Here is a 120501-nt window from a genome sequence, read left to right as displayed (position 1 = left end):
CAAACCCAATCTAACCACCACTGGGGTGGCCCCATTTTCCCTCGGCTTCTCTCTCTATCTCTATTTCTCTCTATCTTTATATTTTTCTATTGTTATTCTTTGATTTATAGCCGAAAATTTCTCTTTTTAATGCCTGCCTGTTTATGGGTTTGGGGATTTGGTTTCTTTTTGGGGTTTAATGATTTGGAAAAAGAAGGGATTTTGATTTGGGTTTGGGGGTGTAAGAAAGAAAGGATTTTTGTTTCAAGTTTTGGGTGTTCAAAAGGTTGGATTTTTGGCTTGGGTGTGGCTACGCTTTTGCGTTGGGTTGTTGGTGGCTTTTTTTTTTTTTTTTTTTTTTTTTTTTTTTTTTTTTTTTCATCTATGTGTATTGCATTTGCATTCACAAAAAGCGGTAACGGGAGTGGTGGCTCGCGGCGGCAGCTATTGGTTGAACCATGGCAGTGGTGTTGGTGGTTTGTGTTGAGCTTTGAAGCTCCAGCCATGGAGGTCATGGGTTTGATTCAGAGATGGAGAGATCAGGCAGGAGAGGAGAGAAGAGAAGAGAGTCTTAAGGCTTAATCTTTTCTACTTTATAATAATAATAAAAAGATGACATGGCAGGTCAGGATTGGCTAGCGTAAAACACACCTTTTACGCCAGCTACGCCAACTCCTAATCCAATGTATTTTCTTTAGGAATGGCAACGAGTCGGGTTCAGACCGGGTTTTTACATATCCGGACCCGACCCACGGGTTAGGATCCGCGGCCCGGACCCAGCCCGTTTATTAAACGGATTTTTTTCCCGGGGCCCAGACCCGCCCCGTCAGGCCCCGCGGGCTCCACGAGCCCCGCCCAGCCAGGGCACAGTGGCCTAATCCGTGGCTCAATAAATAAAAAAAAAAAAAAAAAATTATTGTTTTCTGAGAAAAAAGAATCACAGCAACACAAACAACAAATCCAAAAGTAAATCTCAAATCAAATCCACCAAACCCATTCAAATTTCCTATTCACAAACCAAATACATTTGAAATCAAACTATTTTTTTTGGGTTAAAAACAACAATATCATTAAACTAAACAACTACATCCAAATCAGTACAAAGTCCGTTAAAATAAACTCCATTACAGTCATCCTCTAAGGTTTTAAGCAAGTCCATAGGCAGACTGGAAAACAAAAGGAAACCTGCCTCTTGATCAGCACCTATTCTAGCTAAAATCAAACTATTCACAGAAACCAAATACATTTGAAATCAAAATCTAAAACAGGCACATGCAAGGAACATCAAATCTTAACAACCAAATCTAAATCTACCATCCAAGAATCAAAATCAAAATTTCAAGATGATGAATGAGCATCACCACCACCGTGACGAAGCCGAAGCCGAAGCCGAAGCCGACAAGGCCGAAACCCTAGCCTCCTCACTGTCCAAGCTCTCCACCTCCTCTGGTGGCGTACCCTCCAGCAAAGACTTTCACTTCTTCAACAACTTCGACGACTTCAAGAACCCCATCCGTGAAATCTCCAACAAACCAACGTCGATGCTCCACACTATAAACGATAATGCTCAGGTTTGGAGACAACAAGAAGGACCGCCCAAAGCTGCTGCTGCTTTCCCTGAAGTAGACATGGACGACACCTACGATTGGGAGAGGAGAGGAGAGTGAACGAGAGTGGGAGGGGCAGCTAGGGTAGTTGGTTGAGTGAAATGAGAGAATAATTTAGGGTTTATAAGTTTATATATATACTAGGGTTTTTTTTGGTAATTTCAGTTTTAAGCGGGTCGGGTCGAGTACGGGTACGGGTCGGGTTTTTGTAAAAACTCGAACCCGACCCTATTTTTAATCGGACTGGGTAAAACCCGGCCCATTAGGATCGGGCCGAGCTGGGTATCCGCGGGTCGGGCAAAAATTGTCATCCCTAATTTTCTTTATCAATTACAGCTGGGCTTTGGTTTTGTAGGGTCTGTAATTGATAAATGGTAGTGTATGAGCCGGGCTTTGGTTTTGTAAGGACTGTAATTGATAAAGGGTGGTTATCAATTATAATCATCAGTCAATCATCAAAATATATATATATAAAAGTAGAGACCTCTTGCGAGAGAGCATAATATTTTGTCAAGTGGTGCATTATATGACATTTTTTCATTTAGGCTTCCACCTAATCCAAATTTAGCATTTATGTCAAAATGTTAAGTAATGACAGATACATTTATTTCAATGTATTAATATAATTCAAAGAATTTGTATATGTATGGCACCGAGCTTCCAAAGTCCATACTGCCCTTGGGCCCAGACCCATCTAGGCTCCGGGCCCAAGCCCATACCGGCCCTGGATGCAGGCCCGGCACCGAGCTTCCAAAGCCCGTACTGTCCTTGGGCCCGGACCCTTCTTGAAACTGCCTTAAAGTAAAAACAGGTTTTGAGCACAAAGTTCCCAGAGTTGACCGGTTGATCCTTCCCGGAAGAGCGCATGAGTCACATCCGGGAAGGACATGATATGAACGGGAACGTGAGTTGCCGAACATAATCGGTGCAAATGGAAACAAGTTCCAAGATCATAAATGCTGCACCGCCCTTCCACCTAAACGATCACTTTAACCAGATAATACTGGACCTTTAGTAGCACTAACGGTGATTGTAATCATGATCTCCCCACTAACCTTGACTATAAATAGAAGAAAGTTGGGAGAAGAGGGGGTTCAGAAAAATGAAGAGAGAATAGTCAACGAGAGAACATTTCAACTGAGTGTTACTTTGAGTCTCTCTGCCGAGAACGACCCATTGTAGGAAATCCTTAAACCCACTACAAATAAATTGTGAGCCCAAGGAATCTAAGGCCCAGAGCTCTTGTACTTGGTTCTTACAATTGGCGCCCACCGTGGGGCCATCCTACGAAGCTGTGGTTCGAGTGAGACTCAAGCAAAGAAGATGTCTGAGGAGCGTTCAAGAGGGCACGTTCCGAGCAATTCCGCAGGATCTTCTCGGGGATCGACGTGGAGGGAGAGAAGGCAGAAGCGGCTGGAGGATAGGGAGCATTCAAGAGGAGAGGAAAGGTCCGGATTGGGAGAAGGATCGGCCCAAACGCACCGGACGATTTCAAACGTCTCAGCACATCGGCAACATGATGATAGAGACCGGGAGCTGGAGCGGTTGCGCAGATTGGTAATGGACTTGGAGCTGGAGGCAAGGGGTCGGCGCCACGAAAGGAACCACAACCCCCAACCCAGGAGGAACCGTGGCGAGGAAGGTTCCAGCCGATCTGTTACACAACAACACCGGGACCGATCCCATTCTCAAGAGTCACGTCGTCACTCCCGGGATATTCATCGTAGACGGGACCGTTCCCGGTCGCATGGATATGATAACCAAGGGTCAGAGTCGCCAGAGGAGCGGCAGCACCACAACGCCGCGATGGATGCCATGAGCAGGGCCTTGCGGATGGCGGCCCGGTCTCCATTCTCTGACGAGATTGAACGGGCACCCATGCCGAGCAGATTCACGCGTCCACCATTCAATTCCTATGAGGGGAGGACAGACCCCGTGGAGCATGTTAGTCATTACATCCACATGATGTCGTTGCATGCGCACAACGATGCATTGATGTGTAAAGTATTCCCCTCTAGTCTCGGCTCTACCGCACTGAGATGGTTCAATGGGTTGCGGAAAGGTTCTATACACAGCTTCGCCGAGCTGATTCAGGAGTTCGGCAGCAGGTTCGTAACATGCAGCCGAGTGCAACAACCGGTCGACGCGTTGCTGTCCATGAAAATGAGGGTCGAGGAAACCCTTCGGAGCTATGCCAGCCGATACTGGGAACTCTACAATGAGATTGGTGGGGGAAACGAGAAAATTGCGGCTAGTACCTTCAAGATGGGGCTTCCCGAGGATTCTGAACTACGGGAGTCGCTGACAAGAAGACCCCCGGAGGACATGAGGCAACTGATGAGACGCATAGAGGAGTACAAACGCCTGGAGGATGACCGGTTGCAAAGCAGGGGGAAAGCCCCTTTTACGGGGAGATCTCGGCAAAGCATCTTACCGCCAAAGCCGAAAAGGGACTTCAGAATGCAGGAACCAGAGGTGCGGATGGAAGGGGTTAATGTGTTGTTTAAAGAGCCCATGCACAAGATACTGGAACGGATAAGGAACGAGCCATTCTTCAGATGGCCGAACAAGATGGGGGGCGACCCATCTCGGAGGAACCAAAGCCTATACTGCACTTACCACAGAGACAAGGGGCACACCACCGAGCAGTGTAGGGTATTGAAAGATCATCTCGGGCAGTTAGTGAAGGCAGGGCACCTGAAAGAGTTTGTAGCAGATTCCACTGACCGGGAGACCGAGCAGGGCGCCCCACAGAGAAGGAATCCACTTCCACCACCCCGGGGGGTAATCAACGTCATTCATGCCGCACCGAGAGGGGCAGCAGCGGCAAGGATGGTGATGACAGTGGCTCGCGCGGAGGGAGAATCATCCAAGAAGCAAAAGAGAGTTGGATGGCTAGACATCTCGTTCGGAGAAGATGATTTCGAAGGAACCATCCAACCTCACGACGACGCTTTGGTGGTGACCGCCCGGATAGGCGGATTCCTGGTGAAGAGGGTGATGATTGATCAGGGTAGCGGGGCTGACGTCATGTACCCGGACCTCTTCGAAGGGCTCGGGTTAAAAACCCAGGATTTGGCAAAGTATAACACGCCATTGGTCTCGTTTGACGGGAGAATTGTGATTCCCGAGGGGCAAATCTCACTCCCTGTGGACATGGAGGGCAAGGAAGTTGTAGTTACGTTCATAGTAGTCCGATCGTTCGCACCTTACACCGCAATCCTGGGGAGGCCGTGGATTCACGCCATGGGGGCTGTTCCGTCCACCCTTCACGTGAAAGTAAAATTTCCTACTGAGCACGGAGTTGTAGAGGTAAGGGGAAATCAGCAGGTGGCGAAGCAATGCCTCGTAGCCGCGGTCCAGTGGGAAAAGGAGCAGCTTGGCCAAGCTGAGTACGCCGAGAAGGAGACTGCATAGCAATTACAGATACCCCAGGAAAAGGGGGCGGACGTTGCCGAGGAGGTACTGAAGGTAAGAATTCTCCCAGATAGTGGCAAATACTTCCAGATAGGTACAAGCATGGATGACCGGGAAAGGGTAGAGATGTTGTTGTTCCTGTTGCAGAACATAGATGTCTTCGCATGGAACCCGTATGAAGTGCCCGGTGTAGACCCCGAGTTCATTGTTCACAAACTCAATGTGGACCCATCATTTCCTCCGAAAAAGCAGAAGCCGAGAAGAGCATCAAAGGAGCACGTCGATGCAGTAAACCTGGAGGTCCAGAGACTGAAGGAAGCCGGGGTCATAAACGAAATATTCTTCCCGAGATGGCTAGCAAACACTGTCGTAGTAAAGAAGAAGAGCGGTAAATGGAGAGTTTGCGTGGACTTCACCGATTTAAACAGAGCGTGTCCCAAGGATCCGTTCCTGATGCCCAAGATAGATCAGTTGGTGGATGCCACGTACGGGCACCCGAGAATGAGTTTCCTGGACGCCTTCCAAGGCTACCACCAGATTGCCTTAGCACCCGAGGACCGAGAGAAGACAGCGTTTATATCCCCGAACGCAAACTATCACTACGAGGTCATGCCGTTTGGATTGAAGAATGCCGGGGCCACCTACCAGCGTATGATGACAAGGATGTTCCGGGAAAAAATTGGTTGCACGGTTGAAGTTTATATCGACGACATGGTGGTAAAGAGTAGAAAAGAGTTGCTGCATACTGAAGACCTTCGGGGAGTATTCGAGATACTACGACGACACAGGCTGCGCCTCAATGCCGAAAAGTGCACTTTCGGAGTGGGGGCTGGCAAGTTCCTGGGTTATCTGATCTCCACTCGGGGAATAGAGGCTAACCCCGACCAAATAGAGGCAATCAATCGCCTCAAACCACCGAGCAACCCTAAGGAGGTGCAGGTGCTCACCGGGATGTTGGCCGCCCTGAACCGATTCATCTCCAAGTCTGCCGATCGCTGCCGGCCATTCTATCAACTTCTGAAGAAGTGGAAGGGGTTTCAATGGGACGAGAGCTGCGATGAAGCTTTTCGAGAACTAAAGGGGTATTTGGCAAAGGCGCCGAGGTTGACGGCCCCGGAGCCCTGGGAGGATCTGTTTATGTACCTTGCAGTCACCAATCATGCCGTAAGTGCCGTGTTACTAAGGGACCGGGGAGTGCAAATACCGGTGTATTACGTAAGCAAGACCTTGGTCGACGCCGAGACGAGGTACCTGCCTCTTGAAAAGTTGGTTTTGGCCTTGGTACACGCCACGAGGAAGTTACCACACTACTTCCAGGCACACACAGTGTTCGTCCTCACCGAGTATCCATTGCAATCACTGTTGAAGAGATCCGATTTCACGGGACGGATTGCTAAGTGGGGGACTCGGTTGGGATCGTTTGACATAAGATACCGACCAAGAAGCTCGGTGAAAGGGCAGATTCTCGCTGATTTCATCGCGGAATTTACGCCTAAGAATGAAGGCCAGGTAATCTGTAGTGCGGAGATTCGCCCGTGGAGGTTATTTGTGGACGGCGCATCAAACGCTATGGGGGCCGGGGCTGGTATTGTCATAATCACCCCTGAAGGCATGCGACTGGAACATTCCTTCAGATTGGGGTTCAAAGCCTCGAACAACGAAGCCGAATATGAGGCCCTGTTGGCCGGACTAAGGGCAGTATTGCATCTGGGCGCCAGGGATGTGGAGATCTACTCAGACTCTCGGCTGGTTGTTTATCAGATCACGGGGGACTTCGAGGCTCGGGATCCCCGAATGAAAGCTTATCTGAGTACGGCAAAGCAGATCATCGGTCAGTTTGGAACGGTAAAGATATCCCAGGTGGCCCAGTCGCAAAACAAGCATGCTGACTCTCTTGCCACGTTAGCCTCATCGGCTACCGAGGACACCCCGAGGCTTATCACGATTGAACTTGTAAGGGAACCAAGCATCTGTGTGAAGACTGCCCTCGACCGTACCGGAGTAGAGGTTGCGCAGGTGGCGGCGGCCGGACTATGCTGGATGAACCCGATCATAGACTTTCTTTCCGAAGATAAAGTTCCAGAGGATGAGGCCGAGGCCAATAAGATTCGACGAATGGCTCCCAGGTACTGGTTGTCCTCGGACCGAAAGTTGTACAGAAGGTCCTTCGCTGGCCCTTACCTCTTGTGCCTGCATCCTGAAAAAGTCAAGGAGCTTCTAACCGAGCTGCATGAAGGAGTGTGCGGCGGGCATGCCGGGGGACGATCTTTAGCACACAGAGCAATGACGCAGGGGTTTTGGTGGCCACAGATGCAGAAGGACGCCGCCGAATACGTTCGGAGTTGCGAACAATGTCAAAGGCACGCCCCAATGATCCATCAGCCGGCCGGACATCTAAACCCCGTCAGCAGCCCGTGGCCATTTGCACAATGGGGGCTCGACATCCTCGGGCCATTCCCCCGAGCAACGGGGAACCGCCGTTTTGTACTAGTGGCCGTGGATTACTTCACAAAGTGGGCTGAAGCCGAAGCCTTGGCCAATATCCGGGATACCGACGTGAAAAAGTTTGTGTGGAAAAACATAGTTACAAGGTTTGGGGTGCCGAATTCACTAGTGACAGACAACGGGCTACAGTTCGACAGCAACGCTTTTCGGACCTTTTGCAGCGAGCTCAGCATCAAGAACAAGTATTCAACCCCGGCATACCCCCAGAGCAACGGCCAAGCTGAAGCAGTAAACAAGACTATTTTGAACGGGCTCAAGAGAAGGTTGGATGGAGCGAAAGGAAGGTGGGCAGAAGAACTACCCAGTGTTTTGTGGGCCTACCGCACGACCCCCAGGAGATCCACGGGGGAAACCCCATTTTCTCTGGCATACGGAGCAGAAGCGGTGATACCAACCAAGGTAAGCTTGTGCAGCGCGCGGGTCGTCGGGTTTGACCCCGTACAGAACGCCGACCTTATGATGGAGCAGTTGGATTGGCTAGAAGAATGCAGGGAGGCCGCGACCGTACGTCTTGCCGAGTATCAGCAGAAGCTGGCGCAAAGGTACAACCGAAATGTAAGGACCAGGGAATTTAGCGCCGGGGAATTGGTGTTAAGAAGGGTAGTAGGGAACATGCGGGACGTGGCTACAGGGAAGCTTGCTCAGAGTTGGGAGGGACCATACAGAGTCACAGCCGTCGCAGGGGCAGGGGCTTACTACTTGGAGGACCTGGACGAGAGGCCGCTCCCCCGACCATGGAACGCCAACAACCTGAAGAAATTCTACGCGTAACCGTCGATGTAAGCCAAAACTTGTATTCTATGAAGATTAAGAGTATGATGAACTTTTTTGTCTTTGCTGTTTTTGAACCTGTAGCCGCGCACCAAGAGAATCGCCAGCAGAACCTAAGGACAGAAACCTGACTCTCGGCTCGATCAATATCGCCGAGCAGGTGAAAACCTTACAAACAAAATCCTAAGGACAGAAACCTGACTCTCGGCTCGATCAATATCGCCGAGCAGGTGAAAACCTGACGAATAAATCTTAAAGGCAGGAACCTGACCCTCGGCTCGATCAATATCGCCTAGCAGGTGAAAACCTTACAAACAAAATCCTAAGGACAGAAACCTGACTCTCGGCTCGATCAATATCGCCGAGCAGGTGAAAACCTTACAAACAAAATTCAAAGGCCAGAAACCTGACTCTCGGCTCGATCAATATCGCCGAGCAGGTGAAAACCTAACGAATAAATCTTAAGGGCAGGAACCTGACCCTCGGCTCAATCAATATCGCCGAGCAGGTGAAAACCTTACAAACAAAATCCTAAGGACAGAAACCTGACTCTCGGCTCGATCAATATCGCCGAGCATGTGAAAACCTTACAAACAAAATCCTAAGGACAGAAACCTGACTCTCGGCTCGATCAATATCGCCGAGCAGGTGAAAACCTTACGAACAAAATTCAAAGGCCAGAAACCTGACTCCCGGCTCGATCAATATCGCCGAGCAGGTGAAAACCTGACGAATAAATCTTAAGGGCAGGAACCTGACCCTCGGCTTGGTAAAAATCACCGAGCATGTGTGAAACTTGCAATTAAATCTATGAAGACAAAAACTTGATTCTCGGTTAAAATCGAATATCCGGACAAACGGAAACTTTGCAAACAAATGCTCGAAGGACGGAAACTCAATTCTCGGTCAAACCAAAACCTGTTAAAAACCTAAACCTTTTTACAAAAACTAAGTCCAAATAGCGCTCTCAAAACTACCCACAGCTCCGCACAACAGGTTCTCGGGGGTACATTCTGTTAAACGGCCATAGCACAGGTATAATTCAAGCAAAGCACAAACGGATATAATTTCACTCAACAAATTGAAACAGGAAAAGGAAGCGGACTACCAATTAAACAAGTAAAAGCAATTGTTCAATCACCACATCCCGGTGACATGGGCAAATAAAACCAATAAAATAGAGCAACAGTTCAATCACCACATCCCGGTGACATAGGCAAATAAAAATGAAATAAAAAGAAAATAAAGTCAACTAGGGGGTTGAGTCGGTGGTGGCACTTCCTGCTGGACGATCAGGGAGAAAGGCTGGGCCTCGTCAAGAAGTTCCTGCACAGTAGGTATGCTCGTGGCCTCCAGTTCCTCGGGCTCAGCATGGGAATCGATTTGATCAACCAACTCCCTCATACTGGCCGTCTCCTCCTCATCAAGAGCAGCCGGGGCGTCCTGGCCGGCAGGTACAGGGTTCGGAAATGGAATCTGGCTGGGGTCCCTCAGCGGTGAGTCCTCAGGAACTCCCATTGCCTGAAGAGCAGCAAACCACCCGGCCTCGAAACCCATACGCCGAGCCCCAGTCACCACCGGCTCTGCGGAGTTCTCGGCATCGGCGAAACCTACGTCATACCACTTCTGCTCCGCGGCCGCCAAGCCGGCCCTTAGATCGGCTATCTCGTCAACATGAGAAGTGTTGAGGCTGAGGGCTTCGGCTAGCTTAAGTTCCGTCTCATTTTGCCGGGCCAGGAGCTCGGTACACCTTTTTTCAGCCGATGCTCGGAACTTCTCCGCGGCAGCAGCCTTCTTCTCGGCAGACTCAGCAATCTTTGCCTTTTCCTTAGCGGTTTTTGTTGCTGCCTCGCGCGCCTCCTTCTCGCGCTCATTCTCCTCATCAAGCTCCCGTGCCCGGGCAGCCACGATATGAGCCAGTTGAGCGGCCTAGCAAGCACAGGGGTTAACAAAGAAACCCAGGGAAATCTATATATATACGAAAGTAAAGAGATAAAAGAATTACCGCAATGGCGTGCCACTCTAACCGGCGCCCCACAGACTCCTCGGACCCATCCTCGAAAGCATGCACGTCCTCGGGGAGTTGGAGAGCTCCAGCCAAAGTCTGGGCGATACGACCGCCCTCGCCCTTATCCCACATCCGAATGGAGGCGGTTGAGGGCAATGGCTTGCCGTCCAAAAGGAACTTAGGCTCCCACGCTGGAGCCACTTGGGAGGAGGACGCGCCCCCCGTGCCAGCTTCGGTTGGCGGCTCTCGGATAACGATTCCGCCAGTTGGACGGGGAGGAGTCTGAACTACGGCGTCCCCCGGACCCGTGGAATGTTGCTCGGTTACTTTCTGTTTCTTCCGGGCACGCCCGGACTGCGAGGGGGGAGGAGGTTGAGAAACTGGACCCCGACCCTGAGTAGGCGGGGGCTGGTTGGTCGGCCGGGCACCAGGCACGAACCTGTCAAGGGTCATTGCTCTCCTTGCCACCATTCTTACACCAGGCTGGATCGCTTCAGCTAGCAGGTTAGCCGCGTCTGTCACTTGCTGTTGGTGCTCGGCAGGTGGATCCTCGGGATGGGGCTGCTCTTGGGCTTGGTCCCCTTGTTGTATGGCTTCGTGAGCTCTCTCTCTAAGGCGCCGGGATACCTGTTCCGCGGAATCGTCTCGCTGGGGAACTAGTTCGTCCGCGGCAATGAACCGCCGACCAAATTCCCTCGCTTCCCCGGTTGTAAGCTTCGGCGGCAAGAAATTCACGTACCGGACGTCTATGTACGATAGCAGGGGGCTGTCAACTATCAACGCCTGCTTGAAAGGCTGCCAAGTAGAGTAAACCGGTTCCACGCCGAGGATCAGGTGTGAGGCCCGGAGTTGCCCGTCCCATTGCACAAAGATCTCGGAACGGAGGACGAAGTTTAGGTCCCTGACGTGGACGGCTCTGAGGTCCTGAACAAAAACTTTGCCGTCTGCAAAAGAACAGATAACGCGTTAGCTTCTAACAAATAAAAATTTTCTTTTACTCAAACAACTATAAGAAGGGGAGGGTACGAACCCACTTCACGCCGTGTGAGGGGGCAAGGGATCTCCCCGGCAAACCAATTGCCGCGCACCCTGACGAACTCCCCGGCGGAGTTCCTGTTCGAATCGGGTAGGCACGATATCAGCCGTACCCGAGCATCCCTCGTCTTTAAATAATAATTTGTGGACTTGCTCCCACAGAGGCTGTACATTTGGTTAATATCATGTTGGTCTAATTGTAAGTTAAAGGTTCGGTTCAATTGGCTGACACAACTAACTACCCGGTAAAAGTTGGGGGGAAGCTGGTCGGGGCACAGCCCATAGTAGGTGAGTGTGTTTATCAGGAGGGGATCTACCGGGAACCTAACCCCACCTTCTAATATGGACATCAAAGGAAAGAAGGCTGTACCCTGCCCTCGGTGGAGTTCCATATCACTCTCGTGACAGTAGGCCACGTCCACGTCACTGGGAATGCTAAATTTACTCCTAAAGGTGGCCAACGCAGCCGGGGTATCTAGGAGGTAAGAATAACCCATCTACAAAGCCTAAAACTATAAGAATGAACTCAAAGAAACAAAGCTGAAGGAACAGGAAGGGGAAGGAAGACTTACTTTGGGTTCTAAGGAGGAAAAGAACGCTGAGCAAGCAAGCACACAGAACTATGGTCGGCAGAGAGTAGACGCTAAAGATCAGAGGCGAAGGAAAAATGGAATGATGTGTGGAGAAGGACTATTTATAGAGCCAAAAGAAACGGGGGAAGAGGAAACGCTTAATCAAGCAATAAATGGGCACAGCCTACGAGCGACCCAACGAATGCCAAGCGTAACTGATGTGCGCGCCGCTTCGGTTTACGAACCGTCAGGCAATAATGACGACTGAGCCTGGCGCCGCGAAACGGCGCGTCTTTTGAGATGAATTTTAATGAGAAGTGACAGCCAGAAGTCCCAGGCTAGAAGACTCCTGGGGTCAAAAGGCCCTAAGCAGCACCTTGATTCTCCTCGGCAACCGAGTATGAATCAAGGGGGGGCTATTGTACGGCACCGAGCTTCCAAAGTCCATACTGCCCTTGGGCCCAGACCCATCTAGGCTCCGGGCCCAAGCCCATACCGGCCCTGGATGCAGGCCCGGCGCCGAGCTTCCAAAGCCCGTACTGTCCTTGGGCCCGGACCCTTCTTGAAACTGCCTTAAAGTAAAAACAGGTTTTGAGCACAAAGTTCCCAGAGTTGACCGGTTGATCCTTCCTGGAAGAGCGCATGAGTCACATCCGGGAAGGACATGATATGAACGGGAACGTGAGTTGCCGAACATAATCGGTGCAAATGGAAACAAGTTCCAAGATCATAAATGCTGCACCGCCCTTCCACCTAAACGACCACTTTAACCAGATAATACTGGACCTTTAGTAGCACTAACGGTGATTGTAATCATGATCTCCCCACTAACCTTGACTATAAATAGAAGAAAGTTGGGAGAAGAGGGGGTTCAGAAAAATGAAGAGAGAATAGTCAACGAGAGAACATTTCAACTGAGTGTTACTTTGAGTCTCTCTGCCGAGAACGACCCATTGTAGGAAATCCTTAAACCCACTACAAATAAATTGTGAGCCCAAGGAATCTAAGGCCCAGAGCTCTTGTACTTGGTTCTTACAGTATATATTTATAATTTTAAATGCTTTGGAAATATATGAATGGATCTAAAAAGTCATGGGAAAGGTACAAATTAAGAAAACTTTTCAATTTTCTACATAAGCTAACTTCAATGCAAAATTGCAAGAGTTAGATTCAACGAATTGTGTAATATGATTATTTGCCTCCATATTTGTCCAATATAAGTCCTTATTTCCTTTGGACTTAAAAATTAAACTTCTATAATTTCTCTCACAATATCTTTGGTTCCCTTTCTGAAAGGTATGTTAATTTCTAAAATATTGTGTTCATCTTAAATATTTTGTTTAGATTTATGTATGCATTTTTACTGATGTAGCATTCTAATGTGTTTAGGCTGATTTTTCATATTATGTCCCAATTGTAATGAGTTTAGGCTTATTTTTTCATATTATGTGCAAATTGAGATTTTTAGGGGCTGTTTGGATTGCCAATTCTCATAACACAATTCTCAGTTTCCATAACTCAAAACTCAAAAATGGTGAGACCTATAGCAAAAAGGTTGTTTGGCAAACAATAACTCTATTTCCATCACTTAATTTTCTGATTTTTGAGTTATGAGTTATGGAAACTGAAAATAACCAAAGGCTGTTTTCAGTTTCCATAACTCATAACTCAATGGCAATATTGTAATTAAATACACATAGGGGACCTACAGCCGCAACTTTTGACATTTTTTTTTTCACTTGTTCAGTCTTCAGTTTTGGTTTTTTTTTTTTTTTTCACTGGTTCAGTCTTCAGTTTTGGTTTTTTTTTTTTTTTTTTTTTTTTTTAAGCTTCGGTGAGTTTGGGTACTGAAAACAAAAAAAAAAAAAAAAAAAAAAAAAGAGAAAAAGCTGCACCGGCTAACATGTATGGGCCCACAAATAGTGTGAAAGATATTGAGTGATGGAAATTGAGTGATGATGTCAAACGGGTGTGAAAAATTGAGTGATGAGTTATGAGTGATGAGTGATGGAAATTGAGTGATCAAAAAAATGAATCCAAACAGCCCTTTAGTTTTTCATATGATGCATATACTTGGTAAGGATTTGTAGTATTTTAGGTGTTTTGGTTGCTTTTAGTTCAATTAAAATTTGGACGTTAAATTGTGATATTATTGTATTACTATGGCATTATTTTTTTATTGTTGTATTATGAAAAATGTAGCAGTTTTTATAGCTGAATGATTAAAATATCCTACTATCAATTTTCACTCTATTATAATTATGATCTTTGAAAATCAAACTTTTCTTCAATTAAAATGTTAATGTGCCTTAATCTTATCTCTCATATCAATTTTGAAATCAATGAAAAGCAACTTTCACTGACATTAAAATTGTAGATGTTGATATAGAGACTTTAGTGACATAAGAAATGTAAAAATTAACACTATAGAATCTATATATAAAGCATAAATCATACAAGAAAGACACCTAGGAACTAACAGGTTTGTAGGTGATAATGTGAACTATGGTCTAATGACATTTACTAGTTGCATGAATTAGAGAAAGTTTTTCCCCAATATATTTAGTTTGAATTTAGTTTTACTACAAAATTTCAAAGATTAACTGTGACTAATTATAATAGTATTCATGAATGGGTCATAAATAATTTCTTAGAAAATTTATTTAAATGCACCGCGCATCGCGCAGGATATCAGCTAATTTGATATAACCCAAATGGTTCATTCCATAAATGCTACAAGTTACTGCAAGTGGCACTGTGCTGAGTCACTCATGGGAATTTTTGTCATGTCTAATTAATAATTCTACATAATAAAGTCTTGTTTTCTCTTACAAATTTATGTCATGTCTAATTAATAAAATAAAGTCTTGCTTTCTCTTACAAATGTATTGTCTACAAAAATTTTACTCCATTGTGTATCCTTTAAAATTTCTCAAGCATGAGACCATCTCACCCTCTGAGATATGCTAGGAACTTGGCACGGGGGGTTGTTGTTCCAAAACTGCATTAACCCAAAACTCAAGTACACTTCTTTATACGTGATATTAATTCCCTAGTTAAATTCAATTATGTGGTTGCATTTATCAATGTAGAAAAAATTGTATTGTCATCTCCAAAAACAATTAAATTCAACCGTGACTCATTAATTAGTGTAATCATATTGTTGAATTTAATTTGGAAAACTTAAAGTATAACACTTATGGAATTGTACCTAAGTTTTATCCTTAGCCAGACTCCAATTATGGTATTGCCAATCAGTGAGTGTTGAACAAATGCTTGTAACCTAAGTTTCAGTTGGGTAGCCTACGTTTTTGAAACTGTACCTATTGTTAGAGTTATCACCAGCAACTAAGGCCCTCCCATTAGGTAAAGAGAAAGGCTGATAAATGATAACATTCTAGCTATTTTGGTAGAGGACTGAGAACCTTCTGCCTTGTTTTTTAGTATTTGGTTTGTAGAGGTATGATTGTAGCATCCAGTCACAAGTATCGAATTCATCTAGAACCACTGCCATATCCACCAGTTTGTATAAGTGTTCCATTGCTCAAGAAAGAACCTGAGGAGCACCAGGGATCAGTATAAAGCCTTAAGAGGCATAATCTTGTTACTCGAAATGTCGTACTCAACAGAGTGAACATAACATGACAGAATCTTCTAAATCATTACTAAAGCTATTGCACCTTCTTCGATTGTCACGCTGCAAGAGTTGTTAACCAGACCACCCTGCCTCTGTTTGATCAGATATTATGTGTTATGGTGGGTCAATGCCATGCGCATAGCCAATACACCGACATTTTGAAGGAGCTACCATTGCCCTTGGCTTGCTTCCTCCCGAGGACCCTCCAAGCTCCAACTGCACCACTAAATCAAACAGAATGGAAATACAAAAAGGTTCCAATGATCAAATGACTTCAAGCAAGAGAATAGTGTTTTTTGTCAGCTATGCGATGGTCAGGAGGGTGATGGACTGTGTTGAATACTGTGGAGTAAAGATGATTATACATTTGGCTGTGTTTTGGTTCAAGCCAATTAAATACGCATTCAAGAAAAGTGACTGTTTCGAGCTAACTCAATCCCACAAGGCATTAACGCATTTGGGGAGAAATAAGTTGGCTAAAATTTCAGTCTCTTCAGCCTCTATAGATTTGCATGCAAAAGTCAATTCGATCATCTTTAAAGACTCACTGAATTTATAAGTCCTTGGCTGATGGAACAGCTCTACCAAATCTCAACAAACTAGTTAGGTTCCAGTCTCAATACTAATCGCATCTAGCTCTTATGAGGGTCGGCAGATAATGAAGCTCAAAATCAAAGCTTAGGCTATGTCAAAATCCAGGAAAGGCAGCCTAATATAGCACCTACCCTTGGCGGGTGCCAATGTGATACCAACCTATGGACTAGCCAAAGATAAGAGTACCTAACATGAGAGAGAGAGACAGAGAGAGTCAACTGGTAAATGGGAATACATTGGTTTTAAAAAGGAAGCAGCAGAACAAAAAGGGTTTGAGCAAATGTGGTCATCTTCAAATAGCCTAGACCTATAACTGCGAGTGCTTTTCCTTGGGACAAGCTGGAATAATTTCAAGAATGCTGGAAGAAAAATCTCACCGTGGATACATGTTCATGAACCTCTCATAAAAAATAATTTTTGGCAGACTGAAGAAACTGAGAATTGATAAAAATTGTGACGAGTTGGAACAGGCAGCACATAATGTAATGGTATTTTCAAATAAATAAATAAAATAAAATAAATAAAAAGAAAAGAGTAGTTCTGGTGACACAACTATTTGCACAACTTTGTGCACAACTCCTCCACGTGGCGAGTTGTGGTTGGTGGAGGGGTGATAGTGGGTCACCCCTCCACCAACCACAACTCGCCACGTGGAGGAGTTGTGCACAAAGTTATGCAAATGGTTGTGTCACCAGAATTTTCCAAAAGAAAAAAGAAAAAAGAGACCCTTTAATTGTGTATGTATGCAGAATAATGATGCTCCAAAAATTTGGAGATTCTTGCAAAAGAGATCTAGCATATTGATGCTTACAAAAAAATGATCTAGAATATTGTAAATGCTAGTACAACATTAACAGTGCTATACGCTCCATATAGCATTGCAATTTCCCTCCTTCCAAAGATACTCTACGCATTCGCTTTGGCTCATCCACTTAGCTAATCTCTAGTCAACCAAACAACAATAAATGGTCACTTAATAATGTGACCCTTTATAAGACCCACTATCTACACGTTTATTGCTTTGTTTTGCTTGGCTGCAAAATAATGTTTATAAGATGACATTGAAAAAACTCTAATGCATGCCAGAAACTGAATGCTTACTGAGCTCTTACTGACTGAGAAAGAAAATTATTTTTATACAGTAAACTAAATTTGGAACAAAGTGATGAAAAAATTTACTACAATGACAACAAGATTAAACTCAAACCATGGTAGAGCACCTAAGTGCGGCAATTTTGATTAACTATAACCAGGTCCTATAAATGTTTGAAATGAACCTTAGGAATTAAAAGGACACAAAAAATTCTTATGAATTAATAAGAACACAAAATATACAAGGCACAAGATCTGATGAGTAACCCCTTGCCTCTAATTTTACGAGATCTGACATTGCATCCGATTAAATCCACCACCAACTCTCAAACAGCAAAGAGACCAGAAAAGTCTGGAAGCTAAAGTTGAGGCCAACCTCAACTTTAGCTCCCAGTTAATAGAGCCTTATTCTGGTCTGGATGGTGCTCCGGCAAATGGGGCATAACTCAAGATCTTCTCCGCAGTCACAACATGTCTGAAAATTCGTAAAATCTAAGTCACATATGCATTCTTTCATCTAGGCTTGAAGAAAAGATTTGAGAAAATTGCCAACTGCATTACCTGATGTCCACAACCAAAGGCCATGTCTTTTGGATTGATAAGGCAAATGGGACAAACCTGTCAGGACCACCCAAAAAAAAGAGTTCAAAATTCCTCAAATTGACTTGAGACCACATGGATACAACAGTCTACTTTTAGTGACATTGCCATCACTATTTTAAGACTGCCATCATGACATGATTATCAAAGGCACATAGTCAATTCCTTAAGTAGGAAGAATTCATTACGTGATTATCAGAAGCATAACTTGGAGGAGCTGAGACACCAACAGTTTCATTTACACCAGAAGAACGTGCACTTGAATGAAAACTGCTTGACTGTGAAGGCTTTCTGGTGTTGAAGGGAGCTGTACCATACATGGGTGGGGGAAGAGGAACCCTGTCTATAGCATTCCCCCTACTGGCACTGATTGAACAATGGGGGAAAAAATAAATAAATAAATAAATAAATAAATGGCAAATGAATTTTGTTATATGCTGGTACAGCAGAACCATCGAGTACAATAGAAAATTCATTTATTGTTACCCCAATATATTAAGCTCTAGTGTTGCTTTGTACTGGGATGGTATTTCCATCAGTGCAGCTAGAGCAAATTCTGCTTCTTTTCTGGAACGATCCATATTCTTTGACATTATTTCTGTAAAATTCACAAACTGCAAAAGCCAAAAGAACACTCTAGCTCTCAATCAAACATTGACCAATAATAAGTCAAAAGATACAAGCTCCAAAATAGAGCAAAATGATATCCAAATAGCTATGGAAACTTGCCTGGAAGTTATCAAAGGCACGAGCAGGGATGTTATCATCAAATTCTCTCATCATGTCCCATGGCCCATCTCCAACACCAACTAAAACAATTGACAAAGGGTACTCACTGCAAATTGCAAGAATATTAAAAAAGTTCTTTGAGCAAGAGTATTTAACTACAAAAAATAGAATTATAAGAAATACCTTGCTTTCACAATTGCATCAACAGTTTTCTTTTCTTGTGGGCTTAGATCACCACGCTCGGTATCAACACTTCTTGTCACCTGCAAGAACCCACAGTTTTTTTAAGGTATATGATATAAACAATCTGAAATAACAAACACCAAACACAGACAAGCTCACCAATGTAGCATGCCTGACTGCAATTAAACTTTCCAATAAAAAACTTAAGTTTTCCCAGTTGCACGTATTGCTATACTAATATAGACATTAGGTGTTAAACTTGAACTTGGCTATAATCTTAAAACTTGTTAGGTCCAGCTTCCTCTAAGAAAAAGCCATCAACCAATGAGATGTTACTACCTGCACCTGGACAGAAATACACTATGAAGCTTCACTGTTCCGTGGGATTGGCTTTGTGCCTTTCCTGAGCTTCGCTCTAAGATTCTGCTTCAATTGTTAATCCTTTCATTAATGAGGAAAATCTGACAGGCTACTAATATTATTAGATATTTGTAGCCATATGTATGGCAGGGAAACCTATTTGATAAGCCCTTCACACAAATAAGTCCAAATTCTCGGTGACCTAGGAACTCTGCCATTTATACTCTATAATAATGTGTTTTCTCCTGAGTTTAAATAATTATAGTAATTATTTCAGTTGCTCTTGTTATTAACAATACCAGAGAATTATAACAATCTCTTTAAATAAACTTTGTATATTCCAAGTTTCCTAGGAAAGGTCACTAGATATACAGAGTCACACAAGTTTCATTAATGGCTAAATTCAAAATGATGAATTTTAGGTTTCTACTGGAATTAAACGAACACTTCATAATTTCTTGAAATCTAGCACTTTCGTCATTTAACACTAAAGAATTTCTTTTTCCTCTGATATTTGGTACTAGAAATTACAGAATAATATCAGTTTTTAAAGTATGTTCATCTTGATCAAGAGTCTCCTATAAATTGTAACAAAGAAAAGAGCAGAGACAAGGTACCTGTCCATCAGCAATTATCAATAACACATGATACTGGCCACCACTTTGCTCAACAATAGTGATGGCCATTTCAATGACAGGAGCAAATGATGTTGGCCCTGTTGCAGGAAGGGGAGACAAAAATACCATGAGTAAAGACCAATAAAAAAAGAAGGTGAAAAGAATATTTCAGATTCAAACCTGCAAGTCGTAGAACAGGGACCAATTCTCTATATCGTGCCAATACTTCTTCAAATCCATCACAAAATCTCTCGTCTGGATAGAAACTGAAAACTTCTTGATCATGTGTTGATGCTGCCAATGTGTAGAATTATATATAATGTTAGTTATTCAGAGAATGAATTTCAAAAAGAAAATACCAATGTAACACCTCTATAGAATAGATACCATCTCCAAATCCAAAACAGGGAATCAAGTTATCCTCATCAAAGGAAGACAATGTTTTTCCAATAATAGATATTGCCTGCTCATAAGGATTTTGTTCATCTCCAACATGATGCAAGCTTCTCCTGTTAAATGACCTTGAACCTGATATGAAAGCAAGTTAAACATACTTTACTAAATAATGAAAGATGGGCTTATATGCACCATTGCGAGGCCAAACCTGTCCACTCATTGCTCTTTGTGAAGTCAATACCAACAATAAGATTGGAAGACTCTAGACCAGCACGTTTCAATGCCTCAGTGACCTGACGTAAGTAAAGAATTTTACAATGTCATTATGCCACTGAGCAGTTAAAATCACCATTATGTATATGCCAATCATAAGAATGACTATTTTAAAAGTTCATATTTTCTACAAAAAATTATCTATATTTTCTTCAACAACATCATGATAACACCCAGACATAGAAACCAGTAAGTACAATTATCTAAAAATTCAGATTTAGTTCAAAGACAGAAAATATCAAGATATAGCAAGCCATAAACAAATGCAATCAACCAGTTGCATTTTCACCAAGAGTACACCAATAGATGAAAACAGGTTGATGTACATGAGGAACAAAGCAAATACATTATGTATTTGAGTGAGTACATAACTAAATATGAAGCGAAGAGACATTATCCCATGTTCATGCCATGAGGTTGACCACATGCAGGACATGCCCAACACCACCACAACTCCTTTAGAGATTCACTCATAGTACAAAGCAAATTTTTAAAAATATAACCATAGCATGCAGTGTCCAATGCCTCACCAAGGCACCATCCCCTAAAGCAAAAAAGGTACTCCTATACAACTCTTATAAGAACACCATGTGCCTTTTAGTGTAAATTGTGATCATATCATGAAGTATTAGAAAATAATTTTTTTTTTTTTAAATTTTAAATAAGTGTTAGTAAATAACATCATTGAGGTAAGAGTAAACATTTCACACTTGATGCACTTCCAATTCATCAGTTTATGCCATCAAAGTGAAAGTCCTACTATAATAATGTTAAGCATCTCAAACATAATTACAACAATGATAATATTAAACATCTTCTCTTTAGTTAAAATGGAAATTGAGAATATCAAGAAAAAAAAAAAAAAAAAAAAACACTCAAGACGTAAGAACCAGATTTTTTCACTATGAAGCACACCCTTGAACACATTCCTAGTGAAAGCACACTAAATCCTCAAAAGAGATGAGCTATATCTTGACATTCTCCAATTACACCAGTTCATCCATTAGAAATAATGTGCATACGTTATACAATATACCTGCTCCAGGCTAATATAATTATCATCTATCTTTGAATACTTCCTCTCTAACCGCCTTCTTGGCTCAGGGGCCTGACCACCCCCATACGTTGGAGGTGGAGGTGCAAACTGCTGCTGTTGCCAATACTCTTGGCTTGGTTGTGCGTATGGTGGCTGTGGATGATTCTGATGACTCCATGAGTATGAATTAGATCCTATTGATGAAGCCTGTCTAGCACTTGCCCGCTTCGAAGTAATCCCACCCATTACCTCAAAATCCTACAGTAATTCTGCAATATCCAAAGTATAGGAACACAATTGCCAGATGAAATAAGAGCATTGATGCAACCTCAATACCATTTTTTTATCAAACTCAATACCTAAAACCCTAATTAACCAAAAAAAAATAAAAAATGAAGCATTTAGGAGTTCACAATTTGGAGTTTTGAACACATACAAAAGAAAAAGGTTGTACCCATTGCACAAAACTTCCACTTTTTGCAGAGGCTTGGGAAAGGTGATTGGTAGACAACCTTATCCCAATAATATATATATATATATATATATATATTGAGAGGCTGATTCCTCCACTCAAATAGGGGAACTGTCGTTTTTGGTGGAAGGCACTTGCCATTACACCAAGGCCCGACCTCTAATTTGGAGGCACCAGTTAGCATTATATTTGATTCCAAAAAAGATTAACTATCTTACAAAGTACTCTTCTTACTCTCAGAACTGAAAATTAAATAATTTTTTACACGCCTAAAGCAAGAAATGGACTCCAAAAGATACTAACCCAACAAGCATACTCCTACATATCTTCTTTTTTTGAAACCGAAAAGGAAAACACAAAAGTTCTTAATTCGTAGTTTCTTAGTCCCAACCCATAATTTACAATCCAAACAATCCAAAAATAGACAAAATTCCTGAAGCCGAATCTCAAATTCACACACATTGTTCTCATATATCATACAAAACAACACAACCCTTTATAGCCTAAAGATAGAACAACAAAACCCCATTTCCAAAAACCAAAATTTCCCATCAAAACTAACAAATATCACAAATTTATAAAACAGAACAAAAACAAGCACCTTTTTTTTTTTTGTTAATAATAAATCTAATAAGATTCTATGTAAACATCACAGGCATTTTATTTTACCTTTTACTAAGAGAGCAAGTCAACTTCAGTCACATTAGTGGTTTTTTTTTTTCTGGGTACCAGGAAGAATCGTAGGATGTGTCAAAGTTGGTCTCTCTCTGTGAGCGAAGAAATCTATGGGCTTAAAAGTTAAAGCTTTTAATAATGGTAATTATTAAGAATGTAGTGTTGCGTGTGTATATAAGTGGTTCCAGGAAGTTTCCTCTGCAGAAAAAAGGCTGGTTTGCAAGCAAAAAACAATGCTGTTGTTTTTTTGCCGATTGGGACAGCCACTCTCTATTATTCGGTGACTTGCTTCACCTTGTTTTTATTTTTTATTTTTTTTAAGATAAATATTATTTTATAGAGTCTAGATAAACTCATATTAATACTATTTTTATCAACTTTTTTTTTATTTTAATTAATAATGAAGTGTTTTACGCTATTGTTTTAAAGGCAATTGGATTTTTTATTTTAATTTGAAAATTTTGAGTACTCAATTGGATGTAAGTAAAATTAAAGGACTTAAATAAATTTTAGTTGAATTTAAAGAGTGTAATTTGTCATATTCCTTATTCTAAACTTAGTAAATTTGGTGATAATTGATATGAAACAATCAGAAACTTGGATTTTTTTTTTAATCAACTTGCAGTTTATCCTTCCAACTTTTAACAAATAATTTTTTTTTTTTTAAAGCTTGGAGTTTATCTTGGAAAGAATAAACTCATGTTCATTGCAACGGTATCTCATGTTTATTAAAAGAGTCAATATATCAATTTATCTTCGTAAATTAATTTTTCTAAATTTCTAAAAACAGTATAATATAGAAATACATGAAATATAAATACTAAATAGGCACCAATTAATCCTATTCAAAATTTCAAATTATTTATACAGATAGATTTTATTTATATATATATATATATTTTTTTTTTTTTATCAGGACAGATAGATTATATTGTTTGGAATGACACTAATCCAATGGATAATATCCAAAGGATAAATATTCACATAATGCTCTATAATAGAAATGAAGGGTTAACTTAAGGAATTTTAAGATTCCTTCCTCTTAATTAATACAGTAATTCGGAAAAAAAGAAGAAGAAAATCTCATTGATTCCAATAATATTCTATATATCATAGTTTTCTTTACATTTTTTACAATCCAGTGTACCACTACCATTCAATCTAACGTATAAAATGGATATCCTTGGAATTGTCTTTCAAGTCTCAACCGACACTAACCGGTTCAATTCAATGTGTTTGTGTATGTAATAATAATAATAATAATATATGTAAAATAAGTAAAAATTCAAACTAAAGAATTTATAGAAAAACATATAACCTTATTTATTTAAAAATATCAAACTCTATTAAATCAGGATTTATGTAGAATTAAATTGTTTTATTTAAAAAGAGAATGAATTCAAATTAATTAAAAAAAATACAATTTAATATTATTTATAACTCTAAAAACATAATAAAGTTCTATGAACTTTTATTTTTATGTGGGTATAATTAAAAATGAATTGGGTAACAAAAAAGTAAGCCCCGTCCAATAATTTGCTTTCCATACATTCTTATCCTTTCAGTTTCAGATGCCCTTGTCCTTTTGCAGTAGACAGAATTTAACACTCATTTTTTAAATAATTGAAGAGTTAAAAATAAAATAAAATAAAATAAAAAGAGGATAGCATGGCGGTTGAAGAGTAGATAGAGATTTTTTTTTTTTTTTGAGAATCTATATAGAGATATAATAATGAATGTATTCTTCTACTATATATATTTATATTTATTTATATTCCTTTTAGCTAGCTAGAGATTCTGAGCTAACTCAAATCCATAATGAATATTCAATATTTAAACATCAATTATTTGGTAGTGTGGTGATTAAATATGTATATCATGATTCATGACTAGTTCTGTTTGACCTTTTTGAGATTCTTGTGGGAAAAAAAAAAGTCACTTTGCTTAGGATTACAGCAATAATCAACTCACTTTTGCTTATATTTCACCTTTTTGTCTTCCATGAAGTCCCTTTATTTTATTAACCTCCTTTTTTCTTTTCTTTTTAGTTGGGGATGTTTTTGGTTAGATCCAAATGAAAGGGAAAAATTATTAAATTATGTAGTGACATAATTTTTTTTGAGAAACATGTATATAATATAGATCTTCAATTGCCTTCTATACTTGAAATAGTATTTCTGACACAACTCAATATTGTAGATTCTGGAACATCCATAATAGAACTTTTAGGTCTTCAAAAATTGGTGAAGTCTTTCATGAGTTCCCAATTATTACCATTTTTTTGGTAAATAATGAGATCCCAATTATTTGCTTCTAGTGCAATATATTATAAATCATGTCCACCTATAAAGAACCAAAGCTCTCTATAAACCTTTCCTCCAAACTTCATAAAAGGAGCCTTCTGGATAAGAACAATAGCCAGGTCCCATCTCTTGTTTGGTTAGGAAAAACATTCATTCAAGAGTAGACCTAAGGCTTATCAAGCTTTTGGTAATGATGCCATGCTTGACTAAGTATTGCAAAGCTTGCCTCTCAAAGCCAAAATGCTAAAATTATTAAAATTTTATTATTAAAATCTTGGAAACTTATATGGTTAGAAAGAATATAATTAGAGTAATTAGTGCCTCTTAAACAAAATAATAAATGAATAATTAAAATACTTTTTTTTGTGATTGATGATGTATTAATTTATATAACTTATTTAGTAGAATATAAGTAAAATATAATGTTTACAACACATCTAGTCAGCAAGTAGTTATTAGTGGACACAAAAAAAAAAAAAAAAAATCAGTGCTGATTAAAAGTAGAAACAACTCGTCACCTAAAATTTGTTGTAAACTTAGCATTTTTTTTTAATTTATAGTTTCCTTTTTCCTTCAAAATTGCATTACAAATAGGCAAGAAGTTTCAATAGTAACATTCTTCTCCAAAAAAAAAAAAAGTTTCAATAGGAACATTTTTGTGGCGTAGTTCAGCTCTCATGGGTATGCTTTGTTTTTTTTTTTATTGGAGGGTATGCTTTGTTAAGGAGTCTTTAAGGGGTTTTTTCTTTTTTTTTTTACCCTGCAAGCCCAAAATGTTCACTATTCCAAGAAAAAAAAAAAAAAAAAACCCCAATATGTTTCAGGCTCGCATCACAATTCCACCTAACCAGAGCCCACCACTAAAGCCAATTTCACATGTCCAGCAGCTTGAGTCTTGCACCTCCAGGGCAAGAGGAATTTGAAACATAGACAATCGTCACAATACAAAAGTCCATCTCTATTAGCTCCTCATTTGACACAATTGTTAAAGAATATTTATTTTATCTATATATATATATATATATATAAAATCGAAATCGAAATCTCTGAAGCTCCTATAATTCTTCACCTCATCATTTTAATTTATAAAAAAAAAAAAAAAAATTAATTTTTTAAACTAAATGGTAAATACTACACGAAACCTTTGACAAACCCAACTATGGCCTATAGGTTTTCTGTCAAACACGAAAACAAATCTCTTCTAGAAAAATATTGAAAACCCCAAACACCCTCCCCAATTTTCTTCTCTCTTTCCCACCCATGACATAGCCACCATTATTCGTTGCCGTCACTATCAGCCACCATAGCCATCAAGTTTGTATCTTTGCCACTCTCTCTGTTTAACTTCAACCCGATAGTTTTTGAAAAACCCCAATATATTTGGTAAATCCTTCAATCCATGGCCCTCTAAATCTAAATACTAACATACAAAAAACCCCAGATAATACATTCTAAATCATCCTCGATCATTATTTAAAAAATAAAAAAGCAAACAAACAAATTAAACTATATTACTGTGTCTGTGCTGTGCACTTGCACCACCAGTTGCTCACCACATGTCGTCCTCTCAACTCCAGCTCCAGTCCAAGCCAGCACCATTGGTATATATCTCTCTCGCGCTTTGTTTAGTTACTGTTAAGTGGTTTACTGCTTTTGTTGTCTTTCTTTTGACATTTGAGAAACTGTGTGCTATATAAACTTATTGCTCTACTTCAACAATTTAGGTTCCTTGACTTCTAAACGTGTGGCTATCTATTGATTTCATTAAAAAAAATAAAAATAAAACTTGTGGCTGTCAAGTTTAAAGTCTTACCGCGTTTTTTTTTGAAACTTTCAGACTATGTACTAAGGGTCTGTTTGGATTGAACTTATTGTTATTGAAACTGAAAACTGAAAATTGAAAACTGAAAACACTATAACAAAAAAATTTTTAAATGTGTGAAAAGTACCGTGGGGTCCATTTTTAATATTTTTAAATGCGTAAACAGTACTGCTACAGTACGTGAACAGTGACAAAACAGTCTCTGAACAGTAAAATATGTCTCTCCTTAAACGCGTGAAAGTGAAAAAAAAAAAAAAAAAAAAAAAAAAAGGAAAGGGGAAAACCGTGGACGTAGGATTCAGCAAACGCTGAATCCAAACCCACCCTAAGTGTGCGTTTGGTTTGCGTGTCCACGTTGGGCGTTTGCGTTTTTAGATTTTTTTTTTTTTTTTTAGCCGCACAATTTGACTTTTCAATCACTTTTTAGCTACACAAGTAGATCTCGTGTACTGTTTACGGGACTCACAAACCTCACTTTTCAACAATTTTTTTATTAAAAATGGGTCTCACAATACTATTTACACATTTAAAAATTATTTTGCTACAGTGTTTTCAGTTTTTAGCTGTATCCAAACGAACCCTAACTGAATGCAAGGAACTTGCTAATATGATAGCAAGACAAACTCCAAATTTTGTGCTGTAAGCTCTGTCTGGTATCAAAAAAAAAAAAAAAGTTTAAAGTTTTACCGTGTTGTTGAGAGAAAGAATGTTATATATAATCTAATATAGTATATAATAGGCGATAATATATATGTATATATAAAATAGTTAATGTATTTATACAAGGGTATGACTTTTGAGATAAATACAAACAATTACTTAATAATAATTTGATTGTTCACACTTTTTTTTTCTTTTTAAATTAGCTATATACATGAAAACCATTCACAATTTGTGCATATTCTTTATAAAAACAAATGTTCAAGTTTCAAAAGCTATTGTCAATCATCTTTTCAAAATGCTAAAAATGTATTTGTTGAACCCCTTGAAAGCCCAATGTTTGGCTTTACATCAAGTTTGTTTCAGTAAATAGCAGATTTAGCCATAGTGTTTATTGAATTATTGATAGTGTATGATTTGTAAAATAAATTAGAGCAAAAAGTGGATTTGTGTACCAAGGCTATTGTTTGTTTGTTTGTTTGTTTGTTTTTTTTTTGGCAAAATTGAATTTGAATTTTGGCCTTGAGCCAAGTAAACATACAAAGGTTGCAATCCTCTTTGCAAATAGTTTCCCCATTGTCTTTAATGTTGCTTTAGTTTCCAACATTACACTTTTAACGTAACATTACACATTCTTTTTCTTTCTCAATCTTTTTTTCTTTTAAATTCTTGGTGGGCAAATCAATCTCTCACTAATTCTTTTAGCTTATTTTTATTTTTTCTTTTTTTAACTTGAGGTTGGTTAATTATAATTTTATTTAACTATCCCTTGCATCGCACAGGTTAGCGACTAGTTTGTAAAATAGGTAGACCATCATCTGCATGAAACCTATTTGCCTTAAATAAAAAAGAGATTGAATGTCCACAAAAAAATAAAAATAAAAATAAAAATAAAAATTGCAATTAGTATCATCTTTTTCGATGATAATCAATGCATGATCCACTTTTGCCTTCAAAAAACCTCACTATTTATATTATTCAAGCTCAACACATGCATATATCACAAAGGGAGGGAGGTGATGATGGTGAGGAGAGACGTTCATTAACTAAGGATTGGAGATGACTTTAGATGGAAGGGATAGAACATTCTCATAACTTTGAGATTGACCTTGTTAAATGTTGATAGGTGATATAACATTGACTCTCGCTCTCTCTCTCATTTAACAAAATTTGCAATTTGCACCATGCTCTTAAAAGACACGCATGTAGACTTAGAGTATATTTAGCATCAACTTCAGCTTTTAGCTTTTATATATAACTTTTTAAAAACCTCACCTTTTTTTTTTTTTCCCTTTTTTCTCACTTTTTCAAATTTTTTCAAGGTACAAATATGCTTTAGCAAACTTTCAACAAAAAAATAATTAAGGTGTTCCCAAACAGACACTTAATAGATTAAAAAAAAAAAACAAAAAACAAAAAAAAACAAAAGGATTCATGATGAGATTCACATTTGACAACTATAGGTATAAGGTCTAATTTTTTCACTAGGCCATTTAGAAAACTGCCACTACAAAAAAAAGTCCTATAGCCGCGTTTTTTTTTTTTTTTTAAATGCGGCTATAGCTCTTAAAAACATGGCTATAGGTCAATTTGGCCTATGGCCACGTTTTTATAGCCGCATTTTCAATCATGGCCTAAAACCCATAACTATAGGTTTGACAGGTCTATAGCCACGTTTTTACAAATGCAACTATTGGCCATGACCTATGGCTGCGTTTTTAGAAACGCGGCTATAGGCTAGGACCAACGGCTGCGGTTTTGGAAACACGACTATAGGGAACGCGACTGTGGCATTTAGCTCATGGACACCTATGAAGAGAAGAAACATGCAAAGTCTACAGCATTCAAGGATTCAAGCAATAAATAGAAACTCATGTTTCTTCTCAAAGTGGCATTTACCTCATGACCGAGTGTCATTCAAGCAAAGTCTAGAGCATCTCAAGGATTCAAGCAATAAATAGAAACTCTCTTGCATCATTTATGAACCATGCAACCCACCTTACACATCAATAAATAGTTATATGGTGTGATTGTGAGGAAGTTTTTTATTTGTTTATTTATTTTTTACAAGATAGAAATTTTACCCTAGCATATGTGTGTGAAGCTCCCTTTTGGAGACTTGAACATCGGCCCTTCACACTCCACAAGCACTTATACTTGTAGAATGACCATTACACCAACCAAGGGTGCGCGGTGGTAGGTGTATGGAAGTTTTATGTGCAACAATATTGCAATGAAATTAAATGCAATAGCAACAACAACACCATTTTCTTCTTACCCGTGTACCCCTCTAAAGAAACAACAACACCTTTTTCTTCTTATCCAGTTGCACAGCCAATCCGGCAACGAAACGCCCAAGAGAGTTCAATTAGTGTGAAGTCAACGAAACGTTTGCCCATAGCCATTTTTCACTTTCTCGACCTAAACGAAATCAACATTGAGCTGCTAGAGGAGGTTCCAAAACTGCACATCATCATGTACTCCAACCCAAGCCTACCATACATCGTGTCCATCACGCATTGGGCAAGGCTAGGAGAGCTAAAGCCAATGTATAAAGACAACAACAGCGAGACATCAACACACTACTCAGTCCATAGTGAGGACTCCGAGCAACTAGGGGGTTTTGAATGACTACCTAAACCCCAACACTTCCTCTATGAAGATGATAGCATGGAATTGCCAAAGCGCTGGCAATGTAACTTTTCAGAACCATGCTTATGAGTTGCATCATAGGCATCGTCCTCAAATCCTGATCATCGTTGAGCCCCGTATTGTTGAAGAGCGGGCTCAAGCAGTTATTGACACCCTTCTATACACCCATTCTAGGAGAGTAGATCCAATTAGTTTTTCTGGAGGTATATGGATACTTTGGAATGAGAGCAATGCCCTCAAGGTGGAGATTCTCATTAATAGTGAATACAGTATACATGCACTTGTTAAGGAGCCTCATGGGGCAAGAGTGGGAGGAGCAGGCACGTCCTATATATCGTGAAGCAAACGGATGCGTGGATGCACTAGCGAAACAGGGAGCCCACCAATAGCATCTTTTGTCTGTTTATACTACTTGTTCCAATTTTGTATCTCATTGTTTAGTAAGGGATTTGGCCGGCCTTAGGAGTAGTAGATTGTGTGCTTGGAGGTCGGATAATGCTGTTGTTGTATAAACTATATGTTTAGTAAATAAGATCACCCATTTCTACAAAAAGGAAAAAAAAAAAAATTTAAAGCCTCCATTTCAAAAAATACATATTCTCTCCTCTACTCACTCATAATCACAAGCTTTAATTTAATGTAATTGCAGTTTATCAGAATGGGTAATTATAGAGACTTGGTCTAGGGCTTGTTGCTAATTCTCTTAACAAATGGTTGGTACAACACGACAATATAATTTGTCTTCATAGAAGGAACTTGGGTGCTAGCTTGATTAGTAACAATTTAAATCAAATATAAATAAAATTTCAAAAGATTAACATGATTGCATACTTTGAAAAGATTATATGTTCTTTATGTATTTAATACATATGTCAATGCATAATTTTAGACTACAAAATTTTGAAATTTAAAACTTTGATTTATGATTAATCTATGACTTTCTAGAAATTTTCATGGAGTATAAAAAAAAAAAGGTAATTAATGTGAAAATTCACAGTCAATTAAAAAAAAAAAAAAACTCAAAACGCTAAATTCTTCTTAGGTTGACAGTCTTGTAGCCCTAGCATGTATTAACAAAAATTAAATAAAAATTCAACTGCCACATCACTAAAAATGTTAAAACAATTTTGAGTTTTCCAGAAACCAAGAGTATGTAAAAAATGTTCACATGTATCAGCTTAGCCTTATTCATCTAGCATGCCCACTGAGTTTTAGGTTCATACCCTACTTCTATATCATGGCAACAGTTAGCATAGTCATGAATGCAGTCTATGCAGATATGGGAAACTTTTTGCACCGCTATTACGTTAGGGGCGTGCTCCGATTGGTTGATTTACTAGTCAACAAATCGATTAACTTAATTGTGTTTTTTTTTTTTTTTCAAAGGCCATAATAGCAAATTTTGGACACTGCTCGAGGGGCAGGCATAAAGTCAAAGGATATACGGTTAATATGGGTATCCAAAAATTTTCAAGCACTTGATTATACTCGGGAGGTGTGTACGATCTCTCCATTTCACGCATCACATAATTACAGGAAGAAATCCCTTATACTTGTCTTAAGATATACTAGTTTGAAGTTTTGAAATTAAGTTCATATGGATCTAATTAAACTTAATACATTATGCAATTTAATTGTTTGTATTCAAGAGCAATGTAGCCTCAAATTTTTAAATTTTTTGCTGAGGAGCAATGTGGCCTCATAGGTAGGCAGGCCAAGCCCAGTAAAATTACTATTACCATCTTTCTTACATCAGTAGAGCCATGTAGCCCAAACCATGTCAGCAATTATTTAAATTATTTTTAAAAATTACCAAAAAAATGTTGTATTCTTTCCATGGTTACTTGTCATAATGTGAGGGGGGGGAAAAAACTTAAAATTTTCTTAAAATTGATTGTTAATATATGCCCTAAGGCATACATTAACTAGATCCATACAGTAATTAGACAAGTCCATAATCCAACTATAATTTAAAATTTTCTCAACAAACAAGAAGTTGATCCATGTCTATTCATTCTCCAAGATTGCACTAAAATTATTAGTAAGCCAAAACTTGATATAAAGTTAAAAACACTTTAACAAAACTGACGAAGAAAGAATATGTCTAATGCCAAGAATGGAAATTATTTTGGAAATGGCAAGGATCTAAATCATACAGAAGAAAGTTCATAAGCCACTCCATTAGCTGTACTTGTGGCATGGGACTTCTATTCCGATGGACTTCAGTCCTGTTTAAACATCCAAGTGATAATTGCTTCACTATTGATAGAGCAGACAACTCTGCTGCTCAGGATTGCAGCAAAATCTGTTTCCAAACACTCCACTAGGTTAGTCCGAGCTTTGAGAAGACTGCAGCAGCATTAAGAGAAACCCAGGCTTTTAAAATCTCTAATTGCTTGAAGCTGCATTAATTTTCACCTAAAGTTTCCTCAAGCTTAGACTCAATAAGAGGCAAGGAGGAAGTATTGCTCACAGGGCACCTTTGTTCAAAACAAAGTTGCTTCCTAAAAAGTCTTAATACTAATGCAACAGAAGAAAAATATTAAATAAAAATTGAGGCAAATAAAATGATGATAACAAGACCTCAGTCGAAAACACAAAAGCTACAAAAATCCTTGATTTTGAGATTGATTCAAAAACATAGACATGGTCATCACGGCAATATCTTCCGTCGGCGGCGGGGGGTCTCTCGCTTCACATACATTTTCTCCATTTCATTCAGAGGTCGACTGGAACCATCAGGCAAGCTGACAAATTTCCAGCCACCACCACCTCCACGTTTCCCTCGTGGTCCCATTTTCTCTACCGTGAAATTCCACCCCTCTGAAGGACGGCGTCGGCTATACTTGTGGCATTTCACCTCCCCTGCCAACTGTACACAAGCAAAACCATATCATATGAAGGGTTCAAGATACACGCAATATCACGTAACCCCTATATATATATTTTTTTGAGAATCCCCCTATATATATATATATACAAGCCATTGGATACAAACCAACTTCCTCTAATCAAGACACCTAATAAGTTCTGCTTCCTCAATCCTCACCTCATTCATCTGAATGTGTGTGACGATTAAGGAAGCATGACTGGAAAAATAGATGAGCTCATTTGCCCTTGTAGGAAATCATTTAACTAATTGAAATCCAATAATAGAGAGCACAAAAGCTTATAACAACAATAATAAATGATATATATATATATATATTTGTTTTCACTTGCTTTGTTCCAGGGCAAATGCAGGGAACAAATAGAACTTACTTTCTTTTTGTTGAAGTTCATCTTCTGGAGAAATTCTTGATAAAGCATTTCATCTTCTTTCTGGGATATCTCATAGTGGACTTCATCGAGATCTCTGGTGGTACCATCCCAACCCTCTGGCATGACTTTGAAGTCAGGTTTGTAAGGAAGGGAAGCCACATGGAATTCCCTGTCATGAGAATTAAAAAATCTGCAAGAGGAAAGAAGATAATTAGAATAAGAAATAAAGTTTGTTCTATACAATAAGAGGAAAAATCAGCATACATCAGCAAGCTAAAGTATATTTGTGGTGAAGATGAACAAATCACCATCTCAGAACAATAAGCTAAAGCTTAATTGTGATAATGATGAACAATTTGCCAGCTCAAAACTTTGTCTCATTCATATTTACATCAATAAAAAAAAATTCTTATGTGAGTGCGTGTAATGTATGTGCTTGCATGTGTACTAGCAATTATGGGATTTACACATGCACATGCATATGCATGCTATAGACTCTAAACCTCGTAATTTTCTAGGTACAATTTATTTTTCACAGCTTATTTAATAGGCCAATAAACTTAAGCTGTATCAAACGGCCTAAAGTAATTTTCAAATGTCACCTCAATCCTCGCACTTACTCTCACTCAAAGATTGTTTATTACGATGTCAAGATTTCCATATCCAACAATGTCTAGAATGAGTTCTCAGCACCACCACCAACAAAGAAGGCAATACAATTTTTTCAGATTAAAAATCAGCTGCCACCCTAGCCACTAGCTCTATTCTATCAATTTCAATCACCAGTCACTGCCACCACTACAACTGACCATCACCCCACATCTACCCATCTAACCAACATGACCAAACACCAGTCCAACCCCCCCCCCCCCCCCCCCCCCTCTCTCTTTCTCCAATATGCACCAAAAATTCCAGTTTTAGTATTTTTTTTTTCATAGGTAAAAGTTCCGGTTTTAATAATGAACTCAATTCTAGCAAATAGAATAATCTAATCAATTAGCAATATACTATTTTATTTATCAAAATAACAATTTCTGTAATGCATGAGGAAGAGAGTGAATAACAAGTTGTAGTCCAATCTTAGAGCGATCTCAAAATTGAAACTTCAATTTTACTACTGATGGCTCACTCCACTCAAAAGTCCTCACATTCCTTGATCTAGACTTACTCCACATTAAACATATAGGACTGACCTCCCAAATTTCAATGTTTTGCCAAAGTGTCCTTTCCAGCAAGCCAGTAACTTGTATTTTCAAAGCAAGCAATTTTAAGATAGACAGGCAGACAATTCACATTACGATGTGCATACCCACTGATTTGTATTTCAACTTTATTAATTTAGGTAGTCATTTGTCATCAAGACCAGTGAGAGAAAGTGGCAGGGTGAAAGTAGAAACTTTAATCTGGACTTTAGAGGGCTTATCTGGGGCTTAGCCATTGCCCGATAAGCAGGCCAGATTAGCAATGGGCTGACTAGATATGGGATGCTTGATGAAAATTATAATTTCATAAATCATGGACAATCATTAAATCATGTAACTACCTACATTATCAGTGTGAATGGCTGTAGAAGAATGGCCTTTGGGCCATCAATAGTCCAATACTTCAACATTTTCAAAGTAATTACAAGTTACAACTTCAAATAAGCACAATGCAATCATTCAAAGATTGGCAACTAATTCTTCTAAACAACATATCTTACAAACAAACATGTCATAGAACCTATTTCCAATCAATGTAAACCACACAACATCTACATTTACCAGTCAAAAAATCATAACAACAGAAATAAGTACCACTCCAGTTTGAACTAAGTAATGCTTAGAAATAATAACTTACTCAGGACAAGTATCAAGCAAGAGCTCAACAGAATCATCCAAAGGATGCCCAAGCTTTTTCTCCTCTTCCTCCTCAAGCTCCTTCAACCAAAGAATGGCATGCACTCTCTGCCTCATAATCCTATAATCCTTGGCTAGCCTCTCGACTGTGTACACCTCGGGGTTCTGTTTGTGCAAGCGATACATCTCGGCCTTCTCCGAGTCCTTCAGATAAGACCCTCTAGCACCAGGCTCTCTTACTTGCTTCAACAGCACACTCATCTCCCGCATCCTCTCACCCCACCCATCCACAAATGCCTTACTCTTTCGATTCTCCGCCTCCAATTCTTTCAGCCTATCATCAATTTCTTGCAATCCAGAGATTACCAAAGAATGTGACGTGTCTCCTCCACTAGGTGGGGGTGCCTCACCATCAAAATGCTCCTTGGTCAACCCAGTTGACCAAGAGGACACAGAATCCCACCCCAAATCAGTTGACGTCGTATTACCAAATGATCCTGCCACACTCTTATCCCACTCATCTTTCCCATCATTTTCACCAGATTTTGCTGAAAAGGCTCTCAAGTTGATTGCATCATTTCTCAACTTGGTTTTTGTTTTGTCTGTCAAAACTCTGGCTGTTGTAGTGCTTGAGCCTAGTGAAGTGGATGACAATCGGGATAAAACACGGTGCAGATTTTGCATTGTTTCAGCAATCTCCCACAAAAGTGGAATTGTTATCCCTGTCTATAATGCAATGCCACAACCACAAAGGATCCTGGAACCAAAAATATAAAAACTAAAAACTAGCAAAATATAGAGGCCAATGAGCTCTAGCTCAAATGGCAACATAGCAAGGTGGAGGGTCAAAAGTGCCATGCAGTCAAGACCCAACAGGTGCATGTGTAATAGTATATATGCATACGCACAGACAAGAATAAGATTAAAAAATTAAATTAAACAACAAATTTAAAAAGGAAAAGATTAGTGCACTATAATATGTAAGATTAAGAAGCCCAAAAATCTATTTGGTAGCTAAGAAACCCAGATAAAAGAAAAGGAAATTATATATCTCACGTTCAAAAAAACAAAAAAAGTTCTCCTGACCAGTATAAAGAAAAGCCTAATCCCAACTATTCTAAACGCATTGTGTAAGAATTTTTTTTCCTTGTTCTTAATATTCCTTTCATTAGGTTCAGATGTTTAAATCCCATTTTCTTTTCTCTTTCCACCAACCAAACACAACTAGCTATACATACACATCTAATTTTTTTTTTTTAAAAAGGGGGGTGTTTCTGCTTAAAAAGCTGAAGAAAATGAACAAATTAATAAATGGCCAAGCATTTTGATTGAAAACCTTAATTTAGTTTCTTTTCCCTCGCCTTTTCTCATCAACCAAACACATCATCACCAATATCGCATATTCTCAGCAACCAGAAAGACAGTTCAGCTCACAATATTTCTGAGAGCAATATATTCAAACACGTAGTGCGCACAAGATATTCAACAAAAACCCATTATAGAACTGACAAGAGCTAACTCAGAATCAAAACCCCAAGTCCAAAATCAAACAAAACCCAGATGAAATCAATAAGAACAAACTCCAAAACTAACCGCCAAGACCCCCATATAAAAATCAAGAAGAGAAAAAACCCCCCAAAACTTCTAACCTCCAAAAGCTAATAGAAATCAACAAGCGGAAACAAACAATAGAAACACAGTGCAAAGCCAAAACTAACGAACCTGTTTCTCAGCTTAGGATCTCAATGAAATGCCTCTGTCACTGTGAGCTCTCACTTGTTAAGACCAGTTAAGACCAAACCGAGCCGAGAAGAGTTCGTATCAGTATATGAATTGGGTAGACGGCTTATCTTTCATTGTTGGGCTAGGTGTGTAAAATGGGTGGGTTTAGTTAAGTATAATTGGATTGGGCATATAAAACTTATTTACCCATTAAAACTCATTTTAACTTATTGCTTCTTATCTAAACCCAACCCAATTATAATAGAAAACCAACCCACCTAATTATCAAAATTACTAAAATGCCCAAAAATACAGTAACAGCTCAGTTACAGGAAAATAGAGGAATAAAATATGAAACCAAGTGGTACACCGTTTGGTTGCCGAGAAAATTTTAAAAAAATATGAAACCAAGTGTGAATTTTGAAATAGGATTCCAACTCGGCCGGTGAAGTTGTTTCCGGCGAGGCTGAGGTTTCTGAGCGCTTTGAGTTCGGTGAGAGCATGAAACTTCAACTCGCCGGCGAGTGCGAGACCTTCGAGGACGATAGCGGTGACATTGCCCGAGTTTGCGCCGTCGCCGCCTTCGCAGAAGACGCCGTGCCAGGCGGAGGGACAGTCACTGGTGTTCAACGATGCGACGGTAGCCGAGTCCCAAGACGAAACGGCACCGTTGGGGTCGCTGTGGATCCCTTTCTTGAATTCGAGCAAGGATCGGAGCTCTGAGTCGGAAGCGCAGTGAAGTAGTGGAGATAGAGAGAGAGTGAGAAGAAGAAGAAGAAGAAGAAGAAGAAGAAGCAGAAGTGTGAGTGAAAATGGCGGTCTGGGATTAACAAAATTGGAATGCGTTTGGTTGCCGAGAAAGTGAGGGAAACAGAAATAAGAGAATTAGAGTCTAATTTTGTTGAGGGCTTTTTTTTTTTTTTTTTTAATAGAAAAAGAACTAGGTTGAATTGGTGTATATTGTTTTTAGGTTAAATAAGGTTTAATAAGTTTTTAGTTAAAACTTAATAATTACTAGATTTACTTGGATTGATACTCATTTAATCCAACAAATAATTAAATGAGTTTGGGCTCAATTAAAGTAAGTGAATTTTTGTGGATAAATAAGTTTGGACTTACTTTATTTTCCTAGCTGGAGCCTGGGCTGATATGTTCTTGGATGGAGGGGCCTAAAGGCTCCAAACATGATATTGGGCCTATTTGGTATATGTGTTTAAAAATTGAAAATTATTATTTAAAATATTTATAGAAATACGTGTGGGTAAAAAAGTGTATAAAAATACGTAAAATGCTGTTTAAAAACTAAAAATGGTTGTTTGAAACACAAACCAAACACCCCCATTAATACCCAACATAACTTTTTTTTTTTTTTTTTTTGGGTTAGGGGCAAGTTTTGGGGTTTTCAGTGGGTGTTCAAAGTCTAAAACAGAGGAAAAAGGAAAAAAGATAAAGAAATAGACGGAGTGTTAACACCAGTTTCACGTATTAAATAAGTGGATCTGTGTCTAAATTTTAATAGGGATATCTAAAGTATTGTTCTTAAGGTATTGGATCTAAAGTATTATACATTTTAGGACATTTTGGCATAAAGTCATTTTATGCATGTATTTTAAGTACAAATATTTTATGCCTCAAACAAAACAAAGTAACTTACTGTTCAACCCGTTAAACACCCACTAACCCATTGACCCATACTAGAGACATTTAAATACATAACCATGTAGATTATGTTTTGATATAGCTCAAATTCTCAATTTCAAACTAATTAAGATTAACTAAATATATATATATATATATATATATGAAACCAAAGATGTAAGGGCATGTTTTGGTTCCTAAGCCCCAAAAGTAAAAGGACTAAGGCTCAAAGAACTCAATATAGTGAATTTGTAGAAAATGGGCTGGATACTAGACTTCAATAAATTGGACAACAATCATAATAGGTTAAAGATGACAAGAAAACAAAGATGAACAAATTTTGTGCAAGGAAAATCTTCCTCGACAAAGTCTGAGGAGAGTAGTTTGTGTATATAATTCTCTTGAACTTGATTACAGTTCTTATTGCTATCGTGTTTTTTATTTCTACAGATTCTCAAATGCCCCCCTTGTAATGGGGTCTTTCTTCTTTCTATTACCATCTTTTTCTTCATCTTAGCCTTCCATGTGTAGATCAAGCTATTAGCTTTGATCCTTATCCCATCAGCACATTCCTAAAGTCTTTGAGGGTAGCTGTAAGACTAAATACTATTATTCAAGTGTCACCTCCACATAAATACAGTCAGAGAGTTAACTGCAGAGTATTTAATGCGGTGGTAGCAGCTTTCTCCTAGATATTTTTTAGCTTCCCTTTGTCCTATTCTCTCTTGATGCTTATCCTTATCAATAAAATTGTCCGGTGGGTTGTTCTTGATGGCCAGTCAAACCTTTGACTTCTACTTTATTTTGCTGAGGAGGTATTTCTCCTCGGACTACTTTCCCAAACCTTTATAACCAAAATCCTTCCATAATTTACTTATTTGTACGTCTTCATTAAGGTCTAACCATCCTCAGACAGCTAAACGTCCTCAAACAAGGCCCATGGCCCAATATACATTTTTGGGCCCTTCATCCCTACAAAAGATATAAGAGGAGAGAGAGGACTTGTGATAGGGAACTCAAAAAACACAATCTAAACATATCATTTCAAAGTAGAGATCCATACATGGTTTGGCAGCAAAAACACTAGCTATCTATCTATCTATCTATCTATATATATATATATATATATATATATAGCAGCTAGTTAATGCAGTTAATGTATCTAGCTACGTGCGTCAACTGATAAGAAACAATTAATAAAAGTGTTTTTGCCTTTCTGGGCATGCATCAATGACTATACTAGTGTGTGACATAGACAGGATAAAGTATTTGTCAATTGTAATGAACTAATTTATCAATCACATTTATTTTTAGTCAAATTATTATAAACTTGCACTTCCTAAAAGTTGGAATGAATTGAATATTGACGCTTTTAAGTGTAAAAGATGTTTTTAATTGCAAAACCTTGAATCCTTCAAGAAAAAGAACATCTTTGTAAAGAAATTATTTTAATAAATTCACTTACTTGAGATGTCCAAATCCAATGGTAATTCCTATATTCTTTCTTTGGATGAATGGTGTTAGGTTCTAAAAATTTCGGATTAAATGTTTAGAGTCTTAATTTGTTTATGTTGGCAAACTGGGAACAAAAACATGTCTAGCATAGGTGTTAGACATTGCTCAAGGTGATTCAAGTCAAGTCTCAAGAACATTCAAGTTGCAGGAAAAAGAATTGAAATTCAGCGAAGCTCAACCAATCGAAGCATAGGCTCGACCAATTGAAAATCATAGTAAAACAGTTTCTGCAGAATTTTAAATCAGGCCCAAGCCCATGAAAATGTTTAGGGTTTTAGTCCAACATTCCTAAGTACAAAAGGAAAACCCCAACTACGTTTTGAAGACTCTAGGAAGACTTGTGAGTTACTTTTGTGAGATCTAAAAGGTTTTCTACCTTCTAACTCCACAGGTATCTATCAGAACAAGATCTACAATCAAATGCTGGTGGAATCTAGTTGCTGCTACAAGATCAACAACTAGTGATCTGAAATCTTTAAATGAGATCTCAAAGTCATAAGCGTGGGAGCTTGTACGTGGTCGTGTCAATAAGTTATTACTAGAGGTACTAATAGATTTAGAGTTAAATCTTATTGTAAAAATTTCAATTCTCTGTTAGTTGATTGTTCACCTTAAGGATAGTTAGGTCAAATCATTCCCAGGTTTTGACTTTGAAACGGTTCATTTCATTGGTTTTTCTAAGTGATCATATCTTTGTGTTCTTTATTTTTCCACTGCTATACATGATATGATCTTTCACTATTTAACTTAGATCTCATAATTAACTTAAGTAATCACTTGACTAATATATTAGGTTAAACAATCTATTTTAAGGGGTCTAAACAAATAAACAAATGGAAATCTAATTAGTAATTAACTTTGTTATTTGTCAACCATGCAGCCAAGATAAAGGTTAGTTGTCGGCATTTCAGCAAACATAAACTATAGTTGGTAGCAAATGAAGAGAAGAAACATGCAAATAGACACCTCATGACCGAGTGTCATTCAAGGATTCCAGCAATAACTAGAAACTCTCTTGTATCATTTATGAACTATGTGACCGATCTTACACATCTATAAATAGATGAGGGGTGTAATGAAGTTTTATGTACAACAATGTTGCAATGAAATTAAATGCGATAGCAACAACAACAACACTCTCTTAAGCTGCAAGGGAACCTCATCATTCATCAATTTGTGTTCACATGTATGCTGGGTTTGAATAGTAAAAATAGGTGACTTTTAATTTTGCACCATAATTTTTTTTATAAAGCCACAGGGTTAGGTACTAGGCAAAGAGGAACCTTTTTATGCATTGTAAGGCCAAATGCTTCTTCCATATCCAAATCCTGTCTTCTTATCCCGTGAGGCAGTTCCCAATCAAAACGATGCAAGAGATTTGCTAATGCAAGCTCTATTACCAGGATTGCAAAGTTTATTCCAGGACAACCTCTACGACCAGCTCCAAATGGTAACAACTCGAAGTGTTGTCCTCTAAAATCAATTGAGCTGTCCAAAAATCTCTCAGGTTGGAACTCATTTTGATTCTTCCAATACTTTGAGTCTGTTCCTATTGACTTTGCATTGACAAAAACCCTTGTTTTGGCAGGAATATTGTACCCTTCAATAGTGCAATTCTCTAAAGTTTCCTTTGGAACTAGTAATGGGGCTGGTGGATGAAGCCTTAGTCCCTCCTTTACAACTGATTTTAGGTATATGAGTTTAGGAAGGTGGCATTCTTCCACCCTTTCTTTTCCCTTGACTGCTTCTTTCACCTCAGTTTGTGCTCTTTGCATCACAGATGGATTCCTTATTAGCTCAGTCATTATCCATACTATTGTGGCTGAAGATGTGTCAGTTCCTGCAATGAAAAGGTCCTGTTTTGCCCAAAAGAAAATTTTCTTACTTTATGGCTTCCAAGGGTGGAAAAGTACAGTCATGTTTTTTTTTTTTTACTGCTGAATTTAACTTGTCCTGTATTGCCTAAGGAAAAAAAAAAAAAAAATCTTATATAACTATTTAAAATTAAATGAGAAAATGCTATAGATAGAATTGTAGTGTGTGGAAGTGAGAGAAAGAGAGAATAGAACATTCCCCTTTTTACCAAAAAAAAGAGAGAATAGAACATAGATAATAGAGAATCATATGTTTCAACTTGACAGCCAATGTTCATGAGATAAAGTCCTTGTGGTTATATCTTTACTGAATTCTCAATTGTATCATACATTGAACCCTAATACGGTGTATATAGTCTATAAGTGTTAGGATTAGGTATGTACAAACTTACAACATAATTGGGTCTCTTGGGCTATTACACATAATTAACTCATAACCTCTCCCTCCCCCTCCCCCCAACCCCCCCCCCCCCTCGCCAAAAAAAAAAAAAAAAAAATCTTTTAACAAACTTAGTGACTTCCAAGGCCGCAAAAAGTTTATAAAATGACATGTATTTCCCTAGAATAACAAAATTTCTTTATGGTTTGCAAGATTGGGAAAAGTTTAAAAAGTAGCATGCATGTTATAAAATGGACCGTTATGGTCTTACATATAAAACTTTTATAGTCTATTTAGATCAAGTGTAAAATGTGGATATTTTGATATCCTTATTTTACATGGGTGAGTGTGAAATAATAAATTTTCATTAAAATTAAATGTTGTTACTAAGAGTATCAAAATTTTCTACTAAATACTCCCTCTGTCCCACTTTTTTTGTCCTGTTTGAAAGTCAAACTTTTTAAAGGAACATCATTTCTTGTCTTGTCTACTTTTTAAAAATGTATAAGTTTCCAAAACTACCCTTAAAAAAATTTATTAAAAAATTGAATTAGTAAATTAATAGAGGTATAATAGGAATATTAGTAAATTAATGACTTTTATTTTTAGAAACAGGACAATATTTTGGGACATCTCAAAATGAAATAGAGGAGGAAAAAAAGTGGGACGAAGGGTGAAGCTTTAGAGGCGTGAAAAAGTTTGTAATTTAACGTGATTAAATGAGAGCAATTAATGATGTCATAGACATAACATTTTTAATTCTCATATGGGTCTACACACTAAATCATTCTACGCATCATTAATGACTTACCACCTCAGCAATTATGGAAAAAAAATTGCAAGAAAAGTTGTCTTTTGGAAAACAATAGGATGCATAACAATAAGGCTAAAGACACAAGAATCTAGTTAATGGGTGACTTTAGAACATTGTTTAATTTATCACTTTATGAAAGTTTTGATATTATTTTTATGAGAAAAAAAAACTATAAAAAAATCATTTCTTTTTCGTTTCTCATAAAAAGTTTCTAAAAATGTTTTTTTTAAACGAATGCACTTAAGAGTTGAGATATCAGTTAACATTTTCCAAGACACAATAAGTTGCACAACTTAGGTGATTGTGTTGTAAACTTTTGATTGGTGTAAAATAAAAATGATATGATTAATGGTGATTTTAATGAAATTGATGTTGCATTGATCACAATATGCACAGAGCAAAAGGATCATACCGTGAGAACACCCTTGATTTGGTCATTACTAGAGCAATAGACTGGTTTGAATCCTTCTGAACTCCAAGCAGTACACCAACAAGATCTTCATGCTCAGGTTCAGGCCTTCTAGGATCAAGGTGCTCCTCAATCACTTTATCTATGAACTCGTCCAATTCTCCAAAATTCTTTTCCAGCCTAGTTTCAAGACCATTAAATTTGCTGAGCCACCCCATCCATGGAAAGAAATCTGCTATGCAAAATCCTCCCAATAAGTCTTGTGTTTCATGAAGAATCTCATGAAATCTGCTCCTGCTTTTATCTTCTCCACCATCTTGCTTCTTGCCAAAAGTCACAGGACACACGATGTTACTTGTTAGCAAAAGTATCAATTCACTAAGATTAACCTGAGGACCCGAAGAACGAGCTATGGAATCAAGCATAAGTGCAACCTCTTCATCCCTCACAGCCTGAAAACTTTAGACCCTTTTTGCACTAAGTAGCTCCAAGATTACAATTTTCCTGACCTCTCTTCAGTACTCACCATAGGGAGCAAATGTCAAAGCAGAGAGATTGTAACTAAGCTTCTTTGCAGCATATAGAGCTGGCCTGCCTGAAAAAACAAAACCATGGGTTCTGTAAATCTCTCTTGCCATATCAACTGAGGAGATTACTAAAGTAGGAATTGAGCCTAGTTGCAAGAACATCAAGGGTCCATGTTCATCAGAAAGGCGTTGAATTGATCAATGTGGTAAGTCGCCAAAGCTGGTGGAGGTTGCCAATTAGAGGCAGCTTACTAGGACCAGGAGGGAGCTTCTTTGATTGAACAAGCTTATTCCTTTGTTTGATAAGTAACAACAACAACAACAACAACAAAATGGGTGCAAGAAAAGCAAAGAAAATGTAATTGCTTTGTAAAAAGAAAGAGGAGGCACCCATGCATGTCTACATGAATGTAATAATATAGTCCCATTGAAACTACATATATAGAACAAAATAGCTAGCAAGATGTGGACAATTCATAAAATGTAATCACTAATCAATGCAACCTGTCGTGTTGGATAGGGAATTCTCTACTAAGTTCAGTTGAGGTCCTAATCCAATTAGGGAGGCATAGATTTCAAGCCTACATGCAGGACCATCCCTAAAAGCAGAGGGGAAGCACACGTTCCAGCTAAGATGTTCGGCGGAACTCAGATGAGACTTGTCCATTAGTACCTTATAAGGATGTGGAGTCATGTGTACTGTCAAGAAAATAAGTGGACGGAATCGAAAAGAGAAGTTCATTGTTTTCTTTTCATTTTTATCTATGGTTGAGAGTGGGCACTCGGAGTAGCATGTTAAACTCAAAGAATTCGTGATTTTTTTTTTTTGGTGTGCGCTTTACTAATTATTTATTTGTTTAAAAATTATAAATTTTTTTAAAAATACTGTAGGAAAAAGGGAAACTTTTATTTTTACTGTGAGAACCGTCGGCTGTCAACATTAACTCAAAAAGCCAAAAAAAAAAAAAAAAAAAAAAAAACTGATTCTTGTCTTTTCAAGGCTTGCCAAATGCATTTCTAAAGCAGTGGCTAGTGGATGACAATTTAATCTTGCAAGTAACTAATTACATAATAAAATCCAAAATTTGGTATTAGATTTCAATTGAACTCCAAAGTTTTAATTGAATTAGTAGCAAGCCTATGCAATGCGTGGAAATATTAAAAATTTTTGTGTCGATATATATATATATATATGGTTAAGTAAAAAGTTTAGTGTTTCTTCCAACCATCAAAGAATTGGTATTGTCATAAATCTACAAATTTCTTATCCCTTTATAATAATAATAAAAATCCTCAACTGGTCTTAAAATTCAAATTATATCATAAGAAAACATTAAAATTGTGTAATTCACCCAAACTTGATTTTTTCCATTTTTAAGTAAGTACATTAAAATGGACCGAACTAGATCAAATTGGACCGAATAGAACGAAGTAGACCAAATGGACCAAAATATATCGAAATGGACTTAATCATCGACCACATCACCTTTTTTTACGGATTTGACTTTATACATTCATCTTGAAATGTTTTTTTTTTTTTTCCCCTAATAATATCTTGGATGGTTTTAAATTTACATATACCTTGTTTTTATAAGTTTATCTACTTTAATTTAGAAAGAACTCTTTCCACACTTTTCTTTTTCTTTATTACTCTTAATCTTTTTAATATTATCAAATAATTAGAGGAACAATTAGTAAAAAAAATGGTGACATGACCAATGATATGGCTCTATAAAAGCGTGATAATATTAAATGCTATTCTTCAACTTTTATATATTAGAGAAATGATATGTCCGCAATAATTTTACAATATTTTTACAACAAATCCTAAGTGGCAGGTTGTTACTAGTTGTTATTGTTGAGTTAAAAAAGTAATCTCAGTGTTAAATTCAAATTTGAACCAATAATAACTAACCACCTATGATTTGTTGTAAAAATGTTGTAAATTAGTGTCAACTATTTAATTTAATTTATTTTGTCAATTTAAACTCTTAGTGAGTTTCTATTAATTAAGTTGATATAATTTTTACCCATTTATGGGTTCTCCATCTCATCTAGTCATTGACTTTTAAAATGTCTAAACATAAGAGAATAGAGATTATTTGGTTTGAATTTTAAAAACTATTTCTCACTTAAAAACCAAATTAGGTGAGGCCTAGATAGAAAACTCATTTGGCTAATTGTTTTGTAAAAACGAATCATAAAAAACACATCTCAAATTTATTGTGCAGATGCAAATTCTAACAACACCTTTTTGGTGTTTTCAGCTTCAACTTTATGCTATGAAAACTTTGTAATTATTGGATCTTTGCTCCGGAACCCATTAATACCAATTCTTTTTCTTTTCTTTCCTTCTTTCCTTCTTCATTTTCAGCCAACACTGTCTTCCTTCATTTGCCATTGTCAATTCTCTCCCTTCTCATTAGTGTCGGCAGTGCGCGCATGCGCACACACACACTTAACTTGTAGGTTCATGCCCAATTTGGAGTCTTGATGGGTTAATTTGTTGATAGTGAAGTTTGGGTTGATGGGTTCAATCAATGTAGACAACACACAGTGTACTTGCTGAGTTTTGATTCGTGGGTTGGGGGAGAGGGAAAATCAGGAATAGAAACATAAATGCCAAATGAGTTTGTTTAGGGGAGAGACTAGAGAGCAATAAAAAACAATTGTAATTCTCAAAACCCAGGTTTTCGTTGTTTTTAAAAATAATTTTAAAAAACACAAACCAAACTGAAATAGCCCTAGATGTTTTGAAGCCTTTATACACAACATTTTGTCATTTGCATCCTAGTTCTTATATGTGGCATGTCTATGCTACATACAGATTAATTAAAATTAAAATATCAAGTAAAGAAGTGATTTTAAAAAAAAATCATTGAAATTACAATAAAATATTTATTGAAAAAAAGAAAGAAATTACCTTAAGTTATAAGTTGGGAGATTATCTAGTAATACTAAATTTTTTGTCAAAAGATGATTAAAATAATTAATGAAATTTATTATATAATTATTCAAATTTTTTGTTACAGAGTTTAAATTGAAGTTGCAATTTGAATTTTTTTGAAATTTGATAGTAAAATTTCATCATGAGCAAAAATAACTCAATAATTTTGATATACTTATAGTGCGAAGAGGATTACTTTATGAGTCGAGATAAAAAGTCTGTAAAAAATAAAGAGACAAAAGAATTGTCCACTCAAAACGAAGAAAAAAAAAAAAAAAAAAAGAGTTTTGTACTCACATAGTTACAAGATTCACATGGCATAAGGAGAAAACAAACACACACACAACCATAGTTTTTTTTAAATGTCTAAAAAACATGTGGCCTTTTATTTTGTGCCCTAATTTTTTTTACAAAAAATTGCATTTTGTTTGTACTATATAGCCACAGGATTAGCTACAAGGCAAAGAGGAACTTTTTTGTGTATTGAAAGACCAATTGCTTCTTCCATATCCAAATCTTGTCTTCTTATCCCATGAGGCAATTCCCAATCAAAACGATGCAAGAGATTTGCTAGTGCAAGCTCTGTTATCAGGATTGCAAAGTTCATTCCAGGACAACCTCTACGACCAGCTCCAAATGGTAACAACTCAAAGTGTTGTCCTCTAAAATCGACTGAACTATCCAAGAATCTCTCAGGTAGGAACTCGTTTTGATTCTTCCAATACTTTGGGTCTGTTCCTATCGATTTTGCATTGACAAACACCCTTGTCTTGGCTGGAATATGGTAACCTTCAATGGTGCAATCATCTGTTGTTTCCCTTGGAACTAGTAATGGGGCTGGTGGATGGAGTCTCAATCCCTCTTTTACAATGGATTTTAGGTACATGAGTTTATAAAGGTGGTTTTCTTCAACCTTTGTTTTTCCCTTAACAGCTTCTCTCACCTCAGTTTGTGCTCTTTGCATTACAGATGGATTCCTTATCAGCTCAGCCATTATCCAAACTAGGATGGTAGAAGATGTGTCAGTGCCTGCGATGAACATGTCCTGTATTGTTTAACAATATTACAAACCCACACTGTTAAAAGGTGCAATAATTTATTGAGGTGATAAATTGTGATAAGTACCGAATTACTTTTATTGAGACTACCACCACTAACATCTTTTTACTGTACATTATCAATCACAAACTACCATTTTAATTTGTGAAAATGATTATAAAATTTATTGTGTTTTGGATTTTGAGTATGAAAGGTCTTACTTTATAACTTCCAAAGCCAATAGAAGGTTTTTTTATTTATTATTTATTATTATTATTATTATTATTTGTGAGAAGAAAATCGGATAGAAGTTTATAAAGTAACATGTCGTGTTGCCCAAAAATACTAAATTTCTTATATTCTTTTTTGAGAACAAATTTCTTATATTCTTTATGGCTACCAAGGATGGCAATAGTTTATACAGTAACATGTACAATAAAATGTCATATATTGCTCTACAATTGCAAACTTTCTTTTTGGGTTCCAAGGCTGGCAAAAATTCATAAAGTAACAGGCATGTTATAATATAACATGTGTATTGCTGCCCATGAATAACAAAATTTACACTTTATGGCTTCAAAGGTGCAAAAGTTTATAAAGTAATATAATTAAATGAGATATCACCCGTCTATTAGGTGGGATAATACCTCTCCAAGCCTTAGGGTTTAGATGAAGATGATGAATTTAAATTCTAGATATCTCGATTGAAAATATTAAAAGATGTCAATTTAGTGACAAACTCTTGACATGTTTCATACTTTTGGAAAATAATAGGATGCATAAACAAAGTAAAAGGAGCATACCGTGAGAACACCCTTGATATGGTCACTACTAAGGGCAATAGCTTGGTTTGAATCTTTCTGAACTCGAAGCAATACATCAACAAGATCTTCATGCTCAGGTTCAGGCCTTCTAGGATCAAGGTGCTCCTCAATGACTTTCTCATATATCTCATCCAATTCTCTAAAATTCTTTTCCAGCCTAGTTTCAAGGCCATTAAACTTGCTGAGCCACCATCCCATCCATGGAAAGAAGTCTGCTATGCAAAGCCCTCCCAATAAGTCCTGTGTATCATTAAGAATCCCATGAAATCTACTCTTGCTTTTATCTTCTCCGTTATCATACTTCTTACCAAAAGCCACTCGACACACAATGTTATTTGCTAGCAAAAGTGTTAATTCACTTAAATTAACCGGACCCGACGAAACAGCTATGGAATCAAGCATAAGTGCAACCTCTTCATCCCTCACAGCCTGGAAACTTTGGACCCTCTTTGCACTAAGTAGCTCCAAGATGACAATTTTTCTGACCTCCCTCCAGTACTCACCATAGGGAGCAAATGACACAGCAGAGAGATTGTAACTAAGCTTCTTTGCAGCATATAGTACAGGCCTGCCTGAAAAAACAAGATCGTGGGTTTTGAAAATCTCTCTTGCTATATCAGCTGAGGAGATTACTAAAGTGGGGATTGAGCCTAGTTTCAAGAACATGAGGGGTCCATGTTCATCAGAAAGGTGTTGAAGTGATCGATGTGGTAAGCCACGAAGTTGGTGGAGGTTGCCAATTAGAGGCAACTTACTAGGACCAGGAGGGAGCTTCTTCGATTGAACAAGCTTCTTCCTCTGTTTGTTCATTAACAAAAACAAAATGGGTGCAAAAAAAGCAAAGAAAATGTAATAGCTTTGGAACAAGGAAGAGGAGGCACCCATGTCCACATGAATGTAACAATATAGACTACATAGTCCCATTGAAACTACATATATAGAACAACTTAGCAATTTCTTGACCGTTCGGTTTGACCAAGTTACCTAGGAACCAATTCAGACTACTTTTTTAGTCACAAACCTAACCGGTCAGTTTGACCAAGTTACCTAGGAACCAATTCAAAGACTGTTTTTTTAGTCACACAGTACTTGCTTATTACACAATATTATTGGTGCCTTTTTTATTTTGTGCCCTAATTTTTTGACATAAAGATTGCATTTTGTTTATTACAAAACCACAGGATTAGCTACAAGGCAAAGTGGAACTTTTTTGTGACTGTAAGACCGATTGCTTCTTCCATATCTAAATCTTGTCTTCTTATCCCATCAGGCAGTTCCCAATCAAAACGATGCAAGAGATTTGCTAGTGCAAGCTCTATTAAAAGAACTCCAAAGTTCATTCCAGGACAACCTCTACGACCCTATCCAAATGTTAAAAACTCGAAGTGTTGCCCTCTAAAATCAACTAAGCAATCCAAGAATCGCTCAGGTTGGAACTCATTTGGATTTTTCTTGATAGGCCACAAATTGAATGACCCCTTATGATAGAAATTAATTAATTAATTAGCCAAGTTATTAATTAATCAATTTATCATGCAAACGCGTGTTAGCACAAACAAATCACCAATAAACTAATTATGCAGCGGAAAATAAATAACACGGTGATTTGTTTACAAATGGGGAAAACCTAACGGCAAAAACCCCACCGGGTGATTTTCAGGTCACCATTCCCGAAACTCCACTATTATCACAACAAGCGGTTACAAGTAAAGGAATCCAAGTATCTTACCAACCTATAGTTGAACCCTTACCCCAATACCCAATTGGACTTGTTTTGTAGTGACAGTTCCCCTTTCAGATGCACGACTCCCAGTACGTGACTAACCAATTGCGCGGATCCTAGTACACGACTTTAATCACCAACTAAGAAGGTTGTTGGTTGCAAAGTTCTTCAGTTCATCCACACGATGAAGATCAAGAAGATACTTGGTCACAAAACCCTATGGTGCATATACACAACAACTTCTTCAAGAGAAAGAGATGAACTAGGGCAAGAACTTCGTCTCTGGTCGACACAATTTGCTTGAACAAAGTTTGCTCAAAACTTGTGCAACTTGTGAACACTTTGACGACCCTTAAACTGATTCTTTTATATGTCTAGGGTTAGGAGAAAAGAAAGCCCAAAGACACATTCACGGATCCCAAGAAAATCATATTGAAATTCTGAAAATCTTAAACCTCGACAGATAGCAAGTGTCGAGAAGCTGTCGAGCAGGTGTCGAGCACACCGAATGTAGAACAGCTTCCTTAAGCTCGATAGATGCAGCTATCGAGCCAGCTGTTGAGTTTTAATGATTTTGCACTCTGAACTTGTTTTCTTGAATAGAGTTGAAGACTTCAATACTTGATCTTGAAACAAGATTTCTTGAAGTATTTAAAAACATCCTAAATCTACTCAAATACAAGTAAAGTGCATTTTGTCAAAGGATAAACCAATTACATAAAATCATGACATATGTTCTTAACATGTGAAACACATATGTCCTAACACTTCCAATACTTAGGATCTGTTCCTATTGATTTTGAATTGACAAACACTCTTGTCTTCGCTGGAATATGGTACCCTTCAATCATGCAACTATCTATTGTTTCTCTTGGAATTAATGGGACTGATGGATAGAGTCTCATTCCCTCCTTTACAATGGATTTTAGGTACACAAGTTTAGGAAGGTGGTTTTCTTCCACCTTTGCTTTTCCCTTTATAGCTCCTCTCACCTCAGCTTGTGCTCTTTGCATTATAGATGGATTCCTTATCAGCTCAGCCATTATCCAAACTAGGGTGGCTGAAGATTATGTCTCAGTGCCTACAAGGAACATGTCCTGTATTGTCCAAAAATTACAAACCAACACAGTTAAAAGACACAACAATGTCACAATTTTTTCACAATTTATTGAGGTGATAGATGAGCGCAATATTACTTTGAATGGGACCACCACTAAAATCGCTTTATTGTACATTATCAATCACAAGCTACCATTTTAACATGTGAAAATGGTTATAAAAGTTGTTTTGTCATTGGATTTATTGATTATTAAATTTCTGACTCTATGACTTAGATGGGTAGAATTTTATAAAGTAACATGTCTTGTATTGCCCAAAAATACTAAATTTGCTATATACTTTGTGGCTACTAAGGATAGCAAAAGTTTATATAGTAAGATATAAAATTAAATCAATGTCACGGATTGCCCTAGAATTGCAAATTTTCTTTATGGTTTCCACCAAGGCTGGCAAAAATTTATAAAGTAACATGCATATTATTTAATATAACATGTAGCCAAGAATAAAATATAATAATTAAATAAGATATCATCCATCTATAAGGCGGAACGATACTTTTCTAAATCTTAAAGTTTAAATGAGAATGAATAATTTAAACTCTGGATATCTTGATTAAAAACACATTAATTTAACTAGAAGTTCTTGCACATGCCTCAAACTTTTGGAAAAGAATAGGATGCATAAACAAAGTAAAAGGAGCATACCGAGAGAACACCCTTGATATGGTCACTACCAAAGGCAATAGCTTGGTTTGAATCCTTCTGAACTCGAAGCAGTACATCAACAAGATCTTCACGTTCAGGTTCAGGCCTTCTGGGATCAAGGTGCTCCGCTATGACTTCCTCAAATGACTCATCCAATTCTCTAAAATTCTATTCCACCCTAGTTTCAAAACCATTAAACCTGTTGAGCCACCCCATCCATGGATAGAAGTCTACTATGCAAAATCCTCCGAATAATTCTTGTGTTTCACAAAGAGTCTCATGCAATCTACTCTTCTTGCTTTTATCTTCTCCGCAATCATACTTCTTACCGAAAGCCACACGACATACAATGTTATTTGCTAGCAAGAGTGTCAATTCACTTAAATTAACTGGACCCGACGAAACCGCAATGGAATCAATCATAAGTGCAACCTCTTCATCCCTCACAGCCTGGAAACTATGGACCCTCTTTGCACTAAAGAGCTCCAAGATTACAATTTTTCTGACATCCCTCCAGTACTCACCATAGGGAGCAAATGACACAGCAGAGAGATTGTAAGTAAGCTTCTTTGTAGCATATAGTGCAGGCCTGCCTGAAAAAACAAGATCATGGATTTTGAAATTCTCTCTTGCTATATCAGCTGAGGAGATTACTAAAGTGGGGATTGAGCCTAGTTGCAAGAACATGAGGGGTCCATTTTCATCAGAAAGGTGTTGAAGCGATCGATGTGGTAAGCCACGAAGTTGGTGGAGGTTGCCAATTAGAGGCAACTTACTAGGACCAGGAGGGAGCTTCTTTGATTGAACAAGCTTCTTCCTTTGTTTGATCAGTAACAAAAACAAAATGGGTACAAGAAAAGCAAAGAAAATGTAATAGCTTTGGAACAAGGAAGAGGAGGCACCCATGTCTACATGAATGTAATAATATAGTCCCACTGAAACTACATATATAGAACAACATAGCAAGATGTGGGCAATTCATATATAATGTAATCACTAATCATTGTTTTGAGGGTATATTTGTTTGGAAGTGAAATAAGGTGGATAGAAAACTTTAGAAAGAAAATAGAAAGAAAAACTTTTTTGGAGTATATTTGGTTGGGTGGGAATGAAGAAAAATAAATAGTAAAGGTCCATGTGTTTTATTTCCGAACTTACCAAAAAGTTTTCTCACTAAAATGAAAAGAAAATTGAAAGGAGAAAATGAAATTGCTTAATGGACAAAAATGCTCATATGCACTTGCACATGAGCTTCATGTACGTTGATCTTCACTTTTTTTACCCCTTTTTTTTTCTTTTGATTTACTAGGCAGGCATCCAGTATATGTTGCTCATATTATTTTTTTCTTTTGCTTTCTTTTGTGTGTTTTTATGTTTTTGTTTTGTTTTTTTGTTTAGATGTGATTTTTTTTTTGGACATAATTTTTATTTTTTAATAAATATATGTGATTGCTTTTTTTTTTTTTGTCACTTTTTTGGTTTTAATTGGGTATCATTTTTTTAACAATGGTGTTAAGGACATATTTTGTGTAATTGGCTAATCTTTTGACAAAACGCATTTTACTTGTAATTGGGTAGATCTAGGATATGTTTAATACTTCAAGAAACATGTTGTTCAAGTCTAGTATTAAAACCATGAAGATTGGACCAAGAAACAAGTGAAGAAAAGTTGTTCATTAAAGCTGGACAGATAGCTTGACACCTGCGGACAGATAGCTCGACAGCTTCTCGATAGCTGGTGGATCGATCGAGAAAGCTTCTGTCTTCTCGATAGCTCCTCGATAGCTTCTCGATAGCTATATCTGTCGAGGTTTAAATCTAAACACCTGCTATCTATCGAGGTTACGGAAATCAGAATTTTCAAATCTGATTTGTGTAGGGTTTCTTTTCTCACAACCCTAAACCTATATAAAACTTATTTTAGAGGCCGTCATATAAGAGAATAATAAGGAGAACATATGCAAAAGGTGACCGATGCCTTATTCTCTCTAAAAGAAGCTACTGCGTCTTTTGCGTCTTAGGGTTTTGTAACCAAGAGCTTCTTAATCTTCATTGTTGATGAAGTGAAGAACTTTGCAGCCAACATTCTTCTTCCTCAAGTTGGTGAGTAAGCCACGTATTGGGATTCGTGCAACAAAAAGGGTGGCGATCATATATTGAAGAGTTCAGAGGTTCTGAAGCGGTAGAAGGTTTCTGCTGTGAATTCATCTACGGGGATTGTAAAGTCTAGGGACAAAGGTTTTGTACTAGATCTGAAACTTCTCTTTACTATAGTGAATTGCTTTTTAGGAAGGTTCCCCCCCCCCCTCAGGTTTTTTACTATGAAACTAGTTTGTTTCATTGGTTTTCCTGGGTTATCATATCTTGTCTTATTTATTTTTCCGCTGCATGATTTTGACATGATATTGATGTTTGTTTATTTTAACAAATTTTATTCATAATAAATCTAATTAACAACTTGAGTTTAGAACTTGTTAATTCTATCAACCAGGGTCTAAATTTCCTAACAAATGGTATGAGTAAATTTATACAAATTCATTTTTTCATAACTCTACTTTTCCGCTCCCAACCAAACAAAAATAAGAAAAATTAAAATTTTTTCTATCCTCTCACTTTTTCATCCCCATAATTTTCTATTTTCTTACTTTTTTACACTTCCAACTAAACGAAACTAAAACCTGCTGTATGATAGCCAATTCTCTTCTTTCACTTTAAATGTTGAGGTCCTAATCCAATTAGGGGGACATAGATTTCAAGCCTGGACGTTCCCTAAAAGGCTAAAAGCTGAGGGAGGTATACGTTCCAGCTAACACGTCGGCAGAACTCGGATTTGACTTGTCCATTAGTATTTTATAAGGATGTGGAGCCATGTGTATTTTCGATCCAAAGAGATCTTATCCTAACTCCAGTTCCTTTTCTTTTGTGACTCTGACAATATGGGAGTGAAAGGTAATCACTTTGAGATGTTTCTTTGTATTAAAGTGAGAGTGACTGAAAGGTCGTTGAGATTTTTTTATTTTTTTATTTTTTATGAATGAATAATTTAATTCAAGAAGAAAGCACTTACAAAACAAGAAGGCACCCAGCCTCCCTCTTGATAACTTTAACAAAACAGGATGGGTTGATAAAGCAACCACATCAGTTAGTGTGGTTGCATTAAAAATCTATTTTTTTTTTTTTATTTTACACATCCATTTTTATAAAATATCCACATCAGTTCATCTATTTTATCATATTTTTTATTTAAATAATCAATTTTCTCAATTTTTTTATTATTTTCCTCAACTAACCCCTATACATACGTGCTCTCTCTCTCTCTCTCTCTCTCTCTCTCTCTCTCTCTCTCTACCCATTTTTTCTGATTTATTGCTCTCTCTTTATACCCGTCTCTCTACCCATCTCTATACCCATTTCTGAATCAAGTCTCCCTCTCGGTCTAATCCACACCATCTTAATCACAAGCACCGATCCACAGCTCCGATCAGGTAAACACTGATCTCCTTAGCTCCGATCCACAAGCACTGATCAGTTAGTATATCTCCCTAGCTCCAATCAGGCAAGACCCATACCCACGAGCTCCGATTAGGCGAGACCCACGAGCTCCGATCAAGCAAGACCCACGAGCTCCGATCGTTCCAATCAAGCACCGATCGTTCCGATAATCACCGATCTGTCTCTTTGCTGTTTGTTCGTTTGGGTTTGTTTGTGTGTGGGTGTGTTTGTGTATCTTTGTGTTTTTTTTTTTTTTTTTTTGAGCAAATGTATCTCTGTGTTGATTTGTCTGTGAGGATGTGTTTGTCTGTGAGTGTGTTTGTGTGCATCTGAGGAAAAAGAAGAAGATGAGGAGAGGAGAAGTTATTGAGTTTGTTGAGCCCCGAGAAGAGAGAGAGAAAAATGAGCGAACGGGAAATTAGTAAAATAATAAATGGACGAGCTACAATAACTGTGTATATTTACACAGTTACTGTAGCTCGTGTGAAAATATACACATTTTTACACAATTTTAGAAGTACTGATGTGGAGCATTTTTGAGGCAAAATATGTAAAAGTTGTGTTTTACATGATTTTGGTGGATGCTCTTACCAATGTCAAAAGAACCAAAAAAACTAGTCATCAAACTCCGTTTATCTATGGTTGAGAGTGGTCGGAGTAGCATTTTAAACTCAAAAGAATTCATATTTTCTTTTGGTATTATATTTGGATGTGCTTTACTTTTGTTAAAGCATTATAAAAAAAAAACCTGATAAAAAAAATGAAGAGAAAATTTTTGCTTTTTGTTATTTTTTTATTTTTATTTTTTATGTGTGAGATCGTTAACATTAACTCAAAAGGCGAATACTTGCCAAATGCACTTTTAAATTATTTTTTTATTATATGTGAATTTTAATAAATTTACCACTAAATTATATTTTTTTCTTATATCCTTTGTAATTACAAAATTTTCAGAATATTAAAAATTGACATGTCATCAATTAAATCTTTAATTTTTAAGTTTTTGTAATATAAAATTATACATAAAAAAATAAGTTTATGAATTAAATAGTAAATTACATCCAATTAATATGAAGTTTGATATGTGTATTAACAACATAAAGAACATGTAATTCAATATTTAGTTTTTCAAAATATATAGCTGTAGAGTCACGGTTCGGGGTCTAGGCCTAACAGTTACGGAGTTCTGGCCCAAGGAGCCCTAGACAATGAATTTGTAGAGAGTGGATTACAGAACTAGGCCCTAACGAAGTGCGTGCTAGTTAACTTTGGGCCATATAACAATCGAAAATAAGAAAATCTCCTTCATGTCCATTAGATATACGGTCCGAGGAGACGTATGGGGTGTATCTCTGTCTCTGATCAAAGGCTATGGTTCTTCTCTTCTTCTTCTGTTCTAAGTTCCTCATTTTTCCAGTCCCCTTCTTCATGGGGACTCCCCTCTCTTATATAACCCCCTGGAAGTCATCAGAACCTTACACTTGTTGATCATCTGGACCTTCACTTAAGTGCTCGTCCCATCGGACATCTCCCCCATCTTTCTGTGAGTTGTAATAGCCAAGGTAACACTGTTCGCAAGTCCTCTCCACATTAATGCGGCCAAAAAAGTAGCTGTCATGCATTTAATGTGGCAGCTGTAGTCTCTCCATTGACATCCTACACTTTCTTCCCTCTCACAGGCTTGTGGGACTCATCCCTACTACTAATACTCGTTGGAGCGAATATTTAGTGCTGGCAGAGTGCATGTTTGATCCATATTTAGTACATCTGAGGAGACATTCCTCCTCGGACCGCCCTTTCAACAATTTTGGGCCCATAAGAATTGGGCCGGAAGCCCTTTTGGTGCCCACATGTAACGACCCCACCCCAACTGTGTAGATATTGTTCGCTTTAGAGCCCATACCCCTCACGGTTTTGTTCTTCCCCAGGTTATGCTGGGGAAAAGGCCTCTACACATTGAAGGGAGATCATTCCTTATAAACACATTTCCGTGTGCTTCCCTAGGTGATGTGGGATTCCATAGAATGCAAGACCCCCCTTTTTGGGTCACTACAATCCGCCCCCCTTACGGGCACACGCGTCCTCGCGTGTGGGGCCCACACTTCCGGCTAGGGCATGGCTTTGATACCATCTGTAACGATCCCACCCCAACTGTGTAGATATTGTCCGCTTTGGAGCCCAGTTACAGATGGTATCAGAGCCAGGTTTCGATCCTGGGACCTGTGGGTTATGGTATCAATATATATATATTATGATGGCTCACAATATATAAAAGTATTATTTTCTTTTACATGAAATAGTTGATGACAAAATATTGGTGAATTATAAGTTGTGAATCTGTTGAAAGAATTATTTATTTGTAAGGTTTGTTCCCACACCCCAATGTTAGTGAATTCCACTTATTGAGTTATCTCACCCCCCTTTATTTCCCATTACAGATACATTAGGTGGATTACTGGAGTAGAGATTCTTGGGAGACAGAAGTTACAAACTGTTTTTGTGGAACTGAGGATTTTATTATTATTTTATGGCATTAAACTTTGTATTGGAGAATTATTTTGTGGATGTTTTGTATTTGGTGAATTAGAGCTCTGACTTTTGTAATCAGATTCAAGGTTGCTAGTTCCTTTTATTTAATATTTTTTATGGATTATTCAGATTAAATAGACTTTTATTGCCTATGAATTTTGGGGCGTTACATTTGTGGTATCAGAGTCATGCCTTAACCGGAAGTGTGGGCCCCACACGCGAGGACGCGTGTGCTCGTAAGGGGGGCGGATTGTAGTGACCCAAAAAGGGGGGTCTTGCATTCTATGGAATCCCACGTCGCCTAGGGAAGCATACGAAAATGTGTTTATAAGGAATGATCTTCCTTCAATGTGTAGAGGCCTTTTCCCCAGCATAACCTGGGGAAGAACAAAACCGTGAGGGGTATGGGTTCCAAAGCGGACAATATCTACACAGTTGGGGTGGGGTCGTTACACCACACCTTCTCCTCGGACGTGGTCAAATTCTATATGGGGCCCAAGGCTCATTGTATGATCTGGGGACTTTACCCCTACAATAGCCATGTAAATTTTTTTTTAATGGGAATTATAGCCTGTGCTACAACCAATTTTATAGTCAAATTTTATCTATTTTAAAAATCTTATCTCAAATTTATTGTGCAGATGCAAATTTTAAGAAGTAAGAACATCATTTTGTGTTTCAGCTTCAACTTTATGTTATGACAATTTTGTGATTATTGGATCTTTGCTTAATACCATCTCTTTTCTTTTCTCGTTCTTCATTTCCAGCACACACACACAACTTGTGGGTTAATGCCAATTTGGACTCTTGATGGGTTATTTTGAAGAAAGTGAAGTTTGGGTTGATGAATGATGCGTTCAATACAGACAACACACAGCATACTCACTCACAAAACCACTCCCTACCAAATCTTCAATGCAAGGTTATGGTTCCTCTCTCTCTCTCTCTCTCTCTCTCTCTCTCTCTCTCTCTCTTTTATTTTTATATTTTTGCAAGAAATGGGTGTGGGCTTCAAGGAATTGACATGAATGGCTTCCGTTCTACGATAATGAGAAGAAAGCTTGTGGTCGTAAAACCTTTATACAGAAACATTTTGTACATTTGTATAATTGCAAAGACAAACACTCTTGTCTACGTTCTAAATCACAAAGTCTCTTTCAATAAAAATTGATTGATGAAGTTAGGGGGAGTGCTTTATCAGGTTCAAGGTAGTTCAAACTAAGTAAAATATTAACTAAAATACCATGTTAAAAATAAAAATAAAAAATATTGGTGAGGTGTAAAATTGTGGAGGCCCCAAAGCTGAGGTGGCACACTCTCAAGAGGTCAATTTTTTATTAACATTTGAATTTACCTTGCAACTTTCTATTTACATGAAGCAAACAAACACAACCATGTTAATATTTCTTAGTAAGTGCTTTTTAAGAATCTGCCAATAACTACCAAAACATCCTGGACTTTGCATCAAGTCCTAGTACAATGCCAACAGCTACCGATTGTCACAATACAACTAACACTATGAAAAAAAAAAAAAAGAAAAAAAAGAAAAAAAAAAAAGAATAATTGTGACCATACACTCTGAGTTAAGATATGTAGGTCCGAATTCAAGTATTGGTGGTGCACTTAAGCTGCTTCCATCACTATCCATCATAAAAATTAAAAAAACTACAACAATGTCCAAGTTATCAACTTGCCATGGTCCACACCTCCTTTCTTTTCCACGAATTATGAACCACAAGAGCCACTGCTCTATCCCTTTCAACAATCCAATAAAATCGTATATCTCAAATGGTTTGCTTCTTGAGAATTTAAGACCAGAAAAAAAAAATTTTAATTGGTTTTCTATCAATTCATGACATGTATAAATAGACCAATACCCATATTGTGTTGTAAAGAATTAAACTTTCCCTAAAACAATAATCCATACCTAGAAACCAAAAAAAACATAAACAAATAGAGGGGAAGGATGTAAAACGGATTCTTTAATATAAAAGAAAAAAAAAATAGAGGGGAAGCTATACCGTTAGGGATGTGTTAGGTGGATGAGGGAGGAGAGGAGTCCGAGGATGGTTGCAATGGCTGTTGAGGACAGCAGTAGTGGCGGCTGATGGGTAAGACCGGTGGCAGGATGGACGGCGAGGAGGACGATCAGGCCAACAGTAGGTTGGACGGCGGTGGGATGGGTAGGTCGATCGGTGAGGGAGTGAGAGCGAGAGTGAGAGAGAGTAAGGTTCAATTTTTTTTTTTTTTTTTTAATTTGAGTGAGAGACCGAAAGTTTTGTCTAAGGGTTGTATGGGAGACCAAGGCCCATTTGTTACTGTTGTTTAAACAACAGTTTTCAGTATTTAAATAACATTACACGTATTTTCACATATTTTTTCCCCACACATATTTCCAAAAAATACAAATAACGTTACTAGAAATCTCTTATCAAACGGGCCCTAAAAGTTTGAGTGGGAATTGAAAAGTTGAGTGGGAATCTTGAAAATTTTATTGTGGCAAAATTTAGACTTATTGTGGCGGTTCTAAAACTGTTGCAATAAGTAAATAGACTTATTAGGGCGAAAAGCAAATTTGTTGCGATGGTTATCAAAATTGTCGTAATAAGTATGACAGCATCAACACCTATTGCAACGGTTTTAAACCGCTGTAATAGGTAATAACTAGTGAGGACATATTACAGCAGTATTAAAACCGCCGTAACAGCTCTTTCAAAAATAATAATTAAAAAAAAAAAAAAGGGAATTACACCACTTTTGAAATCCGAAAGCTAGAATATTATAAGTACAATTTTGAAAGCTAGAATATTATTAACTCTGAAATTACACGCATGTTAGCACTTTTGAAATTACAAGTTCAATTTGTAGTTACAACACTTTTGACCAAAATACCCCTAAAAAATGACCAAAATACCCTCAAAATATAAAAAATGACTAAAAATACTCGCTCAACCATGAAATGACCGATCTACCCTCAAAGCCTAAAAAATAACCAAAATACGCCCTAAACCAACAAAAATGACCAAAATACCCCCACAACCTAGAAAATGATTGAAATACCCTTGAAACCTAAAAAATGACAAAAATACCTTTGAAACCTGAAAATGACCAAAATACTCTAAAGACTTAAAAAAATAACCAAAATACCCCCTAAACCTAGAAAATGACCTAAATACCCTTGAAACCTAAAAAATAACCACAATACCCCCAAAACCATAGAAAATGACCAAAATACCATGGAAACTTAAAAAATGGTCAAATTACCACTAAGCATTAAAAAGTGACCTATATACCCCCTAAGCCTAAAAAATGACCGAAATACAATGGAAACATAAAAAAAATTAATAAAATACTCCTAAAACCTAAAAAATGACCAAAATATCCCAAGACTAAAATACCTTCGGACATTTTTTAGGTGTATGAGGTATTTTGGTCAATTATTTCATTTTGGGGGTTTTTTGATCATTTTTTTTTTTTTAAGTCTCAGGTGATTTTAGTCATATTTAAGTTTTGGGAGAATTCCAGGGGTATTTCGGCTATTTTTTAGGTTTCAAAGGTATTTTAGTCAATTTTTATGTTTAGAGGGTATTTGGTCATTTTTTAGGCTTCGGTGGCTATTTCGGTTATTTTTTAGGTTTTGGGAGTGTTTTGAACATTATTTATGTTTCAAAGATATTTCGGTCATTTTTTAGGTTTCGGGAGTATATCGGTCATTTTTTAGGTTTCGTGGTTTATTTCGAACATTTTTTTTTACGTTTACGGGAGCATTTTGGTCATTTTTTAGGTTTAAGGGGGTATGTTGGTCTTATTTTAGGCATTGAGGGTATTTTGGTCATTTTCCTAGGTTCGAAGGTATTTCAATCATTTTCTTTTTCGTTTAGGAGGGTATTTTGGTAAATTTTAGGAAGAGCCTCTTAAAAACCAAAAAAGAGTAAGTCCTATTACAGTGCTTTTAAAAGCACTATAATAGGGTCTACTCATAAAGGAAAAGAGTAACCCCTGTTACAGCACTTTTATATTACAGTAGGTCAAAACCTGCACTTTCAAAACCGCTGCTATAGGTGGACATATTACAGTGGTTTTGGAAAGCGCTGGGAAAAAAACGCTTAGGTTCAGGCCTTCTGGGATCAAGGTGCTCCGCAATGACTTCCTCATATGACTCATCCAATTCTCTAAAATTCTATTCCAGCCTAGTTTCAAAACCATTAAACTTGTTGAGCCACCCATCCATAGAAAGAAGTTTGCTACGTAAAACCCTCCCAATAATTCTTGCGTTTCACGAAGAGTCTCATGCAATCTACTCTTCTTGCTTTTATCTTCTCCATAATCATACTTCTTACTGAAAGCCACACGACACACAATGTTATATGCTAGCAAGAGTGTCGATTCACTTAAATTAATCGGACCCAACAAAACTGCAATGGAATCAAGCATAAGTGCAACCTCTTCATCCCTCATAGCCTGGAAACTTTGGACCCTCGTTGCACTAAAGAGCTCCTAGATTACAATTTTTCTGACCTCCCTCCAGTACTCACCATATGGAGCAAATGCCACATCAGAGAGATTGTAAATAATCTTCTTTGCAACATATAGTACTGACCTACTTGAAAAAAACAATATCATGGGTTTTGAAAATCTCTCATGCTATATCAGTTGAGGAGATTACTAAAGTGGGGATTAAGCCTAGCTGCAAGAACAAGAAGGGTCCATGTTTATCAGAAGTTGTTGAAGTAATCGATGTGGTAAACCACGAAGTTGGTGGAGGTTGCCAATTAGAGGCAGCTTACTAGGACCAGGAGGGAGCTTCTTTGAATGAACAAGCTTATTCTTTTGTTTGATAAGTAAGAACAACAACACAATGGGTTCAAGAAAAGCAAAGAAAATGTAATAGCTTTGGAACAAGGAAGAAGAGGTATATTGCTAAATGAATGTAACAGTATGGAACAACAATGCAAGATATATATAGGCACAATCCCATAAAATAGTAATTCTAGCTAGTAATACATAAAAAGTCATAACTTTTGCCACAACTATCTTACATGGCATATTATGACAGGTTGTTTATCACTTTAATATGAAATATCCTTCTTCTTCTTCTTCTTTATTTTTTATTTTTTTTTATTTTTTTTATTATTATTATTACTTACAATCTGCCACATGAACAATTGTGACAAAATTGTGATTGTTTATGTGGCATGGTTTTTAGACCTAGGTCGTTCAAAAAACTGATAAAGAGTAAGGCTCAAGGCTTTTAAAGTCGGACTAGAGTTCGACCAAGGTTGAACCGTGATGGTGTCGTAATTAGTTTAATAATTAATAAAAACAAAAATATAGATATTGAATTTATAAAATTAGCAAAATTGGCTAAGAAATTATATATTTGGAAAAATTATATGATTTTTGAACATATTTTTAGAAATTAAATAAGAAAGTTAATAAAATAATAAAACATTAAAAGTTTAATTAATTTTTGAAGTATAAAATTATGAATATCTTTGAAGGATTTTAATTGTATATTTGTATACATTCCCTTTTAGAGATGACTTTAAAATATATGATATAATAAAATTTTATGAATATTAGTTATATATAATATAAAATAAAAGCAGTAATTAAATTTCATTAATTAATTTAGTAGTATGAAATTCTATTAAGTTTACTTCAAATATAAACATGATGGTACATTTTATTGATTTTTTTTTTCCAATTTTTCTAGGTAGCTTGGACTGTGATTAAACCCCTACCAGTTCTACCCATCCAATGTTATTGCAATTCACATAATTTCTTTGAAATTTGGTTTTGCATGACCCAAAAACCGAATTTCAATTCGGTTTTGCAATTAACCCAGTTGGACCGATCGATCTTGTCCAGGTCTCAAAAGCTAAAGTTTTTGTAAAATGTTGAGATCCTACTATTGGTAAGTAGGGCCACTTAGATTTGAAATGTGGGCTGGAAGTAACCATTCCCCCAGTTAGGAGTTTCGGTGGGACTCAACTACGAGTGATTCACACACACACACACATATTACTTTTATTGAGACTACCACCACTAACATCTTTTTACTGTACATTATCAATCACAAACTACCATTTTAATATGTGAAAATGATTATAAAATTTATTGTGTTTTGGATTTTTTTTGAGTATAAAAGGTCTTACTTTATAACTTCCAAAGCCAATAGAAGGTTTTTTTATTTATTATTTATTATTATTATTATTATTATTATTATTATTATTTGTGAGAAGAAAAGCGGATAGAAGTTTATAAAGTAACATGTCGTGTTGCCCAAAAATACTAAATTTCTTATATTCTTTTTTGAGAACAAATTTCTTATATTCTTTATGGCTACCAAGGATGGCAATAGTTTATACAGTAACATGTACAATAAAATGTCATATATTGCTCTACAATTGCAAACTTTCTTTTTGGGTTCCAAGGCTGGCAAAAATTCATAAAGTAACAGGCATGTTATAATATAACATGTGTATTGCTGCCCATGAATAACAAAATTTACACTTTATGGCTTCAAAGGTGCAAAAGTTTATAAAGTAATATAATTAAATGAGATATCACCCGTCTATTAGGTGGGATAATACCTCTCCAAGCCTTAGGGTTTAGACGAAGATGGTGAATTTAAATTCTAGAAATCTCGATTGAAAATATTAAAAGATATCAATTTAGTTACAAACTCTTAGCATGTTTCATACTTTTGAAAAATAATAGGATGCATAAACAAAGTAAAAGGAGCATACCGTGAGAACACCCTTGATATGGTCACTACTAAGGGCAATAGCTTGGTTTGAATCTTTCTGAACTCGAAGCAATACATCAACAAGATCTTCATGCTCAGGTTCAGGCCTTCTGGGATCAAGGTGCTCCTCAATGACTTTCTCATATATCTCATCCAATTCTCTAAAATTCTTTTCCAGCCTAGTTTCAAGGCCATTAAACTTGCTGAGCCACCATCCCATCCATGGAAAGAAGTCTGCTATGCAAAGCCCTCCCAATAAGTCCTGTGTATCATTAAGAATCCCATGAAATCTACTCTTGCTTTTATCTTCTCCGTTATCATACTTCTTACCAAAAGCCACACGACACACAATGTTATTTGCTAGCAAAAGTGTTAATTCACTTAAATTAACCGGACTGACGAAACAGCTATGGAATTAAGCATAAATGCAACCTCTTCATCCCTCACAGCCTGGAAACTTTGGACCCTCTTTGATCTAAGTAGCTCCAAGATTACAATTTTTCTGACCTCCCTCCAGTACTCACCATAGGGAGCAAATGACGCAGCAGAGAGCTTGTAACTAAGCTTCTTTGCAGCATATAGTACAGGCCTGCCTGAAAAAACAAGATCGTGGGTTTTGAAAATCTCTCTTGCTATATCAGCTGAGGAGATTACTAAAGTGGGGATTGAGCCTAGTTTCAAGAACATGAGGGGTCCATGTTCATCAAAAAGGTGTTGAAGTGATCGATGTGGTAAGCCACGAAGTTGGTGGAGGTTGCTAATTAGAGGCAACTTACTAGGACCAGGAGGGAGCTTCTTCAATTGAACTAGCTTCTTCCTCTGTTTGTTCATTAACAAAAACAAAATGGGTGCAAAAAATGCAAAGAAAATGTAATAGCTTTGGAACAAGGAAGAGGAGGCACCCATGTCCACATGAATGTAACAATATAGACTATATAGTCTCATTGAAACTACATATATAGAACAACATAGCAAGATGTGGACAATTCATATCTAATGTAATCACTAATCATTGAAACTTGCAGTATTGGATAGGGAATTCTCTTCTTTCACTAATAGTGGTTATGGAATTAGGGCCGGCTGAAGCTATAGGCCACTTAAGTGGTGGCCTAAGGCTCCTACTGATAAGAGGCCCCCAAATAGTAATAATATATTATATAATATTACTTTCTTATTTGAAAAAAAAAAATTTACAAACGGCCATCACCAAATCTCATCAGGCCATGAAGGCCTGTTTCTCACAGAGGCCTGTTTCTCAACCAAAAAAAAAAGTAATACAAATTGCCATCACCAAATCCCACAGGAATACAAACGACCCGTTTCTCACAAAGAAAAAAGTTGAAGTGACAATGTGACATGAAGGCTAGCTAATCCCATCAGGCCATCACCAAATCTTTTGCTTGCAGAAGAAAAGATTACAAACGGCAGAATTGTTTAGCTTGCAGAAGAAAAGATTACAAAAGGCAGAAAGAAGAGACAAATAAGAAAAGGCATAAAAAAGAAAGAAGAAAAAAAACACTCACTCTCTAACTCTCTCCATCTTGATTCTAAAAAAAACACTCATTAGTTGGCTCACTCATCAACTGGTGTTGGCAATAGACTTGGTGTGTTCACTGAAGGTTCATTTTTTGTTTTCTCTTCCTTTGCCTCTTTCGTCTTCTTCATGTTTGTTGCTGGGTGTCTGGGGTTTTTTTTTTTTTTTTTTTTTTAAGAGGAGTTTACTCATCGCTGTTGGGTTTTTATTCTTCTTTTTGGCTAAACTTTAATTTAGTTGTACACTTGTACTCTTAACTCTTTTTTGTTTGTTCTCTTAAATTTTGATTTCTTTAGATTTCTCTAGAAGGCTATGGAAATGGAATGGTCCGAATAGACCCACTTAAAGAGTTAAAGTATTGATTCTAAGTTCTAGTCTTACACTTTTTTTTTAAGAAATCAAATTAGTGGTATGGAAGTTAAAGTTTTGATCCAGTGATCCTAGTGCTACACGTTTTTTTTTTTTTTTTTTAAGAAATCAAATTTAGAGGGATGGAGCCATGGAGGGATAGTGGGCTAGTCTTAGTCTTAGTGGATCAAGTTGAGTCCTACACATTTTGCTAATGGGTTGGTCTTAGTGTTAGTGGATCCAATCAAGTTGAGTCCTACACATTTGGCTAAAAAAAAAAAAAAGGTTTATTGCTACACAAAAAAAAGAGTATTAATAACAAAATTATAAATTTAGAATAATTTACTTTGAATTAATATTTATTTTAATTTTTTTGTGCAGGTTTAAAGTGTAAAGTGATCTATTAAGTAAAGCTGCAATTGTGCTTTTGATAAACCAGGTTTTATTGTTTTATACATCAAATTTATATTATTCTAGTTAAATTGTAATTTTTTTATTATAGATTGTGTTTCAATTATTCATAAATATTTTTTAATTACAAATGTCTACTAGAAAATATCTATATGGATATGAAAAACTAAAAAAAAAAAAAAAAAACAAACAAACAAACAAAGAGAAGAACTAATTGAATCTCAAAAAGGAGCTATGGAAAAATTTATTACTTGTAAAAAACAAAATCTTGCAGAAAATTTGAGTGAAGGTTTCATAAATGAACAAGAAATTCATCAAAAAGAGTTAGAAGATAATGAAAATAAACAACAAAATGATAATAACGAAGGTGGTCATGATAATGTTCAAACATGTAATGTCACCATTCTTGATAATAAAGCTCAAAATAATTTAGAGGAGAGTGAAAATATTAATGATCAACCTAATTATATTCCTATGAATATTTTTGATCCAAGTTAATGGAAAACTATTGATATAAAATTAAGAGATTTGTTAGTAGAAAATTGTCCAATAAGAGTTGATGATCTGAATTTTCCTATAGATAAGAACTCTAGACATTTTTCTACTACACATTATATTTGAAAATTACCAAATGGGGAGAAACATGATAGAAAATGGTTAGTGTATTCGAAAGACCTAGATAAAGTATTTTGTTTTTGTTGCAAGTTGTTTAATTCAAAATCTAATACAAATCAAATTGCTAATGGAGGAATTAAGGATTGGAAAAATATTAGTTCTATTCTTAAAAATCATGAAACAACGAATGAGCCTATTACTAATATGAATACTTGGATTGATTTAGAACTAAGATTATTGAAGAATAAAACAATTGATAAAAATGTCCAAGAACAAATTAAGAAAGAGAAAGATCATTGGAAAAAAGTGTTATTAAGAATAATAGTGGTGATAAAAAATCTTGGTAAAAATAATTTGGCATTCAGAGGAAAAAAAATGAAAAGATCTATCAAGAAAATAAAGGAAATTTTTTAAGTATAATTGAAATGATTGCAGAATTTGATCCAGTAATGCAAGAACATGTTCGACGTATTCAACATGGTGCAATCCATAATCATTATCTTGGACATAATATACAAAATGAAGTGATACAATTATTAGCAAATGAAATTAAAAGTAAAATTATAAAAAAGATTAAAGAAGCAAAATACTTTTCAATTATACTTGATTGTACCCCCAATGTAAGTCATCAAGAACAAATGACTATCATACTAAGATGTGTGGATATTTGAATAGGTCCGATAAAAATAGATGAACATTTTATGGAATTTTTAAAGGTAGATAATACTTCTGGAAAAGGTCTTTTCAATGAAATTATAAATGCAATAAAAAATCTTGAACTTGATATTAATGATGTACACGAACAAGGATATGATAATGGGTCTAATACGAAAGGGAAAAAACAAGGGGTGTAAAAAAGAATTCTTAATATAAATCCTAAAGCATTTTACACACCATGTGGTTGTCATAATATCAACCTTGTCCTATGTGATATGGCTAATTCTTGTCCTAAAGCTATATCTTTTTTTGGAGTAGGACAATGTATATATACACTATTTTCTTCTTCCACAAAGTGATGAAAAATTTTACAAGATAATGTAACAGGTTTAACTCTTAAGCCATTGTCACAAACACGTTGGGAAAGTCGAATTGAAAGTGTGAAAGCAATAAAATTTCAAATTCTAGAAATAAGAGATGCTTTGTTACAATTGGCAAAAAAAAGTGAAGATCTCAAAACAAAAAGTGAAGCTGATTGTTTAGCAACATATGAGATTGAAAGTTTTGAGTTTTTGCTAGCTATGACCATTTGGTATGACATATTATTTGTTGTTAACACTGTTAGTAAAAATTTACAATCGAAAGACATGCACATTGATGTTGCTATAGATCAATTAAAAGGTCTCATGTCTTTTTTTTAAAAATATAGAGAAGATGGATTTACATCTGTTATAAATTCATCCAATGAAATTGTAACCAAAATGGAAATAGAGCCTATATTTCATGAAAAATGTATAATTCGAAGGAAAAAACAATTTGATGAGAATGTCAATGATGAGACAACACAATCCGCTGAAGAATATTTTAGAATTAATTATTTTTTATATATAGTAAATCAAGCTATTTCTTCAATTGAAAGTAGGTTTGAACAATTTCAAATATATGAAAATATTTTTGGTTTTTTATTTAATTTTGAAAAACTAAAATCGCAAGATGAGGATAGTTTGAAAAAAAATTGTCTTAGTCTTGAATGTTTTCTCACACATGAAACTTATTCCGATATTGATGGTTTAGATTTATTTTCAGAACTAAAAGTTTTAAAATAAGTTTTACAAATAAATGAAAACTCTCCAATTAATGTACTAAATTATATAAAGAGGCTAGAATCTTTTCCAAATGCATGTATTGCTTTCAGAATATTACTAACTATACCTGTTACAGTTACTTCTACAAAAAGAAGTTTTTCAAAATTAAAATTAATAAAATTTAAGATCAACTCTGTCACAAGAAAGATTAAGTGGATTAGTCATATTATCAATTGAAAAGGAAATGTGTAGAACTTGAATGCAAAAATTTAATTAGTAATATTGCCTCTCAAAAAGCAAGAAAAATAAATTTTAATTGAAAAAAATATATGAATTTATAATTAAATATAATAAAATGTCTCATTTAAAACTTTCGCCTAGGGCCCCCAAATTCATTGAGCCGGCCCTATATGTAGTTAAGCATTGAGGTCCTAATCCAAATAGGGGGACATAGCTTTCAAGCCTAGACCTTCCCTAAAAGCAGAGGGAGGTATACGATCCAGCTAAGATAGGGATGTGCAAAAAACCCACTGACCCACCAAACTCGACCCATTAGATTGGGTCGGTTTTTAAGGCTTGGTGGGTTGGGTTAGGTTACAAAAAAAAATTTTATAGCTGGTCGGGTTGAGTTTGGGTCATAAAATTACAAACCCGCCAAACCCAACCCGACCCACCCATATTTAAAATATATTTTATATTTAATAATTTAAAAAAAAAATCAATTGTAGAGCACTTATATATATATTTAAATATATATTATATATTTAATAATTAAAAAAAAAAAACCAGCTATAGAATAACATTTCCTCAGTTCCTCCTACTAATACTAATTTAATATATATATATATATATATATAAAATATATTATATAATTAATAAATTTTTTTAAATAACCAGTTCTTCCTATTCTATATAAAAGCCAATTAGTTGATACAAATCCTAATAAATTACTATTGTTATTTAGTCATTAGTGTTGTTTGCCTTTAAAGAATTACATTGATACTAATCTTTAGGTTTTTTTAATATATTAATATTAATATTTTTTTGTACTCAATTTAATAATAATAATTAAAAATATTTGTCAAACCCATGGGTTCAACCCAACCCAACCCGACCCATGTGGGTTGGGTTGGATTTATGTGATGGGTTAGGTTGGGTTGAATTTTTTTTGACCCACCATGGTGGGTTGGGTCAAAAAATCCCCTCAACCCGACCCAACCCGACCCATGCACACCCCTAGATGTTAGGCAGAACTCGGATTCAACTTGTCCTTTAGTATTTTATAAGAATGTGGAGTGAAGTTTATGTTTTCTTTTCATTTTTATCTATGGTTGAGAGTGGTCGGAGTAGCATGTTAAACTCAAAGAATTCATATTTTCTTTTGGTATTGTATTTGGATGTGCTTTACTTTTGTTTAAAGCATTAAAAATAAAAAACTGATAAAAAATTAAGAAAAAATTTCTACTTAAAAAAAAAAAATAATAATTTAAGTGTGCGACCGTTAACATTAACTCGAAAGTCAAAAGGCCAATGCTTGCCAAATGCACTTCTAAATATTTTTTATTAGATGTGAATTTTAATAAATTCACTACTGGATTCTTATATCTTTCATACTTGCAAAATTTTCAGAATATCAAAGATCGATACGTCATCAATCAAATCTTTAATTTTGAAGTTTTTGTAGTCTAAAATTATTCATAAAAAATAAGTTTATGAATCAAATAGTTAATTACATCGGATTAATTTTGTTACAAAATATTATCCATTTTAAATATCTTATCTCAATTTTATTGTGCAGATGCAAATTCTAAGAAGTAAGAACATCTTTTTGGTGTTTCAGCTTCAACTTTATGTTATGACAGTTTTGTGATTATTGGATCTTTGCTTAATAGCATCTATTTTCTTTTCTTTTTCTTTTCTCGTTCTTCATTTCCAGAAAACAGTACTGTTTTCCTTCATTTGTCATTATTGATTCTCTCCCCTTTCTTTAGGGATGGTAATGGGGCGGGACGGGGCCGAAGGACGGGGTCTTCGTCCCCTCCCCGCATGATTTTATCTTGCCCCACCCCCGCCCCGCCCTGCATGACGGAGAATACTTTCTTACCCCATCCCCGCCCCTTGGGGCCCCACAAAACCCCCCCCCCCCCCCACCCCGTAAAACTCTACTTTTTGTTAATTTGCCCTACAACTAGTACAATTTTTTTAATGAAACCTATTTCATTAATAAAAATATACTTGAAGTTACAACTAAATTTATCCCATCAAATCAAATCAATTTTTAGAAAAAATTGAATAATATATCCAAGTGTTTATCAAGACAACCATTAAAAAAAAATCTCATAATATAACACAACAAAATAAAGGCAAAGAATTACATTGGATAAAATAAAATATGCTAATATTAATATATTTGTTTAAATAGTAGGGTTTTAGGGTATGAAAATTTTACAATTATAACCTTTAGTAATGCGGGGCGGGGTGGGGTGGGTCTAAAAAGCCTAAACCCATCCCCGCCCCGCCCCGTGGTGCGGGGCTAAAATCTTTCCCCATCCCCGCCCCACCACCTTTGTGGGACGAGGAAAACCCGCATGGGGCGAAGCGGGGAGGGGCGGGTTAAACGGGGCGGGGAAAAATTGCCATCCCTACCTCTCTTCACTGTCGACAGCGCACACACAACTTGTGGGTTAATGCCAATTTGTACTCTTGATGGGTTAATTTGAAGAAAGTGAAGTTTGGGTCGATGAAAGACAGGTTCAAGGCAGACAACACACAGCATACTCACTCACAAAACCACTCCGTACCAAATCTTCAATGCAAGGTTATTGTTCCTCTCTCTCTCTCTCTCTCTTTATTTTATTTTTATATTTTTGTAAGAAATGGGTGTGGGCTTCAAGGAATTGACATGAATGGCTTCTGTTCTATGATAACTAGTCGTTAACCCGTGCAATGCACGGGATAGTTTTTTAAAAACATATATATTTACTTTGCTTAGAGAAATAATCACTTGAAACAAATAAGAATTCACCTCTACTTACTATGGCTCAAAACATAAAGTATAATTTTATTTGAAATGTAATCAAACATTAAAGGAAACTAAACAATTGTATATCAATTATTGCAAAATATCTAGATGAACAAAAAATAATAATAATAAATGAATGCTTAGGCAAATATTCCATTTAATATTTTTTGTTTATTCATCTTTTGACTTATTTAAAAAATATATTCCTTATACTTTGTAATCTAGAAAAGTAGATGACACTCATATTCTACATGAGCACAATATAAAGGAAGAAACTCGTAACAAACTTTAGGGATAATAATTTAATGATTTAACTATTTTTAGTGATAATTTTATAACTAAATTCATACAAATAAATTATAAACAATTCCTCTCTCAAAAACTTTAAAAACTACTATTCAAGCATAAGTAAATAAAGATACAACTACCAAAATAGCTTTCACATAAATATTTTGAAATTCCCAAGGTCTCTATACACAAAGACAAAACAAATCTCTAGTGTACAACTTCTAATCTCCACTTGAAAATATTATCTACAAAATAAGAGAATTCATACCTAAAAAATAATTCATTTAGAAGGAAATAAAAAGAATCAATATAAATTTTCTACTATTAATGGAGGCTTGCAATTAGTATGCACTTCCCTCACTTTACCACTCATGTGAAACAATAGGAAGAATACTTTGCATAAATCCATGAACTACTTATACTCAGGAGACAAAGCAATTATGAAAGATACCATTTATTTCAAAAAAAAAAAAAAAAAAAGGAATAATCATAATGAATCAAAAAGCAAGCAATATGGATGGCTTAGGGACGATGATCCAATATGTTTTGAAAATATTGAACATCAATGCAAGAACCTATTTGTGACTTTCATTAAACATTACATTTATCATGAATTCTATCCAACACATGCTAGAAACTTTTAATTCAAAAACTTTTCACAACTAAAGAAAATCAAATATGACTACAAACGATGTGAAAAAAAATTTAAAACTTTATCAGCAAAATATATTAAAAAACAAACATAGACTAAATACAATAGAAATTGATAAGGAACTTCATTAGCACAAATTTCCAATCAAAGCTCGAAAGCGTACGAAAATAAAGAAAATGCTAAATGTACTACTAATTTTACAACAAAAGGCTTAGACAACTAACTTCAACAAACAATTGAAGGAGTGACATTTCATAACTTTGTACAAATGAGTCGTTCTATCCACTACAATGACAACTTCAAATTCTAAAGCATCATCCAAGATGTTGGATTTATTAATGTAGTATTATACAAAATATGAATGATTCCAATTCAAGGGCAACTAAAAAGGCCTAATAGATGCGTCTAATGAGGAAAACATGAAAAGAAAAAACGTCAGCTCAAATTTTATTTGCCTTAGTCAAATGAATTTGATGTTGTTCTAGACAAAGAGACTTTCAAAGGATGTTACAAACCCCAAGAAATTGCACATACAGTCTAATTAGATACCGAAAAATTCAAAGAAAAGACAAAAGAAAAGAACCAATTTATCTTAATTAGATACAGATCCAAACCACAATTCTTCTAGCATGCAGTCTGAATGCATAAGTATAGAAAATCAGGACATTTTGGAAGTAGTTTAACATAGAAACAACTTTGAAATACAAAATAATTTCAACTTAAAATACATAATGCTATGATGTTAATTGTTTCATTTGGTCATAATTGGTTGGGTTAACAACATTTACTGTAGCATTTTGTGCTACATTAGGGCCAAGGCTAGTCCAATAATTTTCTTAACTGATTTGTGAAGGACATAACAGCTTACACTCATGATTCTTATATTTGAATTCGGTCAGCTATTCAACTCAAAGTTTTGTTGACTTGGGTAAAAGTGACATAGAGTAATTAATAATATGTACAATTCCCCTACTACATAGCTAATTTATCTTTAGTTGCGCATGCTTAAATATCTAAAGCATTTAAAGAATGTAGATGTCAGTGGTACTGAACTCTTAACTTCCAAGGATTTGTTCATAAATGATGGAAATATTATACCTGAGCACTTATTATCTCTAACTAATGCATAAATCATTATGAAAATTGTAATTCTCATGCCTATAGTGGTTCTTTTTTAAGAGAACCATCTACAGCTCACAACATCAATGAAATAAGAATAACAAATTCTAAAAAAATATAATTATGCAGTAAACAAAGAAGGTACCAGATTACCAATCAAAGTGAGTATTGGCTTTGCAATGCCCCATCTTCCCTTTGCCCTGCTCTTCCTCATTTATTGGCCAACAATCTCTTCTTTTTTTCTTTTCCTTTTTTTTAATATCAATTAACACATGTCAGAACAAAAATAAAAACAACAAAATTGAACTTTCTGTGATATCCTAGAACATTAATAGTGAAACTAAAACAGATCCAAATATTTTATTAATAGTGAAACTAAAACAAACCCAAATATTTAATTAGACTGTAAAAAGGGGGAAACTCAATATAGATCAAACCAAAAAAAAAAAAAAATCCATCATTGTTTCTCATAAAAGACCTTAAAACACAACAATTTTTTCCTACATACTCAAAATATGTCTTTACCTACACATCACAGGGTCCAATTGTATCCTTATGGCTTGCAGAATCTTGATGAATAATGCCTCCCTAAAATGCAAAAAACCCAATTTTAATTTCTTTACAATCAAACCTGATAATAATCAAGCAATTGAATAGCTTTGTGACAAACTGTCCCTATAACATGTATGTGACAGTCAAAAAACTTTCAAAATAGAAATAAAATCGCCACAAAATGCAAAATAGCAATAGCCCCAACAAACCGAAAGATTATATTACCCATTAAACTTGTTTACTGTTTCATAATGTACAAAACTAACTTATGTTTACAATGCCAACCGACATAATTGAAATATACAATGGGCTGAAAATTCACAAAATTAAATCCAAAAAAACTGAATAGAAAATCAGAATTATAAAGAGAGCAATAAAAATTCAGAATTATAAAGCAAGCAAAAAAAATTTCAGCTGTGAGTTGCATTGTAACAAATAATCCCTAAAAAAATATTATTTATAATATAATATAGGGTTATGGATTCCTAATCAAATTTGGGTAGAATTATGGATTCCTAATCAAAATACAATATAGGGTTATGAATTCCTAGTCAATTTTGGTTACCTTAAACTGAATAGAAAATCAGAATTATAAAGAGAGCAATAAAAAATCAGAATTATAAAGCAAGCAAAAAAAATTTCAGCCGTGAGTTGCATTGTAACAAATAATCCCTAAAAAAATATTATTTATAATATAATATAGGGTTATGGATTCCTAATTGAATTTGGTTAGGGTTATGGATTCCTAATCAAAATACAATATAGGGTTATGAATTCCTAATCAATTTTGGTTACCTTTGCCAACTGACATAATTGAAATATACAATGGGCTGAATAAATTCAGCCAGAGTATAATGCCCAGTTTCGATGGCTGTCGTCAATGCTCAAAGGTAGAGATCGGTCCTTGTGAGTAGCATCGTGGAAAGATCGGTGATGCCTTCTTTCTATTTTGGACCTGACAGTGTGGGCATGACTTCTTGGCAAGATTGATTTTCAGTGTTGGGTTTTGGGGAAGAAGAGGTTAGAAATAGAGAAGAGAAAGGAACGGCAGGGGTCTTTGTTTTGGAGGAAGAAGGAGATGGCAGGGGTCTGCGTTTTGGAGGAAGGAGGTTTGTTTTATATTTATCGTGTTTTGGAAAAGGTATTTTTTGCATTTATGTTTTTTTTTTTTTTTTTTTTGTGTTTATGTTTTTTTTTTTTAAATATTGCGCTAACGTGGAAAACTGTGGGAGCTTCAAAGGCTTCGGTTTTATATATATATAGATGAGAAGATAGCTTATGGTCGTAAAACCATTATACAGAAAACATTTTGAACATTTGTATAATTGCATCATAGTTTCTTCTAAGAAGTTTATATATATATATATATATATATATACACTAGTAGCATACTAGCATGTCTAAGTTATGCACAGATTAATTACAATTAAAATATTAAGTAAAGAAGTGATTTAACCAAAATCATTGAAATGACAATAAAATATAAAATTAAAAAAATAAAAGAAATTACCTTAAGTTGGGAGATTATTTAGTAATACCAAAGCTTTTGTCATTAATAGATGATTAAAATAATTATTAAAATTTATTGTAAATGTTTTCAAAAAAATTGTAACAGATGCTAGCGAGTGACGTGGCAATCGATCTCAATGTGCTTGGTGCGTTCATGGAAGACATTGGTATTAGCAATGTAGATAGCACTGCGATTATCACAATAAAGAGGAGTGGTAGTGGGCTATGGAGCATCTATGTCAGTTAAGAGCCATTGAAACCAAACAAACTTGCAAGTGGTGTCAGCAAGGCCATGGTAATCAGCCTTGATATTGGAACGGAAAACCACGTCCTGCTTCTTGCTACGCCATGAGACAAGAGAAGTACCCAACAAGAAACAAAAACCTGTGATGGAGCATCAATCAGTCGGATCACCTGCCCAATCCGCATTTGAATAAGCATAGAGCTCGAGAGAAGATCGAGAGGAATAGTGAAGACCATGATAAAATGTGCCCTTGAAGTATCGAAGAATTTGAAGAATAACAGCATAGTGGACAGAATGAGGGGTGTCCATGACCTTACTAACCATACTCACGGCATGTGAAATATCCGGGTGAGTGACAGTGAGATAGATCAGACTACCAACCAACTAATGGTAATAAATAGCATCTGATATAGGTTCACTATCCAAAGGTATGAGCTTGGCATTAAATTCCAAGGGAGTGGAAATAGCCTTTTATCTGTGATACCGGCTTTGGAGAGAAGATCAAACGCATATTTAGCTAGGGAAAGATAGTATTCATCAGAGGATGAGGTAACCTCAAGCCCAAGAAAATAGCTGAGAGTGCACAAATCTTTCATCTCAAAATGCTGACTAAGGAAGTGCTGAAGAAAGCGGATACCTGTAGAGTCATTTCTAGTAACAATCATGTTATCAACATAAAGAAGAATAAGAGTGATACCAACAAAGGATCCTCAGACGAAGTGAGCAGTGTCATGAGAACTCAAAGTGAAACCCAGTTAAGCAACAACTGAGCTAAACTTTTCAAACCAAGCCCGAGGCCTGCTTGAGGCCATAAAGAGCATGGTGAAGGTGACAAACTTAACAGCCTAAGTGAGTATAGTCAGGGGGTGGTTGCATGTACACTTCTTCTTGGAGGTCTCCATTGAGGAAATCATTCTTCACATCCATTTGATAAAGAGGCCAACGGCAAATGGCTGCCACAACAATGAGACGTCTCACAGATGTAAGGCAAGCAATCGAAGCAAATGTTTTCTCATAGTCAAATCCATATTCCTGAGTAAAGCCCTTGGCAACTGGGTGAGCCTTTTATTGTTCAACAGATCCATTAGTCTTGGTCTTGATCTTGTAAACCCACCTACTACAGATTGACCAAGAGACAAATCAACCATATCCCAAGTGTGATTTTTGCGAATGACATCTAGTTCATTGGACATAGCTAGCTGCTAAAAAGAGTCAATATGGGCCTCACAATAGGTGTGAGGCTCATAGAGGGTGGCAAGAGCAAAAGAGAAGTGATAATTAGTGAGATAAGGAGGAGGAACGCTTACCTAAGTAGAGCGGCGAAGGTCAAGACCAACAAGAGGCTCAGGAGACGGTGGTACCACAGGATCTAAGACAAGTAGGTCATGTGCTGGGGACAAAACCGGAGATGAGTTGTCTAGAGAAGCAACCGATGTTGAAGAATCCTCCACAAGTTCAAGGTAAAGAGAGGAAACGATCAATAAAAATGGGAAACTCTAAGGAAGAGGACATAGGAAACTGTTGAAAACTCGTGAAAGGACGATATTCTTAGAACTCAACGTGACGAGAGACACGAAGGCGATGAGTTATGGGACCATAGCAGCGAAATCCCTTTTGGGATACACCATAGCCAAGGAAACAACAAAGACGAGCATGAGACTGGAGCTTTGTACGTTCATGAGGAGGAAGAGAGACAAAACAAGCACAACCAAAAACCCGAAGAGAGGAGTAGTCAGGGGTTTGACCGTAGAAGAGCTCGAATGGTGATTTTTTGTGTGGTTGGTGAAGGAATATGATTAATAGTGTAAACAGCAATGAGTGTTGCCTCACCCTAAAAGCGCTCAGGAATAGAGGAAAAAATGAGAAGAGTACAGACAACATCAAGAATGTGACGATGTTTTTGTTCTGCACGATCATTTTGTTGAGAGGTGTAAGGAAAAGATCGATGAGGGAGGGTACCATGGCTATCTAAAAAAGATAGGAAAGATTTATCATTATATTCTTGGGAATTATCTGACCAAAAGATCTAAACGGGGTAATTGAACTGTGTTTCAATCATTTTATGAAATGTTTGGTAAATGAACACAAGTTCAAACCTATGGTGAAGTAGATAAATCCAGGTATATTGAGAAAAATCAACCACAAATATGAGAAAATATTTAGTTCCCCCCTCAATGGGTACTGGTGCAGGACCCCAAATATCAGAATGTATAAAATCAAAAAATGCAAAAGAAAATGGGTCACTATTAGTAAAGGGCAATTTTGTTTGTTTGTCAAAATGATAGGAAGTACAATCAAATTTTGGAAACTGAACTGAACCTAAATGACCTTGAGAAGCTAACAACTGAAGATGAGATAATGATGTATGACCAAGGTGAGCATGCCATAAATTAGGCGAGAGGGTGGCAATAGTAGTAGCAACGGAAACAACTTATGAAGGAATCTTCAAGTCGTGAACCTCAAACATATGTCCAATCTTATGGCTTGTCTCAAGCACTTGACTTGTCCGGGGATCTGCACATCCACACCATGATTAGTAAATAGAATATCTACTCCTAATTCACAAAGTTGACCAACAGAAAGCAAATTGAGAGCCAACTTTGGAATATGAAAAGTGTCACTAAGGGATAAACTAGGAGAAGAGATTGTTCCCTTATGAGTAACAGGCATAGGAGTTCCATCAGTAGTGTAAATAGAGATTAGATGTGCTTAGGGTGCCTTATCAAAGAATTGTGATTCATTAGGGGTCATATGGTTATAACATGCAATATCAAAAAACCAAGGATGTTTACTTGAGGTGACAGAAAGGGCAGTGGAAGTTCGTGATAAAACTTATTGAACTACTGCCTCAATATCAACTGTAGTAAGTGAGGAAGCCGAAGATGGACCAGTAGAAATTGATAGATCTGAGGGACATATAGCAGCTACTTGAGGAGGAGAAGCTTTGTTCTGCTGTTGAATGAATTTCTACAGTTTGCAACAAATAGAGATATCATGGCCTTTGGCACGACAAAACTTGCATCGAGTACCTCTAGAAGACTAAGAGGTTGAACGCCCATAGTTTATTAATGGAGAAGCAGTGATGCAGCAACGGGAGGCTATGGGGGAAGATAGGGTGTAGCCAACACATGGTTAGAGGATGACATGTGATAAGCAGGTCGAAAATTCTCCTCGGAGATGAACTCCTTGACTGTAGCATCAAGAGAAGGAGTAGGAGATCGGCTAAGCAAAGAAGCTTGAGTGGGCTTAAAATCCTTACATAGACCCATCATGAAATGCATAAATTGATGACGGTCCCGATATTTGGCAAAGAGCTCAATGTCCTCAAGATACTTTAGTGGAAGATCTGTAGCAGAGAGTTGTTCCCACATAGAAGAGTATGAGAATAATAATTAGATATAGACTGACCTGTTTCTTGGCACATTTCATAAAGTTTTGATTCAATGTGGAACTCCAGACTTGAATCATTAGTGCAATTGTAGAGATTGGACAGAACTATCCAAGTAGCTGTAGCAGTACCAAGACGAGGAAGAAGACTATGAATGGAAGGTATAGAGGTATTGATAAACGAAGAGAGAATCTTACTTTGAATACTCTCTCATTCCTCAAGGCGTGCTTCATAATCATCCTTTATTACAACAATAATCTTAGAGGCATCGGCATCAGCAGTGGCTTTAGACTGAGATAGTGGCACTGGCTTGGGAATTGAACCAGTTACATATCTCTATAATTTGCAACCCTTGAGAAAGACAATTATGTTTTGAGACCATGCATGATAGTTAGTAGGACCATCCAAGATAACGATGATAGGACGAATAATGTCTCGTTCGTTTTCTTAAGCCATGATGAAGAAAATGACCACAAAGAAGGAGTTAAAGACCTCAAATGAAGAAACAGAGCCCAGGGTTGGAATCTACGTGAAAAACTGAGCAAGATAGGCCTTGTTGAAAATTTTGACTTGGGTAAAAAAAGTCAACAGTACTGGTCAACGGTCAACGGTTATGGTCAACAGTCAGAAGGCAACTGCTAACGTGTATTGACGTAGTCTGATGACGTAATACGCTGACATGGTAGGATGACGTCACCCCAAGGTTGACGTGAAAGGGTTTGGGCGTGTGAGGCGCGTGGGTTGAGTACTAGCACATAGAGCGCGTGAGAGGTTCTGGCAACGTGTGGTAGCATGTGGAGCATGTGCTCGTGAGGTAGAATATTTAGGCAGCACATGTGGGCGCATGTCACCTGATTTTGGGATGTCACCAGTTGGGTTATTCTCGAAATCGGCAGAATTGTCAAGGTATGCCTTTGATTTGGCAATTTGATGAACAAAATGGTAAGATCCAAGTGTTACAGTGGCTGTGAGCGTGACGACGGTAACTCGCTTCTGACGATGGCTACTGGATGAAGGCAAAGGCAGTGAAAGAACACTAGAGATGATCATAAGAACTAGAAAGTCAGAGTAATGGCTTTGATACCATGTTAAGAATATAAAGTGAGAAAAAGAAAGATTGAATAGTCTGTATATTGATGTATATTCTGTGTGTGTATAACAATGTACAATAAAGAGCCTTATATAGGCTAATTATGTGTGAAGTACAAGTAATATGAGTATACTACAAGTACAGTATATCGGGCTAAGCCCAATGGGCTAGGCTAAGCTATATACTAACAACTTGATTTGACAGAAAAGTACAACATACAATTTTCAATAGTGGTTCATGCGAGCTAGTGCTTAAGCAAGTTGTTGTAAAAAATAAAATATGTATTATGAATTAATGATACAGTAAAATTATAAAATAAGTCCTTTGTTGCCCAGAGAGGCTTCAATGAAGAACCTACATGCGACTTATGCCATGATAAACAAGAATCCATTGCTCATGTCCTTAGAGACTGTCTTACTGCTACAAGGTTTTAAGCTGAAGTAGATTTCCGCCCTCATCTTTGACGATCTTTTGACCTTGATATCGCTGAATGGCTAAAATTAAATTCCTACTGCTCCTCACTAACACCTGGAAAAGGCTACCATTGGGCCTCCTTCTTCTTTGGAATCTGGAACTTGTGGCTATATAGAAACAAAAGGTTATTCCAAAGCCCTCCATCCTTTAACCTGCGTAAGGCTGTTGAGAATCAAGTTGCCAAGTTTTTCTATTGTGTTCTGGATCATGAAACTTCCAAAAACTCCTCCTTGATAGTTGTGGGTTGGTCTGAACCACCTTTGGAATGGTCTAAGCTCAACATGGATGGCTCTGCACTTGGGAATTCAGGGCTAGCTGGAGGGGAGGGCATAATTAGAGACTGCCACACGGAGTGGATAAGTGGCTTCGCTAGATCTATCGGCCTGACCTCAAGCTTTGCTGCCAAATTCTGGGCATTAAAGGATGGACTCATGCTCTACCACAAACTATGTCTTAGTACGGTAGAGATTGAAGTTGATGTCTTCGCTATAATACCTTTCCTAAATAATTGATCCATGACTAACAGTGAAATTGACTCTCTTGTTGATGATTGCAGGGACCTGTTGGAGAAAATTCCCCAAACCCAAATCAAACATTGCTTCAGAGAAGCAAATAAGTGTGTCGATGCTCTTGCAAGATTAGGAACAACTATGGAGGATGTTTTTGTTGATTTTGATGCCCCTCCCCCCCTTTTGCTTTCGGATAAGCTGGGCTTGACCTAGGACTGTATTTGTAATTCTGTGGCTATTGCCACTTATTTTTAATTCAGTACCCTGTTTACCAAAAAAAATAAATGTCAACCATTTGTTGTTATTATTATTATTATTATGCTTTGGCCTCCAAAAAAATAACTTTTTAAAAAAGGAATAGGACTCCTAAATTCAAATATTCATGTGATGGAACATTAAAAGAAAAAAATTTATCTCAAAAAAAAAAAATTAAGAATACATAGATAAAATTAGTGGCATAGTAAAAAAAAAAAAAAAAAAAAGTGTATTTGTAAAAAAGTGTGTCAATGCTCTTGCAAGATTAGGAACAACTATGGAGGATGTTTTTGTTGATTTTGATGCCCCTCCCCCGCCTATTGTATCCCTTTTGCTTTCGGATAAGCTAGGCTTGACCTAGGACTGTATTTGTAATTTTGTGGCTATTGCCACTTATCTTTAATTCAGTACCCTGTTTACCAAAAATAAAAAATAAATGTCAACCATTTGTTATTATTATTATTATTATTATGCTTTAGTCTCCAAAAAAAAACCTTTAAAAAAGAAATAGGACTCCTAAATTCAAATATTCATGTGATGGAACATTAAAAGAAAAAAATTATCTCAAAAAAAATTAAGAATACATAGATAAAATTAGTGGCATAGTAAAAAAAAAAATAAATAAAAAATAAACTTACATATTTAATCTCTTATAAACAAACATGGTTTTGGTTGGATTGTGTCGAATCGTGAGTTGTGACATTCTACCTCAAAACCAATTGATGATGAGAAAAACACACTCAAATCTTTTATGGCATTCGACATTACACCACGCAAGCCTTTTTTAGTGTGGTTGTAGGGAGTCAAATTGTAGTCCCCCCAACAATCCCTTTCTCACAATGACACTCTTGTGACTCAAACCCATGACCTTGGTTCTGATACCATTTGTCGAACCGTAAGCTGTGGCATTCCACCTCAAAACCAATTGGTAATGAGGAAGACACACTCAAATCTTTTATAGCATTCGATATCACACCATGCGGACCTATTTTTAGAGTGGTTATAGGGAGTCAAATTGTGGTCTCCCAACAGATTGGGTCGAGTGGTTATACTTAAATATGTTTCGATTTCAAATTATCAGTTGATATAGTTCTCATTTATCGTCCTATATGCTTAACATGGATAACTTCATGGGATCGCCATCTGCCGATATGGCCCATATCTTAATATGACAACAATTTAATGGAAAAATCGTATTTGCTCTCTAGCTTTGATGATGACAGATGCATGCAACGACCCAACTTTTGTGAATCAATAAGTATAGGGACAAAAAACTGTTTACACTATACACATTACACATATTGTGATTGAGTTACAATATATTTGCTTTTTTTTATTTTTTATTTATTTGAGAGTTACAGTATGTTAATGAAAGTTATGGTGCTTCTGTAATCACAATTTATCATGTCATTAGTTACAAAAATTGTTATATTACTAGCATCATTATATCTAATTTTGCCAGTGAGAATAATAAAGTAGATCTCCGTGCTACTATTTTGGGGAAATTCCAAGGCAATGAAAATTTGGAGGATTGGTGGTGAAAGTCAGAATGTGTGGCTCGTGAGAATATCCTTTCGTACAAGTTTGTTATTTATTATTTATTATTTCTGTTTTTGAGAATTTTTTCGTACAAGTCATTGTTCGGGTGGGGTATATGTTTAAAGAGGTGAATAAATGGCCTGATCTTTTGGCTAAGAGGGGTTGATCCTTGATGGAGAATTTTCTTGTGTTTAATACCTCTCCCTCTAATTATTTAAATGTATTGCTTGAAACTGATATGAATGGGTTGTATTATTATAGGCATGTTGCCAATACTTTGGCCTTTGTGGCCATTTTTTAATTGCTTTTGCTGTTTATTCTAGTACCTGGTTAACCAAAAAAAATTTTGCTTTATTTAGTAGGCTTATTTAATGACGCAAGTGGGCTGACCCAGCTAAATTGAAATGTAATTAATAGGTCAAGGTATGGGGCCTCACATGTTGAAATTTGATTAGGAAAATATTGAATGAGTTGGGGTTTGAAGTAATGGCTTTTATTCAAAAAAAATCTGCACAGTAGTGAAAGAATTATTCATATAAGTCTCCTATTTTTTTGGGATGAGCACTTAAGTCCCTTTCTTTGTAGATTGAAAAGTCTGTGTATGCATGGTACATTCAAGTCTCCCCACCAGTCTGCCAATGAATTATGAGTCTTCCATAGGATTATACATGTCAACCCCAGCAACGCGTAATTTCAGAGTCAGTCCCAAACATCATGTGGGCTAATGATAATGATATTTATCAACTCTAGTCTCTAGCAACCCTGCTGTCATGATAATGATATTTATGACTACCAACATTTCAGATTCAACATTGTCATTGCTTCTGCATTGTAACCAACTAGACCTAAACTCCAAAATATCACAAATGCTTGCAATTACAAGACACATAACTACACTAAACTCACACCAGTCCACAAATTTTTAGATTTTTTTTTCTTGCTCCTAACATATCCTTTATTTCACATTTTATGAAAAGTCTTAATTTTTTTTTTCCTCTCTAATCTCATTTTTTAGGTCTGTATTTACTGGATCCTTTAATTATCCTGAACATATATAGGAGTCATTGTTCATTCCAGCCTTGTCGATTCTTGATCCTCTTTTCTTTTACTCCAAAAGTGAAATACAAACTGTACGGCACCGGGAACCCAAAGCCCATACAGGTCTTGGGCCTAGGCCCATACCGGTTTTGGATGCAGGCCCAGCGGAAAGGTCCAGTTACCCTACGCCCTTCTTGAAACTGCCTTAACGTGAAAACACGTTTTGGGGTCTGAGTCCCAACAAACGATCAGTTTAACTTTCCCGGGCAAGTGAAGTGGTCGTGTCCGGGAAAGTCATGACATGCGCGGGAAACTCTTGATGTGCACGGGAAACTGAGTTGCCGAACATATCCATCAAGCAAGAACCAAGTTCCAAGGTCATAAATGCTGCACCGCCCTCTCACCTAAAACATCCACTTTGACCAGATAATATTGGACCCTTAGTAGCACTAACGGTGGCTGTAATCATAATCTCCCCACTAACCTTGGCTATAAATAGAAGAAATCGGGGAGAAGAAGGGGTTCAGAAAAATTGAGAGAAAACAGTCAAGTGAGAAAGAATAAACTGAGTGTTGCTTTGAGTCTCTCTGCCGAGAACGACCCAAAGTAGGAAATCCTCAAACCCACTACAAATAAGTTGTGAGCCCAAGTAATTTAAGGCCCAAAAGTCTCGTACTTGGTTCTTACACAAACAAATTTGGAAGTTTTACTTCCACACCAAAGAAGAAAAAGAAAATCAATTTTTGTTTGTTGCACATTTCATGAAGGATTTCATGCACAACTTAAGGGGATGTAGGAAACTGGAGACTTTCCTTATTATTGAAAACCAAATCAATGCATTGATTAATTAATAATTATAGTAGAAAATCATGGACTTGGTAGAGGAATTTGTGGGAATGAAGCGATCAATTCAAAATTTTGATTGTTTTATGTATGTATTTCTAGTTATAAAAATATGTTCTAAGCAACTAAAGAACATGTTTCTCAAAAAAAAAAAAATATATATATATATATATATATAGTGAATAAAGAACATGTATCCTTTTTAAGCTCTTACTCCATGAATGTAAGCCAAGTGGATGAAACACATAAACTTATATGATCTATCATAATTGGAAATGAAGATAGAATAGTGTCAATAGGATAATAATAAAATTGTTGATAAATTAGTCCCTACCGTTAACTCAATAACGGAAAATTAAAATAGTTGATAAATTAGTCCCTACCGTTAACTCAACAGGATAATAATAAAATTGTTGATTAATTATCCTAAATGAATCTTTGATACCTAAGGCTGCCGTGGCATGCCAAAAATGACGTCATGATTTCCTTAGATCAATTAAAACACGTCACACACAGTCTTAGCTAGGTGGATTTTAGCAGCCATCTCATTAACGGATATGTATGGAATGGATTTTTTTTTTTTTTTTTTTTTTTCCAAACAATCTGAAACCTTAAGGGTGTGGATTCAAATTTTAAAACTATAAGTGGCAAAATCAAAACCATCTTAAATTTTAAGAGTATGAATTGCAATTTAGTCTAAGTTAGTAGTTCTGATATAGACAACAGTATATACATACATACATATATATATATATATATATATTTGGATTAGGTGTGTAGGAAGAGGAAGAGGTGGGAAAAACTGAATTTTTGAAAAATATAGTAGCCCAAAACAATTCAAATCGTACCTTGTACACTGCACATCTATAACTAAAAAATTAAGATACGGTATAGTTATGGTTTTGTCCAAACCGTACCGCAAAGTGCGATACTAAAAATAGCAAAAACTGCATTGTACCGCACCATGAACACCCTTACCTCTGATTGCAAGTTGGGCTTGACAATGATGTGCACTGCTCTATTTCGGATTGGCAATAATTCTGGGCTATCCATCAACTTGGTTAAGCGCTGGCCCGCATGAACCACTATTTAAATACATTTTATTTTTAGAGTAATTGAAATTGTACTGTATCATAATACATATTTTATTTTTTACCTCAACTTGCTTAAGCACTGGCCCGCATGAACCACTATTGAAAATTGTATATTGTGTATTTGTCTGTCAAATCAAGTAATCCAAAGTCTAAAAAGTCCAAAACAAAATTCCGTTTCCAAGTTATTTTTAGTCCTAAATCTCAAATCAAAGCATGAGCCCCAGAGAAAGCACGGTAAAAGAGCTGATTTCAAACATCAGATTACAAGTTGGGCCTGATATGCACCAATACATTTAGGATTGGCAACAATTCTGGGCTTATTCATCAACTTGCTTTAGGCACTGGCTCGCATGAATCACCATCCATATCTCTAGTGCACCGCACTGCACTCAATGTCTCACAATCCATTATTAACTCGTTGGAGCGTAAAAATTAGGGAGGTCATGATGAAAAAGTATTCAGAAAATTCCACATGAAGAGGCCCCGTAAATGCCAATTTTAGAGCTTTCGTTGTAGATGCTGTAGTTATGGAATGCTTTAGAGGATGATAAATCCAACAGGTCTGTGAGGCCAGTTTGTAATTGGCGTTGGTAGTTTCATTGATTGATCTGAGCAAATTAAAGTGGTAATTGTCTGTAGGCCAGGTTGGGTGGGAATTAAATTAATGGAGCTACTAAGCGTAAAGAATGCAAATAGTAGCAAGATAAAGTCTAATGAAAAAACCTTACTACTTACTCACACAGCTGTGAAACGGTGTCCTAAGCTTCCACACTCAAGCTGTGAAACGGTGAATGTTATGGTAGTAAACCAATGAAACAAGCTAGTTTCATACTGCATCAGCTTGCTTCTCAAAGCAATAATTTTTTATCTGATCGTCCGATTTTCACAAAGTTAGACGATCTGGAAACTTGACATCTATACCTTTCCAACTCTAGCAAGATTCGGTCAATCAAAGTTCGTGAAGAGCTTCAAATAAGTGGTCAAAGCTAGAACCAAAAAAGCTTGAGGTAGAGCCAATGACGGCTCTATGGCATATGTAGTTGATATGATCGCTTAAGGTTCCAAGTAGAAAAAAAAGGCCTCCAAAGAAAAAAAAGTCCTCCAAATTTTAATCAGTAGAGTTATTTTTTTAATTAATTTAGCCCAAATATTAGCTAATAAATAAAACAATATTTTTTATTGAAAGAAAGACAAGAAAAAGAGAAAGAGAAATGCTATGTCTACAACATTTTTCATAACATTTTTACAAAAAAATCTTAAGTATTATGTTGTTATAAGCTGTTATTGATGGCAAAAAAATAATTTCAGTAATAGGTTCAAATTAAAACCAGTAACAATTTAACATATAAGATTTATTGTGAAAGATATTGTGATTATAGCACTTCTCAAAAAATAAAAAAGAGAGTAATACGCAAAAAAGTTAACATTATTTTTCACAATAGTTGAGTTGACAAACTTTTACTAATTCTTATCGAGGTCCACCACTAACATCACTCTTTTATTTACCACTATCAATCTACCGCGTCAATAGGTATGAAAAATTTTGTCTAATTTTTTGTCTATAGACTTTCTTAAAAAAAAATTCTATGTGATTCATATTAATTAATAATAATTTTGCATCTAAAAAAAGATAATAGAGTTTAAGTAATATATTTTTTTTATTAAGTCATATATATATATATATATGTGTGTGTGTGTATATATATATTTTCTTAGAGTCACCACCTAGATAAAGTCTAGAAACCATATTTATACCCTTTGTAGAGGGCCTTTTTTATCTAGAGTTTGTCCAAAGTTAAGGTACAAGTATGGAAGGTGTTAAGAACCCAACGTTGTTCAACTCGTAGGTCGGCCTCCACTTATTGTGTTCCATACCCTAATTTTATTAAGAGATGAGTTCAAGTTATACCTAGTATAACTCTTATAAACTTACACATTTTTTACACCGTAGATTTTTAAGAGATCTAACGGTTAAAAAAAACATCATTAAATACTATTATTTTCTACCTTACTACCTAATTAATACTAACATTCTCTCTCTCTCTCTCTCTCCTTATTTATTGCTTTATAAATAAATAAATAAATAAAGGAACTTATTTATAGTTTGTAAATAATTATTCAATATACTTTGCCTAGGCTAAGGATACTTATTTTTTTTCTCCTTTTTTCAACAATCTATAGGCTTATAAAAATCAACTTAACTTCTTTGGACTTGCATAATATAATATTGCCTGAAATATGTTAGTTCTTCCAAATGAATGAAAATGATCTCAGTTCTCTTTGAGATGGATATTAATTTTACATTATTGTTCAAATACAATGAAGGAATGTGGTTTCATTCAGTGATGGACTACCTCACAAAGGTAGTGGCATCCTGTATTTCTACTTGACAACTTTTGATCCATCTGCCAAAGATGCAATGAAAGATGAGAGATCTTCATTCACTGGCAGCGAGTATTCTCTAGGAACTTGTGGAAAGATAGACCCTGAGAACCCCAGTTGTGCAAGAACTACACTCATAGGAAAGGTGAGTTACAAAATCATTTATATCTAATTTTAATATTTGGATTGTCACATAGCTTGAAGAAAAAAAAAGAAAAAAAGAAAAAGAACTGTATGTGTGTACATATATATATATATATATGAGTGTCAACACTATGAGCGACTATTTTGTCTGTCTTTCTAGTTTCCAATTTGCTCATATTTCTTCCATTCTTATGCTTGAATATGCTTAAATATGTTATCCAACTAATTAAAGTGCATTTGTAGAGACAAGTTTTAGAAATCTACATCAGGTGCCAAAGATCAATGTTAATGTCACTAATTGGATAATATATGGGCGTATAAGAAAGAGAACCTTATGTGCGTATAAGAAGATTTAAAAAAAAAAAAAAAAAAAGAAATGTGCGTATAAGAAGATAGAGCTAAATTATCAACATTACGGGATTAATTAGTGATGTATATAGGTGTGTATATATATGCACAGTACAGTAAGATGACAACTGAAGTAATATTATTTAAATATTTTAAATCATAGTTTTTTTATTAGATAAATTAAGGATTGCCCATTAGTTTTTTTTTTTTTTTTTTTTTTTTTTTTTTTTTTTTTTATATAAGATAGAATTTCAATTCTAGCCTAATTTAAGTATATATGTGTGTGAATCTCTCTTTTGGAGACTTGAACCTTGGCTCTTACCTCCTACATCCCACAAGTATTTATACTGTGGAGTGACCACCGCACCAAGGGTGCGTGGTGGTTATTGCCCATTAGTCTTAGATAATGATAATAGTGTAAAGCAATAAATAAGGAGAGAGAGAAAAAGAAAGAGAATGCTAGTATTAATTAGGTAGTAAGGTAGAAAACAATAGCATTTAATGATTTTTTTTAACTGTTAGATCTCTTAGAAATTTACAGTGTAAAAAAAGGTGTAAGTCTATAAGAGTTACACTAGGTGTAACTTGAACCCATCTCTTTTATCAAATGGTTCTCTAATAGGCTATCCTACACACACATATACTCTAGTCCTACATCATCACATCATATGCACATATCTAGGCATACAAGCTAGCATACATCTAAGCATGACATATCATCATCCCATAGATCCTAGCATTCATCTAAGCACGGTATACATCCATATCATCCCATCCAAACATGCATCTTACATCAATGGGCATCTCACCATAGAGCAGCACAACAAGCAAACATCATCTCAACACAACGAACATCACATGGAATCAAGCATTTCATATTCACCATATTATTGCATATTAATCACATTCATCTCATATCACATATGCATGTTTATATTGTAATGCATGTACTTACCTTACCTCACTACATCATCATCACAACACCTATGCATCAATGCATGATCATGTTCAAATGCATGTTCATGTGTTCATCCAAGCGAATTAAACCTAATCTTTAATCTAAGCTAAAAAAGCATGTGAACATGTTATCCTACTACCTACTTTCTTAAAGATATGAAAATTAATTTAAACATGCATTAAACTAAGCCAAACAAATTCTGAGTTTCTAGGTTGAACCTTCACGCACATGCATAAGCATGCACACATAGGGTCGTGGAGCTGCGCATGCATGCATGTGCACGTGCACACAACCCTACCCAAAAACGCAATCAGGCAACACTTAATTAAACTATATCCTATCCAACCTAACATGCTACTAAACTATGATGAAATAAATCTAAACTACACAGAAGATTATTAAAGCTATAAAACTCAAGTAAAACTAAATTTAAAAAGAAAAAGAGAGAACGACAAGAAAAATACCTCACACAATCTATAAAATAGAGACCTAAAAGGATTAGTAAGTTTTAACTAGAGGACTTATACCAGAAATGGTCCCAGCCAAGAAAACTTTAACTTGAGGAAGCTTTTAATATAAAAAATCCCTTTTTAAATCACTATTTTCTAGTGGATTCAGTGGAAAAGTGCCTTGTGGGCCTTTTATAATGTTAAAAGAGGGGTGAAGGGCTCTTTCTAGGCAATGTGAGATTAGATCTTCCCGTGTTTCTGTCAAAAAAATAAAAAGTAACTTACATAACTTCTACAAACCCTACATGTGCATGCATGCTCAAGGGTGCATGCCCATGGTCGTTGCTTGCACGTATAGGTAATGTACCCACAAGTGTAGAGCTAGGGTTTCTATATGGTTTTTTTTTTTGCCAAAACAGCGTTCAAATTAAAGAATTTCCTTAGCTAGATCCTAGACCAGTCATGGACCCTTCTATTAATATTGTCATTAGGAAATGGGGTTTGATTCGTAAGAGGTACAAAATGAGGTGTCTAAACCACTGATATAACTCCCCATCAAGGCTAGCTCTAGTCAATCTCACACCTGAGGTGCTAATTTTTCAAATTGAGTTTGGTACTCGCAGACTGTAGCAATTTGTTAGAGCTCTGCTAATGCCTCATCAAAATTTTCATAATCTATATGACCAAAACGTACATATAAAGCTTATGTAAATTCCTCCCATGTGACGTTTGGCTAAGTTCTCTCAAACCACTGTTACCTTTGCAAATCATCTGCAAGTGGAATAATGCCAATACAACTCTTTCAGTCAGCAATGCATTGATACCAAAAGAATTTTGTAGCCTAGTTATCCACTCCGTTGGATCTTAAGCAGTAAAATGCTGAAATTAAGCCAAGAAAAATGGGTTTGTACACTACCTCTTCCACCCGGACCTCAAGGTTGGTTCAATGTTCATTAAAGTAACCTCCGAATTATCTACACACTGCTTCCCCATTTGAGCAATGGAGTAGATCAATGCATCTATGCTGTTACGTATTCCCACGAATTCATCTTGATGGGAGTCCAATTGTCATTTTATGCCATGGTTGCTTATCTCCATGCTAGCCATCCCATCCTTAGAAGATGTTGGAATGGGTGGATGTCATGGCGGCTCTAATGCCAAATGTTATAGCTGGGTATAATTTCTAATGATAAGGGCAATTGTTTGGTCATATTCGAGATGATTAGTCTCCTAAATAAAGAATAGAGAAGAAAATTGGGATAATAATTCTCTGCTACTTTATTAATTGCATTCTACGTTAAATATAAGTCCTGGGGAATTCAAATACAAACAGATAACAATAGATAATCCTAAGGAGATTCAAATACTAACAAATAATCCTAGAGGGACTCAACTACTTAGAAACTCAAATACAAATACCAATTCAAATACAGTCTTTATCTAAACAACAAGAATTCATATACAAATACAGCAACAACTCCACAATAATCCAAATATGAATTTCAAATGCAATAGTTTTCCACAAATGCCAAGCCTTTCATGTAACCTTCTCCTTCCATCAGACAACAGTGCAATCCTTTCTTCAGTCGTAACAACTAGCCAGAAGCACTTGTTGAAGATTGATCAGTTGACACATATTCTGTTCCAGTGCTACGTATGGAAGATTGATCAGATATGATTAACCTATCTCCAGAACATGGAGGTGCTAATGACTGAGGAAGATTTATCGAATTGCTTCCAAGCATGAGAATGACCCTTGACATGATAGGTCTATCATTTGGATCTTCTTGAACACATAACAATGCAATATGGATCAATCTTAGAGCCTCAGTTATAGGACAAGTATCAACTATGGCCTGATCTATTAACTCTGAGCCTTTGCCTTCATTCCATAGTTGCCGTACCTGTTGATAATATTTTTTGGTTCACACTAATAAGCGAAAAATTAATTTAAGTTCAAGATACAGATAAGTGAGAGAGACATACATATGATAGAAAGCTTTGTGCACACTCCGGACGATAGAAGTCACTGTTCTTTTTTCCACTTACAATTTCTAGCATTAGAATTCCGAAGCTATAAACATCGGACTTTATTGAAAATTGTCCCTCCCTTGCATACTCTGGTGCCATATATCCACTATTGGAAAAGATACAAATTATAATTCAATATGGTTTCAATTACAGTAAAAGAGAATGAAGGCAAAGTTGTCCTAAATGTAATGTAGTATCTTTAAGAGCATAAGTTACATTGATATTACCATGACTTTTGGAAAGTGGGATTTCTTACTTGGCAATTCCGTGTTCTTATAGTTCTTTGTTTAAATAATCATTGAAATTGAAAAGTTTTCCACTTGATTTTACTGCTCTATTTTATTGTTTGCAAAAATTAAATATTACTTGAAAAACAACGAGGTGCAAATAAAATGAACTACAACTCTCCCCATTTTAATGCAAGGGGACCCACCCATTTTAATTTGAACATGTCTAAACAATTTTTCTTTAGAAAGCAGCATCACTAGTGACGTCTGGAACTAAAATGCCGATGCAGTGAAGGGATAGCTTACTATGTGCCCTTGACTATCATAGTGTTGGCCTCTATTTGATTGCTTCTAAAATTTCTAGCAGTGCCAAAATCTGATATCTTTGGGTTCATATCATCATCTAACAACACATTACTCACTTTCATATCCCTATGGATGATTTTGAGCCGAGAGTCCTCATGTAGATATTGAAGGCCCTTAGCGATCCCATTGACAATATTTGTGCGCTTAGCCCAGTCTAGTTCCTTACATTTTTTTTTATCTGCATTGGAATATCAAAGATGTTGATTCTCACATTAGGGAAGTTTTTGCCATAATTTGGCATACAATTAATGGTACTAAATGTTAGTGTGTGAATGTGAGTCTTGGTGTGTGAGAGAGAGATTGAGAGAGCATACCAAACAAGAAGGCATCCAAACTGGTGTTGGACATGTATTCATAGACTAAAATCTTTTCACCTTTTTCCAAGCAGCATCCCAATAGCCTCACTAGATTTTTGTGCTGAAGTTTTGCAATTAAAATCACTTCGTTCTCGAACTCTTCAAGACCTTGTTTAGACTGCTTTGAAAGCCTTTTAACTGCTATTTCCTTTCCATTAATCAACATGCCCTGGAAGCATTTTAAACTTGCTTAATCAATGAAAACTTATCACAGAGTCTAGGTAGACATACTAAGGTTACAACATTAAGGTTCACTGATAGTTCAATTCTCCTAAAGTCAAATGATTAATCCAAATTTTCTTTTAGAGGAAACTGTTCCTAATTGCTATTATATATTAATTTCAATTGCAAACAATCAAATAAGTTCCAACAAAAGCGTATGCATTAAAAAATAGATAAATATATATTTTTACCTTGTAAACCGGGCCAAAACCACCTTCTCCAAGCTTATTCACATCAGAGAAATTCTTTGTGGCAGTCTCCATGGTAGTTAAATTGAAGTAATGCATTTCTCCACTGTCGTCATCTTCCCTTGCATCCATACTACCATCCATTAAGCGCCTTGAAACTGACCTTGACAAATTATTTTGTAATGGAATTTCTTGACTAGTTTCCCTATCTAAGTAACAAATTAGATTTTAATATATATATATATATATATATTGAATGTCGAGAAACATGAATTTTAATAGAACTTACAGAAAAATCACAAGTTTTAATAGATTGGGTAAAATAAATCTACCTTGTTCTCGTTTCCTCGTGCCAGAGGATGTATAACACCAGAAACCCAAGAGAGCTGCAACTACTGCAATTGATGCAAGTGATGATATAGAAATGATTACTGTCTTTGTTTTCTTCTTTCCTCCATCTCCTGTTGCTCATCATATAATATAACCTAAGTATACTTAAAGTAACTTAAGACCACAAATCATTGACATATCAATAAATGCAAGGATATTTTTGCTTCAAAAAAAAAAAAAAAAATTGCAAGGACATAGGCTGCCCAAACTGTCACAGATAAGCCAAATCAAATCTATTAGTAACCCTTATGATCGTTGTTATTATTTAGCTGAGACAATGGGTAAAGGATATAATGAAGGTTCTCTGTAGCAAATGGGGAATGTTACATAATATTATAATAATGATGGATCCACCATTCATATGACAAAATAGAGTATTACAGCTTTCCTAACTTTCCCATGATTTTGGGATTCATTTTACCAGTCAATACTCAAATTAAGGGTCTGTTTGGATAGAACTTATTTTGCTGAAACTGAAAACTGAAAACTGAAAACACTGTAGCAAAATAATTTTTAAATGTGTAAATAGTACTGTGGGACCCATATTTAATGAAAAAATTGATAAAAAATGAAATTTGTGGGTCCGTGAACAGTGCACTGATGCACTGTTCACGCAAAACTGGTCAAAAGTTGCGACTACTGTTCATGTACAGTACATGAACAGTAACCGCGTTGGGGTAAAACGCGTGCTCCAAAAAAAAAAAAAAAAAAAGAAGGCAAGTGTTAGTTTGGATACGCGTTTTGTTTGCTGCGTTTTAGTTGCTGCGTTTTGCCTTCTTTTTTTTTTTTTTTTTTTTTTGGGAGCACGCGTTTTACCCCAACGCGGTTACTATTTATGTACTGTACATGAATAGTAACCGCAACTTTTGACCAGTTTTGCGTGAACAGTGCATCCGTGCACTGTTTACGGACCCACAAATTTCATTTTTTATCAATTTTTTCATTAAATATGGGTCCCATAATACTATTTACACATTTAAAAATTATTTTGTTACAGTGTTTTCAGTTTTCAGTTTCAGCAAAATAAGTTCTATTCAAACAGACCCCAAGTATCCCAAACCTAAAACGCCCAAAAAAAGAAAAAAGAAAAAAAATCCGATAATTTGAGTCCTCAATCCAAATTCGAATCATGTGCATCAAACGGGGAGGATTGATCTAGAAATTGACCAGGGTAAATCAACAATTTAGTAAGCCCAAACTAGGAAAGGGGTGAAGATACCAAATCAACATGTCTTACCATTATCAGGCTTCAGCTGTGGTGCTGCAGGCAGGGATTGGGACGGCGGCAGTGGTGATGGTGATGGTGCTGGTGGTGACGCAGTTAAAGAGTAGTTCTCATACCTCAGGGAGCAACTTGGGCCTGAGATGCGCCACCCGATTTTGGATTCGCAACAATCTTCAGCTTCAACCATCAAGTCGTTTAAGCACTCTCTGCATGAGCTAACATTAAGATCTCTCGTACACGGCACAAACCCATAGCTTGGCAAGGATCTACCACCAATATTCACTATCTGTTCATCAGTCTCGAAAAACCTGTCTTTTTCATTGACACGCCCTATTAGTTGGTCGAACAAAGCGCGTGCATAATTGTTAGCTTTGCCAGGTGAGGTAGTATTCTCCATATTATACATGATAAACAATGGCCCAGTATCTGGCTCACCGAAGAAATTAACTTCGGCATACCGTAACGTGCACTCATCGTACCATATGATGGCTTCTGTACTAGATGGACACAGATTTATGATTTTCAGTGTCGCAGAGCTGACACAGCTTTTGCAGGATTCATTAAAACATCACCTCGGCATAGGTAGAGGCCGTAGGTGCCAATATTAGAGCTATCGTTGTAGAAGCTGTAGTTTTGGGAAGCTTTAGATAGGAAAGATTCAAACAGACTTGCGAGGTTGGAATTGAAACTGGCGTTGGCGGTCCCATTTGTTCCATAACAATCTTTGTGTCTGAGGGTGGGCTCTGCCTGTGAATTAATGGAGCTGGTAAGCGCAAAGACTGCAAATAGTAGTAGCAGAAAGGCTCTGGAATTGTGGAGGAAAAACATTTTACCACCTAGGCTTCAACAGACAATTGTCCATGAACACATGCTTATATTATGACCTGTGACTATTGACTAATGTTTAATAAGAGTTGATTTTTAGCCAATGGCCTTGTAGCCAAGTGCCACCCTGTTCCTTTGTAATCTCTTGCTCGGAATTCTATCCCCGCAAGAGAAATAATCAACAGTCTACGGGATAAAAATAATCAACTTTTTTTTTATGTCTTTCTTTTTTATGTCTACGAGAAAAAGGGTCACCTACAGTCTACACAAGCAAGATAAAAATAATCAACTTTTTTTTTTTTTTTTTTTTTTTTTTTTTTTGTCTTTCTTTTTTAGATTCGACTTTCTTTATAGTCTCAAAAGTCATTATGGGCTCCATTTTTTAATTACGGGATTTGGAAAGTTGAACAGATAATCGTTGAATTCAATGACCATTAGATTATAATATATATATATATATATATATATATTAGATATTACTTTAGCACATGTCGATTCCCTAACACAAGGATGGGAAAATACAATAATATGTAAATGTTAGAGTCCGTTTGGTACATGTGTTTAAATACTTATTTTTAGTTTTTAAACAATATTACACGTATTTCTACACACTTTTTTTATCAACATGTATTTTAAAAAAAAATAAACAACATTATTAGAACAACATTACTAAATGGGCCCTTAATTTTTAAGCAATTATAGATTTTTTTTTATACATAAATTTCAAAATAAATAAGGTATTATTAAAGGGTTTAATTTCATTACACAATAGAAATTTACATTTGAACCAAATTAGATAACAAGTTAGTTGAAGTTCTCCTCTCGGGAGTCCGCCTTTAATTAATTCTTTTCCCATTGTTATTTATCCAAATGTATGGTTATGCAATTTTTATATAAATCATCAAACACATATGCACTTTATTCAAACCTAAAATGTATGATGAGCAAATGGTTGAACCATTTTAGTTATAAAATTTCTTGCCTTCATCAACATCCTCCGCACACGCGCGCACACACACACACATATATATATACACCCCTAGACAAAATTTTGAGAGTAATTATGTAGGTAAACTAAATTGAGAACCCTAGAAATTTTCTTGAACACCCATATATGCTTATATAGCCTTCCTTTGATATATTGTTGAATATATATTTGTTTTAAATAAAATAATACTTTAAAAAAAATTTTGGTTGTATTTGAATTTTTTTTAAAAAGAATCGTTGATATGTTTTAATTTATCAAATAGATTCATAGGAAAGGGGAAAGGGAAAAAGATGCACAACTCATTTACAACTTCAAAGCCAATCTAAAATGTGTACATTGTCCCATAAAAAAAAGTGTAGGTGGTAATGAGCTATATATAGTTTCCATTACAGTAGATTGTCATTAACCAATATTTGAATGCTATATATTATAACAAAAGTACCACTGTTTTTAGTAGTCAATAATCAATCCAATTTTAATAATGCAAAAAATGGTGAACAATTTTTTTGAGAAAACAGTGAACAGTTTTAATTAATGCAGAAAACAGATTTTGTGAATGTAGTCAGTAGATTTGAATATATAGTAAACATGATGTGCAGATAGAAAATTTTGTTAATGTAGAAATAGATTTTATCAATGCAGAAAAACAGATTTGATTATTGTAAAATTTAAACATGAAAAAGCATTCAGATTTGGCTTGGTATGAGTGGCCTAAAAATTAATATTTTGAAATTAAAATTTCTATATTTATAATGCTTCTATTTAAATAAATAAAAACATATGTTTGTGCGTTCAAATGAAAAAAAAAATACTTATTTTTATGTTTATGTTTATTGATTATCAAAAAAAAAGAAAAAAGTATAAGGAACTGGGGCTTACCAAACTCGAGTTCCATATCACAAGGAACTCGAGCTTGGTAAGCTCGAGTACCATAGAAGAAAAAAAAGAGCATTACACTCGAGTATTTATAAAGAACTTGAGCTTGGCAAGCTCGAGTATTGAGTTGCATGGAACTCGAGTTTACCAAGCTCAAGTTCCACATGGCATTTTTCCAATAAAAAAATCCACGTTAGCTTAAGTTTTTAATGAAACTCGAGTGTTTAAAACTCGATTTACACAGCAAACTACAATTTCAGGAACTCGAGTTTCAAAAAAGTGGTACTTTGCTATTTATTTTGTAAACAGTGGTATGTTGCTAATAATTTTTGCGAAAAGTTGTAAATGGCCAATTTGGTCAGGTGTTTAAGCCTAAATTTTGTTTATGGGAGAGACTGAATAGTGGCACTGAGTGACAAAACTTTAATTTTATTTTATTTTTTTAAGAGAAAACAAAACTATATTTTGTTATTCAAAAAGTATTTGCATTCTCTGGCTTTTTTAATGAGCTACTCGGATATTGGAAAATGGTCTTTTGTCTATAGGGGTGTCAATCCGGGTTAGCGTGTCGGGTTCGTGTTGTGTTGAAGTAGGGGTATTCGACTAAATGGCTCAACCCTAACCCGACCCATTTAATAATCGTGTTAGGATCTTTCAACCCTAACCCGACCTATTAATAAGGCGGGTTGACCTGACCCAACCCATTTGACATGCTTAATAAACGAGTCGTGTTGGGTTGACACGAATGTAACACAATTCATTTCAACCTGCATAATATTAAATATAACATCCATCTAGATATAATTTTTTTTACATCCCAAAAAGCAGTGCATACACTTCAAGTCTTCAACCCACATTCAAAATAATATAGTTCAACAAAAATAAACATTCATCTAGAAATAAGTTATTTACACTCTAAAAGAAATGCGTACACTTCAACCCAAATGCAAAATAACAAAGTTTAACAAAAATAAAAATAATATAGTTCAATAAAAATATAATATTCTTGGAACTCGCCAAATGCTAAGTATTAATATTGAAAGAATTTGAGCAAATAGTAGACTAATTCTGACTATGACCATGATTATCATCCATAGATTCTTTGTTGATGTTCAAATTCATAATATCTTCCACAAGCTCATCCAATTTCATTTGTGTAAGTTCTATGCCAAAAAAAAAAAAAAAAAAAAGGTATTAGTAGTTCTAGAGTCTATAAAGTTTCAATTTCCAATTATATCCCTTGTAAATTTTTGTAATTACTTACTTTTCTTTTTAAATTTAAAATATATGTTGGATATAAAAGATATTTGACAAATCTAAAATAAAATAAATATTAATTTGTTATACGAGTTAAAGAGGTTGTGTTAAGTGGATTATTTCGGATTGACAAAAATAAATTGACGTGTCAAACGTGTCTATTGCGGGTTACGCGGGTTGACCCGTTTATGACCTGTTTCTTATCGTGTCGCTATCGGGTCGACCCGTTTATGACCCAAACCCATTAAAGCCCAACCCTAACCCGAAAAAACCCGTGTCAGGTTTGTGTCGTGTTCGCGGGTTGGGTTGAACATTGACACCCCTATATATACACAAACAAAAAATTAACAAACAAAACATAATAACCAAAAAAGAGAGAGGAGTGGGTGTGTGAGACTTAAAAGAAATAAACCTAAAGTCAAGAGATTGTGAGAATCTGAGAAATTAGAGAGATCGGCGGTGAGAGTTAGATGGAGAGGCAGTGAGATCATTGCTTAGCAGTGGCAGTGTGGCAAGGTGTGGCGACTAGAGCTTGATGAGTGGGAGCGTGTAGTGTGACACAATAAGTTGAGAGAGGCTGAAGCCGTTGAAAGGCATGAATATGAGAGAGACTATAAGGTGCAGTGCATTGCGGTTTCACTAATTTGTGGGCAGTTATGGTGCAGTTTGAGCAATTTTTGTAGTTTTTGCGATTTGGTGAGCACCGTTAATCAAAGGTATAAAGTTAGCTCTTTCATTGTGCAAGCACAAGCCTTCCATTAGAATCTCGTCCCCTCTCTCATGTTTTGTATTATCAATTACAAAAATTAGTTGCTAACCCATGCAATGCATGGGAATAGCTACTTGATGAATTTCAAGGAAAAAAAAAAAAAAAAAGCAATGTTATTTTATTTAGTAGTTTTTTTGTCGAAATGAATAAGAGATATAATGTTACGTTTCTAATTTAGTTTGTGTTATATATATAGGTATACAAGATAAGTTGTAATATATATACCAAAATGTGTCTATTGAAAGGTCATAACCATTCAACTTAATATACCAAAAGGTGCCTATTGAATGAAAATGTGTATATTGAATGAACAAGTGCCCATTAACCGAAAAGGTGCCTATTTAATGAAAATGTGCCTCTAGACTGAAAATGTGCAAATTGAATGAAAAAGTGTCTATTGCCTAACATGGTACTTATTGAATGAAAATGTGCTTATTGACTGAAAAGGTACCTATTAAATGAAAATGTGCCTATTGATAAAAAATGTGCATATTGAATGAAAATGTGTCTATTGAAGAGTCATAATTCTTTGGATATAAATAGTAGTTCATATTCATTTGTTAACTTCTTCCCTTTCATCTTTTTTAGAAACACAAGAAACATGTGGGTATTCTCCAAAATTGTTATTTGTAAGTAAAGTTTTCTTTTGTTAACTAGTGAAAAGGTCCATGAATCAAGCCACACAAATGGTAGCAACAATAATTTTGAACAATTTGTTCATTTGGTAATTTGTTCTCAATTTTTTCTCTTTCATCTTTCTTAGAAACACAAGCAACGTGTGAGCAAAGGCGTAGCCAAAAATAAGTACTTGGGGGACCAGGTTTTAGTAGAGATATACTAAAAATAATTCATAAGTCTATTGAATACAAAATTATCAACTTTGATATATCATCATATTCTTGAACATTTATGAACATAAAAAATACTGTCTAGTTCAATGTAAACATACAAAAATATCCAAAAAAGACATTCACATAAATCATGCCTAGCAATGATTTTTTATGGAATAAAATTCATCCATTATCATCTCTACAATGAAATTCCTTGTGATTTCCTTCTCTATATAAACTATCATATTATCTGCCAAAAGCTCATCCTTAATTCTACTGCGAAGTCTTCTTTTTAACAACTTCATAGTTGAAAAAGTTGGTTCTGTAGTTGTTGTAAAAATTGGAAGGGTCAATACAAGACGAATAAGTCTATCAATCAAAAATAGATTTTAGACTTTCTTGAAATTTTTAATCCCCTACATAGCTCAGAAATTGTACTCATATTCTGAAAACCTGGATGTTTTGTCACATCAAGCTCATAATGTTGCGATTGAGACTCCAAAAGTTCTTGTTTTTGTTCAGTGAAATATTAAGGATAATATTTCTTAACCAAATTGCATATATCAACAATTTTAAATAATCTAAAAGCATCCTTAGGATTTAAAGCTAAATTAAGAATTACAAGTTTCGTTGTTAGCTCACAAAATCTACTTTTCAATTCTAGCAATTGAAACTCTATCGCAACTATAAATATACCAATTCTAAAATGATGTTCTATTGTTAAATTTTCATCTTGACGACAATATCTACCTCGAGCTTTAGTGTAATGAGCATTCATATTAGGAATATCAATTTCATGTTGCTCACAAAATGATATAACACTAGCAAGTAAAGGCTCCCATTCATCATCTCTCAACTTTTGAATAAGTGATTTTGTAGTTGAAACTAAATACATGGCATTTAAAAGGTCTTGAGAATGTTTTTGCAAAGCTTGACAAAGAAAATTAGTAGTTCCCATTATCTCTTTCATCGAGTGCAAGATTAAAATCAATTCAAATGATGTTAATACCTCATAAGCTCCCTCGGCATCACCGCATTGTTTATAGTTAGCTCCTTCCTTAGAGGTAGTGTTAATACCTCATAAATGTTTTATTATCAAACTACAAATAGATTGAAAATGAGATCCCCACCTAGTATCTCCAGCTCATTGCAAAGTACCAATTTGGTTGCTCCTCTTCAAATTCTCTAGTGATTACTCGAATTTTATTCTTATAAATCATCAGGGTATATTCTATAATAGACAAGTAATTGCGATTAAAAGGCTTTCAATAGAGTTTGGACAAGGATATCTAGAATTTAAGAGTGAGGTTCTATTGGTTGCTAAACTTCGACACTGTAATTTAGTCAAACTCTTAGGGTTTTGCATGGAAAGGAAAGACCGGCTTTTGATATATAAGTTTCTACCAAATACAAGTCTTGATCACTTCCTTGTTGGTATGTCTGCACTTCTCTCTATCAAGTTGTGTTCATAAATTTTCTTTTGGGTTACATGACTAGTCAAAAAATATCTCCACATTTTTAATTAATTACATCATATCATTGATTTGTTACATAGATCCTATTAAGCGTGTACATTTGGATTGGCAAAAGTGTTACAAAATCATAGGAGTTACTACTTGGGGGGCTTCTTTACCTTCATGAAGGTTCGCAGCTTCGAATTATCCATCGTGATCTTAAAGCTAGCAACATACTTTTAGATGAAGAAATGAATCCCAAGATTTTAGATTTTGACATGGTAAAATTTTTCTTACTAGATCAAACTCAAGTAAATAGAAGTAGAATTATGGAGACCTAAAGTATCTTGAGAGTAGAGAGCCAATTTTTATTTTGTTTCTTGGAAATAAATTCAAAGTAAAATTACTAATGCCCACCATGTAATGGATATATGGCTCCAGAATATGCAATGCATGGACAATTTTCAGTGAAGTCTAATGTCTTTAGTTTTGGTGTGTTAGTATTGGAAATAGTGAGTGGGCAAAGGAACACTACTTTTGAAAATGGAGAGAATGTGGAGGATCTTCTAAGCTATGTAAGTATGATCAATTTTAGTACATTTCCTTCTCTTTTTTTTTAGTATAGCACTAGTACATATGCATGAAATTGGAAAAATAAAATTAGTGATTAAGTGCATTCCCCCTCTTAAATATTGTGTAGTTGTTGCAAAGGTAAACCTTATTTTTGCCAATAATAATATTCCCAAAAATCATTTTTTTAGAAATAGTCAGTTGAAGCCTAAAAATTGACTTTCCAAAAATAGTAATAGTCCTCAAAGAAGGAGAAATCCAAATAAAAATAACAATAAGAACCAAGGAAGCAAGGAAGCGGAGATTTTTTTTTTAGTCAGGAGAGATACACAAAAATTATTGTACATAATTGATTTGATAATAGTGAATTGATTCGGAATTTATCTTGTGGTTTTTTCTTTCAAGGAGAAAGGGTTTTTCACGTAAATACTTGTGTTATTGTATGTGATTGCTATTTTGAATTAATAGTTTTGATGATAACATTATTCGGAACCTGATGGGACTGACGAACTAAACTTCCATGGATGATATCATCGTTACCAACAAGGCCATCCCCTAAGACGAGCTGATCAGATGTCCACATCATTGACGAAGGTAGCAAAGCCATTCAACATAGGCAATAATACCTCGAGCGGTTACAAAGACAGCTGTATGAACCGTTGGAAGCCCATTGAAGTCCACATTATTAAGCACAAGGCGTTACCAAGAGAGGCATTAAGGCCACAATAACTGCCACAACGGCTAAAGGCTGTAGAAGCATATATAAGGCCCTCACAAGCACCAACACAAGGTAGATAGACAAACTCAAAAATACTTGTTGTGGTCCCATTACATTACTTTATTTTTTAGAGCTTCCTTGTACTGACTTTGGCATCGGAGGTGTTGTGGCAGGCACCACATTGGTGACCACTCTGAGGGAGCCACCATACCATTTCTACTGTTACAGAGATGAGGGCTTGGCTCCATCTGGACGCATCCACTTTGACTGACAAATTTGCACTTCATCAGAACCCAACGCACAAACCTTGAGAAATTTCCTAAAGGTTCTTCCACGAGCCATATGACAAATCTAGGACCAAGAACAACCAGAACGCCATGAGTAAGAGTGTCATAATTATCAAGGGCTCCCTTGACAAAATGGCAAAGTTAATGACCCGGGCCCATAAACATCCAGAACGCCATGAGTGCTCGGCGTAACCAAAATCATGTAGAAGGAAGTTGCTAGGAGAACCCTTTTATTAATTAAGTTTGACGGAGAAAATGGGCTTTTGCCCTTTTTTAAAAAAATATCCAGCAAAATGTCTCATATCTGAAACTATTTAGGGAAATGCCCTTATTTTGAAACTCGATTTATGGACAATCAAGTTATAGCGAACTGAAAATTTAAAAAAATAAAAAATAAAAAAAAAATTCTGGAACTCGAGTTCCATTCAAAGAACTCAAGTTCCATGTGAAGTACTCGAGTTCCTTGAAAAAAATTCAAGTGGAATTTGAGTTCCATGAACTTGAGTACTTTACATGGAACTCAAGTTCCAAAAAAAAAAAAAATTCTAAGTTCACGTTCGCTTAAACTTGATGTTCCAAAAATCAAGTTATACATTTGAAACTCAATTTTTAGAAAATCGAGTTTTAAAACAGGAGTATTTCTTTAATTAGTTTCAAACATGGGGCAATTTGTTGGATATTTAAAATTATTAAAATTAAATAATTAAAAAAAAATTATTCTCCCTAAAACTTGTTGTATTGGATAGTGAATTCTCTTCTTTCACTTTAAATGTTGAGGTCCTAATATATCCAATTAGGGGGACATAGATTTCAAGCCTGGACGTTCCCTAAAAGCTGAGGGAGGTATACGTTCCAGCTAACATGTCGGCAGAACTCAGATTTGACTTGTCCATTAGTATTTTATAAGGATGTGGAGCCATGTGTATTGTCGATTCAAAGAGATCTTATCCTACCTCCGGTTCCTTTTCTTTTGTGTCTCTGACAATATGGGAGTGAAAGGTATTCACTTCGAGATGTTTCTTCGTAATAAAGTGACTGAAAGGTGGTTGAGAATTTTTTTTTTTTTTTTTGGGATGAATGAATAATTTTATTCAGGAAGAAAGCACCTACAAAACAACAAGACACCCAGCCTCCCTCTTGATAACCTTAACAAATTAAACAGGATGGGCTGTTACCAATGTCAAAAAAAACTAGTCATCAAAATAACTCCATTTATCTATGATGTCGGAGTAGCATTTTCTTTTGGTATCATATTTGGATGTGCTTTACTTTTGTTTAAAGCATTATAAAAAAAAAATGAAGGGAAAATTTCTGCTTTTTGTTTTATTTTATTATTATTATTATTATTATTTTTTTTTTTTTGAAGTGTAAGATCGTTAACATTAACTCAACAGGCCAATACTTGCCAAATGTACTTTAAATTTTTTTTTTTTTATTAGATGTGAATTTTAATAAATCACCACTGGATTATATTTTCTTCTTATATCCATTATACTTGCAAAATTTTCAGAATATTAAAGATCAACATGTCATCAATCAAATATTTAATTTTTAAGTTTTTGTAATCTAAAATTATACATGAAAAATAAGTTTATGAATCAAATAGTAAATTACATTTAATTAATATGAAGTTTGATATGTATGTTAACAACATAAAGACTATGTAATTCAACCGTTAGTTTTTCAAAATATATAGCCATGTTAATTTTTTTTTAAAGGGAATTATAATCTTATACTACAACCAATTTTATAGCCAAATTTTATCTATTTTAAAATTCTTATCTCAAATTTATTGTGCAGATGCAAATTCTAAGAAGTAAGAACATCTTTTTGGTGTTTCAGCTTCAACTTTATGTTATGACAATTTTGTGATTATTGGATCTTTGCTTAATACCATCTCTTTTCTTTTCTTTTTTCTTTTTTCGTTCCTTATTTCCAGAAAACGGTACTGTTTTCCTTCATTTGTCATTATCGATACTGTCCCTCTCTTCACCATCGACAGCACACACACCTAACTTGTTGGTTAATGCCAATTTGGACTCTTGATGGGTTAATTTGAAGAAAGTGAAGTTTGGGTTGATGAATGATGCGTTCAATACTGAATACAGACAACACACAGCATACTCACTCACAAATTAAACCACTCCGTACCAATCTTCAATGCAAGGTTATGGTTCCTCTCTCTCTCTCTCTCTCTTTTATTTTTATATTTTTGTAAGAAATGGGTGTGGGCTTCAAGGAATTGACATGAATGGCTTCCGTTCTACGATAATGAGAAGAAAGCTTGTGGTCGTAAAACCTTTATACAGAAAACATTTTGTACATTTGTATAATTGCATCATAGTTTCTTCTAAGAAGTTTCTATATATACTAGTAGCATACTAGCATGTCTAAGTTATGCACATATTAATTAAAATTAAAATATCAAGTAAAGAAGTGATTTGACCAAAATCATTGAAATGACAATAAAATATTTAATTAAAAAAATAAAAGAAAATACCTTAAGTTGGGAGATTATTTAGTAATACCAAAGCTTTTGTCATCAATAGATGATTAAAATAATTATTTAAATTTATTGTAAATGTTTCCAAAAAAATTGTAACAGAGTTTAAATTGAAATATTAATTTGAATTTCTTTGAACTTTAAATACATTAATAATTTTGATATACTTGTAGTGTGACGAGATTCTTTTATGAGTCAAGACTCAAGATAAAAAGCCTTAAATGTAAAAAATAAAGTGAGAAGATAATTTTTCCACATGAGTCAAGGGGGGAAAAATAATGTATTCACATAAGGAGAAAAACACACACACGTGTGTGTATATATAGAGAGAGAGAGAGAGAAGAGCACACTCCCATATGTATGTCACAATTTTTACTGTATATAATATTTAATATTGATCTCATTACAATTTAGCAAATGAAAATTGAGAAGGCCTTGTAAAACATATTTGAGGCACGACCATAGTTTTAAAAACAGACCTAACCGTTCGGTTTGACCAAGTTAACTAGGAACCAATTCAAAGACTAGTTTTTTAGTCACAAACCTAACCGTTCGGTTTGGCCAAGTTACCTAGGAACCAATTCAAAGACTGTTTTTTTAGTCACACAGTACTTGCTTATTACACAATATTATTGGTGCCTTTTTATTTTGTTCCCTAATTTTTTGACATGAAGATTGCATTTTGTTTACTACAAAGCCACAGGATTAGCTACAAGGAAAAGTGGAACTTTTTTGTGTACTGTAAGACCGATTGCTTCTTCCATATCTAAATCTTGTCTTCTTATCCCATCAGGCAGTTCCCAATCAAAACGATGCAAGAGATTTGCTAGTGCAAGCTCTATTAAAAGGACTCCAAAGTTCATTCCAGGACAGCCTCTACGACCATAACCAAATGTTAAAAACTCGAAGTGTTGCCCTCTAAAATCAACTAAGCAATCCAAGAATCGCTCAGGTTGGAACTCATTTGGATTCTTCCAATACTTAGGATCTGTTCCTATTGATTTTGCATTGACAAACACTCTTGTCTTCGCTGGAATATGGTACCCTTCAATCATGCAGCTATCTATTGTTTCTCTTGGAATTAATGGGACTGATGGATAGAGTCTCAATCCCTCCTTTACAATGGATTTTAGGTACACAAGTTTGGGAAGGTGGTTTTCTTCCACCTTTGCTTTTCCCTTTATAGCTCCTCTCACCTCAGCTTGTGCTCTTTGCATTATAGATGGATTCCTTATCAGCTCAGCCATTATCCAAACTAGGGTGGCTGAAGATGTCTCAGTGCCTGCAAGGAACATGTCCTGTATTGTCCAAAAATTACAAACCAACACAGTTAAAAGACACAACAATTTCACAATTTTTTCACAATTTATTGAGGCGATAGATGAGTGCAATATTACTTTTCAATGGGACCACCACTAAAATCGCTTTATCGTACATTATCAATCACTAGCATGTAGTCCGTGCTTACGCACGGAAATATTAACAATTGTGATGATAAGATGTTTATCTTAGTAGATTCAATTTCCACATTGAGCATTATGAATGGAAGTAACTTAACACCAACATTAAAAAATCAAATTGGACACATAGCACAAAATTAAACTACAATTAGAAATTAATTTGATTCAATTTGAATTCTAAAATTGAACTTCAACTTAATATAATATATATGATTATATTTTTGTCACTTTTAACAAATTAACAAAATCTTAATCCAGACACAGTAAAAACTATTAAAAAATAAGAACTAATCATTGAGCTTGGAATCTTCTTGGAGGCGCCAATGAAGCGCTAATGTATGAGAGTGTGAAGCAAGGAAGAGTGGGATTGAACATTGTGTTTGAACCCGGCCTTGCTCTAAAAAATCCGTAAGGAGGAGGAGAGGGCAGTGTGTGGATCTAGTTGGTAGAGGTTGAGAGAGGAGGAGACATGGGATGAAGATATGGAATTAGGAGGAGATGATGTTTTACTTTTATAGTCTTTCTCGTTGGACTCCTTGGTTCTGGTTGTGGGATTAGAAGAGCTCCAGACTCTATTGAGATCACCCATAAAAGTGTGCAGGTGAGATGTTCTTGCTTAGGCCAATGAATATTATTATTGTGGTTTTCTTGGCTTCCGTGTTAAATGTTAATGCATCATTTATTTGGGCACAAAAATTAGAAAATTTAGATAAGATACATGACACAAAATTGGAGTCCAATTTATAATCTTCATGAAAGTGTGCAGGTAAGATGTTTTTGCTTAGGCCAATGAGCATTATTATTGTGGTTTTATTGGCTTCCATGTTAAATGTTAATGCATTATTTATTTGGGCACAAAAATTAGAAAATTTAGATAAGATACATGACACAAAATTGAAGTCAAATTTATAATCTAATTAAATTTTTTTTTGAATTTTGGTTAGGACAAGTGGCGCAAAATTGAGAATTCAATTGAAATCTAATTGGATTTTCTCTCTGCTTCACCTATTATTATATATATATATAGACAAGCTACCAAGCTACCATTTTAACATGTGAAAATGGTTATAAAAGTTGTTTTGTCTTTGGATTTATTGATTATTAAATTTCTGACTTTATGACTTAGACGGGTAGAATTTTATAAAGTAAAATGTCTTGTATTGTCCAAAAATACTAAATTTGCAATATACTTTATGGCTACTTAGAGTATCCACAGCCGGAATTCTCATCTCATTATATTTTACCATCCCAAAAAGTCACTTTATCAATTATACAATATAATTTTACAATACTCCTAGCATACAATACTCCTAGCATCTCAACTTTTATTTTCCTATTCTACTCATTAAAATAATATTTTTACATAATAAAATAATATATCCCTAAACCCAAATAAAAACCAAAACCCAATACCCAAATCACAACCACATGTTACTAGAACATACCCAAACTATTGCTTGAAACCCCAACCACAAACTCTGGCAACCACGGCAACCCACAAAATCAAAATCAAAATCAAACCAAACCACAGCAACCCCCAACTCCACCACCATGAACCCATAAAAAAAAAAAAATATATATATATATATATATATATAAAATAAACCAATTCCTTTAAGCACTGATCACAGCAAAAAAAAAAAAAAAAAAAAAAAAAACCCAATCCAGAACTTAGAGAAGATGATCCACCACGATCCACGGAGAAGACGAGAAGCTTGGTGTTGGCAACGATGGAGAGAGAGAGAGGGGATGAGAGAGAAGAGAAAGGCTGGGTCAGGTGGCTTGCGGTGGCCTTGACGGTGCCTTGCAGTGGGGCCTGTGACAGTGAGTCCGGCCATGGTGGTTTGGTGATGGCATTCATGTCCACCATGGTTTTGGGTCTGAAGAGGAGAGAACAAACAAGAGAGAAGAAGACAAGAGAGAGAGGGAAATGAAAGAATGAGAAAGGACGAGAGAGAAGAATCAAATAATATAATAATAATTTATAATTATACAATGTTGCTACAATACCATCTTACAAATAAGATGGTACTGTAGCAGTATTGTAAAATTGTTTACAATTGACACATTTTGCAAGTCCGACTGGAGCAACATTTGAAGGCTGAAATGCTAAAATATCTCAACATATGTCATATAGCATTTGGGCTGCGGATGCTCTAAGGATGGCAAAAGTTTATATAGGAAGATATAAAATTAAATCAATGTCACGGATTGCCCTAGAATTGCAAATTTTCTTTATGGTTTCCACCAAGGCTGGCAAAAATTTATAATGTAACATGCATATTATATAATATAACACGTAGCCATGAATAAAATATAATAATTAAATAAGATATCATCCATCAATATGGCAGAACGGTACCTCTCTAAATGTTAAAGTTTAAACGAGAATGAATGATTCCGGGGTGTTTGGTAGTGTAATTAGAATAATAATTTTCAGTATTTAAATAATATTGCACATATTTTCATATATTTTTTTACCCATACGTATTTTCATAAACTACAAACAATATTATTAAAACAACATTACTAAACACCCTCTTAAACTCTAAGGGTCCGTTTAGATACAACTTATTTTTACTAAAACTGAAAACTGAAAACACTGTAACAAAATAATTTTTAAATGTGTAAATAGTACCGTAGAACCCATTTTTAATATTTTTTTTGAATAAAGTGACCATGGTTTTGTGAACAGTGATAAACTGTATATAAACAGTAAAATTTGTCTCTAAAAGCTGAAAAAAAAAAAAAAAAAAAAAAAAAAAAAAAAAAAAAAAAAAGAGGCGCAAATGCCAGACATAACATAATTCCTATCCAAACACTCACTAAGAGCATTAGCATTGAAGAATGCTAATGCCATATCTAAGGTCTTTTTGGCATTTCATAGCTAAAAAACATTTGCATAAAAAAATGTTATACCTCACTATTGCAAAATTTTTTGCAATAGTGCTACAGTACAATTCTAAACTTAGAATTTACTGTAGCACTATACTAAAAAAAAATATATATATATATATATATTTTATTCCACCCCTTAGTTGAAAAAAAGTGATGATGTGAAAGAAATAATAAAGAAAGATTAAAAAAAATATATTTTAATGAAAAAGTAAAATAATAGAATTTTTGGATGTAAGATGTATTATAAAATGGTATGGTATAATTGATAAAGTAACTTTTTAGGATGGTAAAATAGTATAGAATAGCATTCTTCAATGCTGATGCTCTAAATATCTTGATTGAAAACTAGTTAATTTAACTAGAAGTTCTTGCACATGCCTCATACTTTTGGAAAAGAATAGGATGCATAAACAAAGTAAAAGGAGCATACCGAGAGAACACCTTTGATATGGTCACTACCAAGGGCAATAGCTTGGTTTGAATCCTTCTGAACTCGAAGCAGTACATCAACAAGATCTTCACGTTCAGGTTCAGGCCTTCTGGGATCAAGGTGCTCCGCAATGACTTCCTCAAATGACTCATCCAATTCTCTAAAATTCTTTTCCAGCCTAGTTTCAAAACCATTAACCTTGTTGAGCCACCCCATCCATGGAAAGAAGTCTGCTATGTAAAACCCTCCCAATAATTCTTGTGTTTCACGAAGAGTCTCATGCAATCTACTCTTCTTGCTTTTATCTTCTCCGCAATCATACTTCTTACCGAAAGCCACACGACACACAATATTATTTGCTAGTGAGAGTGTCAATTCACTTAAATTAACCGAAACTGACGAAGCAGCAATGGAATCAAGCATAAGTGCAACCTCTTCATCCCTCACGGCCTGGAAACTTTGGACCCTCTTTGCACTAAAGAGCTCCAAGATTACAATTTTTCTAACCTCCCTCCAGTACCCACCATAGGGAGCAAATGACACGGTAGAGAGATTGTAACTAATCTTCTTTGTAGCATATAGTACAGGCCTGCCTGAGAAAACAAGATCATGGGTTTTGAAAATCTCTCTTGCTATATCAGCTGAGGAGATTACTAAAGTGGGGATTGAGCCTAGTTGCAAGAACATGAGGGGTCCATGTTCATCAGAAAGGTGTTGAAGTGATCGATGTGGTAAGCCACGAAGTTGGTGGAGGTTGCCAATTAGAGGCAACTTACGAGGACCAGGAGGGAGCTTCTTTGATTGAACAAGCTTCTTCCTTTGTTTGATCAGTAACAAAAATAAAATGGGTGCAAGAAAAGCAAAGAAAATGTAATAGCTTTGGAACAAGGAAGAGGAGGCACCCATGTCTACATGAATGTAATAATATAGTCCCATTGAAACTACATATATAGAACAACATAGCAAGATGTGCGCACTTCGTATATAATGTAATCACTGATCATTGTTCTCAGGGTGTATTTGTTTGGAAGTGAAATATAATAAATGGAAAACTTTGGAGAAAAAATAGGAAGGAAATAAAAAAAAATAAATAGTAAAATCCAGGTGTTTTCTCCCGAAACTCACCAAAGATTTTTCTCGTCAAAATGAAGAGAAAACTAAAGGGAGAAAATAAAACTATTTAATGGACAAAAATGCTCATATGCACTTACGCATGAGCTTCATGTACGTTGCTCTTCACTTTTTTTACTTTTTTTTCCCCCTTCCTCCGTGTTGCCTCCTCTTCTTCTTCTTTTTTTACCAGGCAGGCGTCCAGTATAGGTTGCTCTTTTTCTTTTCTTTTGCTTTTTCTTGTGTGTTTTTTGTTTATGTTTTGTTTTTTTCATTTAGATGTGATTTTTTTTTTTTTTTGGACATAATTTTTATTTTTTAATAAATATATGTGATTTCTTTTTTTTTGGGTCACTTTTTTTGTTTTAATTGGGTATTATTTTTTTAACAATGATATATAAGTAAATTTATACAAATTCACTTTTTTCATACCTCCACTTTTCTACTCCCAACCAAACAAAAAAAGGAAAATTAAAATTTTTTCTATTCTTCCACTTTTTCATCCTCTTACAATTTTTTATTCTCTCACTTTTTCACCTTCCAACCAAACGAATCAAAAACCTGCTGTATGATAGCCAATTCTCTTCTTTCACTTTAAATGTTGAGGTCCTAATCCAATTAGGGGGACATAGATTTCAAGCCTGGACGTTCCCTAAAAGGCTAGAAGCTGAGGGAGGTATACGTTCCCCTTGTCCATTAGTATTTTATAAGGATGTGGAGCCTTGTGTATTGTCGATTCAAAGAGACCTTATCCTAACTCCGGTTCCTTTTCTTTTTGTGACACTGACAATATGGGAGTGAAAGGTATTCACTTCGAGATGTTTCTTTGTAATAAAGTGAGAGTGACTGAAAGGTTGTTGAGATTTTTTTATTTATTTTTTATTAATGAATAATTTTATTCAAGAAGAAAGCACTTACAAAACAATAAGGCACCCAGCTTCCCTCTTGATAACCTTAACAAAACAGGATGCTCTGTTACCAATGTCAAAAGAACCAAAAAAAAACTAGTCATCAAACTCCATTTATCTATGGTTGAGAGTGGTCGGAGTAGCATTTTAAACTCAAAAGAATTCATAATTTCTTTTGGTATTATATTTGGATATGCTTTACTTTTGTTTAAAGCATTATAAAAAAAAAACTGATAAAAAAAATGAAGAGAAAATTTCTGCTTTTTGTTTATTTTTTTTATTTATTTTTTTTTTTTAAGTGTGAGACCGTTAACATTAACTCAAAAGGCCAATACTTGCCAAATGCACTTTTAAATTTTTTTTTTTATTATACTGAATTTTAGTAAATCCACGACTGAATTATATTTTCTTCTTATATCTTTCGTACTTACAAAATTTTCAGAATATCAAAGATTGACATGTCATCAATCAAATTTTTAATTTTTAAGTTTTTGTAGTCTAAAATTATAAATAAAAAATAAGTTTATAAATCAAATAGTAAATTATATCCAATTAATATGAAGTTTGATATGTGTGTTAACAATATAAAGAACACATAGTTCAATATTTAGTTTTTCAAAATATATAATTATGTTAATTTTTTTTTAGCGGGAATTATAACCTTATGCTACAACCAATTTTATAGTCAAATTTTATCTATTTTAAAAATCTTATCTCAAATTTATTGTGAAGATGCAAATTTTAAGAAGTAAGAACATCATTTTGTGTTTCAGCTTCAACTTTATGTTATGACAATTTTGTGATTATTGGATCTTTGCTTAATACCATCTCTTTTCTTTTCTTTTTCCTTTTCTTTTCTTGTTCTTCATTTCCAGAAAACAGTACTGTTTTCCTTCATTTGTCATTATCGATTCTGTCCCTCTCTTCACTTTCAACAGCACACACACATAACTTGTGGGTTAATGCTAATTTGGACTCTTGATGGGTTATTTTGAAGAAAGTGAAGTTTGGGTTGATGAATGATGCGTTCAATACAGACAACACACAGCATACTCACTCACAAAACCACTCCGTACCAAATCTTCAATGCAAGGTTATGGTTCCCCTCTCTCTCTCTCTCTCTCTCTCTCTCTATTTTATTTTTAAATTTTTGTAAGAAATGGGTGTGGGCTTCAAGGAATTGACATGAATGGCTTCCGTTCTACGATAATGAGAAGAAAGCTTGTGGTCGTAAAACCTTTATACAGAAACATTTTGTACATTTGTATAATTGCAAAGACAAACACTCTTGTCTCCGTTCTAAATCACAAAGTCTCTTTCAATAAAAATTGATTGATGAAGTTAGGGGGAGTGCTTTATCAGGTTCAAGGTAGTTCAAACTAAGTAAAATACTACCTAAAATACCGTGTTAAAAATAAAAATAAAAAATATTGGTGAGGTGTAAAATTGTGAAGGCCCCAAAGCTGAGGTGGCACACTCTTAAGAGATCATTTTTTTATTAACATTTGAATTTAGTAAATTTACCTTGCAACTTTCTATTAACATGAAGCAAACAAACACAACCATGTTAATATTTCTTAATAAGTGCTTTTTAAGAATCTGCCAATAACTACCAAAACATCCTGGACTTTGCATCAATTCCTAGTACAATGCCAACAGTTACCAATTATCACAATACAACTAACACTAAGTAAAATAGAAGCATAATGCATATTAGCATGTACAACAACAACAACAAAAATTCACAACCAGCAGCACCAGCCCTTTGTGACAAACAACAAAGCTGGACTTTGACTTATGGAGGGCCCTTTGTGAAGGAACTTTTTTTGTTTTTTGTACTCTGAAATGAGGTTGTTGCCACGATGGATAAAAAATTGAATAATTGTGACCATACACTCTGAGTTAAGATATGTAGGTCCGAATTCAAGTATTGGTGGTGCACTTAGGCTGCTTCCATCACTATCCATCATAAAAATTTAAAAAAAAAACCACAACAATGTCCAAGTTATCAACTTGCCATGGTCCACACCTCCTTTCTTTTCCACGAATTATGAACCACAAAAGCCACTGCTCTATCCCTTTCAACAATCCAATAAAATCGTATATCTCAAATGGTTTGCTTCTTGAGAATTTAAGACCAGAAAAAAAAAAAAAAAAATGAAATTGGTTTTCTATCAATTCATGACATGTATAAATAGACCAATACCCATATTGTATTTGTAAATACTTAAACTTTCCCTAAAACAATAATCCATACCCAGAAACCAAAAAAATATAAACAAATAGAGGGGAAGCATGTAAAACAGATTCTTTAATATAAAAGAAAAATAAAATAAAGGGGAAGTTATACCGTTAGGGATGTGTTAGGCAGATGAGGGTGGAGAGGCATTCGAGGATGGTTTAAGACTAGCGGCGGGATGGACGATGAGGAGGACGGTTAGGCCAGCAATGGGTTGGACGGCGGTGGGATGGGTAGGCCGATCGGTGAGGGAGTGAGAGGGAGAGTGAGAGAGAGAGTGAGGTTAAGGCCCTGTTTGGATTTTTTTTTTCACCCCTCATCACTCTTCACTCAATTTTCATCACTCATCACTCATCACACATCACTTAAAATACGTTAACTCCCTACACAAAGTTTGTTTGGCACCATCACTCACAATTTTCAATTATTCGTGGGCCCTATACCTGTAACTTAGTGCATCTTTTACTTTTTTTTTTCTTCAACCCCCAGTACTCACCGAACCTAATGAAAAAAAAAAAAAACCAAAAACCTGAACCCAATGAAAGAAGAAGAAGAAGAAGAAAAAACCCTAGAATTTTGATCCCAATGAAAAAAAAATTTAATGAAGAAGACCAAGACACAGCGTGAAAGGGAAAAGAAAAAGAAGAAGAAGAAGCCACCTAGTGTGAAAGGAAAAAGAAGAAGATGAAGACACAGAGCCCAATGAAGAAAAAAAAAGGGTCAAAAGTTGCGGCTAACTCTGACTATAGGACCCACTATGTAGTTTTAATTACAGAAATGCCATTGAAAACACCTAAAATGTGTTTTAAATTTCCATAACTCATTGCTCAAAAATCAGAGAATTGAGTGATGGAAACAAAAACCAAACGGACTTCTTAGCTATAGATCCCATCATTTTTGAGTTATGAGTTATGGAAATAGCAAATCCAAACAGCCCCTTAGCTTTTATATATATATATATATATATATATATATATATATTTGAGTGAGAGACCAAAAGTTTTGTTTAAGGGTTGTATGAGAGACCAAGGGCCCGTTTGTTACTGTTGTTTAAACAAAAGTTTTCAGTGTTTAAACAACATTACATGTATTTTCACACACTTTTTTACCCGCACATATTTCCAAAAAATACAAATAATGTTACTAGAAATCTCTTACCAAATGGGCCCCAAAAGTTTGAGTGGGAATCCTGAATATGTTATTGTGGCAAAATTTAGACTTATTGTGGTGGTTCTAAAACTGCTGCAATAAGTAAATAGACTTATTAAGGTGAAATGCAAACTTGTTGCTACGGTTATCAAAACTGTTGTAATAAGTATGACAACGTCAACACCTATTGCAGCAGTTTTAAACCGCTGTAATAGGTAATAAATAGTGAAGACCTATTACAACATTATTAAAACCGCCGTAACAGTCTTTCAAAAATAATAATTCTTAAAAAAAAAAAAAAAAAAAAAGGAATTACACCACTTTTGAAATTTGAAAGCTAGAACATTATAAGTACAATTTTGAAAGCTAGAATATTATTAACTCTGAAATTACATGCGTGTTAGCACTTTTGAAATTACAAGTACAATTTGTAATTACTACACTTTTGACCAAAATACCTCTAAAACATTAAAAAAAAAGACTAAAAATACCCCCTCAGCTTAAAAAATGATCGAAATACCCCCTAAGCATAAAAAATAACCAAAATACCCCCGTAAACCAACAAAAATGATCGAAATACCCCCTAAGCCTAAAAATAACCAAAATACCCCCCCTAAACCAACAAAAATGACCGAAATACCCTTGAAATCTAAAAATGACCAAAATACCCCCGAAACATTAAAAAATGACTATTGCAGCAATTTTAAACCGCTGTAATAGGTAATAAATATTGAAGACCTATTACAGCATTATTAAAACCGCCGTAACAGTCTTTCAAAAATAATAATTCTTAAAAAAAAAAAAAAAAAAAGGAATTACACCACTTTTGAAATTTGAAAGCTAGAATATTATAAGTACAATTTTGAAAGCTAGAATATTATTAACTCTGAAATTACATGCGTGTTAGCACTTTTGAAATTACAAGTACAATTTGTAATTACTACACTTTTGACCAAAATACCTCTGAAACATTAAAAAAAAATGACTAAAAATACCCCCTCAGCTTAAAAAATTATCAAAATACCCTCGAAGCCGAAAAAATAACCAAAATACCCCCGTAAACCAACAAAAATGATCGAAATACCCCCTAAGCCTAAAAATAACCAAAATACCCCCCTAAACCAACAAAAATGACCGAAATACCCTTGAAATCTAAAAATGACCAAAATACCCCCGAAACATTAAAAAATGACTAAAAATACCCCCTCAGCCTAAAAAATTATCAAAATACCCCCTAAGCCTAAAAAATAACCAAAATACCCTCCTAAACCAACAAAAATGACCGAAATACCCTTGAAACCTAAAAAATGACAAAAATACCCTTAAAACCTAAAAAATGACCAAAATACCCCCGAAACATTACAAGTGATGAGAAATGGAGGCAAAATGATTGGTGGACTCAATCCTCCACCTACTCCACATCGGAACATTCCAAATTTATACCCCTAAACCTATAAAATGACCAAAATACCCCCTAAGCCTAAAAAAATAACCAAAATACCCCTTAAATTTAAAAAATGATCAAAATACCCCCAAAAACTAAAAATTTATCAAAATACCTTTGAAACCTAAAAATGACCAAAATACTCTAAAGACCTAAAAAATGACCAAAAATACCCCCTTTAACCTAAAAATGACCAAAATACCCCCTAAGCCTAAAAAAATAACCAAAATATCCCCTAAACCTAAAAAAAATAATCGAAATACCCTTGAAACCTAAAAAATAACCACAATACTCCCAAAACCATAGGAAATGACCAAAATACCATGGAAACTTTAAAAATGGCCAAATTACCACTAAGCATTAAAAAGTGACCAATATACCCCCTAAGCCTAAAAAATAACTAAAATACCATGGAAACTTAAAAAATTAATAAAATACTCCTAAAACCTAAAAAATGACCAAAATAACCTTGAAACCTAAAAAGTGACTAAAATACCCCAAGACCAAAATACCTTCGGACATTTTTTAGGTGTATGAGGTATTTTGGTCAATTATTTCGTTTCGGGGGTTTTTCAATCATTTTTCAGGTCTTAGGGTGATTTTGGTTATATTTATGTTTCAAGAGAATTTCAATGGGTATTTTGGCTATTTTTTAGGTTTTAGATGTATTTTAGCCAATTTTTATGTTTAGAGGGTATTTGGTCATTTTTTAGGCTTCGGGGGCTATTTTGGTTATTTTTTAGGTTTCGGGAGTGTTTCAAACATTATTTATGTTTCAGAGATATTTTGGTCATTTTTTAAGTTTTGTGGTTTATTTCGGACTTTTTTTTACGTTTATGGGAGCATTTTGGTCATTTTTAAGGTTTAAGGGGGTATGTCGGTCTTATTTTAGGCATCAAGGGTATTTTGGTCATTTGTATGCATTGGGGATATTTTGGTCATTTTTAGGTATTAGGGGTATTTTGGTCATTTTCCTAAGTTCGGAGGTATTTCGGTCTTTTTTTTTTTTTTTTTTTTTTTTTTTTTTTTTTTTTTTTTTTACGTTTAGAGGGATATTTTGGTAAATTTTAGGAAGAGCCTCTTAAAAACCAAAAAAGAGTAAATCTTATTACAGCGCTTTTAAAAGCACTATAATAGGGTCTACTCATAAAGGAAATGAGTAACCCCTATTAAAGAAAAATCGTAACCCCTATTA

General features: G+C 35.6%; 6 protein-coding genes, 1 long non-coding RNA gene and 2 pseudogenes across 9 annotated transcripts; all 9 read right to left on the bottom strand.

Moving 5' to 3' along the window:
* Positions 1-15016: 15016 nt before the first annotated feature.
* Positions 15017-16717, bottom strand: LOC126703393 (uncharacterized). Its single transcript, XR_007648043.1, has 2 exons — positions 15575-16717; positions 15017-15450 (listed from the first exon to the last, which is right to left on the bottom strand). It is a non-coding gene; the product is annotated as an uncharacterized LOC126703393 (long non-coding RNA).
* A 520-nt stretch (positions 16718-17237) lies between these two features.
* LOC126701743 (E3 ubiquitin-protein ligase RGLG2-like) lies at positions 17238-22769 on the bottom strand. The gene is made up of 12 exons (XM_050400091.1): positions 22553-22769; positions 21412-21680; positions 20311-20395; positions 20094-20234; positions 19887-20000; positions 19707-19804; positions 18730-18809; positions 18547-18652; positions 18304-18431; positions 18006-18183; positions 17779-17835; positions 17238-17692 (listed from the first exon to the last, which is right to left on the bottom strand). The coding sequence occupies exons 2-12, from the start codon at positions 21655-21657 to the stop codon at positions 17612-17614; spliced, it is 1314 nt and encodes a 437-aa protein (XP_050256048.1). The 5' UTR covers positions 21658-21680; positions 22553-22769; the 3' UTR covers positions 17238-17611.
* Positions 22770-31982: 9213 nt separating this feature from the next.
* LOC126701742 (protein GAMETE CELL DEFECTIVE 1, mitochondrial) lies at positions 31983-37704 on the bottom strand. Of its 2 annotated transcripts, none has more exons than XM_050400089.1 (4): positions 36817-37704; positions 35096-35851; positions 33257-33446; positions 31983-32867 (listed from the first exon to the last, which is right to left on the bottom strand). In XM_050400089.1, exons 2-4 carry the CDS (start codon positions 35776-35778, stop codon positions 32649-32651), a joined length of 1092 nt encoding a protein of 363 aa, XP_050256046.1. In that variant the 5' UTR covers positions 35779-35851; positions 36817-37704; the 3' UTR covers positions 31983-32648. The 2 variants fall into 2 exon arrangements, with proteins under 2 accessions (XP_050256046.1, XP_050256047.1); XM_050400090.1 differs by lacking the exon at positions 36817-37704 and adding an exon at positions 36431-36752.
* A 3218-nt stretch (positions 37705-40922) lies between these two features.
* On the bottom strand, positions 40923-44445 carry LOC126704422 (cytochrome P450 71A9-like; annotated as a pseudogene).
* A 2774-nt stretch (positions 44446-47219) lies between these two features.
* On the bottom strand, positions 47220-49697 carry LOC126704420 (cytochrome P450 71A9-like). Its single transcript, XM_050403432.1, has 2 exons — positions 48761-49697; positions 47220-47964 (listed from the first exon to the last, which is right to left on the bottom strand). The coding sequence occupies exons 1-2, from the start codon at positions 49664-49666 to the stop codon at positions 47353-47355; spliced, it is 1518 nt and encodes a 505-aa protein (XP_050259389.1). The 5' UTR covers positions 49667-49697; the 3' UTR covers positions 47220-47352.
* A 45-nt stretch (positions 49698-49742) lies between these two features.
* Positions 49743-113465, bottom strand: LOC126704421 (cytochrome P450 71A9-like). Of its 2 annotated transcripts, XR_007648180.1 has the most exons (3): positions 112457-113465; positions 108239-108966; positions 49743-49765 (listed from the first exon to the last, which is right to left on the bottom strand). XR_007648180.1 is itself a non-coding variant. In XM_050403433.1 (2 exons), the coding sequence occupies exons 1-2, from the start codon at positions 113390-113392 to the stop codon at positions 108358-108360; spliced, it is 1545 nt and encodes a 514-aa protein (XP_050259390.1). In that variant the 5' UTR covers positions 113393-113465; the 3' UTR covers positions 108026-108357. The 2 variants fall into 2 exon arrangements, 1 of the variants encoding a protein (XP_050259390.1); XM_050403433.1 differs by lacking the exon at positions 49743-49765 and having other exon boundaries at positions 108026-108966.
* LOC126704295 (cytochrome P450 71A9-like) lies at positions 49949-53196 on the bottom strand (annotated as a pseudogene).
* On the bottom strand, positions 62928-65945 carry LOC126704294 (cytochrome P450 71A9-like). The gene is made up of 3 exons (XM_050403295.1): positions 65564-65945; positions 65041-65399; positions 62928-62975 (listed from the first exon to the last, which is right to left on the bottom strand). Exons 1-3 carry the CDS (start codon positions 65943-65945, stop codon positions 62928-62930), a joined length of 789 nt encoding a protein of 262 aa, XP_050259252.1.
* On the bottom strand, positions 92849-97447 carry LOC126704419 (cysteine-rich receptor-like protein kinase 44). Its single transcript, XM_050403431.1, has 7 exons — positions 96604-97447; positions 95309-95437; positions 94980-95185; positions 94525-94735; positions 94151-94388; positions 93573-93723; positions 92849-93490 (listed from the first exon to the last, which is right to left on the bottom strand). The coding sequence occupies exons 1-7, from the start codon at positions 96995-96997 to the stop codon at positions 93182-93184; spliced, it is 1638 nt and encodes a 545-aa protein (XP_050259388.1). The 5' UTR covers positions 96998-97447; the 3' UTR covers positions 92849-93181.
* Positions 113466-120501: the final 7036 nt, after the last annotated feature.

This window comes from Quercus robur, chromosome 10 (assembly GCF_932294415.1).
Source record: "Quercus robur chromosome 10, dhQueRobu3.1, whole genome shotgun sequence".
NCBI classification, from domain to species: Eukaryota; Viridiplantae; Streptophyta; class Magnoliopsida; order Fagales; family Fagaceae; genus Quercus; species Quercus robur.
This window is presented reverse-complemented; position numbering and strand designations above follow the sequence as displayed.

Coding starts and splice junctions, on each gene's coding strand:
- LOC126704294 (XM_050403295.1), bottom strand. CDS start 65,945: ATGGGTGCCTCCTCTTCCTTGTTCCAAAGCTATTACATTTTCTTTGCA. Junction 65,400..65,563: donor TGCGTCATTTGCTCCCTATG/GTGAGTACTGGA, acceptor CACTTTTGCTAG/CAAATAACATTGTGTGTCGT. Junction 62,976..65,040: donor ATATCAAGGGTGTTCTCACG/GTATGCTCCTTT, acceptor TTGTTCTTGCAG/CTAGGCTTAATCCCCACTTT.
- LOC126701742 (XM_050400089.1), bottom strand. CDS start 35,778: ATGCAAAATCTGCACCGTGTTTTATCCCGATTGTCATCCACTTCACTA. Junction 33,447..35,095: donor TTGCTTGATACTTGTCCTGA/GTAAGTTATTAT, acceptor TTCCTCTTGCAG/ATTTTTTAATTCTCATGACA. Junction 32,868..33,256: donor TGAACTTCAACAAAAAGAAA/GTAAGTTCTATT, acceptor GCTTGTGTACAG/TTGGCAGGGGAGGTGAAATG.
- LOC126704421 (XM_050403433.1), bottom strand. CDS start 113,392: ATGGGACTATATTATTACATTCATGTAGACATGGGTGCCTCCTCTTCC. Junction 108,967..112,456: donor ATATCAAAGGTGTTCTCTCG/GTATGCTCCTTT, acceptor TGGACAATACAG/GACATGTTCCTTGCAGGCAC.
- LOC126704420 (XM_050403432.1), bottom strand. CDS start 49,666: ATGGGTGCCTCCTCTTCCTTGTTCCAAAGCTATTACATTTTCTTTGCT. Junction 47,965..48,760: donor ATATCAAGGGTGTTCTCACG/GTATGCTCCTTT, acceptor TAAACAATACAG/GACATGTTCATCGCAGGCAC.
- LOC126701743 (XM_050400091.1), bottom strand. CDS start 21,657: ATGGGTGGGATTACTTCGAAGCGGGCAAGTGCTAGACAGGCTTCATCA. Junction 18,653..18,729: donor GATGCAATTGTGAAAGCAAG/GTATTTCTTATA, acceptor TGCAATTTGCAG/TGAGTACCCTTTGTCAATTG. Junction 18,432..18,546: donor GTGCCTTTGATAACTTCCAG/GCAAGTTTCCAT, acceptor TGGCTTTTGCAG/TTTGTGAATTTTACAGAAAT.
- LOC126704419 (XM_050403431.1), bottom strand. CDS start 96,997: ATGTATAATATGGAGAATACTACCTCACCTGGCAAAGCTAACAATTAT. Junction 95,438..96,603: donor ACAGCTGAAGCCTGATAATG/GTAAGACATGTT, acceptor GATGAGCAACAG/GAGATGGAGGAAAGAAGAAA. Junction 95,186..95,308: donor CACGAGGAAACGAGAACAAG/GTAGATTTATTT, acceptor TTTGTTACTTAG/ATAGGGAAACTAGTCAAGAA.